The 144,179-nt window shown below is 33.3% G+C and overlaps 11 protein-coding genes, 1 long non-coding RNA gene and 1 pseudogene across 14 annotated transcripts in view; 6 read left to right on the forward strand and 7 right to left on the reverse strand.

Annotated features, from left to right (window-relative positions):
* Positions 1-3,054, forward strand: part of LOC122592990 (R-linalool synthase QH1, chloroplastic-like) — a 4,534-nt gene extending 1,480 nt beyond the window's left edge. Inside the window, exons 4-7 of the mRNA XM_043765320.1 lie at positions 820-1,038; positions 1,171-1,309; positions 1,753-2,007; positions 2,602-3,054. Of these exons, the coding sequence (XP_043621255.1) occupies positions 820-1,038; positions 1,171-1,309; positions 1,753-2,007; positions 2,602-2,895 (907 nt within the window). The 3' untranslated portion in view covers positions 2,896-3,054. The remainder of the gene's footprint in view (positions 1-819; positions 1,039-1,170; positions 1,310-1,752; positions 2,008-2,601) is intronic.
* Positions 3,055-5,669: 2,615 nt separating this feature from the next.
* LOC122593600 lies at positions 5,670-9,668 on the reverse strand. 2 transcript variants are annotated; one of them, XR_006322846.1, is made up of 3 exons: positions 9,458-9,668; positions 5,834-6,907; positions 5,670-5,711 (listed from the first exon to the last, which is right to left on the reverse strand). It is a non-coding gene; the product is annotated as an uncharacterized LOC122593600 (long non-coding RNA). The 2 variants fall into 2 exon arrangements; XR_006322845.1 differs by lacking the exon at positions 9,458-9,668 and adding an exon at positions 7,090-8,093.
* A 4,999-nt stretch (positions 9,669-14,667) lies between these two features.
* Positions 14,668-19,672, forward strand: LOC122593292. Its single transcript, XM_043765683.1, has 3 exons — positions 14,668-14,938; positions 17,266-19,098; positions 19,214-19,672. The coding sequence occupies exons 2-3, from the start codon at positions 17,386-17,388 to the stop codon at positions 19,457-19,459; spliced, it is 1,959 nt and encodes a 652-aa protein (XP_043621618.1). The 5' UTR covers positions 14,668-14,938; positions 17,266-17,385; the 3' UTR covers positions 19,460-19,672.
* Positions 19,673-32,362: 12,690 nt separating this feature from the next.
* On the forward strand, positions 32,363-35,492 carry LOC122592457 (serine/threonine-protein kinase BSK5-like). The gene is made up of 10 exons (XM_043764692.1): positions 32,363-32,637; positions 32,711-32,937; positions 33,025-33,160; positions 33,382-33,515; positions 33,604-33,709; positions 33,791-33,876; positions 34,227-34,415; positions 34,516-34,686; positions 34,779-34,892; positions 35,054-35,492. The coding sequence occupies exons 1-10, from the start codon at positions 32,550-32,552 to the stop codon at positions 35,294-35,296; spliced, it is 1,494 nt and encodes a 497-aa protein (XP_043620627.1). The 5' UTR covers positions 32,363-32,549; the 3' UTR covers positions 35,297-35,492.
* A 557-nt stretch (positions 35,493-36,049) lies between these two features.
* Positions 36,050-40,024, reverse strand: LOC122593640 (mitochondrial import inner membrane translocase subunit TIM10-like). Of its 2 annotated transcripts, none has more exons than XM_043766068.1 (5): positions 39,869-40,024; positions 37,214-37,266; positions 36,678-36,716; positions 36,501-36,570; positions 36,050-36,344 (listed from the first exon to the last, which is right to left on the reverse strand). In XM_043766068.1, exons 1-5 carry the CDS (start codon positions 39,926-39,928, stop codon positions 36,282-36,284), a joined length of 285 nt encoding a protein of 94 aa, XP_043622003.1. In that variant the 5' UTR covers positions 39,929-40,024; the 3' UTR covers positions 36,050-36,281. The 2 variants fall into 2 exon arrangements, with proteins under 2 accessions (XP_043622003.1, XP_043622004.1); XM_043766069.1 differs by having other exon boundaries at positions 36,050-36,412; positions 39,869-40,018.
* Positions 40,025-46,506: 6,482 nt separating this feature from the next.
* On the forward strand, positions 46,507-48,013 carry LOC122591269 (delta(12) fatty acid desaturase DES8.11). Its single transcript, XM_043763507.1, has 2 exons — positions 46,507-46,585; positions 46,704-48,013. The coding sequence occupies exon 2, from the start codon at positions 46,729-46,731 to the stop codon at positions 47,860-47,862; it is 1,134 nt and encodes a 377-aa protein (XP_043619442.1). The 5' UTR covers positions 46,507-46,585; positions 46,704-46,728; the 3' UTR covers positions 47,863-48,013.
* Positions 48,014-49,719: 1,706 nt separating this feature from the next.
* Positions 49,720-50,431, reverse strand: LOC122594357 (annotated as a pseudogene).
* A 10,002-nt stretch (positions 50,432-60,433) lies between these two features.
* LOC122593417 (neutral ceramidase 1-like) lies at positions 60,434-67,142 on the forward strand. Its single transcript, XM_043765827.1, has 10 exons — positions 60,434-60,546; positions 61,674-62,067; positions 62,563-62,771; positions 62,873-63,199; positions 64,009-64,273; positions 64,703-64,973; positions 65,247-65,372; positions 65,900-65,963; positions 66,209-66,354; positions 66,458-67,142. The coding sequence occupies exons 2-10, from the start codon at positions 61,733-61,735 to the stop codon at positions 67,004-67,006; spliced, it is 2,292 nt and encodes a 763-aa protein (XP_043621762.1). The 5' UTR covers positions 60,434-60,546; positions 61,674-61,732; the 3' UTR covers positions 67,007-67,142.
* Positions 67,143-68,604: 1,462 nt separating this feature from the next.
* Positions 68,605-71,820, reverse strand: LOC122594162. The gene is made up of 4 exons (XM_043766634.1): positions 71,609-71,820; positions 69,444-69,514; positions 69,211-69,297; positions 68,605-69,132 (listed from the first exon to the last, which is right to left on the reverse strand). The coding sequence occupies exons 1-4, from the start codon at positions 71,709-71,711 to the stop codon at positions 68,824-68,826; spliced, it is 570 nt and encodes a 189-aa protein (XP_043622569.1). The 5' UTR covers positions 71,712-71,820; the 3' UTR covers positions 68,605-68,823.
* A 5,644-nt stretch (positions 71,821-77,464) lies between these two features.
* LOC122593248 (protein GRAVITROPIC IN THE LIGHT 1-like) lies at positions 77,465-80,756 on the reverse strand. The gene is made up of 3 exons (XM_043765634.1): positions 80,672-80,756; positions 80,327-80,461; positions 77,465-79,098 (listed from the first exon to the last, which is right to left on the reverse strand). Exons 1-3 carry the CDS (start codon positions 80,719-80,721, stop codon positions 77,589-77,591), a joined length of 1,695 nt encoding a protein of 564 aa, XP_043621569.1. The 5' UTR covers positions 80,722-80,756; the 3' UTR covers positions 77,465-77,588.
* Positions 80,757-91,826: 11,070 nt separating this feature from the next.
* Positions 91,827-93,472, forward strand: LOC122592841. Its single transcript, XM_043765159.1, has 4 exons — positions 91,827-92,162; positions 92,695-92,787; positions 92,933-93,070; positions 93,165-93,472. The coding sequence occupies exons 1-4, from the start codon at positions 91,932-91,934 to the stop codon at positions 93,204-93,206; spliced, it is 504 nt and encodes a 167-aa protein (XP_043621094.1). The 5' UTR covers positions 91,827-91,931; the 3' UTR covers positions 93,207-93,472.
* Positions 93,473-95,538: 2,066 nt separating this feature from the next.
* On the reverse strand, positions 95,539-102,170 carry LOC122591013 (alpha-glucan phosphorylase, H isozyme). Its single transcript, XM_043763198.1, has 16 exons — positions 101,996-102,170; positions 100,765-101,011; positions 100,360-100,539; positions 100,064-100,240; positions 99,894-99,979; positions 99,575-99,764; positions 99,371-99,463; positions 99,088-99,272; positions 98,871-98,988; positions 98,623-98,751; positions 98,317-98,535; positions 97,783-97,986; positions 97,475-97,633; positions 97,095-97,358; positions 96,406-96,596; positions 95,539-95,885 (listed from the first exon to the last, which is right to left on the reverse strand). The coding sequence occupies exons 2-16, from the start codon at positions 100,975-100,977 to the stop codon at positions 95,759-95,761; spliced, it is 2,535 nt and encodes an 844-aa protein (XP_043619133.1). The 5' UTR covers positions 100,978-101,011; positions 101,996-102,170; the 3' UTR covers positions 95,539-95,758.
* An 18,146-nt stretch (positions 102,171-120,316) lies between these two features.
* On the reverse strand, positions 120,317-121,939 carry LOC122591237 (UDP-glycosyltransferase 91A1-like). The gene has a single exon (XM_043763472.1). It carries the CDS (start codon positions 121,853-121,855, stop codon positions 120,434-120,436), a length of 1,422 nt encoding a protein of 473 aa, XP_043619407.1. The 5' UTR covers positions 121,856-121,939; the 3' UTR covers positions 120,317-120,433.
* Between the last annotated feature and the right edge of the window lie 22,240 nt (positions 121,940-144,179).

Raw genomic sequence — 144,179 nt, forward strand, 5'->3', positions numbered from 1 at the left:
TCTCCGACCACCACCATGATCCTCCAGCGACGGCGACCATCTCAGGCGAGACTTACACAGTCGCCGGAAAATCATGGTAGTAGTCGGAGATGATCATGGTGGCGGTGGTGGTAGTCGGAGATGGAAGGAAGAAGAAAGAAGTAAGTTAACTTTCACGTACATGCACTTTTTGTACTTTTTTTAATGCCTGTACTAAAATTAACTTTCTCCTATATATATTTTCATTAAATACCTTTTTCGTATTTAAATAATCATGAGCTTCGGGGATTCAAACCCTGACGGGACCTCAAGTGGTTTTTCCTGAGATAAGGAACTACATGGTGGGCTTGGGCAACCCAACACTGTCTGATTTCACGACGTATGAGGTCGCCTTTCGTCATTGGGTTACACGGCCCGGAGCAGCAGGATTTTTATTCTTCGGCCAAATTTTTTTAAAAGAAATGAAACTTTTAAAGTCCGTTTGGTTGTAGAAAATGAAAGACGTTTATTTGCTAGAAAACAAATAAAAATTTTAAAAACACGTTTTAATAGAAAAACTAGAAAACAAGTTAGAGATGTGAGGGCAAAGGAGGGGATCGAAAATGGAAAATAAAAATAGAAAACAACAAAAAGATGTTTTCAAGTTTTCCATTGTAAAGTAAACAACATTTTGTTCTGTTTTCTTGGAAAATACTCTAAAAAAACTATGATTGGAACGGTTTTCTGTTTTCCATGTCTTCTTGAAAAACAAAAATGGAAAACATTGGGCATTTTCCACAACAACGCGCCCTTATATTATGTTCTTGACATATTTTATTTAAATCTCTGAGAAATTTGCAGATGGTGGAGAAGTACAAGTTGGGATAAGAAGTTGAGCTTTGCTCGAGATCGAATCATGGAGAATTTTCTATGGACAGTTGCTGTTAACCATCGTCCTCAATTTAGCGACCTAAGAAGATCACTTGTTAAGATTTTTTCCATGATTACTACCATCGATGATGTGTATGATGTGTATGGTACTTTGGAAGAACTTGAACTATTTACTGATGTTGTTGGCAGGTTAATTGAAACTAATTATTTATCTACTTTTAATTTCTTGGATTTACCCGTACATTTAACTACTATTATTAATCTTTACCAATTCATTAGATCGATCTGGTAGCGAATTAACTTTTATTCATACATGGTTAGATGGGATATCAATGTGATCGAAGAACTCCCTGACTATATGAAAACATGTTTCTTTGTACTCCATAACACCATAAATGATATCGCATTTGAGACGTTTACTGAGTCAGAATTCGTTATCCTTCCTTACGTTGTGAAAGCTGTACGTAACTATTCCAATTAATTTTCAATTCTTCACTCTTATATATATAGTGATAGGTAAAGTTTTGTCATTGTTCAGTATTCTGGATCGGATTGTATACTTTTAAGGGATTATTGTCTGTGGATGTAACTAATTATTGTCGTAAAATATCTATGTAATGTAATGAAGTTTTAAATCCTGTTGATTGGATGTACCCGGACATATGTGACAATCATATAAGTTGTCACGTGTAAGTTTTTGATTGGTCATATACATCCGATAATCGAAATTTGAAAGTTCATTACATGACATAAATAATTTACAAAATCATTATATAATATGGACATTTGATCATACTTAGTTACATCCGTTTGGTAATAATCTCAATGGGCATTTTTTTTATAATAAATGCGTAACTAACGGAATATATACATTTATGGTTTTTTTATATTTTCCTTGTGTAGTGGGAAGATTTATGCAAAGCATACCTATTAGAAGCCCAGTGGTACCATAATGGATACATGCCAACACTCGAACAGTACTTGGACAATGCTCGGGTGTCGATTTCGGTTCCTTTGATGCTGATGCATATTAATTTTTCATTATCATTAGCAGTTTGTTCAACTGAAGAGGTTTTGCAAAACATGGACAAAACTGAGAACATTGTTCGCTACTCGGGCTTAATTTTGCGATTTGCTGATGACCTGGGAACATCCTCGGTAACTATTTAGCTATCTATCTGAATAATGATGATATAACATTATGCATACATTTTCACAGATTTTCACGTATTTTTTAGAATTCGGGTTACATGATGGTTTAAAAAATGAATATGTATTTTCTTTTAAAAAGTTAAATTGGTGGGAATTTTTTGGTCCATGTATATGCCCAAAGAACACACCGCATAAAACTCGTATTCGGTAAAGTATTATCTCTACACATACAAGATATATTTGTCCACTTATCTTGTTAATTTTATTACTAAAATCATATCTAAAACTTAAACTAAAAATCAAAATTTTAATTTTAACCATTGATTAAAAAAAAATTATCCATCAATTATAAAAGTTCTCAAGGATTTTCAACATTTTAGATAAATTATATAAATATATATATATATATATATATATTACTTACAGTAAAACATTTATATTGAAATAAGAAAAATCAAACAATAATTTATTTTTTTGACTAAAAAACCGTTACAAATCATGTTTCGGTACCAATAAAATCATAAGTTGTTTTATCTCTGATATATCGGTTTTATATACTTGTGCTCTATGAATCCTGATATTGTTCCTTAATTAATTAAGGGTGAAATGAAAAGAGGGGATGTTCCGACATCGATACAGTGCTACATGCATGAGAATGGTGCAACTGAAGAAGAAGCAAGAGCATATGTGCAAATGTTAATCTTGGAGACATGGAAAAAACTCAACAAAGAACGTGCGGGTGCGGCTAAATCTCTATATCTAAAGGAATTTGCCGATTGTGCCACAAACTTTAGTAGGATGGCACAATTTATGTACCAAGAAGTTGATGGCCATGGTGAACGCCCGGACGTCACTAAAACTCATATCTTACCTATCCTTGTCAACCCAATCTAATTAAGCATCCAAATAATCTTGTGAAACTTTCATTGGAGGTGCGTGACATGGAATAATGGACTTTATTTAGCTAGTGTTGCGTGTTTGTTTTTTAACTATCTTCATGTAAATTGTTGAATTTGGGAATAAAGTTACTTAAATTTAAATTTAAAGCAAAAATAAGATGTGACGATATACATCTAGTGTACAATTGATCTTGTGTAATAAAGAGTGAGACATGTTTATCCAATCCAGTGATATACCTACACGTTACAACGGGATATCATTAACATGGTAAATGAAAAAAATAGAGATATTAAAAAAGAGTTGCGTATGTGTAAATGACTAGAAATGAAAAAGAAGTCTTCTTGTGAAAGATAGTTTAGACATTTCCCCATATAAGTTTCACTATGGGAGATATTTTTATTATTTATGTAGTATATAAGTATAAATCTAGATTAAACGTTTTCTTTTTCTTTCTTCTTTTCTAGCCGTCACGTGCATATATATTATATCGACTCCCGCAACTTTGCTAAACGGATCAATCATATATCTTTTCTATATAAATTCTCTTAATCACACACATATAGACTTCATTATTTTATTGCTACTTTATTTAGTATTAAATTAAATATAATGAAGATAATGCATAAATATCTATAGAATACTTTATCAGTTCAACGTGATGGACTTCTTTATCAACACAATCGGACATATAATAATAATGTTGTTAGTTTAGGAAGCCAAGTTACAACGGGTGGCCAATATATCTTTAATTTAGCTTCATGAATGGAGATTAAGTGTAATGGAGACTATATGGTTCCGTCATAAGGTCATAATCGAATCAATCATGTAGAGCAAATGTTTAGTTAGAACAGGGGCTAAGTCTTCAGCATCAAAGAACCAGCCGCCACAAGACAAGACCTGATACAATCTGTTCAAGCTGTTTTTAAAGGACTTTTTTTGAGTTTAGCTAGTCAGTATCCCAAAAGAAAGTTATCGTTCATTCCAACTAGAAAGTTCAACGTTTCGCGTTGCGGGGCCTCAATTATCGTGTTGATACGATTTTATTATGATAGTATAATTACGTTGAACTTATAAACATCTAATTAAAACTCCTATTGGTATGATAGGTTCACTCAAACATTTACCATATCAAATATATATTTTTTAAAAGTAATAGCACATTAAGTTCTACCATTTACTATTTATAAGAATTAAGAATTTGAAAAGTTTAACAAATACATAAATGTAACACGCAATGCTGTTTTCTACGAGTTTTGGGTTTTAATACCTCGATGGTATATGGAAGAGGTTGAAATGTACACAATTTTAACTTTACCTAGATAAAGATACTATTTACAAGTTCTACCTAAAAGTTTAACAATACAATGATTGTATACTAAGCTTTTAAACTTTTAAATTACTATTCACAATCATTTGTTTTAATAAGGTATATATATATATATATATAATATAATATAATATAATTGTTCATAAATAAGCAGTTTAATACCACCCCATGTTTTGCCAAATCAAGATTAAGGTGAACCACTGAACCTTACTAATTTAACATCTGAAATGTTTTTCATTTTTCTTTTGCTTTTTTCCTTTTAGGAGGCAAAAATATATAAATAAACCCACTAATAAGATACTAAATTGCTAATAGCAATAAAGGTACAAATACAAATTTAGATATCGAACAAAACTACATTCTAGATTCATTTTGAATCTTTAGCTGTGAAGAGTACAACATGGATTAAAGAAAACTTATGTCAATTACGAGTGTTAAAGTATATTAAAGAAGAGTAGATAATTTAACTTACAGTATCATCTACCTTTCTACTTGAATCTTGTATGCTTTCAACATATTTTCTATCTTTGGAGGTGGTGCTATTGAAAGAACGGGCAAGAACTTAAATACATCATCCATTTTAGTGGTATACTGATTAAGAGTTTTGTTTCTTCAGAAAATATACTCCCTATATTTTTGTACTTTTCAAGGCAAATACTTAGTTACACGAATTATTCGGTTAGATCATGTACATGAGTAAAACTGTAAAAGACATTCGTCATCCTGAGTAACTTGAAAAGAAAAATTGTATCTGCTTGTTCATTTTAAGTTTAATTTTATAACGCTAAAAATATTAATTTTTTAAACATGTAGTCTTTTGAGAAAGTATTTCACAAATGACACAGGAGTACTTATAATTATTAAGTGATAAACCTTATGTGTAAAATTATGAAATTATTTAAACTTATAAAATGAATATTTCACATATCAAAATTTTAAATGTTATAACAAGTTGGAATGTTCTTCAATAAAGTACGAGTATTTAAATAACAAGCAATTAAACACCGGAAATTATGAATCCAGACAAAAATAAATAAATAAATAAATAAAACTAACTACCACTCAACCAAAGCTATCTTTGAGCTCAACGAATCAAAGCATCTGGCCATTGGGCCTACCAACCACATACTTGATACACAAATGAAAAAACAAAACTATAGTCCTTTGAGAATTAGCTCAATGGATCAATAGTTGAAAGATCATTCTCCATTCATGAGGTCTTGAATTCAAGCCTGGGGAGGACATAAAGAAGTTCCTTTATGAGGATTTGGCTTGAGTTTACACATGTTAAGTCTGAAGGGGCAGGGTTTAATCCTATTAATCGTCGTGCCTCCAGGCGGATTAGTAAGGGGTTTTCCCCCATCGGGTATTTAAAATATGCATTTCTACTTCGAGAGAGCGCTTTAGCGCGGATCCGGTTAAGACAACGTATGCTAGACCTCTCGCTGCCGAATCGCGACACGAAGTTTTCAGCGAAATTCACCTTTCAAAAAAATATATATATAAACTTAAAAGCTCAGACCCAAAAGAGCAAAATTCTTATGAGCCTAGAAATCAATACATCATACTAGCATACTTAAACCAACCAAGCTGAAACCAACTTACCTCAGACCAGGGTCGAAACTGAATAGAGCCACTCCATCTGATCCATACACGATCGTTGGTCGTTGCACAACTCAGTACCACATAACGCAGAACAAAATTTCCAAGGGACTCAAGTTGCTAAAAAAGAGTTTCAATTCAAAGAATAGATCAACCCTTAATTTCCTTGCCAACATATATGAACCATGCACAAATACAATCAAAAACAGAAAAGGATAATCTATCATTGAGGGTGTATGCTCTGCCAGTTACAAAATACAGTGCATCCATGATAAAACTTTAAATGTGGCCCTTATACCACGACCCTTACCCTTTGTACACTTTTCCCTTAAACGAGTGCACCATTCCACATTCTGCTTTTACTCACCTGCATTGATCTATTAGCAACGTGCATATGTATAAAGCAAGACAAATGTACGAAAAGAACTCTTCCAGAGTTGATGTTTCCATCACACATGAGATAAGCAGCAACTATTAGAAAGACACTTTCGAAAACCAGCTTTATCTAAACAAAACACATAAGCTTTACATCTCTTAAATTTCAATCGGTGAATTATAACCGGGAACACCACCCTGTTATTGGCTTTTCGCTACTCAGGGTTGTCATTTTATTCTCGTAGCAAAGACTCACCTGCCAAATATATATAGGAAGAACCTTGGAGATACGAAATAAAAAATCTCTTGTAAAATCTCACACCATCTCCAGTTCAAATTAGCTTACAAATCCCCGCCCCCTTGCAACCACTTCATTTTTTAACTGAACTAATTTCATTAAAACGTGAAATTCAAGCTTTGTCAAATACTATGGCCGTCCATATAACATTACAACATACCAGTTCCTTCTTAAGCCCTCTACATCATTAGGTACATTCCAATAGAAGTGGCAAAGATGAATTTTTTGGTACATTTAAATACAAAAACTTACAGATAATAAACCACCCTAAATTTCATGTCAAAAGAAACTGCAGTCCTTGTACCTCAACCGTTTATACTCCTCTCCCTTCAAAATGCTGTCCCATTCTATTTCAACAGATAACAGATACGAGTCCCACCTTTCGTCACCTGCATAAGTCACACCTACACATGTATAATGACAAATTAAGACAGTTGTACTAAAAGGACCCTAGTTCCCATCAGATAAAGAGTACTGCGTGTTAAGACTTAAGATCTTCATAAACAATCAAAAAAAAAAAAAAATAGATACTGAAATGGTTTCCCAAAACCAGCCAAAAACAAGGTACATTGACAAAAATACTTACCACATAAACATCTCAGCTAGAAGTTCAAGGGCATTACTATACCTGCAACTTATACAGCAAGTAAACAAAGTCTGCTCTATACTACTATCATAAAACATCCCATACATATACCTTAGAGCTGGAGGTTGGGGCTAGATGCGGAGTTTAATTTTAAAACTCTCTGACAAGCTTTCATTTTAAAGACTTTTAAAAGCTTTTAGAAGCTTTTTGGGGCAGAGTTTTCTTCAAGATGTCATTTGAAACAAATCTATATGTTTAAAAAAGACTTGTTTTTAAAAGCTTGGGGCTTTAAGGTCATAAAAGACCCTCAAAGCGTCTTAGCAAATATGCCCATATTGTTCCATGTATTTAACATGTCAAATGTAGGAAAAGAAATGGGTTGAAATCCACCCGGGGAAAATTTATATGTTTACAACCTCTGCAAGAAAACAATTGCTTGTCAAATTAATATTCAGGGGCACAAGACAGTGTAGACGTAATTCACATCCCATGTAAGCTAATTGTACTCTAACGTCACACTATGATACAATATATAACATCCTTTAACAATAAAAGCTTCGCCATGTAACTCTGGAAAGCCCAATGTCAGAATAGAACCCACACCATGGTACTTAATATATATGTAGCCTAGTGTTACGCTTTATTATACGATACAAAGTCAACGATGGTATTGTTCCAAACTGTTATTTACAATCAAGCTTGATTTTTGAAGACCAACTTTCTAAACAATTAAATCAATAAAACCTATGACTTGTCAACTACTATATAAGCAATAAAACACCAGCAATGAGCTATCCCGGCATAAGCAAATAATACACACACACACTACTAGGTAACCAAAGCTATGTTACTTTTGAGCTCAGCGAATTAAAGAAACTGTCCATCAAGAAAGCCAACCTCATACTTAAATACTTGACACACAAATGAAAAACATGAGACAAACAAATTCACATGGACCTAGCAATCAATACAAGAGCAGAGTCGCATACCCAAACCCACCAAGGTGAAACTTACTTGGTCAAGACCTTGGTCAAAACTGAACGGAGCCACTCCGTCTGACCCGTACACAAACTTGTCTCTGCGCCACTCAGCCCAAGAGTACCAATAACACAGAGCAAAAATTCAATGGGACTCAAGCTGTTAAAAATGGGTTTCTATTTGAAGAATAGAATTTTCATATTTATTGAAAAATCTACTTTGATTCTCTATCAACCACCCGTATTTTCCTTGCCAACAAATATGAACCACACACAAAATTAATCAAAATACCAAACCATTTCTATTTGCCCCAGCGGCAGACTCAAGGTGATAAACAAGTAATTACATCACATATTAAGCGTCTGTAATCTGCAATTAATACTTGAATGTCTAACTAAGTTTATATTGAGCCTGTTTCATAATAAATGTGATGAGACTCAGATCAGAAATAGAATCTAAATAAAGAGGATAAACCGGTTAACCGGCATAGCTTCATTCATCATAAAAATCAATTAAGGTTGTAAAATCCAAATGATTTCTACACAAGACCGCATAAAGTACCACATCAAGATACGACTAATCTTATCTTTATATGATTAACTAATACAAGAAGAAGATCATCATCAATGCCTCAGTTGTGGCTTTTTCAAACCATTTACTAAACTACACTGACTTGGGTTATAATTCATTTCTTAACAGCCCAAGCATGAACCACCGCCGCCAAGGTGACCTAATATACATCTTGGAGATGGTCAAAACAAACCTCCTAAATTTTACATCTTGGAGATGGTCCGGAAAAAGGAATCGGAAATGGTTACGGGTTTTCCTCGGTTGGGCCGTGCACCTCTGAGTCAAAGACCTAACTTAGACAAAAACCTCATTCATTTACCCACTCGAAACGGGTCAAACATACAATGATCCAGTCTAAACGGGTCAGAGTCTATTGTTAATACATACAACCTCCATAACCACAAAACACTACCTAAACAGTTGACATGCTTTATTCAAAAATAAAATAAAAATTGTGAAAAGATATGCATAATCAAAAGTTATGCTAGTAAATGCTGGCATGCAGCAATGGTGACATTCAAAAAACTATTTCAATCAAATAATACAAAACAGATAATCAAAGTTTAAAAATCATTTTACTTGTAACAATAATAAGAAGAAATAAGGGCTCAGATCTGTAAAAGAAGAATTAGTGTAAAGTGGAAAAAACCGCCATGGCTGCAATCAATAACAAATTGATTACCCCGCCAAGATACGGTTAAATCGCAAACTTCACCCAATTTTAACTCAGACGATCAACAGATATTATATGTATATCATCATTGCCCTGTTAATTACACATTTTAACTCAAACTCGAACGATCAAGGTCAAAGACCTTACCAATAAGTCACCAATCTCATTGCAACTTAAGAAGATCTTCAGTCATCTATAAATAACCTAGTATATTAGATGTTGGGGAAAGATTGCATACTGTTTACTGTATTTAATTAGATACAGCAAAGGTGAAAATCAGGGGCTGAGTATTTAATCAGGTTCCAAAAATTGAAGAAGATGAATGTGAGATACTGCTAACAACATTTAGTATTTTCCCTTAGATGTTTAATGTATTGTATGAATTATTTGTTTTCTCTCCATCAAATTTATCATTCATTTTACCATATCTATATTCACCAAATTTCTAAAGATGCTAATTATATTTCTCAATGATAAAAATATAAAGAGTTTTTTTATAAATTAATAGTGTGTAAGTTATTTCCTTAAAAAAAATTGATATATGTTTTAAAAAATTAATTTAATAATCCTCATAACAACTTAATCATAATAGTTGTTAATGTCACTTGATAAAATTATATATAAAAAACGTTTAATGGATTATACATGTCATATATAATCAGGTTGTTAAGAAAAATTATTAGATTATTTTTTATAAAGATATATATCTTTTTAGAAAAATTATTTTAGTAAAAGTTACTTTTATTTTACACTTTTTTATAATACCTAATAAAGCAAAACCCCTTTTTTTTTTCTTATTAGACTTTAAGCTTTTGGTATGACTAAAACACCCTTACTTGAAATCGTATATCTTCACACATATCTCATATTTCACAACTGCCCATTTTCATTAACTACAATATCATTTTACGTCAACTACCTTTACATTAATAACCACACCGTTGATACAATCGTCACCTGTAACACCCCACTATTTTTAAGGTAATAGAAAATTTACCCTTTTTATAGTTTTAACATTAAATTAATTTCCTGTTATTTTGTTTTGAGATAAGGGGTTAATTTAGTTGGAACTTTAATAGCTAGCGGGTATAATACCCTTTTATTTTAAAAGAAAATGTGGCCAACAGGAGGGATAACCCAACCACTTTAGTTGACAAACCCTTATCCTCATTATTCTCTAAAAACTTCTCCATCTTTCTTTTAATTCTTCTAACCTCTTTTGATTAATCAAGGAGTAAGACATAAAATAATTCTTCTAAATTCAATTAGTTAATTCAAATAATAAATAAGCAATTGAGGGTTCATATTATGGTTGTGGTGGCCGAAAATTTCAAGGAGAAGGAAGAAGAAATTTGAAGGTTTTATAGATTGCTTGATTGTTCTTTGAGGTAAGGAATTCCCTTTAACTATTGAATTATAAGTTAGGGTTTTATTGTTGAAATTAGGGTTCTTGAATAATGAAATTGGGGATTTCATCATACTTGGGGATTTTGATGAACCCTAAAGGAAATATAGAGAAGGGGAGAATTTGGGGTTAATGAAAATAAAGCCTTTATGCTAAAACCCCATAGTGATAAACTACACATTTTAGGTGTTTGGCTAGAAAAATGTTATGAAATTATTATGAAAGTTATGATGAATGAAATGGTATAGTCAAACACCATAGTAATTGAGGTTATGGTGAATTTAGTTAGAAAATGTGAAAGAAAGGAGTTCATGAAACTCATAGTTATATATAATATGTGCTGAATTGTGTATAGGTGGTGAAGATCATTGTGTTGAGTCTAGTAGCCATCTAGTATCAACTAGCCATAATCAAGGTGAGTGCATATTTATAATTTCATAGTTGTAATATGGAGGTCATAGATGAATAATTCCTATGACTCCATTTGTATATTAAATTTGTGTAAGACTAGTAAATGATGATATACCTACAAGCATATACATTGGTTTTGTGCAAGACTAGTAGATGATGATATACCTACTAGCATACATTGAGTATAAGACTAGTAGATGATGAGATACCTACTAGCATATGTCCTTGGCCAAGTAGAAGTAATATGATCATGATTTGATATTGTTGTTTTGGTTGTTAATTGAATGGCTCAAGTGCTGTAAGAACCCAAACCTTTTTAATCAAAATCCAATTTTTTTTTTTGTACAGGACCCCACTGCGGCGCAGTGAGGCAAAACACCTCCACTGCGGCGCAGTGGAAACCCACGGCTTACATTGACCAAAAGCCCACTACGGCGCAGTATGGCTACCTGCAGAAAAGCTTTGATCAAAACCTCATTTTTTCCTGCACTTTGACTCAAAACTAGGTTCAACCAAAATACCATTTCACATCAAAACCTTTCAAAGACTAAACCAAAAATATTCAAGACATATAAAAACATCATTACATTAAGATTTTGCCATTTATACAAGATTTACAATCCACATTGATCAACAAGTGGGTCAATTACCCAACTTGGATAATTTGTCAAGTCATTCACAAATTTTATCAAAAGCTTACATATCCATCGCAAGCACCAAATTTCCAGAGTGTTACCAAAATTAAATTAACCAAAAGGAATTGTATCAAAAGCCAACATGTACCAAAGGGATCATCTACCCAAGTTACCCAAATTGCCAACCTTAGAGATGGCTAAAAACCTCCAACTTGACCTTCACTCGATTACTTCCTTGCCCTTGCTACTACCAACTCCTATAAAAGAGTTAAACAACTAAAACGTAAGCAACGCTTAGTGAATGCATACACATATAATCATAATCATGCTATCGTAACAGTGTGCATCAAGCACCACATAAAGCCTAGCAAGCTAGCCATTTCATTTATAACAAGCAACACACATTCATTTTTAACATGGTCATGGACAATTTGACTAGTAGGAATTTACCTACCTACTAGCTCTTACATACAATATGACTAGTAGAAATTTACCCACTTACTAGTTCTCACAAACAATCAAACAAATGGGTCATAGGAATTTACCCACCTATAACCTCTAATAACAAGAACATGATTATATGCATATACACTCACCTCAAACTTGGTTATTAGACACTATGGCTAAAGACTCAACTAGATGATCTTCACCACCTATACATAATACAATATATATATCTATGAGTTCCATAAACTCAACTCCTTCACAAACATCTACTTGAATTCATCATGCATTCTATTATCATGGTGTTTGGCAATTACAAAACAATTTAACAATTTTCTATAATCAACTTCATATTACAATTTAACCAAACATCTAAGACATAATGTTTATTACTTTGAGTTTCATTACAAAAACTCAATTGCATTTATCCAAAGCTTCTCCTTTTTAAAATTTCATTAGGGTTCATCATTAAAATCCCCAAAATACCAATTTTCCAATTCCAACTAAGAACCCTAATTTCAATATCCAAAACCCTAAATTTAGAAATTGAGAAATGGAGGAATTCTTACCTCAAGAACAATCACAATTAAATTTCCAGATTTTTTTCCCCTTTTCTCGTTGCTAAATTCGGCCACCCCCAATTCAATACAAACCCTCACTTTGTTAATTGTTAGAAAGATTTAGATAATTCGGTTTAGGAGAGATTGAATTGCATGAAAATCTTGATAGAGTAGAAAAAAAAAGTGGAAGGATTGAAAATTGAAAGAATAAGTGTTAGTGAAATTGTGAATCATCAAGTTTGAAATGGCTGTGCATTCTCCTCTAATGCCACGTTCCATTTTATACTTTTGTGGCTATAATACCCGCTAGCCATTAAAGTTCCAACTAAATTAACCCCTTATCTCAAAACAAAATACTAAGAAATTAATTTAATGTCAAAACTATGAAAAGGGTTAATTTTCTATTACCTTAAAATATTGGGGTGTTACAAGTGCTTACATGCATTTTATTGTGATATAGTTATATAGATATTTTGACCATACATATATGCATTCATTAAGCTTTATTGCTTAAATTTTAGTTGTTTAACTTTTATAGGAAGTGGTAGTAGCAAGGAGAAGGAGTTGATCAAGTAAAGCTAAGATAGAAGGTTGTTGATTATTGCTTTTGAAGGTTGACATCTTGGGTAATGGTGTAGACAATCCCTTGGTACATTTTGGCTCTTGATACTTGTTGTTTTTGGTAAAACAAGTATATTATTATGTTTTGGAAGTCATGATTTTTGTTGAATTATGTATGCAACTAAAAAGGGTTAAATCGCCCATTTGCCACTTTTATTAACTACGGGCGAATGACCCGTTTGGTCGTTTTAATGTATATTTCAATGGCTAAGGTTTTGGATCTATCAATTATGTTGTAATATATGATTTTACTCATTTTAGTGTTTTGGTTTAAAGAATTTGAAGCATTGAAAGTGAAATATGGATTTTTAGCTAAAATGGAAATGTACAGGTCGGACCATAAATTTACGGTCCCTGACCATAAATTTACGGCCCATTGATTTACATGTGACCATAAATTTACGGCCCATTGATTTACATGTGACCGTAAATTTACGGCCCAGGGCCAGGGCCATAAATTTACGGCCCTTGCAATTTTGAGTTGTTTTCAAATAGGGACGAAAAAAATCCAAGATCAAATTACGGTGCAAATTTTACGGCTAGTTGTAATTTAAGCCGTAAATTTACGGCCATGGACCATAAATTTACAGCCAGAACAAAAAAAAATCATATTTTATTAAATTGAGTCGAGTCATTTCATCACCCGTCATTGTCATCCTGCAACTGCATTGTACGGGTATCCCTCTTGTAACCGACAAAAGTGGATAAGTATCCAATTATTTTTTCTGAAAGGTGAATTTCGCTGAAAACTTCGTGTCGTGATTTGACAGCGGTAGGTCTAGCATATGTTGTCTTAACCGAGTCCGTGTTAGAACTTCTTCAAAGTAGAAATGTCTATTTCAAATACCCGATGAAAGAAAAACTCTCTACTAATCCATCCGAAGTTATGACAATTAATAGGGATAAACTCTGTCACTTCAGACTTAAACCTGAATATATCTAAACAAAACTAATTTAACTCAAAGTTTGAACATAAGATCTTATACAAAAGGATGATCTTTCAAGCATCTAATTTTTAACAAATCTAAATCCATATAAATAAACAAGTGGGTTCCACATGATTCACATCTTAATCTCCTGATAATCCACCACCCGCAAATATCTCCTCCTTTTTCAACCATCCGATCAAAATCGACCCCACCTTTCCTCTCTTTTCTTTCTGACTGACACCCCAAGTGGACTTCCAAACATGTAAAACACTTTCACCCTCCATAATAACTCCATATACATATAATATACATTTCACACACAAACAGACTATTTTCACACACCCAACAACACACCACTTTTTTCTGTAAAACTTTCTTTGAGATTTGGGGAAAATAGAAGAACAAGAAGTAACAAAAAGTCTAGTCCTTTTCTAGTTTTTTGGGTTTTTGTTTCTTGGGAAAAGGAGTTTTAAGTTTTTAGTAGTTGGTGTGAATAAGTGTGAAGTTGTTTTTTTTTGTCCTTGTGTTTTGTCCACCGCCCACCGACACATTGTTCTTGAAGAAGAAAGAAACACCATTTATTTATGTTTTTTTACTTATACTCTGCACTGCATTTATTCTTGGTAAGTCTTCTATCCATCCTTCAATATGTAATTATTTCATCAACTGTTTCTTTCCTGTTAATGTGTTATTATAAATTAAGGCTGTTTGGTTCTATAAGTTTATTGAAGTTTTGTTATAAGCTCATTTTCACCTGCTTATTAGCTTTTCAACTAAACTACTTAAAGTGGAGGAGCTATGTGGTGGCCTTGCCATGGCAACCCCACAATTTCTATATATTAAAACTCTATATTTCTAGTACTATTTCTAAGTATTTAATCCGTTTTAGGTAATTGGCATTCCCATACTAGAGTAATTGAATTTTGTAGCTAATTTTTCACTTATTAGTATTTATATGAAAGCTCAAGTTGACGAGCTTAGTAGTTTATAAGCTTTTAGTTTAGTGTAGCAATTCAAGTATATTTGCCCCTTTCATCTTTTAGTATTTTGTATTTAAGTGTTTTCCATACCACTAGGCTAACTCCTTGTTGGTTTGCATTACTTAAAATATGCATGTTAGCCTTTTAGTTTTTAATTTTCATGTCCCAAAAAAAAAAAACAAAACAAAAGCCTTGTTTATGGGTATTTCTTGCTTTTGAAGTTGAATATTGGTCAACTTTATAGTGTATGCTTGTAGATTCAGGGTCACTTTATTGTGTATATGCTACTAAATAGCTTTTTTATTATATCATGACTTAAGGAAAACATAAAAGGTGAACTGAACTTGTGCATGTGCTCAAAGCCTATCAATCGATTCTCACTCAATTACTTTTTGATCCTTGTATCCCCTGTCTCAATCAGAGGTTCAATATCAAAAAAACTTCTTTATCAATACTACTAGAGAATCTTATTTATGTTTTTATTTATTTATTTTTGTTTTGTGATAACATTAATTTTATTATCTTTTTCTCAACACTCATATAAATGATCAATTAGGTTATAGGACCACCAGATTCTCAGTTCCAGTCCCTTTCTTGTACTTGTCTTTGTGCAGGTTGTCATTAAGCTGTAGCTTTTGGCATTTAGAATATCTTGAATATCATATGTATACAGTTTGTTGAAGCTCTTTTGTATGTTTAATGTTAAGTTGATGCTTCACATTTAAACACTGGCCACCACCAAGGTAGTGTAGGGTTAAAAAAAAGGTGACCCGGTGATATCCCGATTAAGTCACATACATCTGATTTCAATAACTCGCTCTCCCTAGGTAACCTAAACAAGGTAAACCACCTCCGACTACCCGTTTGGTACACATTTCTGATGTCTAGGATTAAAATGTCGACCTTAACGGCCCAACCCACTTAACTTGAACTGTTTCGCTGTTGGTTTAATACATTCTAGGTAGTGGCTAATGACTTTTGCTTCTTTTAAAAGAAATTACTGGCCTGATTATGATGAGTTTTTAGCTTTAGGATAAAATTTTGTTATACAGAAATTGTATTTTTATAAGAAGTTTACAAAAGGAAGGGAGAAAGAGGGGGGGTGGGTTAGCATATCAAAGCAATATTGATTTGTACTCCAAGGGGATAATGGGGACCATCTAGTATAATCTAGATCGCTAGTTTCCTTTGAAATTTTGTTTTAGGAATTTGCCAAAAGTTATTTTTATAGCTGTTGTGCACACATAAAGTGTGAAGATTTTTGCTATATATAGGAAATAAACCATATGTTCTTAGCTGTTATGCAATAAAAATAGTTTTGTTTTTCTTGTTTGACTATAGTGCTATATGGTTGAGGAGGATGATGCTTTTCCTGTTTTTGTGCATTTTCTGTCTAGTATGCTTTGTTGTCTTTGTTAAATTCCCAAGGTAAGAACTCTATCGTGTATGAGTACGAGAGATTGTTAGTCCTAAGAAACACTGGTTGACTTAGGTTGATCCCGTATCATCAGAATTGAAGTTAAAGCTGGCAAATGGGCAGGTTGGGTATCGGTCAAAACAGTTTTGAGTCAAATGGTTAAGTTTTGGAATGGGTCTGGTCAACCGAAACACTTGCTTTTTCCAGTTTCTTTTATGATTTGAACAATGATCTAATTTTGTAAATAAAAATGATTTATGAGGTTTTATGCATTAAATACACTTTAGGAGACTTCTTATTGTCCTGCCCATTTGACCCCTTTTTTTCTGTTTAGCTATTTCTTTTATCTTAACCGTTTGACCTGTTAGAATCGTCATGTCGATAATCAATTCAATCCATCCATAAGTAAATAGGTCAAAATTTCCACCTGTAAATTTAATGTCCATTCAAACCTTTATCAACTGGTTTTTCTTGGCATGTAAACTCTGTCAAAAGTTAGAATTGGTTCTAGTCAATAAAGTTTCTGATTTCAAATTTATTGTGTTATTTTCAGAAGAGATACCTCTTTAGTCAACTAAATCTTTTAACAAAGGATAATCTCGTCAAGAATGTAGCTCAGTTCTACTCAGTCTGCATTTGAAAGTTGAGACAAAAAACAACTGAAAGACGTAAAATGGCCGATCCAACACTAAACCGGGCCACATTAAGGAACAAGTTTGAATTGGAGAAATTTCGTTCCAAAGTTGTAAAAGGTGTACCCGAGATGGAATCATCACCGTCAAACTGTAGCCAAAAGCAAAAGGCTGCAGAGATTGAAGAGCTTGTTAGACACATGAAGCATTTACCAAGTTATCTTGAAAGTGGAAAACCGATTCCAGATAGAGCTTTGAGTTTTGGAGTCATGGACTGGGCCCGTTTAGAGAAATGGCAAAATAAATATCATAAAAATGGCCTTGTTAGAAGTAACAAATGGTCACCGTCTAGCAGCAATTCTTCTTCATTGTTTTCAACTGATGGATCGTCTCCTCGATCTAGTAGAGATCGAAGCTGCTCCCCTGCTCGTCAAAAAGGTCATCGCATAACTCTACAATCTCATTTTGAGGCGTCACCTAAAGAAGATTTCACAGGAAATGCCGACAATATTCAACTTCAATATTTTCAAGATCTTCGAAACCAGTCCAAGTCCATACTTGTTACGGAAAGTTTGGACACACCACCATCATCATGTTTGAAGGGTATGATAAAGAATCGAGGCAAGACTGAAAATGAACTAGAAAAGGTTCAAGATTCATTGTGTAGAACCCGCTATGATCATTACCCCGAAAAGCAGGAAAACGGTAACAACAATCTAAATCCAGGCAGAATTCAGACCGAAGCTGCCAATAGGAAAAATGCACGAAGGATACTTGACTTTTCTAGAAATCAAGGCAGCCCATCTAGAAATAAAACCCCAGAAAGAAAAAGATCTGGTTCTTCCGATAATCCAGATCTTAAAACGACCAATAATTCAGTTAGTAAACCAAGAAGTATATCCCCACTTCGTCGTTTTAGCTTCAGCCTAAGTACTAGCTCGAAGCCAGAGTCTTCGACTCCTCAAAGTTCGACCATGGATACTGAACGGGCTCATTCAAGTCCACTAAGGAGGTTATTAGACCCAATCTTCCCGTCAAAGACACATCAATTTGTTGGCACGGGCCATGAAGATTCTAGAACAAAAGCAAAAGTGAAACTAGATTTTAAAAAGGAAACGCAGGTTGATGATGTGCCTTCACAATCATCAAGGAAACAAGCTCTTTTCCAGACAACTGTTAAGAACGACCGACTTTTGTTTACATTTGCAGTTGAAGATAACAAGGAAATACTTGCAGCTACAGTAACAAGTTTGAGTCCTTTAGGGAAAGATGATAACAAGAACTTGCTTTATACATTCTTCACTGTTCACGAAGTGAAGAAAAAGAATGTCAGTTGGTTATCTCAGGGGAGCAAAAGCAAAGATAATGGTTATGTCCCTAATGTAACAGCTCAAATGAAGGTTACAAATTCTCATTGTGACACTCGGGAATTTGTTTTATATGCTATGAATTCAAATGTCCAGCCACAGGATGAAATGGAAGCCATCGTCGTGAAGTTTCCAAGAAAGGTAAATGGTGACAATAATCAAGAAAGTTTTAGTACAACGGTTATTTTACCTGGTGGTACTCATGGTGTACCAAGTAACGGAAAACCGACACCCCTGATTGATCGATGGCGATCTGGTGGGGGGTGTGATTGTGAAGGATGGGATATTGGGTGCACGTTAAATACTCTTTCAAAGCCGTTGCAGTCTACTGAATCAAGATCAAATAAAGTTCACACGAGTTTCTGCTCGTTTGAGCTTTTCTTTCAGGTATGACCGTCTTCTTCAAAAGCATTTAATTTTATCTACCCATAACAATGTATTTAATTATGTATATATTTCATTATCGATTAATATACTCATATCATACATAAAATATTGGCAGGGAGAAGTTATGAACAAGAAACCAAGCTTCAGACTCTCGACACTGAAGGAAGGTATATTTTCTATCGACTTCAATTCATCACTGTCTCCTCTACAGGCCTTCTCAATATGTATATCAGTTGTAGAATCACAGAAGTTGTCTCAGAATAGACAACGCAAAATACACATTCACGGGGAGGCTCCTAAAAAATACACCCCAATTCCGGGTATTAAGAAAAATACAGTTGGTAAGATCAGTGCTTCATAATAATTATGTAATTATGTACGGTTATCATAATTGGGATACCCACATTCTTGATTATGTAAATTATGTATGATATCTAGTGTGAGGTTGAAACTAAAGCTTTGTTTGGTGTCTTTAGTTCCATCTTTCATGATTTCGTTCGATAACGAGTAACGACCCTTGTTTGAATAGATCATGTAACTATCGAGGATGACTATCATAAACTAAGCTTATATAGATTTTTGTTTACCAATCTAGATGTCGTGGGCTCGAATTTTGTTAGTGATGTGCGTATGAGTATTCGTCTTTAAAAAAAATAAACAAAATTTTATGAAATATACTGAATACTCGTAATACATTACAATATACATATACCCAATTGAAATAAAACACAAATAATAAAAAATTAAAAGTAATAATGAAAAAGAAAGTGACCACATATCTCCTTTCACTCCGGTGAGAATACTCACTGACTTTGGTAGAAAATCGTTTCCGATAGAGCAGATAGGGGTAATCCTTCACCTATCTTACCATCTCTTTTCACCTATAATCATCACCGACCTTTACCTAGACAGCGTGTCTAGGCAGAGCTAATAGAGCTTCCTTCAACTAAAACGACGAATCTCATATAGGACTAGAGGGTGCTCATATGTCTAACTAAAACAATTGTTAAAGTTTTCTTTACAACTAAATGATTTCTTATCAGACTTTTGAATAGTGCTGATCATGGTATAAACATTACTACAAGTATAACGTAGTTGTATTTAAATGAATAAATCCACACCAATTATTGCCTTATTGTATATATTTGAGAAGTGTTAATTTGGACCCACTAGGTTGACGAGTCACTTGTACATACCGCAAAAAGTACGAGTAATTGCTATCACATAGTTGTAGCTTAATCTATGAAAATTTTCAATAATAATAATAATCGGGAAACTTGGTTTAGAATATAAAATGAGATATTTAAAAACGTTTTGTTCAATTAAATCCATGGTTAACAGAAAAAAAAAATAAAAAATAAAAAAACCCGAAGGAGCGATGCATGTTGATAACACTCTGGTGAATAACTCAATATCCATAAAGATAGAGACAGAGTTGGGTCCCGTACGTTGACTGAGACGAATGAGGAATAACGTATAAGAAATTTGCAATCATTGATATTCAGCTATTCACATGGGTTGTATTGAGAATTGTAGTTTTCTTTCTATTAGACGAAGGAACACACCACCAGGTCAACAGTCAACTCCATCAGATTATTAGCAGCGACGTCGCCGCAAATAGTTGGTTTCCCGACACCTGCAACATGGACTGACAAAAGCACGTTTACGAGTCGCCGCGTCAGAGGTATTAGCGGCGACGTCGCCGCTAATAGTGGGCCCCCTCTGACAATTCACGTTTAGGAAGTCTCGGGAATCGTTATTCGCCATGGATAGGATAAGAGTATAGCAACCCTTTCTGAAATAATTCGTTATTGGCCAGAGTATGTCAGCCCACCATTCAGGATAAGAAAAACCCATCTTGATCCTGCAGTATAAATTGTATATTTCGTAGCGGTCGTTTTCATTTGCATAACTTTTAGTTTTCGTACGCATAACTTTCGTTTTCAATCTTTTAGTTTTCATACGCATAACTTTCGTTTTCAATCTTTTAGTTTTCATACGCATAACTTTCATTTTCAGTCGTTTTCATTCACAAATTTCGTTTTCAAAGCCATATTCCAATTATATTTAGCACATGTATATTGACGTATACGTATTTAGCACAGTCGTTTTCAAAGCCATTTCGTTTTCAAAACTGGGTCGCCGGAAAATTCGTTCGCCGGAAAACTGGTTCGCCGGAAAACAGTCGCCGCTAATACCGCGTCTGAAAATGGAGGCCGGGACGCCAAAAAACGTGGGACAAACAAATAGGATTGTTGATAAGGAGGATGAGGGGATAGATGGCCGGATTATGCAAATAAAAAGGATATATTGCCTCAAAAATAGCCGGAGAAGGAGCCCGGAAGCCGAGGGTGGCCGGATTGTTGATATAGAGGGGATAGATGGCCCGGAGGTTTTTTTTGGATAGCCGAATTTTTTTTTTTTTTTTGCAGGTCGAGTGGTGTGAAGAAGAAGAGATAGATGAAAGGAAAGAAAGATCTGCGCGTTTAAATCTATGTAGTCTGTCAGCGGGGTCCACTATTAGCGGCGACATCGCCGCAAATAGTGGGGTCCATGACACGTGAAACGGTCGCGTTGAATCTCTGCAGTCTATCAGTTGGGACCCATTATTTGCGGCGACGTCGCCGCTAATAGTGGGTGGTGGGGTACCCTGTTTGACCTGGTCGTGTTACGCGCTTCGTAGATGAATTGTTAAAATGCATATTTGTAATCTTATTCTTGCTTATATATGTTCTTATTGTATGATTAGTTCTTGTCAAGATTATTTTGTTGATTCAAAAGGAAGTTATCAAGAATTTATAAGCTGCTTTATTAAAGATGGACTTAGAAGGTCAAGACTTAAGCTTCAGGGACTAAAGTTGAAGAATCTAGAAGATTAGAAGTACAGGGACTATTTTTGTTATTAGCTTAAAGTTCCCTTGTATATATATATGGTTATAACCCGTTTTAGGGTTCATAACATCCTTTGACTTTCTCTTGTTTTTTAGATCGTTTCTCTCAAATATTACTTTTGATTATTATTGTAATAGAACACACAATATTTAGTTGTGTGAATCCTTTCTGAGTAGCAGTGAGGATTTTTGGTGTAAGGAGATTATTTTTGATTCAATTGAGATTGGGTTAATAGATTTAATCTATGGATCTTTAAAGTTTGTTCATGGTATCAGAGCCAGGTTGCGTTAGAAGATTACATCGATTAATCGAATTAATTTTGTAATAATAATAATCTTAGGGTTTTGAGATCTCCGATTTAGGGTTTCGGTTTTTTTGGGGATTTTGAGTTTAGATCTAGTTATTGTTAACGGCGTATGATCATTTGATCACCGTTAAAGTATTCAGATCCAGTTGTGATTGAAAAACCTAATTTGAAGAAATTAGGGTTAGGGTTTCCTCTGTTCATCGACTAAGAGAATCGATTGAATAGTTTGGCTTCTTCTTTGTGATTCTGTTATTCATCAACTAAGTGAATCGATTGAACAATAGAGTTGTTCATTCTTTATTTCATCTGATAGCACTGTTTGTTTTCTATTCCCTTATCTCTTTATTATTTTTTCTATTCTAAAATTTCTTTTATCTTATTCTCATTCAAAACATCGGTGTTAAACTTGACCTACCTTTTGAAAGGCAAGGAATCCTTTCCCTGACACCTTTGGGAGAATAAGTTTTATTTTCATATATATATATATATATATATATATATATATTTAGTTATTTTTTATTTGTTCTTGAAATATTGTGTTTGTTAATTGAGATTAACTGTTTATCTACTTGTTATTTGTTTGTGATTGCTAATTGACTGGTTCTTGTTTGAGATTAACTGTAATATTGTGTTAAAATGGATGATGATAACTTGTATGGGTATGAAGAGTATGGTTATGTGTCAAATAATGAATCTGAAAATAATGTTACTCAGATTAGCAAGCTTGATCTTAGCAGTCCCTTACATTTACATCCTAATGATTCTTCTACTCTGTCTATTGTTTCTATAAAGCTAAAAGGTACTGAAAATTATCAAATCTGGAGTTGTGCTATGATTGATGGAACTTGTAAAAGGTCAAATACTGATGAAGTGTTAGGAAAACAGTGGGATAGATGTAATGCTGTTGTGCTTTCTTGGATTCTTAATTCTATTAATGAAGAATTTTATTTAGGGCAAATCTTTAGTAGAAAAGATAGTCTTGTATGGAAAGAATTAAAAGAAACTTATGACAAAGTAGATGGTTCTGTGATCTTTAATCTTCATCATGAGGTTAATTCTCTATGTCAAAATGGTATGCCTCTGTCATAAATTGACATTTCTGCTTTAAAAATCAAAGTTTGTCATCCTAATGGTACTTTTGCTTATATTACTAAAATAGGAAATTTGCAAGTGGCAGACTATTTGACCTTATATGATGTGCTAGTACTACCAGAATATTGTGTCAAACTGTTATCTGTTCACAAAGGTTGCAATGCATAGTAAACTCCTTATTGCTTTTGATGAATCAGTATGTTACATTATGACTCAGGGTTTGAATGCAATGAAAGTTCTGGGAACTGGTAAACAACAGGGTGGATTATACTATATTGATGAATGTGTAAAAGGTATGGATAGATTTGTTACTTGCAATGTGTCAAAATCTGTGTGGCATGCTAGATTAGGTCATCCTTCTAATGTTGTTTTAGATATAATGCAGTCCTATGATGCACCGAAACTCCAAGCAGGTAAGCATACCCGTTTCGGAAACTCCATGGGAATGGAAACTCGCACGAAACTGGTACGAAACGTTTCCTTGAAGTTTCCATATATACCGAAACGTTTCTATGAAGCTTCCATACCGTTTCTAATTAATATTAGCATTTCAATAAGCTTTTTCTATTCCAAAAACGACTGTCATTTTGCGACTATGCATACCCCTAACACAAACCAACTACATTATACAATTGAGATAACCATCAAGCTTTTTCTATTCCAAAATTGATTATTACAAATTTAATCCGTGATCACCGGTTACTATTAAGCATATGTTATAGAACTATACATAAATAATTATACATAATCTCTGAAGTCTCAAGTCTTTCTCTATATAAAATAAATATATTTTTATTTTTTAATTTTTTTATTATCGTATCTTTGCCGTACCCGTATCCTAAATTTTTTAGTTTTGCCGTTTCCCATTCCCGTATCGTTCCCGTGTCCATTTGCAGTATCCGTTTCGGTGCTACATAGATGCAGTCTCTTCTCAATTTTAAAAGTGAAAAGGAAACTGTTTGTGAAATATGTCATCAAGCTAAACAAACTAGAAACAGTTTTCCAATTAGTGAACATAAAACTACTTTTCTTAGTGAATTAGTACATTTAGATGTTTGGAGACCTTATAAAGTTACATGAAGAGGTGAGTTCAAATATTTTCTCACTATAGTTGATGATTTTTCTAGAGTTGTTTGGGTTTATTTAATGAAATCTAAAGATGAAGTTCTTGATCATGTAACTGAGTTTTTTAATTTAATTAAAAATCAGTTTAAAACTACCATTAAAACTTTGAGAAGTGATAATGGAACTGAGTTTTTAAATTCTAAATTTGATACATTTGTTAAAACAAATGGTATTATTCATCAAACTTCCAATGTTTACACACCTCAACAAAATGGAGTGGTTGAAAGAAAGCATAGACATATACTAAATGTTGCTAGGTCTCTTTTATTTCAGGGGGGACTCCCTTTTAACTTGTGGACTGAATGTGTTCTAACTGCTACATACTTGATTAACAGATTGCCATCCTCTGTGCTTAATGGAAAGACTCCTTATGAAATGATCTTTAATCAGTCTCCCAATCTCTCTCACTTAAAAACTTTTGGTTGTTTGTGTTTTTCTAAAAAACTAAATAATTTTGATAAATTTTCTAGTAGAACTACCAAAAGTATTTTGTTAGGTTACTCATTTTCAAAAAAGGGTTATAGACTTCTTTCTCTTATTGATAACTCAAATTTTGTGTCAAGAGATGTTCAATTTTTTGAAAATGTTTTTCCTTTAAAACAACAAACTGATTTTATTAAACAAAATGACAATAATGTTTTTGATTTTTTTGATGATAATGAGTATCCTAAACCACCCAATGATGAGGAGAGAGATGAAAGGGTTCCTAATAGTGATGGCAACAGTCCCTCTCATTCTGGTAGTATCAATGGTGACTCTGCCAATGAGAGTGAGACAACTGCAACACTTGAGGATAATATACAAAATTCTGAGGGTGAAGATAATTTAGATAATCATATCATTCAAGATAATGATCAATTATTTGAGAATAATGGTGATAATGATCAAGTTGAAAATCAATTTTTGAACAATGATAACTTTGATAGTCAGAATTTGAGAAGATCTGATAGAGTTTCTATTTTTCCTAGAAAATATAAAGACTTTATTGTTAATTCTAGTATTAAATATGGTCTTGAAAAGTTTGTGTGTTATTCTGCCCTTACTAGTGATTGTTTCTCTTTTGTATCCATGCTTAATAAAAGCACTGAACCTCAGAGGTACAGTGATGCTTGTAAACATACTGAATGGGTAGATGCTATGGCTTTACATAGAAATAATACTTGGGAATTAACTGAGCTTCCTAAAGATAGAAAACCTATAGGTTGTAAATGGATATACAAGATCAAATATAAGTCTAATGGTGAAATAGAAAGATACAAAGCTAGACTTGTGGCTAAAGGTTATAGCCAAGGAAAAGGAGTAGATTTTGATGAGACTTTCTCTCCTGTGGTCAAAATTGTTACTGTTAGATGTTTAATTAGTATTGCTATTCAAAATGACTGGAATTTGTATCAACTTGATATAAATAATGCTTTCTTGTATGGTGATCTTGATGAAACTGTGTATATGAAACCTCCTGAAGGTTTTTGTGATATAAATGATAAAAGGGTTTGTAAACTTAATAAATCTTTGTATGGTTTAAAGCAAGCTCCTAGACAATGGAATGCTAAGTTAACTGAGGCTTTGGTTAAGCATGGTTTTATACAAAGTAAAAGTGACTATTCTTTGTTTACTAAGCATTCTGGTAACTTGTTCATTGCTCTACTTGTGTATGTTGATGATATAATAGTGACAAACAATAATGAAAAAGAAATTGAGAGTTTTAAAGCCTATCTAAAAACTCAATTTCTAATTAAAGATTTGGGTTTACTGAAATATTTTCTTGGAATAGAGGTGATTAAAACTACCAATGGGGTTTGTTTAAATCAAAGGAAATATTGTTTAGATCTTCTTGAAGAGTTTGGTTTACTTGCTGGAAAACCTATACATGTACCTTTAGACCCTAATGTGCAACTATCTAGTGAAGAAAGCAATTCTGATCCTGTTTTAGTTAATATAACTAACTATCAGAAACTTATTGGTAAATTAATTTACTTAACTCATACTAGGCCAGATATTGCTTATACTGTCCATTGCTTAAGTCAATTTATGCATACACCCTTGGTTTCTCATCTTAAAGTTGCTCTTAGAGTTCTTAGATATTTGAAAGGTGCTCCTGGAAAAGGTATCTCTATTCTTAAATCTTCTTCTTTAAACCTTGAGGCTTATGTTGATTCAGATTAGGGTAAGTGCATTGCTAGTAGAAGATCTGTTACTGGATATTGTGTTTTTCTTTGTGGATCTTTAGTGTCTTGGAAAAGTAAAAAACAAAATACTGTTTCAAAATCTTCTACTGAAGGGGAATATAAAGCACTTGCTGTTGTAACCTGTGAAGTCATTTGGATTGTAAAATTTTTGCAGGATTTACAATTTAGAAATGTAATTCCTGTCACAGTATTTTTGATAATAAATCTGCTATTAAAGTTTCTTCCAACCCTGTTTTCCATGAAAGGACCAAACACTTGGAAATTGATCTTCATTTTGTGAGGGAAAAAATTTTGGCAGGAGTTATTAAGGTTGAGAAAATAAATTCTGCTGATAATATAGCAGACATTCTAACAAAAGAATTGGATACTAAATCTCATGATATTTTCTGCAACAAAATGAAGTTACTTAATTTGTTTGAGAATAAGATTAAGGGGGATGTTAAAATGCATATTTGTAATCTTATTCTTGCTTATATATGTTCTTATTGTATGATTAGTTCTTGTCAGGATTATTTTGTTGATTCAAAAGGAAGTTATCAAGAATTTATAAGCTGCTTTATTAAAGATGGACTTAGAAGGTCAAGACTTAAGCTTCAAGGACTAAAGTTGAAGAATCTAGAAGATTAGAAGTACATGGACTATTTTTGTTATTAGCTTAAAGTTCCCTTGTATATATATATGGTTATAACCCGTTTAGGGTTCATAACATCCTTTGAGTTTCTCTTGTTTTTTAGATCGTTTCTCTCAAATATTACTTTTGATTATTATTGTAATAGAACACACAATATTTAGTTGTGTGAATCCTTTCTGAGTAGCAGTAAGGATTTTTGGTTTAAGGAGATTATTGTTGATTCAATTGAGATTGGATTAATACATATATTAAATTGAGATTTAATCTATAGATCTTTAAAGTTTGTTCATGAATCAAAATAAAATTTTTAACTCGTACCTTTTCATTGATAGTATTTGATAGCAAATTATATATTCTAAAAATGAAATATTTTTTGGAAGCTAATTAATCGAAATTTTACATTTGGTATTCGCGATACCTATAACACCTGAATTGTCTACCACACTAGTAAATAGGCTATATAATCGACATTCATGAATAGATTAAAACACACAAAATAGACTAACACTCTATTTTTGAGTTTAATTTAAAAGAAAAGAAAGGAGAAGATTTGATAGTAGAAGGACAGAAAAAAAATTACATAAAAGGGTTACATTCTTGAGTTCAATAGAAACTCAAAGAAAAGAAAAGGAAAAAATACATAACTTTACAATTATATCCTTTCTATATAATTACCCAATAAAATCTTACATATTCAAACAAAAACACAATACAATTGAATTATATAAACATAATGTTTGTAATCAGGTAGTCAGAGCTTGTGCGATGTATAACAAGATATATAATCCTACACAAATAGACAACAACAAATAAAATGGGTCTATATTAAAAATTCATTTGAACCTGGTAATGTATCTCTGTAATTTGTGGCGGCTCAATGAATAAAACAACACCACCATCTTGCAACACTGACAAAAAGCCCATACATAATGTAATACACACAACTCATATACTGACCAAATTTTAATGATAGCAACAGCAGCAGCAACAAAGAAAAGCAATAGCAAGACATCCAGATCTAAAAGGTTGTTGATGATTAAAGGGTAAACAGGTAATTGTATACATGAGTGCAAAGTTTCCATCCAAATCTGGCCAAATATGGCCGGAAACTTTTTAGATAAAAAAGCTTTGAGTTTTCTTTTCATTCCCATTATTTTCTTTTGAAAAAAAAACTCAAGAATGAAAAAAATAAGGTTTTCTTATCCTTTCTTTTTCTATCCCTTAAAATCAAAACTCAAAAATACAGTGTAAATAATTGACACTAATCAACTATTCACCCGTAACCATCCAAAACCCATCTAACTTGCCCGCAACACACCTAAATATCTAATCACCCTAACCATTTAATGCGACTCACATGCGACCATTCGCGGTTGTTAACATATATACTTTTTTTTTTTTTTTTATCAGTTTAATGCTCGAAAGAATGTATACTCATTTAGCACACATGTATACACCCTTTATGTTATCCTTCACACCATTAGATACAATAGAAATTTTGTATAGATTATATGACACTGTTTGTATACAATTCATCTATGGCGAATTTTTATTAACCTTTTGTTTCACATACATTTCTATTCAACCATAATTAAAGTAGGACCAAACCAACTCTTCATAGCACATGTGACATCTGGGGGGGTCACTTGGGGAGCTTCTACCAACTATGGGCTTGGATTCGATCCTTCAAAAGGGGAAAGGTCCAAATCCAAGTGGGCTTCAGACTATGTGTCTAACCGGGGCTAAGGTTGTGAGACTTTGTTCCTGACAAAATACATTTTTTTTTTTTTTTTTACCAATATCAATAGATTTTATAAAGTTGTATTGATTATAAGTTACAAGAAATAAAAGTATTGTCGAAAAAAGTGGATGTGTATATTATCTGGTTATTTACTTTTGAGCACTGGGCTAGCTAATTTGAACTACTAATGATAGTTAGTATCCAAAAGATTCTTATACAAGTAACCATAAGGCCATAACAAAAACGTTGAATCTTTTGAACCACAATTGAAACACATAATATTAACTTTCCAATTATTAACATAAACGTCGATACTTTTGTAATGATTTTCTTTTACTAAAAGCCACATTAAAGTGACAATCAAAGTTATATATCTAGTATATAGGTCATAATAATATTTTGAGTGGTGTAATCAAAATGAAAACAATAATTTGAATATTGAAATTGATCAAACAAACTCTATAAAGGGGCGGCACCGAAAGGAGTTCAAGCACGAAATCTCCCTATAATCTTCTACTCTAGCATAGTTAAGTTGCATTATTGAAATATTATACATTGCAGTTAAAAATTATTTTTAACTACTCATCATCTTCAGATTCAATTCAATAATTCACTATATCTCACAATACACCCAAATAATCAACTAAAATAATCTATTTAGAAAAAAAATGAATATTATATATGGACCCAAGAAAACCTTCACTACCCTAGTACCCTTCATCGACCAAAGGATGTGAGAATGCCTAGGATGCAAGCTCGCATATTGGAATGTTGTTTATTTATCTCAAGTCAAACAAGCTAGTCAACCTTAACATTTCAGTTTTAATACAATACTAGCGAATTTACCCGGGTTCAACCCGATCGTTTTAATTAAAATTATAAAACTAAAGTATATGCATGTAATTTTTGTTATTAATATATTATAAATCGATATGGATATAGTGAATTAAATAACACAATAATTTATAAATTAAAACACCTATTTCATTAACAAAACATAAAAGGATATTATACTATATAAATTTTTTTTTCTTTCTTTGTAATAGAAGATTGGAAACTTTAAATAAACATTTAGTGAGCTATTTTGGTCTATATTTAATTAAAAGTATTGTAAATTATTTATGACATCATAATTAAAATAAAGACCTTTTAAGAAAATATGTAGACTTGCCACATCATATTTTTTTTAAAAATACTTTTGAAAGACAATTGTCTTTTATTTATAATAAAGATGAAGCTAACATATTTGATAAAAACTTATTTCTAGTAGACCAAAATATAAATTTTGGCATAAGCATTCGGGTAGTTTTAGAAATAAAATAAATTTGACACGGCTCGACTCAACTTTTTTTTTCTTCTTTTTTTTTACACACCTAAATAGTTATCTATTTGTAATTTTTCAATCATTTACACAATTACACGCACCCGTTTACATATGTAGTTACATACTTACATTCATAACGGGTCTGAACTTATGCTTTCTAAGTTTCTATACGTACGTGCCGTGGTACTGGTCAAATTATAATCAAGGCTTTATTATTATATTATACGTACTATATCAAATGACAAGTTATGAAGGGGGCCATTGGTGAATCATACTTCTACGGACACAGTGGGTTTGGTTGTCTGAAAAAGAAGAGAAAATGCATGCTATGCCAGTAAAAAATAAAAAATCTAATTATTTGCCACACTGTCAAAGGGGCCTTTTAACATATATAGGTCTATATATAATATAATGCCAAAAGAATCCTCTTTATAATATACTTGCAATGTGCTTTCTCCATTATTTGAGGCTCATCTTGAAAGATGATTACCTTTTACATCAATGGATTTGTATAATAAGTTACTATATCACATATCAATGGATCTATTTATTTTTGTAACGCCTAAAATTCATGTCATATACTCATTCCCTACATATAGCTATAGGCCTATAGTGGTTATTACTGCGTTTCTAAATATTTGAGTGATTATTATATACACCAACTTTTAAAATCAACTCTTATGTTTTATAAATATCTATAAAGTTATAAATGCCTTTTAAAAATATACTCTTGTATAGTTGTCGACTCGTAACTTTTGACTCGACTCGAAAACAAGATTTTTGACTCGTGATTCATAAAGTGACTCGACTCTTAAGTCTTAATAGATTTATCAAAATATTGCATTTAATAGTTTTGAGTCATAAACTTATTATGTAATTTATCTTCAAATTTGCAATAAAAAGATCAAAACGACATAAATTACACACAAAATAATGTACCAATCAATATAATATATATTATATATAACCATAGTATCAAACTACAATATTTATAAGGTTGCGACTCGCGACTTGGTCCAAGTTCACACAACATCTCGTAAGAGTCTGGATAAAAATGAGTCAACTAACGATTCAACTCGTTTTTGGTGTAAATCAACTCGTGACTCGTAAGCATTTAACAACTATATACTCTTTCAGTACTTAATTGTGTTCAGTAGACATGTACGTTGTACATATATATGATATCCCCGTATACTTATAATTCGTTTCCTTTAAAAATGACTTTCATCGTTGAACATAACTCCAGTGAAAGCCGTGTAAGATGAGATTCACACCAAGATGCGTATGCGAGCCACCCTAGCTAGTTACATGATGCAAAGAGTTAGAGTATGAGAGAATGAAATCACACATATCATGCTTGGGTATTTTATTCACTACATGTGAAATTGAGGTGTAAGGGTAGCCTATATGCTCGTAATAGCATATAAGATTTCTCTTTTAAAGTAATAAAATATATGTCTACTATAAAGGAAAATTGACATGCCTAAAAATTCATTGGATCCACTCATTTTATTTTTCTCAGTTTCAATATTTAATCATTTATATATCATAATCAGATTTTTTTGGCATGTTTCTATGTACCAAGGTAGTCATATATTATCAAAGATTAGACGTCCTTTTCTATCCCAAATAGAAAAACAATACTTATTTAAGCTCGTTTAGACTCACATAATCGAGTTTAATGTCTGAAGCTCAATCTTGTTTATCAAGCGTACTCTAAATTCAAACTCAATTTGAACACATTTGAGCTAAACTCGCATCAAACTTTCAAGTAGTCGAGCTCAAGTAATTCACTCGTTTACAACAGTAGACGTGACTATACAACTTTGCATAATACACACTCCCTATTGAATGCTCAAAGGAGAGAGAAAAGAGAGGGAATTGCTAGTTTACAAAATAAAAAGAAAGAAAATAATCACTGTTGTTTTATCCCTCATCATCACTCTTTTCCTCATTGTCTCTCACATTAATCATTCATTTTTTATGCAAATGCCAAAAAGCCTATTCATGCTTAAAACTCCTTGATGCTTTTCAAGAAAACAACAATCCTTTTTCATCATCATCATCATTACTTCTTAAAATCATAAAAAAAAAACCATTAAAGCACTCAAAGAAAAACCACTTTTGCAAAATTAATCCTTTGATTTTTCAAAATGGGAGCTTGTTATTCTTGTTCATGGTTTCCTTCATGTGGGTGTCGTTGTTGTTTTAAATCCAAGATTCCTGGTTCTTCTGATCTGGGTATGTCAAAAGTTTGAATCTTTACTGTATTTTATCATCTTTTATTCAACGTATGTATGTTTAAATGTTTCAGAGAATCAAGGTGGAGAGAGTGATAAGCTAAAGTGGCCTTGTTTTAGAGAGTACAAGTTAGATGAGCTTAAGAATGCAACTGATGGTTTTTCTGTTGAAAATGTTGTGTCTGAACATGGTGAAAAGGCCCCCAATGTTGTGTATAAAGGAAAGCTAGCTGATGGTGATCGTTTGATCGCGGTTAAGCGGTTTAACAAGTCGGCTTGGCCCGATACCCGTCAATTCCTTGTATGTTTGATCTTTGCATATGGTAAGTATATATCATGTATGTATGCATACTAAATAACTAATGTATATAAAAATTTGTGTTTATAGGATGAAGCAAAAACAGTTGGGCAACTTAGGAGCCAAAGGTTAGCAAATCTGTTGGGATGCTGCTGTGAAGGAGAAGAGAGATTACTGGTGGCAGAATTCATGCCTAATGAAACTTTATCCAAGCACCTATTTCATTGTAAGTCTATAAGAGCATCTAATTATAATACCTAGATTATTGAAATTCGGGTGACTAATTCTCATAGTAGATGTTGTATAATGTATATAAGCAGAATGTTATAGTTTTCCCTGATATGTATAGAAAATTTGATGCAATTAGTCCCCTTTTCGTCCAAACTTCCACTATAGCAATGTTTATAGACAAACAAACTATTGATATTTATATGTTAATCAATTTAGGGGAAAGCCAACCTCTGAAATGGCCTATGCGATTACGAGTGGCATTGTATTTGGCACAAGCATTAGAGTACTGCAGCAGCAAAGGGCGATCCTTGTACCACGATCTTAATGCCTATAGAATACTATTTGATCAGGTAAGGATGTCTCTGTTTATATACATGAGTTTGCTGCTATTTCATTATAGGAAATTGATCAGAGATATAAAAAAATTATATGATGCAGGATTGTAATCCTAGGCTCTCATGCTTTGGACTAATGAAGAATAGCCGAGACGGAAAAAGTTACAGTACAAACTTAGCTTTCACCCCTCCTGAATATATGAAAACAGGTAGAACAAATGGCCATTAAGAAAGTATGCATTCCTTGGTAAAATTGTTTGATTCATAAAAAATTTCTTTCCATATGGCAGGTAGAGTAATAGCAGAGAGCATAATCTACAGCTTTGGCACCATACTGCTTGATTTGCTAAGCGGAAAGCACATTCCCCCTAGCCATGTAAGTTTAAGGTTTAAAAAATTCTCATCTTACAGTTACACAAGAGGATACCAGTAAGGGAAAACTGCAATTAAAATGAAATATCCTATTGACTTTTGACCAGTATGTAACCTATCTAATGCAGCACACTTAGTGTTCTAACCAAAAATGCAATTTGTATCGATTTAGGCAACATAGTTGCCATCTTTTATACTACCATTTAATCCAAATTAGGCAACAAATTGCATTCTTCGGTAAGAAATTGCGAGTATATTGCATAACTGGCAGGAAATTGGTGAAAGTACATTGCATTTTCTTGCTGTTTTCCCTGGATAGAATTATCTAAATTTGTGTTCTAATTATGCTTGCAGGCTCTAGACTTGATACGTGAAAAGAATTTTCAAATGCTAACAGATTCATGTTTAGAGGGTCATTTCTCTAATGATGATGGAGCTGAGTTAGTGAAGATAGCTTCACGCTGTTTGCAATATGAGCCTCGTGAAAGGCCCACTGCAAAAGCTGTTGTAGCATCCCTCGCTGCTCTTCAGAAGCAAACAGAGGTATGTCAATATGAGCATTTCGTGCTAATTACTTCAAGGCTTGTATTGTACTTAGAAAGTTAGAAATTTCCAGTTTCATGATTTAGTGGCTTTAAAATAGGTGCCATCCCTTGCCTTGATGGCAATTGATCATCTACCCCCAACTGAAGATGCAAAAGAAACGGATTCTTTATCACCATTCGCGGAAGCTTGCTCGAGAATGGATCTAACTGCCATACATGAGATGCTAGAAAAGGCTGGATACAAGGACGACGAGGGGGCTACAAATGAGGTCTCAATTCCTCTTAAATGAGTTGTTTTCCCACCATTTATTAGTTATTGTTTTACTAGTCAGAATGTTTTGAGCAATTTACTTTTTTGCAGCTTTCCTTCCAAATGTGGACAAGTCAATTACAGGATGCTTTGAACGGTAGGAAGCGTGGGGACACTGCTTTCCGAGCGAAGGACTTCAATGGTGCTATTGAATCATACACTAGTGTAAGTACTTTTTAGCCAAATGCCTACACTACTATATGATAATCACAAATATTTTACAGGGTCAGGGTTTCTCTACCAATTTTTAACATTTTGCTAGAATAACCACAAATATTTTACAATCAAATTAGTCTTCCATAAATAAAGGATATTGTTTGGTTCAGTACATTGAAAATGGAACTATGGGTTCGGCAACTGTGTATGCAAGACGCTGTTTGTGCTACTTGATGAACAACAAAGCACAAGAAGCTCTGGGAGATGCAATGCAAGCTCAGGTGACCTCCCCAGATTGGTCTACCGCACTTTATCTGCAAGCTGCTGCACTGTTTACCCTAGGAATGGAGAATGATGCTCGAGAAATGCTTAAAGATGGCTCGTTGATGGAGGCCAAGTCGAAAAGAAACTAAAAATATGATTTGTATATTTATACTTTTGATTTTATCTTTTTGTATGATTGGTTTGTCCGGTAAAAGGATTTTTAAAATATGTGTTCCTCACAGGCTGATAAGTTTCTATGTAATGAGAACGTATGTTTCTCAAATTCGTAAGTGCCTTTTTAAATTGGATTACATTTTTGGTAAAATTTAAAATATCTTTTTATTATTTGTTTGTATTTTCTCTTTTAATAACTTTTATAAATACGAATCGTTTTAATTTAAAGCATAGCATCAAGTGTGGGAAGAGGGGGCTATTATAAATTTTCAATTTTGCCAGCATACCTTTTATAAGTTTTCAAACATGTGCAATTATAAATCCTTGTAGCTGATTCATGATTCATTTGACAGTTGACATCAATTCAATTTGGTAATTGTTATAATTAGCACTCTAGTATGTTGGCATTATGTAAATGTCTAAGCCCAGACGTACAAGATTAACTGTCAAATAAGCATCAACAAATTGTGGTGACGTTTATTATAGATCTTATTGAGTGAACTAAACTGAGACGAGCCCTCAAGGAGTATTTGTAGCTCTTGGGGAACCTCTAAAGGAGATTCTTAAGCTACCATGTCATTCAGCAATTGTTACGGGCCTCTTATGTATAGTTACAACTTAAGACGATCGTTATCCTCCCAACCATTTAGAGACTTGAACTGTAACTGGTTAATATAGTTTATCCTATTAACTGTATAAGACCAAGTTAAGTTTTATAAGAAACTGTATAAACCAAGTCAGAACTCACTTTAACACATTTATAAAGTTTTATAAGCCAACATTGTTACTTAGCATAGGTCAATATTATAACAAAAATGATGAAATTCATAGTTCACATCAAAATGAAATCCTTTCAATGTATCATATGAGGTACCAAAGGTATGTTTTCGGCAATCACCATATAGTAACTCATGTACTTTATAACTAGAGACTAGAAAATGTGCAGAACTCATATAAATGTTACCGTGAGCATCCCAGAGCCAGGAACAAGTATTCATTGCAACTCAGAATCCTCGCAAAAAACTGATGACAATCAAAGATTACATTGGTGGTTTGCCAGAACCAAGCATCTGACCCACGAGATTTGTTATCTAAAATATATGGAGAATATATTATATATCTATCCATCATGCGAGCTAAACTTCACAAACCAAATTGACCAAGCTTTGGAGATCATACCTGCCAATACTTGGAAACGCAGCGATCAATGCAGCTAGTTTCACCCAAGTTTAACTCGGGCTCTTTGTACCTAAAAGCAATTGGATTAGTTCAACATCATATCTGGAGACACCATATCATATGAGCACAAATACATTCACTAATCAATGACTTCAATTTGGAATGAAGAGAACATACCTTCTCTCAACACACTTGGCAAAACATGTCTGAGTTAGCCTGCAGCATAGTACCGAAAATATAATAATTGACATTGATTTTTACATTCTATTTGGTGAATAAAATGCAACTTTCTTTAAAGAACACCATCAACAGTTATTAATTAACCAGTAAAATTAACAAACTTGCATAAAAGTTGCATTATATAGGGTTAAGTATCCCGGAGTGTAAGTAACTTTGCAACTTTTCCTATTGTGTGTATGCATAAAAAATTTTGAACATTTTATGTAAGTATTTCGCTAAATTGAACGTTTAATGTAAAAATGTATACGTGGAAACCATATGAGCTGCCCACATAGAAGTTTTTGATTGGTCAACGTAAAAATTTTACATTAGGTGTTCAATTTTAGTGAGATACTTACATAAAATGTACAAAATTTTGATACTTACATACAATAGAAAAAGCTGCAAAGTTGCTTACAATCCGGGATACTAAACCCGCATTATATATTGTATGAAGATATAAACAAGGTGCATAACAGGCAGCAGGACCTTACTTGTTAAACAATTCAACCCTATACTCCATCTCCTTTTCTGCCATTCCAAAAATCTGAAAGCATAACAAACAACATTCAGCCAACGAGCATCATCTGCTCTCCTTCATGGAACTAACTGATCCTTTTATTTGTCAACAACAATAAGCGAACACCTTTTTTCATTCTAGAAATGCTGAATTGGTATGTTCTCGATTCAAAAAATAAACATAAAAGAAAAAGAGGAGAAAATAGCATGAACGATTCTAATCCATTATCCACGCTCATAGCCCACCCATCCAGTGGATCGCATAACCCGCAGTTTGAAATAAAATATCAGTATGTATCTAGGGAACAGTCGATTCAAAGTGAACTCTTCTTGACCGAATCTGTTAGCAAATTCATTTTCCCACCCTTGTTACGCCACCAAGGCTACTTCCCAAGCAGAGACAACCACTAGCTGATTCTTAACATACTATCTAAAGAAAAACACCCATCCCATTTAACACGTAAACATCACCGTTAAGTGCCACATCCCCCCAGCCGCAGAAAACCCACCCTTGTTACGCCACCAGGCCTAGTTCCCTAAGTTTTTTAGTTTCCCAGGAGAGACATGTCGTTACTAAACTTTGCGAACCAAAAATTAATTCAGGGTTTTGGAACCTACTCAAGCCCTCAAGCTGATATTACTATATTAATAGAATGTCACAAGTTGAGAAGATAAACTATGATTTACAGGTTCACAGAATACATAAAATGATGTCTTTGTGCCTTCCTTTGAGTAAAATCATCAATTATCTGGCAACATTTGTATCAATACACAAAATTGATAACCCGTTCACCCGCTCTTGACTCATTGTACTCCACAAACAAGGCTTCAAGAACTTAACTTTTAAAAATCTTCTTTCTGTGGCACCGTAACTGTTATAAACTTATATGGTTTGCCATTGTTCTTATTAAACTTCTTTATCTTGTGGTTAACCTCAACTACAACTAAGACCAAGTCTGCTCAGAAGTATTATCATGCAAAAGTTTGAAGTTTCACAAAAAGTTTATTCGTTCACTTACTAATTGACTTTTCAATCAAGGAGTTGGAAATAAGTTGCAACAAAAACAAAACACTTTATCGAGCTCTTTTAAGTAAATCAACCACTTTATATCAACAGAATTGCATTTCATAGCTTACACACATACAATTCAAAAGAAAACTGCCTACCTAATCTAATTTTTCAATAGGATTTACACTAATGCAACGTCATATTCAAAACTTCCACAGTTCATGAGATTTTCGTTGATTACATAATTTACGTCATTTATAAAATTTTCATTATTTTTTCAACATTATATATGACTCATTTGTAACAAAAATCTTACTTAAATACCTTTGTAGAGGTTATTTAATTTCTTATTGTTTTTTCTTTCATTTTCCATTTTGATCACCGGAGTTCGTAAACAAGGATGCAACATGATATTTCTCGTGTAATTAAACATTTCTTAGCAAAAGACAGTAAACATAGAAAAATAGCACCTAAGACGGGGCGGCAACCGAGGGCATCAAACAATTAATGACATAAAATTTTGGGTACCTTCGATCCTTTACGGGTTCTTATAAGCCAAAATCCTAAGCAATAGAAAGACACAATTTGCAGTTATTATGCCACATACCAAACTTCTAAATTTCATGGGCAAGTCACAAGTGGGCAGTCCAATAGTTTAACAAGACAAACAGAAGCATCTATATATATCTCACCGGGTGCTATCTTACCATCCTTGCTTTTTTTTCAATAGGTATTACACTAAAAATTATCATGTTGTCTCCTCATTAACAACCGTCAAATACCCAAAATATAAAAACAAAGAACAACAAAAAACCTTTCAATGATTCAAACTCTACAAAGGTATTTATAAAGATTTTTTTAAAAAAACAAGAAAATAATAGAGATATTGTTGAAGAAAATTTTGAAACTTCTAAGAATCCTAAAAATCTAACAAACACCAAAAAAAAAGACAACGTTTACATTTATAAATAGAACTCCTACGGAGAAAACTACATCAGGCACTCTTCTCTTAAAACATTATGTACGTAAGCTACGATATTGTGATTCTTTTGATTAAAAAATGGTTTACTTACTCAAAAGAGTTCCATAAAGTATTTTCTTTCGTTGTAAGCTATATATAAAATTGCTCGATCAAGAAGTTAGTTAACACAAAATTGTAAAACTCGGCCTACTACTCGGATATGACTCCCTACTCAGTGAGTAACCAACGGAACTAGAGCCTACTCGGCCTCAAAATCAGTTTGATCCAAGATTCACCAAAAAAATCAGTTTGGTATTGTGCACAACTGTATCACTGTTTCTAAACATATTTCTAAAAGGTAAGGGATACTAATTTGTTAGTACACAACTCTAATACATATACTCCTATATAATTTCAAAATTTTACATACAAAGATTTCAATCTGGGTACAACCTTGAATTATGTGTTTACAATATTAATTATGATACAATTATCCTAGATATATACATATAATTGTAACAATTTTGCTAAAGTTTATATAAACTATTTCCATAAATTAATAGTACCTGTTTAATAATAGCTTCAGAAAACTAATACAACAGATAGAAAGAAAATAAAACATTAAGAACAAGAATGCAGATTAATGAAAAGATTGTATACCTGTTCCCTGTTTACCTCGACCGACATATTATTATTATTATTGTTGGTGTTGGCAGCCATTTATTATTAGGGATTTTGATTGATTGCAGAGTTTGAATGTAATGGAGAGATACAATTATGTGTGAGTGTTGGTTAGGGTTTAAGGAAAAGTTGAATAAAACCCAAGTTTTCGTTATTTGCATACTTTGGCCACTCAAGTTTTGCCCAATCAAGTTTGGATGTTTCAAATATTTGGCATCTAACTTTTTAATAGAGTTTTTTTTTCTTTTATTTTTATTATCATAACTAGTTTTTTTTTTACCCGGGCGTTCCTTCGGGAGAGCGTTGCTCAAGATCGACGTTGCGTCATGCAAACATATATACATACAACGTTACCTAAAAGTTTGGAAACTAAAAGTTTACTATAAGGGGTAGAAGAAAAAAAAATAGGTGGCACAAACCAAGAGTTTGATGGTAAAAATTAAAAGTCTTAAAATAAGAGATGGAAAGTAAAAAAAATAAAAAATTTATGATTAAAGTTAAAAACCTAAAATTAATTGGTAAAAATTTAAAACTAGTTTGTATACAAAAAGTTAAAAAAAAACCCAAAATTTAAGTGGTAAAAATAAGTTTGAATTTATAAGTAAATTATACTTGTATAAATAAAGTTAGACTAAAGTTAAAAAACCCAAAAGTTAAGTGGTAAAAATAAAAAACTCTAAAAGTATACAATCTTATACTTGTATATAAAAAGTTAGACTAAAGTTAAAAAACACAAAAGTTATGTGGTAAAAATAAGAACTCTAAAAGTATACAATTTTTTTAAAAAAAAAAAAAAACAAAGTAAAAATAGAAGAAGACAAAATAGCTGACGTCAGCGTGATTAAAAGAATCAAAAAATTACCTTTAGTTTTAATATGTATAGTAATTACGGGGGCAGACTAAAGGAGATAAATTCATCAATCCTTCTAAAATCAACCAATAAAATCTTTACAAATCAATTTAACTTTTTAACCTTTCCAACCAACTATTTTTACTGGCGCTTCATAAATTTTCAACTCTCCCAAATTTTATTTTCTTTTTCTTTTTTAGATTGAACTAAACAATTTAATATAAAACCTTAATATTTTATTAAAAATATAACATTGTAGTAAAATATATATTTTTTTTAATAAAAATTAGTGTTTATATCTAAAACTTTCAGAACAGAATAATAATTTTGTAAACAAATAAAAGTTCATGGGCTAAAATGAAATATAAAAATTAAAAAAGAGTTAATTGCAAAATTGGTCCCTATGGTTTACACACTTTAGCAATGGGCTTCCTTTTTAAGTATCGTTGCAATGGGGGTCCTTGTTTTGAGAATTTTTTGCAAGATCGGTCCATTTCTAACAAAACCGTTAGCAAATGTCGTCAAATCTTGACAGAAGGGACCATCATTGCTAGTAAACTCAGAAAGGACCCCCGTTACTTAAATAGAAAAACCATAGGGACCAATCTTGCAATTAATAACTTGATATCTTTTTTGATTTAACTCAAGAGAACATACAATTGTCAGTGTGTCAGATCCCTAATTAGTAAACTTATGTACACTCTAAAAATTTTAATAATGGAGATGTACCTTGTATAATCTTTTTTACTTTGAAAACTAATTGATATATGAACTTAAAGTACTTTTTTCGTCTATGTGGTTTTTCGAATAAGCATTTTCCATCCTCGCCGTTAACTTTTGGCTAAAATCGTCCATGTGGTTTGCATTTCGTCCTTGCCGTTAACTTTTGGCTAAAATCGTCCATGTGGTTTGCATTTCGTCCTTGCCGTTATAACTTTGTCGTGAACCCCCTCACACGCAAGTCACGTGAGGGGCATTTTTGTCTTTTCATAGAGTTAAGTGCAAAAAACATCTCTCTGGTTTATCGTTTTTGCATTTTTCGTCCTCGCCGTTAACAATTCCAGAAAAAAATTAAAAAAAACAAAAACAACCGTACCAATTTAATCCAAACAAAACAAAAACCTATTAACCTACATTTGAGGATATGCTCAATTAATTTCAAATGCAAACACGTACATACAATATTTTAAATACCGGTAGTATACCCGTAATACCGGTATCGGAAGGTACCCCACTACAATTATTTCTGATATTTTCGGTATTACTGTTCCGGTACTTCCGTTATAAACATTTTTTATTTTTTGAATTTTTTAAAAAATTATTTTTACAATACTTTAATGTTATTTTTTGTAATTTGTGAACTTTCTTGTAATTTGTTATAAAGAACCTATTTGTTTTTTTTAGTGAATTCTAATTATATTTTGACTATTTTCATTATATTATAGTAAGTTTTATAACATTTTTTAAAAAAATAAATTAAATTAAATTAGTTGTAATGGCCGGTATTAAATTAGATCCTCATATGTAGGTGTATATATAGGTTTTTTATTTGAGTTTGTTTTGATTTTTGATTAAATTTTTGTTTGGAAGTTTGTTAAATTCAAGGATGAAAAATGCAAAAATGACAAACCATAAGAACGAATTTTGCACTTAACCATGGGAACAAATGGGTAAAAAGACATATATGCCCCTCACGTGCAAGGCATGTGAGGGGGTTAACGGATCCAAGGACGAAATGCAAACCACAGGGACGATTTTAGCCAAAAATTAACGGCGAGGATGTAAAGTGTTTATTCGAAAAACCACAAGGACGAAAAAAGTACTTTGGCCTTTATTATTATTTATAGTTATGAAATTAGAGGTTGTATGTTTGAAATTTGATATTACCAGAAAGTAAACCTGTTTAAAAAATATTATTACTATACATGGTTTTTTAGTTCCCTAACATGTTAAACATTTATGCAGTTGTTGTATTAATAAATATTACTCCATCCGTCTCATATTAAATGTCCAATTTTGACTTGTCAAGTCTTCTGCTTTAAACTTTGACCGTAAAAATATTTGTCTATATTTTATAAAACTTCATATAAAATATATGGACGGAATGAGTTTTCAATGTACTTTTCATTGATATAACTTTTATCAATTATTATATAACACAAACAAAGATATTTATGGTCAAAGTTGCAAGCAGAGGACTTAACAAGTCAAAATTGGACGTTTAATATGGGACAGAGGGAGTAGTTAATAAATATATAGTTTATTTTAATATAGATCATAACAAACTTTTTAATATGTTTTTTATATATTGAGTAATACAGCTTGTTATTTTAAGACGTGAATATAAATAAATTATTATGTGGATTTGATTATCATCAATAATTGAAGCATTTACAAATTTTAGAATATTTTTATAGAAATATGTTTTTAATAGTTTAATTATAATGAAAAACTAAAGTATGTTAATAGTTATATTTAAATAAAGTATTTATTAATTTTCATTCTTTTATAGAAAAGTTAAAAAGTATACTTAGGGATCTACGCACAGACAATTGTATGTTACAATATCTTGAATTAAATCAAAAAAGATATCGAGTTGTTAATTGTAAGATTGGTCCCTATTGGTTTTCCATTTTAGTAATAGGGGTCCTTCTTGAGTTAACTAGCAATGATGGTCCCTTCTGTTAAGACTTGACGACACCCACTGACGGTCTTGTTAAAAAGGGACCAATCTTACAAAAAATTCTCAAAATAGGGATCTCCATTGCAATGATACTTAAAAAAGGACCCCCAGTGCTAAAGTGTGTAAACCACAGGGACCAATTCTGCAACTAAATCATTAAAGTATTGATTTTAAAAGCAAAAGCCACATCCAATCCACCACCAAACCTTCTTTAACATATACACAACCAACATCTCTACTACTTTATAAAACTTATCACACTATTTCTTTTAACACTTTTCAATACCCTCTCTTATAAAAATATCTCATACGAAATGATTATTCTACCTTTAATGAATTAATTAATTCTTTCTTTTTTATTCATTTTAAACATCTCAACTTAAAATACCTATAATATCCTTATGAAATAATTTACAATATATACCCATCAACTTCTAAAATAACTATATTACTCCTATTACATAATTATTTTAAAAATAACCACACCGTCACCACTACTACCAACTACCACCATTGTCACCGCATTGCACGGGTAAATTACTAATACACACACACACACACACACATATATATTTATCCTATATTAATAAACAAACTACTATCTCTTCTTTTCAACTTTCTACTTTTAAAATACCCAAAATACCCTTAATGTTTAACATATTCCTAACTCACACACTAAATCTACCCAATATAGGCCTAAAATATTTTATATCCATATTTATCAAAACTATCTATCTGCTTTATTCGTTAATTTAAATATTTCCACTTAATATCTCTATAATATTCTTATAAAAATACATTCCTTAACAATAAAATAACTACACTACCATTTATATCAAATACTTTTAGATTAATGACCACATCGTTACCACCGCCGCCACTAGCACCACCCATTGCCGCCGCCACCGCTGCATTCTGCGGGTACCCATCTCGTATATATATATGTGTGTGTGTGTGTGTGTGTGTGGTAACACTCCAATAAGAACACTTTTAAAATAAAAACGGTGAGAACACTTAAGAACATCATTTTGATGAATTAAAAGTTTATAAAAGTAACATATAGTGCATAACTAATTATCATTATTTAAGTGTTTAACAACACATTTTGATGAATATGCATCCAAGATGAATGCACAAAACAAAAAACATGATTTTCTCGATTTTAATAGACCAATGTGTTGTTAAACACTTAAATAATGATAATTAGTTATACCCTACATTAGTTTTATGGACTTTTAATGCATCAAAATGTAGTTTTTTTTAATGTTTTCATAGTGTTCTTATTTTATTGTACCCATATATATATAATACCTGTAGATTTTTTTTTAATCTCCAAATGGTTCAAAATTCAAGTAGGCCCCATTCACACAGTCGCTTTTTCCTTGTCTCTCCAGTTATGCTCCACGGGTATATTACCCTCCCACCATACCGTTGAGCCAGACAGGTGGCACCGGCAATGGTATTACCGGCGGTATGGGGGTTACCCGCCATCAACCCGATGTCCACTCCGCTCCCCTTTGAGATAAAAACTTTTTCTCAAATTCAGATTTTGTCCCGGTTGTTAGGTATAAAATTTTTTTTCTCTAATTCAGATTTGTCTCAGTTTTTATAACAAAGCCGTATCAGATTTTAAATGGAACCTAGACAATATATATATATTATATATATATAAGTAAGTAACTGCTCAGTGCCGCCTTTCGCGGGTTTTGAGCTCCAATACCTCGACGGTGTATGGGGGAGGTTAAGATGTAGGCAGACCTTACCTCTACCTAAGTAGAGAGGCTGCTTCCAGTTTCTACCTAAATGGTAGAAAAAGCCCTCCAACCTTTGCATGGGATAAGGATCGAATCCATGACCTCTGTCTCCAGAGGCAAAAGTGTATACCACTGATCCAACCATGGTGCTTTATTAAAAATAAAAAATAAAAAAATACCAGAATAATACAATAGAAACCCGGAAATATACATACTCGTATTTGGGACTAGGATTGATATCAAAGTTTTTGGATTATCAGGACTGGAACTGTCGAGACAAGGACTTATACGGGATGGTATCAATCTCATATTTCTGATCATAATCTATATAGAAACGAACAATTGAATTGACAATTTGTTATTCAAAACTTCAAATATTTCAATAATAATTTTCATGTACTTGTGTTCGATATATTTTTCAAATTCGACGGTTAGTAAAGTCGGTTGGACCATCGTCACCTTTTGAAGTACTAATTGAAGTTACGGCTTTTATTTTTTAATCTGACTTAGACTGTAAATTTAGAAGTTTTGAATGTAATATCACGCAATGCACGAACACGTACACTTCTATTATATATCTTTTATATGTTTTATATCGGTGTCCATTAAACATACAAGGTTCAAAGTAGTTTCGAATGAAACTATATATCGTTATAATCGCTTGATTTTGGCTACTTAAATTGTTTCATATTGGGCAAATTAATATCCCCTAAAAGTATCATGTTTTAAGTAGTTGCAATCATCAAAGAGGATGTTGATAATTGTAGCCCGTTTAATTTGTTACTAACATGTGATTACATTCATAAAGAATGTGGTAAAATCAAAAACTACCTAAATATGCTAGTAATAAAATACAATTATTACCATGTTCAAAAAATAAAATAAAATAAATTATTATGCAGTTATTTATTTACTCACATCGTTAAAGGTGTGACCACTAGCTAGCGCGCAAAACCTTATTTTATAATAACCTTTACTAAACGGTTTTAGAATAATACAATGGTATTATGAATAATAATTATTTTTGTAATATTTGTAATTAGACAAAGAGATAGACTATAAATTGAAGAATGGGAGTAATATGATACAGTCAATCATGCAACTATTTCATTTTTAAATAAATCCCCATCATGTATGTATAGCTAGTGCTTGTAAGTTGTAACTAACGGAATTTTGTCTTTGTAGTTAGAGATATAATTAAATCAATATATATATATATATATATATATTTTGTTGGAGCAACGTGGTGATTACAATCTTTAGTCCTTTGTATACTATACAGTCAAAGTTGGCGAGAGAATTGTACAAAAACTTCTATAAAACTTCTTGCCTATAAATACAAAGAATGAGGAAGCTCAAATTAAGACAATCACAAGCTGAAGTGAACTCAAACATCACTTCTCTCTGAGGTCACACATTCTTCTTTTAAGTTTTTTATTAACTAGTTACTGTCTTTTATTCTCCTTCCTGTTTTATACTAGTTTACTACATATGTCTAGCTAATACGATTAGTTTTGGTGACTGCAGGTTAATATAAGATCATATCGACAACATGGGTGCAGGTGGTCGGATGTCGGATCAATCTGAGGGTAAGAATATCCTCGAGCGTGTCCCAATTGATCCTCCGTTCACATTAAGTGATCTAAAGAAAGCAATCCCTGCTCATTGCTTCGAAAGATCTGTCCTCCGTTCATCCTACTATGTTGTTCATGATCTCATCATTACCTACGTCTTCTACTTCCTTGCCAACACATATATTCCTCTTTTGCCTGCCCCTCTAGCTTACTTGGCTTGGCCGGTTTACTGGTTTTGCCAAGCTAGCATCCTAACCGGTTTATGGGTCATTGGTCATGAATGTGGTCACCATGCCTTTAGTGAGTACCAATGGATCGATGACACCGTTGGATTCATCCTCCATTCTGCTCTCTTTACCCCGTATTTCTCATGGAAATACAGCCATCGAAATCACCATGCCAACACCAATTCACTTGATAATGACGAAGTTTACATTCCTAAACGAAAATCCAAAGTCAGGATTTACTCAAAGGTTCTCAACAACCCCCCTGGTAGAGTGTTCACTTTGGTTTTTAGGTTGACCCTTGGGTTCCCTCTATATCTCTTAACTAACATCTCTGGCAAGAAATACGGAAGGTTTGCCAACCACTTTGACCCCTTAAGCCCAATTTTCACTGATCGTGAACGAATTCAGGTTGTCATATCAGATATTGGTATTCTTGCTGTTATATATGCAGTTAAGCTTCTTGTAGCCGCAAAAGGGGCTGCTTGGGTAACTTGCATGTATGCTATTCCCGTGATAGGTGTACATGTATTTTTCGTTTTGATCACATATTTGCACCACACCCATCTCTCATTGCCACATTATGATTCAACCGAATGGAACTGGATCAGAGGCGCCTTATCAACAATCGACAGGGACTTTGGATTCTTGAACAGGGTTTTCCACGACGTGACACACACTCACGTCTTGCATCATTTGATCTCATACATCCCACATTATCATGCAAAAGAGGCCCGGGATGCAATCAAGCCAGTGTTGGGTGAGTTTTATAAGATTGACAGGACTCCAATTTTCAAAGCTATGTACAGAGAGGCCAAGGAATGCATCTACATCGAACCAGATGAGGATAGCGAGCACAAAGGAACATACTGGTACCACAAAATGTAACCGGCCATATATGATGAACCAACGCAATTGTACGCTGAAAATGTTAACGCAATTGTATGCTGAAAATGTTGTTCCACTTTGTATTCAGTGTAATGAACTTTGTAATACAGTATGATTCAATAATATAATTAATCAAGGAGCTTCTCAAAAAGAACCATTTCCAATTTGAAGTATTATAAACTACTCTGTACTCCACTACTCAAGTTGCTTGACCATGAATAGTGTTTAACAAGAAATGAAAAAATTACCCAGAATGTCTTGGTACAAAGGGTTATAACAGGATTGGATTTAATTTGCTTTATTATCATAAAAGTGGTAGTTTTTAGGTTGCGCCAGAGGCCACTTACTAGTTAGAACAGGGGTTGTTATAATCACCACGGCAGTACGGCACCACCAAATAACCCAACCCATTAGTCTTTTCTTTTTGAACATTCGCTTTGAATCTGGCCCCTGTTCGCCCCAGCTAAACTAGCAGTCTGCAGGATCCATTTAGTTTTTTAAGCAGGTCAAAAGGAACCAATACAGCTATTTATAAAGAGTCATACCTGTTCATATTAGTGTCTATATATATAGTTATAGACTTATCACTTATAGTTGGAGACAAAACAGCTGGTTTGTTCTCTTTGTATTGAGAATACAAGATTGTTATTGTGTTTATAATTATTGTTTACATTCTGTTCAATTCATACACATTCTGTTGTTTTGTAATAATGAAGAACACACCAGAAAACTTACTGCTATCACAGCAATCTAACACAGATGGATAATGGATTCATGCATTCAAATGATGATTTCAAAGGGGCCAAGTTAGATACTGCAAATGAAATTTCAAACAGTGGGAGGGAAATTTCTAACGGTGTTATAGAACACAGGAGATTGATCTACATCTTTCGAGTCACTCATATCAAACTGGGGTGACAAAGAAATACGACACAACAAATCAAGAATCATGGGATTCGATCCGTGTGGGTGGGATTTGGGATAGCAGGCGACCTTTCATCATTGGATTTGAAGGGACGTTAGATCATAAAAGAAAATCACAGGAGGGTTGCGGTTAACAGAAATACAGTATCATTCACAAGGCAAAGAATTTTAGTCTACATATTGAAAGCTTTTCGAACCTTAACAAATCGAGCTTTAGTTCCTTATGTTCGAGCTTTTCAAACTTTTAACAAATCGAGCTTTAGTCTACATATTAAAAGCTTATTTATGCTCGAGTTTTTTTTTTATAAGCCGAGCTCGAAACTTAATAAGTCGTGCTGAAGCCTAGATACGACAAGCCTATGGAGCTATTGAACCAAAGCTCAAACCTACTCTCATTTTTTAAGCCCTAATCGCCATTTTGGTATATCAGATACTGATAAGTTACAGCATATTTATCATTTAAAAGAGATATCGTCTCAAACTCCCATGTTTTGAGTTTAGAGATATATCATCTCATGTTCTTAGGTAAATACTTGTTCTATCACAATTACTCTAAGCTTTTGTGCAAGATTACTGACAAAGTGAAAGTGGGAACAGAAATTGCATTTTGAAACGTGAAAAAATTCAAGTTACCTAAAGCTATAATTTTAAAGAAAAAAAAATAAACATCTACCAGTTGAAAAGAACACCCTTTTAAGCAACACCATCATATTCAACAAACAAAATTCATTCACCATAAACCACAAAAACAAGTAGTAATGGTTATAACCCGGAACAGAATTACACCCATAACCCTTTTAGCAAAAACTATTGCTTTCTTATAAAACTTTCACAAACTAACCTGCCTTCATCCCCCTAGTATATATTCCGATTGAATGGTAGTTGAGATTACAAACACTGACAAAACACATATACAACTAAAATAAAACCATAAAAATAGTAATAATAATAATGCTCCACTCCCATACCGAGATCCGACTTCAGTTGCTGCAGTTACGAGGCATACTTAACCCTCATACTCTCCATCTTCCTCGTACTCTCCCTCTTTGTCAGCTGTGGCACCTTGATACTGCTGATATTCTGTAACCAAATCATTCATGTTACTTTCAGCCTCAGTGAACTCCATCTCGTCCATTCCTTCACCAGTGTACCAATGCAAGAAAGCCTTCCTCCTGAACATAGTAGTGAACTGCTCACTCAAACGCCTGAACATCTCTTGGATGGAAGTCGAGTTACCAGTGAAAGTAGATTCTTCAGACCAGTTGGTGGAATATCACACACAGTCGATTTCACGTTGTTTGGGATCCACTCAACAAAGTAGGATGAGTTCTAGTTTTGGACATTCAGCATTTGTTCATCAACTTCCTTGGTGCTCATCTTTCCATGGTAGATGGCTGATGCAGTCAAGTATCGCCCATGTCTGGGATCAGCAGCACACATCATATTCTTGGCATCCCACATTTGTTGGGTGAGCTCTGGAACAGTGAGAGCATGCACGGTATTGCTGGGAACCACGTGAGGTCAATGGAGTAAAACAACCATGAAAAGGTGAAGACGCGGGAATGGAATCAGATTGACAGCAAGCTTTCTTAGATCAAAGTTCAGCTGTCCTGGAAACCTTAGGCAGCAAGTGACACCAGACATAGTTGCAATACCAAGGGGGTCTTTATAACTCCAACAGATTTCAGAATATTGGTATCTATATTAATATTCCCCTTTTAAACATCATTCTATTAATAATTGGAAAAAAATATATTACAGTTTGATGTATAACAGTTTAACTTTGCATCAGCAACGAATATACTACAAAATTTGCAAAAGCAAAATAACAATTTGACTTTTAACAATTAAATTACATCAACAATGAACTAAATTAGGGCAAAAACTAAAATAATTACTAGTAATAAATTAAAATCAAGAAACTGTATGATAGCGGGGGTGGGTTTGACTGGCCGGAAGATGGTAGCTAGCGGGAGGTCAGATGTGTGGAGAAGTGGCGGTGGGGTAATGATATAGCAGAGGTGGTGATGATGATGGGGGAGACAATTGTGGCGAATGTAAAAGTAGTTTCTTTAAAGATGATACTGTGGTTCTTTTAAGTGCAGAATGAATTATTTCATTAACTGTATATTAGATAGAGTATAGATTAAGGATAATAGCACTACTAAGTGGAAATATGAAGGATGCCAAAACCCCAACATAAATCCGCACTTAGATATCACACATACAATATGAGCTAAAACTCAAGTTTACGAGTTTTACATCCGAATTTTTATCATAAATAACAAATTAACATAATTTTTATAGTTTCATAATTTTTATAGCTGAGTTGGATAAGTGGTTGGAGCCCTTGCCTCTGGAGACAGAGGTCAAGGGTTCGATCCTCATGCCCAGCAATGCTGGAGGGCCTTTTCTACCTATGATAGAACATGGAAGCAGCCTCTCTACCTTTGGTAGGGGTAAGGTTGTCTACATCTCAACCTCCCCTATACACCGTATAAGACGGTATTGAAACTCAAAACCCGTGAAAGACGGTATTGAGAGTTACTTACTCGTTACATGAACTAATTAAAATATACAGGTTTCATTTTGATGTTTTCAGATTTGATCCACATCAGACATAAATTTATTTATTTTGATAAATCGATATATAACCATACATTACACAAGTACATAATTTTTATATGCCAAATAGATCATGCGTCACCATACATGCATACATTACATAAAAGGTTTAGTCACTGAATAACTAATGTACTTTTTTACATTTACATGGTTGCTCATTGAACTGGATTATTGATATGTATCACCTATATACTTTATAAATTTTTACATGATTACCCTTATTTAACTTGATGATATGATATAACTGGTTAAATATTATTTTAATATAAAATAATAATTTATTCATCTTATTCTTCTCTTCCCCAACTTAAAAGATCAAAAAAAAAAACAAAACAGTGGCCTACATTCAACCCGATCACTAACATTTTCTTAATCCTAACCCTAATTAATAATAATTATTAATTATTAATTATCAAATACAACTATGGCCTACGGTTATAGTTTTATGTCATTACTAAGTATTTTACCCGCACGATGTGCGGTTTTTTAAATAACTTAGGTAAAAGAAAACATAACGATAAAACATGAATCAATGTATAATAATGCATTAAAGTAAAAAAGTTGTAGTAGGACATGCATAAATCTCATGGGAAATATCATGATGTGAAAATAACGGATATGCAACAATGAAAAATATTATGGCACCATCGTACTTAACTCAACTACCACATTAATGTTTAAAAAATGATGTTCTTCCATTTAGGATATATTTTTCAGCCCAGTCAAAGATCGCAAAGATAGGGACAAAGTTAACACATATCTAAACATATAATATAATAGCAACCAAAAACATAACATAATATAATTAACTTAACAAATGCATGAATTATTATAAAAATATATAATTATGGTCGGAACAAAAAAATATCTTAAATCACGTCTAAACTCCAAACTTGCCCCCATGTTGGTTTGTTTGAAAAAAAGTAAAAAACTAAACGAAAACTTGTTGTTTGTTTGCCGTTGATGAACAAATTCTCAAAAGCAAAAAAATATTATCATTTAATTGGAAGAAAACATAAATTAACCCTTTGTGTTTATATTTCTTTTTGACATCACAAAATACAAAACTACAAACCGAATGATGAGATATAACATTTATATTAGGTTTACGTAAATCAATATATGATATAAATGATGTGAATTGTTTAGGATTGGAAACATATTTACCAAATTTATTTATTGAATCCGATGAATTATATTTTTTTTTAAATGTAGTCTATATAACTGTAATTTAATTTATATTATATTTAATCAAATAAATAAATTTAGTTTGGGAAGAAATAGAGGTTATAAGATAAATATTGTTATAAAAAGTGTGAAGATGACACATAAGATTAAAGCCTATGTGACAATGTTTTAAGATAGTTTTAGGTTTAAGAGGCCTTAAAATCATTCAGATTCATATCGTTTTAATAATTATATAGATATGTGTTCTCTTCGTATGGGTTTCCAAAAGATCGCATACACGGTCCTAAAACAAAAATCACCACCATCAATTGCAGCACCAGCCACCATACCCAGTTCTTCTAAAACAACCACCATTATCTCACCAATAATAACAACAATACCCACTTTCAAAGATTCGATCGGTGGTATGGTTCGTGGGTGACAAAAGGTGAATTCTTAATGATGATGATGAATAACAATGCCCACTTTCAAAAAATTTTATTTTTATTTTTATTTTGTAACAATCTGATTCTTTTATATGCTCTTAAAAAGTAATGTTATTTTTTTGTTTACAACTTTTAGATGTTTGGCTTGCTTTTTATACTTACTGGTTACGAACTTGTGTGTTGGATTTTATATTTCTACTTCAATGTTTTACCGGAATCTGAAGAGTCACCGGAAACTGGAAAAAATCACCGGAATCCGCTGGTGGTTTTGTAGTCGTCGGAATCTGCTTATGTACTAAATCTGGTGTAATCATTCTGTATATACATGAATACAAATAATGTGTAAATGATATATAAATAAATTGAATTCTGGATTCGATTTTGTGTTTTAGTTCTTAATCTTTCTAAAAATCTAATGTATTCAATGTTTGAATCTGGTGAATTAATGTATAAGCAGAAACTAATTAATTTTTTAAGATAAAAAGTGAGAAAATAATATTTAACCTGTTATAACAAGGGTCAAGTATATGGATAATACATAGCAATAATTCAGTTCAATGGACAATCATGTAAATGAGAATGAGAGAAAGTACATTAGTTATCCAGTGACTAAACCCTTACATAAATAACAAACTAACATAATCTCCACATACTAACTGATACGGAAATGACCAGATTCACTGAACTGGAGAAACCAAGTGAAATGGAGAAAGCCACTGAACTGATCATGCCATCTAAGCAAGCCATGTTGATTTTGCCGGCGGTGGCCCATTTCAGACAAGTATTTACTGACCCAGTCCAGTCGCCAGTCGTAACACTTCTCTAGTGGCATGTTTCCCCAGACGAAGCCAGTAGTGATTCACCAGTGAAGTTTACCACTGAAGCGCTCTAGTGACTAGCTCCAGTCTAGTCTCCAGATGGGTGCTCCAGATTTAAGTCTCAAGTGGAAGCTCTAGATTTTAGTTCCATCTTACAATAAAGTTTGTTTCAGTCACGTGTTTATGGGGTCCAATAAAGAAGGAATGATAGCTGTTGACAGGAAGAAGGAAGGAACGTATGACAACGTTAATCCTAACGGTTTGTGGGCCCATGTGCAGAAGGAATCTCTCTAGAAGCTTTGTCTGTCCATTTTCTATTGACTAATAAATTAGTGGCTCTCCTTTGCCCATTACAGCTTTTTGTTTATTTTATTATTATTTCGATAATTTCTAGGAAATAGTTTATGTGGCTATAAATAGAGGCTTTATTCCTCATTGTAAAGGCAGTTAATGTTGAATTAAATGAAAATTAATTGAGCAGCCTCTATTTCAAAAAAAAAAACTTCATTTACCTTTATAGATCTTTGATCTTGGTGGTTTGGAATGATCACTTTATCTATATTTGTGGTGGTTAGTCCTTTATCAAATATACTGGCGAGATCCAAAATTTTCGATTCCTTTATCTGTGTTTGTGGTGGCTTAGCCTTTATCAAACATAGTGGTACCGCTGGCTTGTCCTTTACGAATCTGGGTGTTGGATTCTTTATCCATCCTTTTATTTTGTTGTCTCGTTTGTTGTTTTGTTTCATAAAATCCAGAACATACCAAAAATAGTAATTTCCGTTCTTTGTTTAAGTTGTTTAGTTCTGCTGTGCTTAAAATTTGCGTGTTTTACGCATCACTAACGTCACCTTTTTTTCACAAAAATTAAATAAAATCTACATGTTTTATTATGATATATTTAGGTCTAACCTACAACTAATAATTAAAAACTTTTTTCTTATATGTTCGCGGGTCGTAACTTTTTTCTTATATAGATCAATACATATGTTGGATTTTACTAACCAAATAACATTAAATGGGGCGGGTGACCGATCCGGTTTGAGTGACAAATCAAAGTTTTTAGAAAAGCTTTTAATAAAACAAGTTTATTAAATCAGAGTGAGCGACAAAAGCGTGTTAATAAACTACTCGTATTAAACTATTTAATATCCCTTACTCAGAATCACGAAGCAATGCAATATAAGTAACTTAAATAAATACAAACTAACCTCATTGTGGTAGACAAGATCCCCCATGATGTGGAAGCTTCCGGAAACAAGATTCCAAGAGTAGAAACCCTCCGTAAGTGCGTATGCGAACACTGTCTTAACTAAGGATATGCTAGGCACCTTTAAGCTTACGACCGCAACCAACCGAAACCCTTACAATTCCACCTAGTGGAATTCGAACACTTCTACCTAGTAGAAGTCGAATTCTATAACCCTTAGGGTTATTGAATTCGACACACTCACAACAAAACGAAGAAACCTTTTTTCTAAAACTAATTAACTAAAACCCTAAATAATTAAACCTAATTTTTTTGGGCGGTTTTGTTGTTTTTGCTCTGTGAATGTCGAACCACACAAGGGAGAGAATCCCTTTGTGCATGTTTTTAAGGTTTCAAGAATGTCTCTGAATTAATGAGAGTTCTAAGGGTTTATAAAGGCATAGTTTCCTAGTTAGATTAGGAAATTAAAACCCTTATAATTCCCTACGGGAATTTCGATCCCCTGCCTCCCTTTCCTTATGGAATTTCGGCCATGAGGCCTTGGGGAAATGGACTGGACTTTTCATATATTAATTAATCCACAAATAATTAATTTGGACCATTAACTAACTAATTATGCAACCTGTTAACTCATTTAATTAATTAAATTACTTTTAATTAAAGTTATTTATCAATAAATTAAAACTAACTTTAATCGAATATTATAAATAACGGTTGTCGGTGTATCCGTTTATCTTCAATTAATTCACGTTAGTTTATAAACGTATAATTTAAATAAAACTATTAATTAAATGCATAAATGATCAAATATTATTCCGTAGCTTTATGGTTAAATATTATAGATATTCTATTGTGTATGACCCTACAAGCTCAAAGATCTGAAGACATATGGTTAGTCGGGTCTACTAAAGTCACACAATTTCAACAACATTATCATACATTATACAAGTATGATTCTATTGATGAAACCTTTTTGATATATTAGCAATTGTTTTATTATTAGCATTCATGCGGTAGATAATTTAGGCTAGGAATACCTGATAGTTAAGGAATTAGATAAAAGGCAAGTGCTTGAAGAACTTAGAGGGTGTTTGGTACATGTGAATGGAAAGGTGGGAAATGAAATGGAAATGTCTTCCCTTGTTTGTTTGACAATAAGAATGAAAATGCAATGTCAAAATTTGATTCTCTTTCCTCGTATTTGTTTCCACATAAAAAGTGGAGAAAGTAGTGGAATGGAAAGCTCCTTTAAACTCCTTTCCCCGTCTCACTCCTATGTATGAATCAAATAGCAACATAAATAAAAGGCTATGAATATTTATTGACATGTGAGATGCACATGACATCACAAAATTAAAATTATATCTGCAACCCTAACCTAACTTTCCTCTGCACCTTGTCCTTTTCAATTATTCATCAAGTTTTCAAATATGGGAAAACTATTTTGAAACACTAGCCACCTCCATATGATATCAAGTTTTTTAGACGATTTTAGGAATTAAAATCCCATCGATCTCTACGCCTTTGCTTTTCAATAATTTGTTATTGAGTTTAACTTTTTATGTTTTGTTCTCTTCGTCTTCCTCTGCTAATTTGTTATTGAGTATATACATATTCAAAAAACATATATACTTTGCTCAAAAATGGATCTGCCGACTACTATTTGTTTAATTACTTGTTTGATTATGTTGTTAATGATTGTGTGTGTTGATATAATGATTTTCTTGGCTAGATCTGAGCTTTGGTATATACATCTTGGCTTTGGTAAAGTGATTATGTTTTTTGCAGTTGTTTTCCTTTCTTTGTTTCTAACATAACCAAACACGAGAATTGATTTATTCCTAATTTTTGATATTTATTCTCTAGTTAAACCAAACAAAGGAAACATTCCACTTTTGCCCATTCCATTCTCTTTCCATTCTCTCATTCAATTCCATTCTTGACCATTCACATGAACCAAACACCCCCTTAGGTCCGTTTGATCATGGGTCGGTGATTGTATTGTAAAATGTTAAGGATTTATATTATCCCCCTATATATAAATAGAGGGGTGGTGCTTTCTATCTGATATCCCAAAAAACCCAAAAGACCTGTATAGTTGTATTCTTGAATAATAAAGTGAGATATAATTAGGCTATATATCTTGTTTCTTGTTCGACTTTCGTGTTTTCGTAAGTTTTGTTCGTGAGCGTAAGATTACATAGTTGTAAGGTTTTGAGGGTTTGTGTATAGTTTCTTGTTAGATTTATTTGTTTTTAAGGGTTCGTGAATAACCATAAGGTATACAAATACATCAAAGGTTATTTGCGTTTGCACACGAGTTTTATTCCCACAAGATTTCTAACAACTAGCCAGGTTCTAGGCTTGAGATAATAAACAAAGATTTTATGGCTGTCGGAAGCACGAAGTTTCAGATAGAGAAGTTTGATGGGAAAAATGCCTTTGGCCTGTGGAACGTGAAGATATATGCATCGCTTGTTCAACAAGGTATCGCAGGTGGCCTTGAGGGTACGTGAAGCAAAGTTACCGGCGGGTTTAATGGATGGAGAGAAGTTAGATATGCTTAAAAAATCTAATAGCAATATTATTCAATGTCTTGGTGATCAGGTTCTCAGAGAAATCACAAAGGATACATCAGCAGCAGGTGTGTGGGAGAAGTTAAAGAGCTTTTGCATGACAAAGTCTCCTGCAAACAAGTTGTAGCGGAAGAAAAGGTTGTATACATGTTATATGAGCTCGGGTAAAAAGTTGAGTGATCAAAGAGACGAGAGTTGATGCTATACTTAGAGAATGTTGAGATTGATGAAGGGGATCAGACTCTTAGACTCTTATTCTGCTACCATCTTTGCCTCAATCCTATGACCACTTTGTTGACACGTTGTTATATGGGCGTAAGGAGTTATCCATGGAGGATGTTTTTGCAACTTTGAATTCAAGGGAACTAACAAGAGAACAGACTTCAAGGAGGACAATGAAGAAGAATTGGTTGCTTAGGGCAAGGTGGAGCATCAAAATATGTATCAATCTGGAAGCAACTCTGGGTCTAAAGTAAGAGATTTTGTTAGAAAATGTTACATTTGTTGTCACTCAAAAGGTCACCTAAAGTGTCTGCAAAGGAAGAAGAAAAAGTCAGATGGTGCTAAAAAAAAGACCAAGATTATGATGAGGATGAGGGAGTGGAGATCTTAATGGTTGTGGAAGGTGACACGAAAGTTGAATGGATTATGGATTTAGGGGGTCGTATCACATGACACGATGGAGAAACTTTATTTGACTTTGAAGAGTCTTAGACAGTTGGGTTGGGTGATAACAAACCAACCGCAGTCATGGGGATGAGATGAGTGGTGATGCATAGGGGTGACTCTGGGAAGGATTGGACATACTGTAAGGATGTTAGACCACACGTTTTTTGGCGTTGAAGGGTCGCAGGTGGTGCTGACCGGAACATTAGAGAAAAACAATGTGTATACATTGGATGGGAAAGCATTAGCATTTGGTGTACAAGTGATTGAATAAAACTTCAAGATGTTTGTGGTAACAAATGTGTTCAGCTTGAGGTGGAGCTACCGAGGTTGGTCATGAGTCGAAGAATGATCAGGAAGGAAGGTAGGGTTATGCATAAAGCATATCAAGGTCACCGCGGTCAACTTGTTTTGAATAAACGTGGGAATCAAGTGGTGATGTTTACAAAGTTAAAAACAAGTGTTGATGTAGCTGCTTGTGTTGTTCAAAGCACAGATCCGAAAGATGTGCATCGGGTAAGAGCTTATAAGGTTAAGCACAAAGAAAAGGCTACTAGTAATAGAGCTTGTGAACACTTGATTGGGAGTAAATGGGTATACAAGGGCCAACACTTGGAGATAAACATTAATGGGAAACAATCAAGGAGAGCTAAACTTGTGAATGGAAATGTACACTTTGATAAAAGGTGAATGAATTTGATAGAGTGAATGAAAAAAAAGTTGATCCAGATGAAAAAGGGGTAGATATTATGGTAAAGGGGTGCCTGATCTAGAGAGTGTTGAAGATAGTGTTGTTGGGTGCTTGATAGAGAAGATGCCAAGGTCTAAGTTCTCACATTTTACAAAAACGCGTGGTATTGGAGTCAACTAAATTATGGAGATCTCTTATATAAATAAAACAAGATTTATTTGACATCATTATTTTCAAAAATATGCTTATTTGTTACTATTAGATTTTTTTTATACTAATTATTTTTTATTTAATGTCTTGATTTATGACATCATCTTTATTAAAATTTATACCATTTTCTAATTGATTTATGCTTTTATAGCTTAAGTCTCATGTAAATTAAAATATACGAGTAATTATAATTTATGATGTCAATTTTAGTTTTGTTAACTAATTATATTTATTTGTAACATAAGATATACTATTTTGAAGTTATGAGTAATATGTTTATGGTTGTTGTTTACACACACTAAGTATACCTAAAAATGTTTTACTTAACTATAAAATAGATATTTAGGAGTAGGCTCAATCAACTTCATCGCAAATTCAATTGCAAAAATATGTTTTTACAAAAACTTTTATTATGCCCGGGTTAATTAGCTAGTTTGCTAATAAGGTGGAGATTGTTTAATATATTAGCAATTACTACTATTAGTATTTCTCTTGTATGTAATTTAGTCAAGCAATACTTGGTAGTCAAGGAATTAGATAAAAGGAAAGTGCTTGAAGTATAATGGCTCGGTGATTGTACCCCTTCTATATAAATAGAGGGGTGGTGCTTTCATATATCCCAAAAAACCCAAACAACTTATATTTTTGAATAATAAAGTGATATATATTTCAGCCTTTAGTTTCGTGTTCGACTTTTGTATTTTCATAAGTTTTGTTCGGGAGTTTCTTATAACTAGTACGGAGTACATAGTTTTAAGGTTTGTGAGGGTTTGTGACTTTGTGTGTAGTTTCTTGTTTGATTTATATCTGCTTTTTAAGGGTTAGTTAATAGACAAATACAAGAAGGATTATCCGGGTTTGCACACGGGTTTAATTTTTACAAGATGTCCAACAAAACCGAAGCTCAAAACTCAAAAGTTTAATTAAAAGCTATGAAAGAAATCATACACGTATCATATGCATCATCATCATCATCTAAAATCTAAAATAAAATACTTTCCTTAATAAAAGATAAAATTAACGTTAATTAACATATCCACACATCTCACGTTTGAACACAAAAGTAAACCATTAGAAAACACACGTCATATGAATCAAAATGTGGATTCATAATTTAATGCTATCACAAGGCCGACACCCACTACACTCCAATTTAGTTGTAGCAGTATAAACAATATTGCTTTCCCCACTCTTCGCTTCTCCGTCACTCCATATATATATATATATATAAATATACATACATATATTTACACCCATCCCCATTCCATATTTACACACACATTTTTCACACACATAGTGTTTTAATGGAGTTGATAGACATTACCCAGAACTGAATTTGCCAAGATTTCAGGTTTGGATCATAACCCATATTTCTGATTTTCCATTTACTCCTTGTTTTCAGGCCCCTTATATATATATATATGATATTGAAAGATAGTTGTAACTTAGATATATTATAGAATTGGGTTTTAGTCCTATTATGGAGAAATGTATATATGTATGATATATAAAACTGATGATCATATATGAATGTAAAGTAAAATTATAAAATAAATAAATAATTTTGGTTGAGTGTTTATGTTGCTATGTGTTGTGCAAAGTTTGCTAGTACAGTTAATAAAATTATTGGGCACATCATTTAGTTAAAATGAATTGATTGCTTGATGGAAACATGTATTAATTGAGTGTTGGACATAACACTTATGTGATTGTCATTTTCTTGACTAATAATTAATTAATACATATAGATTTAGGGAATCAGACAATTACATTTACTCCTACTTTAACCATATGAATATATGATTATTCTTTGATGTGTCTCTGTGTGTTTGTCTGTTGGGTCGGATGGGAGTGGGCCCGTGGGCAGAAATGCTTTATCTTATTGTTTTGTACTCATAATTTAAACATGCCTTTAGTATAAGCAACATCAAGTTGACAAGTTAGTGTTGTTATGTAAAGCTAACCGGGATACTGCCCATGATGCGGTGGTGACTGATAAGTTTAGGTAAAAAAAAAATTCTTCTCCGGCTAGTTGCAGAGGTGGCAATCAGTGGTGGTAGGGCAAGAGAGGGGCTATTTGTCACTTCTTTTTTATTAGGTTGGGAAATTGGGGTTTGTGGCATTTTTTTTCATTGGCTTTACTTAATATTAAAACTTGGTGAGGGTTTTGGTATATATACTACTCCGTAGTAGGGAAGTGATAACCCTACAACACCTTTTTGCCATACACAACAATACATGTTTTATACAGTAAAATATGTATATTCTTACACTATTGCTATTAAGTATTGTGGAGATAATATGTATATTCTTACACTATTGCTATTAAGTATTGTGGAGATATCACTTTCTATAATAGTATAGCATAGATATAGAAGATATGGATCATAGATGTATGTCAGATTGAGATTAATTTATGCATTATCTGTATTTTTTAATTAATTTTTACGAACGTTGCTCCTGTGTTGTCATCTTCAGTCATAAAGGAAATACATTGAGAGTCTTAAATTCTACCGGCCGTAGTTGGTGGGATTGTCATGGAGTTCTTGCTTGCTCTTATCAAGAGACGACATTCTGTTGCATGGTTTTGGGTGTTGTTGCTAGTTTTTGCCTATAACGGGAAAGAGACCATATCAGCTTCCAATTACTTAGTTGGGCTTGGAAGCTATGACATCACAGGGCCGGCATCTGATGTCAACATGATGGGATATGCCAACTCAGGTCAGACTGCATCTGGCATTCACTTCCGGTTGAGGTCTCGTGCATTTATAGTAGCAGAGCCACAAGGAAATCGTGTGGTGTTTGTAAATCTGGATGCTTGCATGGGTTCACAACTTGTAACAATTAAAGTCCTCGAGAGGTTGAAGGCAAGGTACTTTCTTCATTAGCTATCAGTACTACAAGTAGATTATATTAGACGAGCCACACGACATTTATTCATTATGTTTTTTGGAGTAATAAAATATATACACCATACATAATTTGTGTACTTGTCAGTAATCTTTGATATCCTTCAATTCTATAAACAGATATATAATATGTTTGAGTATGTTCTAATGACATGTCTCAATAAACATTCTCCCGCTTCTGATTATTTCATAATATAGAGTTCCTCGAATAAGCTTAGATATACAGCTGATTACCTGATCTCTTTTTTGTTAAATAACATATAATCACTTTTATAACACACATCTACCAAATGCCTCATGTACTTCAGGCGAATGGCATGTATGAACATTGGGTAACTGAATGTTAATGACGATATATACACACTAAAAAAATTTAGTTTGCCGCAATGGGGGTTTGGCATGTTGGCGAACCAGGTATAGCCTTTTAAAGTACGGCTAAAGTGTCTTTTACTTTCTAGGTATGGAGATTTATATACAGAAAAAAACGTTGCCATAAGTGGTATACATACCCACGCTGGCCCTGGGGGTTACCTACAGTATGTGGTATATATTGTTACATCTCTGGGATTCGTACGGCAATCATTTGATGCATTAGTCGATGGCATTGAGCAAAGCATTGTGCTTGCTCATGACAACCTTCGCCCTGGGTCAGTATATGTGAGTAAAGGTAAAATTGTGTTATATATATATATATATATATTTTTTTTTTTTCTACTTTTTAAATAAGTTTTTGGACCTTTTCTAATAACTTGGTTTTACAACTTGTAGGAGAGATCTTAGACGCTGGTGTTAATCGCAGTCCTAGCGCTTATCTTAATAATCCCGCAACAGAACGATCAAAATACAAGTATGACGTGGATAAAGAAATGACGCTCTTGAAGTTTGTAGATGATCAATGGGGTCCAGTGGGTAGCTTTAACTGGTTTGCTACTCATGGAACATCAATGAGTCGTACAAATGAGTTGATCAGTGGGGACAATAAAGGAACTGCAGCACGCCTCATGGAGGATTGGTTTAATCAGAAAAGTGCTGCAAGAATTGTTAATGAAAATCCACGCAGAGTCTCCAACATTGTTCAGGGTACTCAAGGAAACCGTAAGTTTACTAAACCCTCCAAAGAGTAGTTCCAATGAATTGATGAAATTCTAGCACTCTAGGTATAGAGCTGACCAATGTGGCAATAGCCCAGTGGAACCCATCACCCATGATGCTTAGGGGCCACAGGGGAAGTCTTAAATGACGAGGGTTCGATCCTTGGGGATGCCCATATCCTGTGGGAATTAAGTGGAGGTGTTTCACCGGCACCCAAAGCCTTACGGGATGGTATAGGTGGGTATCAAAGTTAAGGGATACCGGGGGCAGGGTCCCTTCCTTCAACCCCTTTAGGTATAGAGCTAGCAAAATGGGCGAGTCAGCACATGCTGGGTCATGGGTCAATGGGTTATTTTTGTATGGGATGAATTGAGTCAGGTTAACCTAAATTGTTTTTTGTCCAACTTTTGAAAGAATTTAAATTTGTGAAATATGGCTAAAAATGTTATATTATATTAATAATAATTTGATATTGAAGTTAAAATGATGCAAGTGGTTATACCATTTTATGCAGTAGTATGCACTTTGGCTGACTTTTGACCGTTTCCTCTTGAAGCTATTTTTTTTACTGGTTTGGCCCGTTAGAGATAAAATTCAACTACGTAACCAGATTTGATCCATTCATTAGTAAATTGATCGAGATCGGCATCTTTGGTTGAGTTGTATTCCTTTTGAATTTGGTATTGACCTTCCCTTGACATTCACTGCATGCAAATGCAATGATTAACCAGAAACCATGTTTTAAAGTATAGATGAATGATTTTGTTGCATTATTCGTGCCATGCTTAGTACTAGTGGCATTTTTTATGCAGACCATGAGCTGCTGGAACTTGCTGCTTCTTTCCAGTCTACTTCTGGCAAACATGTAACCAGATATTCGAGCATAGCAAGACGGGTTAGGAGTGCTCTTAGGTCTGCAGATAGGCCCAGATTTGTATCTGCATTTTGTCAATCCAATTGTGGAGACGTGAGCCCAAATGTTTTGGGGGCATTCTGCACAGATACCGGGCTACCCTGCGACTTTAATCATAGTACTTGTGGCGGGAAGAATGAGTTATGTTATGGCCGTGGACCAGGGTTCGTATTCTTCAAGTTTATACATTATAAATGTAAGGGTGGCAAGGCAGGAGGGTTGGGTGGCCCAGTTACATGTCAAAATGGGTTTGGTACGGGTGGATGCACTGTACTTATTGCCCAATAGTTTTATACATAGTTGTAAATACAGTTACAAAGGCCATTACGATAATGAATAAACTTGTTGAATAAAATGAATTAAAGTCAGCTATCCGTTTTCAACACATTTTGGGTGACTTCGACCCATTCCTTTTTTAGCTAAACCTTTTGATTTGTACATACAACCTGTCAAAAATAAAATGTGATCCCACATATATATAAGTAAATTGGTCAAAAAATCTATCAGCCCTAGTTATAAACTTTTAATAGTTCTGTTTGATATGCTATTGCTGAGGTTTGGCTTAATACTAATTCAAATATATTCTTGAACAGCTACCCGGACGAATTTGAAAGCACTCGAATTATTGGAGAAAGACAATTCAAAAAAGCTTCTGAACTTTTTAACAGTGCTGCTGAGAAAGTGAACGGCAAGATTGATTTTCGTCACACGTATTTGGACTTCTCACAGCTTGAGGTGACCCTTCTAAAACAAGGAGGAGGAAGTGAGACTGTTAAAACGTGTCCCGCTGCAATGGGATTTGCATTTGCTGCTGGTACAACTGATGGACCCGGGGCATTTGACTTTACGCAAGGAGACAACACTGTAAGTTATAAATCATGATATACTCCTGTGTAGTGGTGAAAGTTTCAACCCATTTACTTAACACAGATATTCTTTACTGTACATATTTAAAATGGACAAGAAGATGTTTAAGTCAACCCAGGTTGTTTTGACCTGTAATAGAAGTCACATGTTTCGACTCGTTATTTGCCTGGTCTTGCCCTCCCATTGTGCCACCGTTGTGGGTCTAGTGTTCTATATTAGCTGTTATATTTTTATATTCTTACGTTCCTTCTTATGTTGCCTCACCATCAGGGGAATCCATTTTGGAAGCTAGTACGGAACGTGCTCAAAACCCCGGGTAAAGAGCAAAAGGAGTGTCAACAGCCAAAGCCTATCCTGCTTGATACCGGGGAAATGAAGCAACCATATGACTGGGCGGTGAGTGGATTTTCTCGACTTTCTTTTAGCTGATAGGACTTCATTGGAACAAATGTGATTGTCCTATCAAACAGAAAAGAAGTAAATATGTTGCATCAATGTCTTCGTTGCACTCCCCGACTCCATTAAAAATTATAACAGTTTTATAGTTTTGGAATGTCCATTATAAAAGAGCAGAAAACAACTAACTCAGCCAAAAGGCATGCATATTCTTTTAACGTGATCATGTTACATCACGTTAAATAAAATTGAATGTTTCTCTGTAGTTTGTTTTGGCTTCTTGGTTTTCATGTCTGTTTAGTTCAATTAGTTGGTATGAATTCCGCGTCAGTTTAACTAGGCCATGGTTAATTCGAGTCAATCTAAATCGAAAATAAACTAAAGTTGAGCAATTCCTTAAGTAGTATGACTACATTTTTCCAAGTTTTTTGTGATCCATTAGTGTGTTGCACTTGTTAATTCTTATGCTGTGATACATCTCATAAATATTGATCAAATAACCATCTTTTCTTCATTCTGCTTCACAGCCATCAATATTGCCAGTTCAGATACTAAAGATAGGTCAGATAGTGATTCTCAGTGTACCTGGAGGTATGTTTTGACCTTCACATATTTGGGTCTTATTTGTGTGATGCCACAAGGTTCTATTTGACCTGTTGTGGCAAGATATGTTAAGATGACTACCTCACATATAATGAAGTAATTATGCAACCTAAACTCTTGTATATTCTTTTTTACTCTTTTTCTTTTTCCACTTCCTTCATGCCAATGAATCATCTAACTCTATATGTTGTAGCTTTTGCATGTATATTGATACGATGATTCATAATTGACAGAATTCACAACTATGGCTGGGAGGCGTCTACGTGATGCTGTTAGCGCCGTTTTCAAAGAAAAAGTCCATGTTGTGATAGCCGGTCTAACTAATACGTACTCTCAGTATATTACTACCATTGAGGAGTATGAGATGCAAAGATATGAGGTAAGCTGGTTGATTTTTTTCTTTTTCCAACAAATGGATGAAGATTACTGCTACTCTTGAGCCTTGCTAAATGCCCATACTGCTTAAATTGATGTTTATTCAGGGAGCTTCAACTCTTTACGGACCACATACTCTCAGTGCCTACATACAAGAATTCACCAAGCTTGCAACAGCCATTGTCACCGGAAAGCCCGTTGAAGCGGGCCCACAACCACCAGATCTACTAAACAAGCAGATAAGCTTGCTACCAGGTGTGGTGGTGGACTCCACCCCACTTGGAGTCAAGTTTGGAGATGTCAAAACTGACATCCCCAAAAGTTCCACCTTTAAAAAAGGCGACACAGTGACCGTTGTCTTCTGGTCAGCATGCCCCAGGAACGATCTCATGACTGAAGGTACTTTTGCTCTTGTGGAGTTGCTTCAAGGGCAAGACACATGGGTCCCAGCATACGATGATGATGATATTTGTCTTCGGTTTAAGTGGTCAAGGCCCTCTAAACTCAGTGCTCAGAGTCATGCTACTATTGAATGGCGAATTCCACAATCAACTGTGCCTGGGGTTTATAGAGTGAGTCATTTTGGTGCATCCAAGAATCTACTTGGATCAATTAGTCATTTTAGTGGCTCATCGAATGCTTTTGTTGTCAAATGATTTCTGCACGGACTAGTTGATGATTAAAAGTTATTGAATAAATTCATTGTACACGAGATTAGTATCATGTAATTTATTGGTTATACAATCGCTACACTAAAATATATAGAAAAGATTTTCCCTTTTTATATCCAAATTAACTGTATATGCAAAAAGAGGTTGATGATATTCATGGTCTTTGTTACATATCTATTCTCATTATGTATAATCCTGGATGTTGGCCTTTTTAATTCTCATTATAAAGTGAAAATGAGCCGTCTGGTTCAAAGATTGTAATATTGATGGTAAGAAATTTGAAATTTCTATAAAAATCTAACATGAGAAAGAAAATTCATCTCCATTCATTTCTATTAAAATCTTTGAACTAAACGATCCCTAATAACGATAATACTGGTAGTAATGTGGATGTGTGGTGAGCCAACCATGCTGGCCTACCAGCTACACAAATACAATGTACCTTTCAGCTAGAGCTAATTGTCTGGCAAACAACCAACAAAGTCATTTAGTTATCTGCTTTACAAATTAATTCATAATTTGTTCGCATAGTCATCTTCTTCTTCAAACTGAGATGTGAGATTTAATCTGATGTATCCCATTTTTGGTTTAGTGTATTACACAACTAATGGACGCTCAGAAGACAAGCTGATTTTCACGGTTGTTGACAATGGGGTCGCCTTTGTAAACGAGTTCATGTATCTTAATGAAAGTGCCAAAGATATCGGTTGTGTCATCTCAATGATTGTACTCTCCAGTCTCCTCTGGCTGCATTATTATCCAAGATCAAGCATAAATGTTAAAAATCACAGCAGATTCAGTTTCTCTATCTTCATGGTATGGGTCTATGGGACAATTCTTTCTGAAAAAAAATCAAGCTAAAGCTATTTATATATCCATAGATCATTACTTGTAAAGCTCCTTTAATTTATACATGAATTAAGTATAGAGAGCTACAAGCTTACAGAACGATCTTGTTCAAGGTCTTTAAGCAGAAAAGCTCTTGTGAGTCGTTGAGTCCTTCCAAAATCAACGTTTTATACATAACCGTTTATCATCATATGTAAAGCTAACATTTTCGTGTATAAAATTAACATCTTTGAATTTGAATTTTGAAACCATCATTTTTCTACATACATTTCTCAAGGGGAACATAAAACTGTTTCTTATAACGTTTTCATTGGACTAAAATAGTTGGATCGTTTATAAGATACAAATGAAACGTTCACGGGTATTCTAAGCAATAGACCCTCTACAACGGGAGTGTGAAATATGTAAAATTTGTTTGAATTAGAGTGTGTTGTGGTGAAATGAGAAATAAGGTTGTAGTTAAAGAGGAAAAAATATAATCAAAACAAAAAAAAATGCTTGAAAAAAATGTCTTTTTTTTTGTTTAATCCTACAAAACCTGCTCCCACAGGCCCACCATCTCCGCATCTTCTGCTTCTTCCAGACAACACCAGAACATGCTAATGACGCATGACACGTATGGCGTCGGCATCCTCTATTACCCAAGACGCAAGCCGACACCATAATAGACAGAGGCCTAAGAAACCATATCTACATTGAGAGTTTCCTTAGTTTAGATAAATACTGTACTACCTTAAATAATTGAGAAATATCCTTTTAAAATCGTTAATTATACATACACAGTAACCATAAAACATGTTACCCATATCATCTACCATTAGATATGAGCCCGGAAAACATATTATCAGCTTCTACAAAATTGATGACGGTAATTTGTCAAAACGTACATCAGTTACTCATTTCAAAACTAGTTAACCATTCCGAAACCAACAAAAATACATATATTTTATGCTCTAATGGCGTTTCCTACTACCACCTTTACCACCTTTCTTCCTTTTTCCACCCTTCTTCTTGCCACCTTTACCAGACGCACGATCACTCGAGCCACCACCAAAGCTAGAATCACCACCAAACCCGTAGCTTCTGGAACCACTGCCACCCCTAGAAGAGGAACTAGATTTCAATAAATCTTTAACATCAAGAACACCATTCCTAAAATGTCCAGCATTTGACATCAGTACTCTATCCTCACGTCTACGTGTATCTGATGCCCGTTTACTACGATTGCCACGCTTCCCACCAACATGTCCAAGTATTATGTTCTATTAAAATATGTTGGTAATTTCAGTCACTCTAAATGTATAATTTTTGATTAACAAGAACAGAAAAAAACTAATAACCTCTTGTAACATCTTTTGTTCCCTTTCTTTCTGTCGTTTCATTGGCACACGTGCCACGCTTAAAGGTAATCTCTGTTTCTTGGGAGGCTGTAACATTATAATCAGCAAAGAAAATACTTAATGATCATGGTTTAAGTGAGTGAGTCAAACTTATCAAAATACTCTCATAAGATTAATCCTTATAACACAACTATGAACAGATGGAACACAGATAATATCATAAGAGACCTTACCTTTCCCCCAAAAGAAAGTACTTTTCTATTCTCCATGTCCTTCTTGTCTTTCCATGTCATATGGGAGGATCCTGAATGTACATTTCAAACAAGTTAAGACATGATGATTACATTCTTTTCAGTATAGACATACAAAAAGGGGTATTTCTACTTAAGTTTACTCATTGAAAAATTCTGAATAGAAGTTATAGAAATGGATGTTTTCGAATTTCATGTGTGTCTCACTGTCTTGTCCATTAAACGTCTACTGTAGTATAAAATGAGTGTTACCCAAAAAACATTCCTAATTAGGCTTCACAAAGTAGCTCAATGAAAGTTATAGCTAAACATACACATCTGGACAACAGTTTCTATGTATAGTACCCCAGTCATTACTTGTGTCTTAGAATCTAAAAGAAACAAAGTTCATTAAATTTATGTCTTGAGAAAAAGGCTCAATTTTATCATGGAATAGAAATAGTAGATTAAAAGAGAAGGCATATTAATGTCATATGCGGCCACATTTAAGTACCATGGCTTATAGTCCTATCATGATTTTCATGACCTAAAAGGAAAGGTATTTCCTTTCATGCTGGTTGTCTATGAGGAATTTAGAATGGACACGAGACCAGAAATCATAACTCATAGCACTAATCTGTAACTACGTGCACCAGCTTAGAATTGTCCCAAGATCAAACAAATAAGAATCTGTTTGTTTTTAATACTCGACTCTATTGTTTTATTGCATACTTAATATCTACGTGGTTGATGGGGGGCCGTCAGAGAGTCAGTTACCCTTTTTTACTTGCTAACTTCATGCGACAAGATGAGCGATTAGTGTCAGAAGCACCAGGTCAAAATGGGTTATGGTTCCCAAAGGCAAGTTCAAATGGGTGAGGGTCCAAACAGGCAGGTTCAAATACATTTTGGAAGGGTATCTGCTACATGTTAAAGACCAATATTCCAGCCAAGAGAAAGGAAAGTAAAAAGCATGAGATGAGTTTGGAATAAAAGAAAACGAATACAAAGAGAGCATAAGTAGAACAGTTTGATTAGACAACGTGAAGAATGCAATAAAGAGCTCTAAGCAATAGAGAATAACAAAAGGAACACGAGGTTTTCTTTTGTTTGTTATGCAAAAACAGAAAGAAAGATGTTCACGTAGATACGTTTTAGTTGCTGAAAATGTCAAGCTGGATCAAACTTCTAGTTGAGATCTTCACTAATTAGTCTAAGATGTATAGTTGAATCATTTAAGTGCACCTTATCTTGGATGAGTTACTGTATGGTTCGTCAAGTCTGTAGAAAGCTATGGTTAATCAAACATCATTTTTCTTGCTGCGTTACAATGTGTTACCAAACTCTGATAAAGTTTTAAATTGTTGAATCTTACATTAATGTGACATGCAAAAGATAATTCGGGAAGGGATCGATTATATGAGCGAATAACACAATAATATGACTGCAGAGTTGTAGAGAAGAATATGATGATTGACAAACTGATCAAACAAAGAAAGCAATAAGCTACAGAATTTGAGCAAAAAATTAATCCTGCCCATGTTTGTGTTTTTGTCAATATTTGAATGGTATGACCCCCACGGATTTTGTTACATCATACCTGACCTCTGGGATCAAGTGATAACATCCTTGCCTTTGGAGACAGAGGTCAAGGGTTTGATCCTTATTCCTTATAAGGGCAGAGGTCCTATCTTACCTTAGGTGGAACCTGGAAATAGTCGCTCGACCTTAGGTAGGGGTAAGATTGTCAACATCTCTAACCTTTCCCATACATCTTTGTAGACGGTATTGGGACCCGTAACCCATGGAAAGGCGGATTTAGATGTTACTCACTTACAATAGCACTGATCACTGCCTAGAAAAACCAGTATAGTCTTCTTATAGTAAATGAATCCAATTAATCCAAGTTTATCAATGAGGTAAAACGATGTTGGTAGTTTCACTAACCTACTAGTATCACCAAAAATAGTTCAGATTCACTCTTTTTTCAGTCTCATTCAGTCTCTCATTTTCAAAAAAGATTTTTAAACCCTATATCTAAGTTTCTTCCATCTCAACCTAAATAAAAAAATTCCAACTATAATGCCTATTGGTATTTATACACCACCGAATAAAAACCCAACCAAAAAGCATAACAAAGAAAGTGAAATATGTATATATATATATAACCATATACTGAATGTCTTTCATGATAGATTTGAGTTCCATTTTTGTAGACCTCATATCCATGTAATCTGTAGTTGGTGGTTCCTCTTTCTTTCTCTTTTCCATTTCTTCTTGTTGAATTGTTTTTTTTTTAATAACAGGGGAGGGTTTAGAAATTAGAATTGAAAAAGAAGACAACACAGAAGAACAAAGATACAAAGAGAATTTGTTGGGCTGAGACAGTTTCTTTCCCTTTTATTTGGTTTGGACTTTTGACTTTTGAATTACATGGAACATATTACAAATTTACAAGTTGTTCATATTTATAGTACTAATATTATAACAATGTAATTTAATACTAATATGTGCATGTTAGTATTTAGTAAAAGATCAAGTTAAGAGTGACGACGTCCATTTCTTCATCTAGTAATTTAATTGTGAATTTGATATTGATTTGATAATTGACTACTGGATCGGCCCAACGGACTCGATTCATTTTCTTTCTCTTTTGTTTGTTTTGACTTTGACTTTTGAATTAAATGGAACATGTTACAAATTTGCAAGTTGGTTTATATTTATATATAGTATTAGAATTAGAATTATAACAATGTAAATGGTACTAAAATTATAACAAACGTCTCAATTTTTTCATTTAGTAATATTGATTGATGTTCTTAAAATCTCAAATCCTAAGACTATAGTCAAAGAGTGATAGACCCTTTTTTTTTTTTATGGAAGTTGTGATCCGATTCAATTTATAAAGATCATTTTTGATAATAGCATTCATTCTTGAATAACTAAAAGAATGTGAATCTTATGTGAACTAATAATGTACTGTATGTATCACGTGAACAGTTGAATGTAAATCTGGATATTGATTTAACAACTGATTACTACTTTGACCAGATGAGATCCATTATAATTCTGAATTGAAAAGAGCATATTACTATTTAAAAATATATAACTTCTTTAGTAAAGGGTCCTTACCACAACACAGTATTTTCTGCTTTGCCGTAGGCTTACGACTTTGTTTCTGGTTGCTCGGACAAACTTCCAGAAGGGTCACCCATTTGACATTGCTTCCGCCCAAGCACGCTTAGCTTTGGAGTTCTCGTCTCATCCACAGCCAATACGCCTAAAACGCGTTGTGTTATGTAAGACCATTGATGTCATTTATAGCCAGGATCCCCTTGTATGTCAGCGATGTATGCTTTTGACAAGATATTATCTTACCTTAAAATAGTTCAACAACAACCAATTAACAAGTTACGGTGCTTGACAAGTATTCCCGGGTACCTATAACACATATGAGATCAACCTATAAGCTACAACAAAGCATAAGCGCTAAACAAGGAAATTTCGGCGTGTTTCCAGCTTTGCGCCATTCACTTGCCAACGACTTATAGCAATCAAGAAGACCAGATACAACAAAACTCAGTTCTGGAGGCACTCAAATACCTTTTTAAAAATGTAAGGTTTGACTCTTGAGGAGCTTTAGTGAATGAGTTATGATTTTTTCAAAACAAACCTGCATCATTCGTCCTAGATCCGACCAGTTCTAGAAATCAGCATTTTTTACTTATTTCTGAGCAATATCAGAAGAAACTTAGTTCATATCAAATTTAGAGGATACATAGACCTTTTCAAAAGTATAAGCTTTGTCTTATAACTCATTCAGATGAATTTTCTATGATTTTTTCAAGATGACAGAAATTTCAATCTTAAAGAACCCTTTGTTTTGCAAACTATTTCGACCGTCAAACAAACATAGCAAACCTTCACGACCTATTAAACTTGGATACACCCGAAATAGACTCAATTGATGACTTGATGCCATCGGTTGATCCACAAATCGCTTACACATAATATGGAACCGATTATACGTTCGAAAACTATCAATTATGATTTCAAAACGTAATCTATTCATAATCAAACCTCAAGACCTTAATCTACAACTTGAAATCAATAAAAGATCTGGAAATCATGATGAAATTGAAAGATATATTACCTTTAACTCATAATCAGAAGGATAATCAAAAGAATGATTAAAGATGACCTAAAACCAAAGTCAACTGAATTTTAGCCCACTGTGACAGCCTATAACTAGACTTCTAGACCTCCATGGATAAATTCAACGGTTTAAAATCTTCACCTACATGTCAGGAAGCTACAGTCAAAAAACCAAGATGATCCGACGGTTCAATCTCCGAGGATCGGATGTTTTTTGGGCTGTGGTATGTAAAAACGGGATTTCTTGATCTATTCGTTTCAAACTCATCTCAAACCCTCACGACTTGAAACTTTGTAGATCACTTCAAGGCATCATTAAAAACTTAATTAATACCATGAAACCATCAATTGATCCTTGGATTACTATAGGGATGATTGAAGGATCAAAACCTAAGAGAAATCACCACCGAATTGCTTCCGAATCACGTAGGAAAAAAAAAGAGGCTAGGGTTTTGTGTGTGAAACTTTGTAAGGGTTTTGATCTTAATATGAGACATATAGGACGTGATTTTGGTCCTATGTATACTGAAACTACTTTCGAAAGTTAACAACTAAGTCCTTGCACTTCCTTAGTTCCTTATAACTCGTTTTGTCACAAAATTGCTCGTTTAACACATATGGGAACACTTAACGACTCTTATTAATCATCGTTAATAATTTTTTTCATCAATTTAATCATATTACACATTAACATATTAATCCCACATTTCATATATTAAACATATAAGCATTTAATCATGTAAGTCAATTAAGGCATATAAACTTAACGAAACCTAACGTTGACTAACGTACAAGTCAAACATCAAACATAAAAAGTTTGGGATGTTACACTTATTTAGTAATTGAAGACGTGTCCTAATTTTCATATAGTAACTTTGATGTTCTAAAATTTTCAAATCTTACAGACTATAGTCAAATCTTAAGAGAGAGTGGGAGACCCTTTTTATTGTATGGAAGTCGTGACAAGATCCAATTATAAGGATCACTTTCGGTGATACCATCCAGATTGGAATAGCTGCAAGGAATGTGAATAAAATATGAACAAATAATTAAGTTCCTGATTTGAGTGATTGATTAAGTTCTTAACAATTAAATTTATTAAATCAAATGAGAACGAATCATTTGAGTGAACGATTAAGTTTCTAATGTGAATAAAATGTGAACGAATAATTTGAGTAAATGATTAAGTTTCTAATAATTAAGTTGTGACAAGATCCAATTTATAAGGATCACTTTTGATAATACCATTCATCCTCAAATAGCTACAAGGAATGTGGATATAATGTGAATGAATAATGTACTGTACGTATCAAGTGAACAATTAAATGTGAATCTGGATATTAATTAGACCATTTACTACTTTGACCAGATGAGGTCCATTACAATTTTGAATTTGAAAGAGCACATTACTATTTAAAAAATGTAACTGCGTTAGTAATGGGTTCTAAAATATTTGTAGAGACAAACATATTCATTTTTAATTTTGTAAACTTGATGTTCTTAAAATTTCAAAATTTAAGACTATAGCCAAATCTTAAAAGATAGTGAGTGACTCTTTTTTTTTTAATGTAAGTTGTGACCTGATCCAATTTATAAGGATCATTTTCGATAATAGCATCTATTCTCGAATAGCTGCAAAGTATTTGAATAAGATATGAACTAATAATGTACCTCATGTGAACAATTGATTGTGAATCTGGATATTGACTTGACCATCGACTACTTTGATCAGATGAGACCCATTACAATTTTGAATTGGAAAAAGCACATCACTATTTAAAAAATGTAACTGCTTTAGTAACGGGTTCTTAAAATACTTGTAGAGACAAACGTCTCATGTCCTCATTCAGTAATTTTGATGTTCATAAAAGACTATACTCAAATCTTAAGAGAGAGCGAAAGACCTTTTTTTGTTTGAAAGTTGTGACCTAATCCAATTTATAAGGATCACTTTTGACAATAGCATCCATTCTCGCATACTTGCAAGTTGCAAAAAAATGTGAACTAATATGTATTGTATGTATCACGTGAATAGTTGAATGTTAATCTGGATATTGATTTGACAATTGATTACTTTGACCAAATGAGACCTATTACATTTTTGAATTGGAAAGAGCATATTACTATTTTAAAAATGCAACTTCATTAGTAATGGGTTCTTAAAATACATGTAGAGAAAGACGTCTCTTAATTTTCATGTAGTAATTTGATGTTATCAAAATTTCAAATCTTAAGAATATAGTCAAATCTTAAGAGAGAGTGAGAGACCGTTTTTTGTGTAGAAGTTGTCACCTGATCCTATTTATAGGATCAAGGATCACTTTTGATAATAACATCCATTATCGAATCTTTTGATAACAACATCCATTCTTGAATACCTGCAAGGAATGTGAATAACATGTGAGATAATAATGTACTTTTATGTACCATGTGAAAAGTTAAATGTGAATCTGGATATTGATTTGATAATCGACTACTTTGACCAGATGAGAGTCATTACAATTTTGATATGGAAAGAGCATATTACCAATTGACCTTTTTTATTGACCTTTTTTTTATTGTATAGAAGTTGTAACAAGACCCAATTTATAAGGATTACTTCGATAATACCAAATGTGAATAAAATGTGCAAGAATAATGTACTGTATGTATCTAGTGAACAATTGAATGTGAACCTGATTTGACTATTCACTACTTTGACCAGATGAGGTCCATTACAATTCTGATTTGGAAAGAACATATTACTATTTAAAAGAATGTACCTACCTTAGTAATGGGTTCTTAAATCCTTGTAAAGACAAACGTCTCCTTTTTTATTTTGTAATTTTGATGTTCATAAAATTTCAAATTTTAAAACTATAGCAAAATCTTAAGAGAGTGAGATACTTTTTTTTTTGTATGGAAGTTGTGACCCGATTGAATTTATTAGGATCACTTTCAATAATAGCATCCATTCTCGAATAGCCGCAAAGAATGTGAATAAAATATGAACTAATAATGTACTTCACGTGAACAATTGAATGTGAATCTGGATATTGATGTGACCATCGACTACTTTGACCAGATAAGACCCATGAATTGAAAAAAGCAAATTCGTATTTGAAAAATGTAACTGATTTAGTGAGAGATTCTTAAAGTACTTGTAGAGATAAACGTCTCATTAATTTCTTCATTTAGTAATTTGATGTTCTTAAAATTTCAAATTTTAAGACTATAGTCAAATCTCAAAGAGAGATTGAAAAACTTTTTTCTTTTATGGAAGTTATGACCTGGTCCAATTTCATCGATACTTGGATACCTATAAGAATGGTATTCCATTGTCCATACTCATTGTAATACATGTGTACTCTCTTGGAGTATGACCTTACACTCGGATCCTAAGATATATAGTGTTCGGCGCCAATTGCATATGCATCATCATTCAACAGATGTGGAATATAAACAGGTTGACCAAACGCTTTATTCTTGACGTTTTGTTTTTCGAAGTCAAGATTTTTCTCATTGATGTTGCAATCCAAACAAACTTATTGTCAATTTGGAAGAACCAGAAAGCATCTTGCTTTTAGCCCAAGGTAAAAAAAAACACACGTACTAAACCATTCTTAGAGACATTACTTAATTTGTTATCTTAATATCTTTTGATTAAATTAAGAATAGAAGCCATACATGTAACATCAAAGATTAACAAATTGACTCATAATCTTGTAACTTGTGTTCTATTATCTCGCTAGCACGTTGTTATAATTATCGATATCAATATCCATATTTTTGTTGTTGTCCAAAAATAAAAATAATAAATAAGATTTAAGGTTCTAGGCAAAGCATTCTGAAGTAAAAATATTTTTACACTTAATATTATACATTTTTTTTACAAAAAATTATATAATACAACAAATATAAGAAATTAAAAAGAACACTTTAAAAGTCAAAAATGGAATGCCATCCATTTTAAGACGGATTATTGAATACTAAAATTAACTACAACTTCCTCCTTTACATTTCACACTTAGTTACAAGATACACCCTCGTTTTGACAACATTTCCATTTCCAAGCTTAAACCCAGGACTCACCGGAAAACCAACAACATATTCGCCACCACCGGATCCAACCCATCCCCCGGGAAGCTTAGCCACGCTCTCCATATAATCCGGATGGAACTCGTCCCCACGACCCCCTTCAAAATGACTCGGCAACGGATTCAAAGAAAACGCAATCAAATGAAGCAACCAAACCGCTTTTGCCAAAGCCAAAAACCCCCTATAAAACCGACTCCTTGGATGATTTCCTTCCATCACGTGTCGTCGTTGTTCTAGATCTCCAAACAACGATTCCTCCATTTTAGGATGCATAATCGAAAGGTACTTGTTCAAGCAAAACTTCCCAAAATGACACGTTGGCACGATTTGTAAAAGGTCCATTGGATCGACCGATTTCATATCGTTGTATTGTTTAAAACACTCGTATCGAAATTGGCCATGGTTTAAAAGAGATGATAAACTTCCATCAATGTTATACGTCTCATGATCGAAACCTTGGAATATTATTCTACTTACATACGATTCAAGTGCGTATTTCGCATGATTTGGCTTGATCATCGTAAATGAATCTTTTATGATCACGCTACTAGGATTATTATTATTATTTCTTGATGTGGCAATTATTGATTTAATTGTGGCACTTATATCCCAATGTGCTGATTTCATTAACGCAAGAAGAACCAACCCGAAGTTTCTAGAACTTTCTTTGACGGAACTTAGGCACGTTTCAAATACCTCCGGTGTTGCCAATGTTGTTGCCTTTGATGACGACACCCTCGCCTCACACGGTGACGTCATGCTCTGAAAATGTTGGCTACTACACGCGACTCTACTTCTCGACCGAGTAGACCAAGACTTATTACTTCTCCTTGTTACGCCACGGCCTGTCATTAACTTATGTTTTAAGATATCAACCTCGGCCGCCTTGCTCTTCACCTCGGTATGAAGTTTCTCGAGTGCAGACTCGTACGATGTCACCATTTCTCGAATCGTTGGCCCTGACATCATTCGATGACCTCCATCCATTATTACGGTGTTGATGCTTTTTCGGAACCTCTTCATCAAAATCCCTAAATTTCGCAGCTCTGTGACAACTGCAACATCCGCTAACCTAATTCTATCGGCGTCCCAAGGACAATGTGCTTCTTGTAGATCCAGGTACGATTTTTTCATATACGACATCGTTTCAAACACTTGGTCTATCAACGTCATCATTTCCATTTCTTGCTTGGTTCTGTAACCGCTGTCCTCATCCTCTGTGGCCACTTCGGAATACTCTTCATCTTCGTCGGTATAGTCAGCGTCTCGGTTGGAGTCATTGAAAATGTCGTCATCGGTGAAGTCGTTGTTGCTGATAGAGTTACCAAGCGGGCGGAGCAAGCAGGAGGAAGTGATACGGTTGATCAAACCCGAGAAGTTACAAATCTTGTTGGCCATATTCTTCTTGATTCCTCCACTACTCTTTCTAGTAATAAAAATACACAATATATACACAACAAATCAAATTTCTAAGATCATATCTTGTGTTGTAGTGATCTAATATATATATATATATATATATATATATAGGGTAAAGTTATTTTGAGAACTTTTTTTTTTTTCGAGAACCTTTGAGAACTTTTCAAATCAAGTCTGACCGATGATTGTTCTTTACATGAAAATTGTTTTTTGAATAACTTATGTGTAATTCTAAAGTTTATAATTGTGTGAAACATGGATTATCATCCACTATACAATTATGTGGAGATTTAGATTTTTGATCACATGTTTTCGAATATTGCTATGATCACATATATGCAAGTCGATCACATGTAATCATAGCAATATTCTCGCAAAAAAAAAGTTTCTCAAAATAACTTTTAACTTTTTACTATATATATATATGTGTGTGTGTGTGAGAGAGAAAAGTGAATATAAAGTTGTCTGGCACCTAAGCTTAGGTGTGGAACCTCTCACATACAAATTTTTTAATATATCTTAATTGATTAATGAATAAATGCTTGAGCCCCATGAATTTTATGAATAAAAAAACAATATGTGATTGTTCCACACCTAAGCTTAGATACCCGGCAGCCTTATATTCACATCTCATATATATATATATATGGGGATGGGAATATAAGGCTGTCGGGTATCTAAGCTTAGGTGTGGAACACTCACATATTGTTTTTTTAATACATAAAAATTATGGGGGCCTATGCATTTATTCATTAAACAAGAAATAATAAAATATTAGTATGTGAGGGGTTCCACACCTAAGCTTAGATGTCAGACAACCTTATATTCTCTTTTCCCTATATATATATATACTATACACTAATACACACATGCATATACAACAATTCTACATATTATAGTTTATGTGCTATTTCTACTTGTGTAAAGTTATTGTGTATATCACAAGCTGATCTTTTATATATGTTATTGCATGTGTATACAAGTAGCTCTTTATATATACATGGGCGCATAATATATTAAACAAACAATTCTACGTTTTATACAATTATACAGTTATACGATGTGCGTTATATATGTCTATTTGTATTTGTTGTGTAAAGTTTATAATACATGCATGGTATATTAAACAATTCTAAAGCTTTATACAGTTATACGATACGCAATATTATATACGTGTTGTTAGTACATGTAATTACGTAAAGTTTATAGCACAAGTAGCTATAGCTAGCTCTTACTTGTTGGAGATCTTGTTTGTTTTCAAAGGGACATCTCCAAGGAAAATGTTATCTGGATCCATGTCGTATGGATTAGAGTACTGAAACCGGAGACTTGACATTGGTTCCAAAGGTTTCAGGTTCATCTTCAAATTCCTTAAAAACATATAGATTACAGTAGTATATGTATATATGTAAGCACATGAGTTAAAATTATAAACCACCATGAGATTTGCTAACTAGTACCCCTACTAGCGCACCAGTTAAGTAGCATTAATAAACTAACACGAGTCAATTATCGAACTATTAATAAACTAACACGTTTATCTTAAAAAAATAATAAAAAAAATAAATATGAAAATGCACCTTTGATGATGACGAGATTTGCATGATCCACATAACATGTTTGGAAACATTATTTCTTTTTTCTGTTTCTTTTGATGTGTAATGCTTTAGGATCAAATGCATTGAATTTTATTTATAGGCTTCACATATATATATATATATATATATATGGTTAAATGCACAAGGAACCTCTAAGTTTAGCCAGCTTTGCAATGAAGACCCTAGCTAAAGGCCTAATCTAATAAATTTTTATTATTGGTAATTTGTTTTTTTATGTTTGGATATTATACCTAGTATGTTATACTAGTAATGTTGTATGCATCTTGACCATTAGTTTTAATCTAATGGTTAAGATCCAAAAATTATCTTTAAATCTTGACATTTAATTTTAATCTAAGAGTTAAAATTTCCAGTAAAGTTGTTGGAAATAACATTAAAAGATCTCAATATTATATTCTTTTTTATAAGTTTTAAAGTTAAGCATTGCATATATTGTACTTTGATATTGATAATTATCATATATATATATATATATATATATATGATATATAAGTTTTGATAAAACTACACGCTTAATTGAAGCTAGCTAAAACAATCTACAAAGATTTTATTTTAAAATCAATAATAACAACAAACATGACCTAATCTTTGCATATGGGTATGTGGATGTGAAATATAGATTGTCTTGTCTTTATCTAGAGGTAAAAAGACTATCTTCATAAGAACCTCCGGTTAAATAAGGTAATAATAGGAGAGTGTGAAAAGTTCAGTAACCAAATCCGTCAGTCAATTATCATTTAATGGACTGGTATATGTTGTAGTCTGAAACTGTGAGTTTTTGGGTTTAAATCTTGGTGTGAGCAAAATGTTCCCCAGAATGGAGACAGAGGTTTTCCCAATATGAGTTTTCTCTGGAATTGAAGTTGGATATATGAAGAAGCATGCCTCTAAGCCCAAATTTAACGTTAAAAAAAAATAATCATCTAATAATATTAAAAGTGGAGAAAAAATAGCAAAACTGCCTCGTTATGAATTGTAACACCCGTAGTTTAAAAATAAGGATTTCCAAAAACTTTTGCCTAACGGTGTTAAAAGAAGCGGAATTAACTTTAAAAGTCCAAACCAGTAAAATCTGTTTGGTTTATTCATTAAATGGTGTTACTAGCCATATCATCAAAATAAGTCTAAATGGAAATCCATCGGTTGCCCAACATTAAACAACCGAGTACATTATCAATACAAGTCATTAATATTTAAACATAAAACAAATGTCTAAAGCGAGCAACCACTATGGGTAAACTATAGCTAGCTTCAAGATCATCTACCCATGCCTCACATCTTCTCACATCTACCTGCTCACTATTGTTGGACCTGAGGGCATTTAAAAGAGCAAGTATTAGCTAACAAATTAGCTAAGTAAGATAACACATAAATTATAAAACGTTTGTCCATTTAAAATCTTATATAAAAGTCATATTAAGTCGTTAAGGCACATATCCTCAAACATATCATCACACTTACATATCATATCATCAACATCATTCATATTAGAATGGGTCATCCTAAATGTGCCTAGTCATCTTTTGCATCATCACATATCACATTTGAACATCTTTATAATTGTGACAAAAGTCACGCATCTCATATAACATATGTATCTCGTTAAGTGTGACATAAGTCGCACCCGACTAGATGAACCACCATTCAGTAGTACATCAATGTCGTTAAGGAATGGCAAGCCAATCCAGGAGTAATCCGTATGTTCAATGACAATGGGGCTGGTAAGACCTTCCGTGTTACTCTTCACGTTGTACCATGTTGCAAGGAGCCACCCAAGTAACCACATCAACGCACTTAACCGGGCTAGGGCAAGTACGGGTTAAGCTTAACACTTTCACATCAAATTTACGAGCTCGATTTCACATCACATATAGTTTAGGTGTTTACACAACCTAAACAATATCACATATACATCTTTTACGTTTGGGTCCTTAAACGTGCACGTGTCATGGCAACTTAATAAGTCTAGTGAACTAGATGAACAAGCCATGTAATCATGCACATTTCACATATCATCATCATACATCACATTTTATAGCATTTCATTTCATATCATCACATCGCATACATTGTTACATCACGTACATTGTCATATATCATTGCATATTGTATATCATTACAACATTGCATAACATTTATCATCTTAGTTCGTACATCATTTTATATCATATCATATATTAAGCATAAATAACATCTCATAGCAATACGTATCATTGGGGTAGCATTTCAGGCTTTTATATGCACCTACATAGCCCATATCACCTCTCGTATAATCCCGAATACCCATAAGCAAACAAGATACCATTTGGGATGTTATTATATGAAAACTATGTTTATGTTGAACCCTCAGCGTGTCAAAGTAGTGTATCTTACCTCGTAGAAGCACACAACAAATGATAACGTAAGTTACCGAGCTTTGCAAGTATTCCCGACTACCTATAATCATTAAACGACATAATGAGCTATTAATTACCCATTATTTATGGTCATGACTCAAGCCTAGATACCTATAAATATCACCCATGACAAGACTTGATGCATCGGAGGTTCGTTTAATACTTTAGAGCTTACATAACTCGACGGAACATGGAAATCACTCACTAAATTAACCTTTCTGTAAACTTGACATCATCCTCAAATTTAAAAATCATTATCATTAGAAAGTAGACTCTCTCACGATTCCGTGGATAGTTTATTTGTCAAAAACGGAGTTACGGTTCAAAAATTATGATCGTTTAAAAATGTTAACAAAATCAGTCCCTAACGGGAGTTACTAATATTTGTAACGGGAGTTACTAATATTTGTAACGGGAGTTACGCACCTAACGGGAGTTATGAAAATTTGTAACGGGAGTTACCGTGGAGGTATTATCGCAATTACCCAGCTAACGGGAGTTACACAACCGTAACGGGAGTTACGACGACCAGACGTGAAAAACAACTTCAAAACCTAACCAAACATATCTCCAACGGATTTAACACAACTCCAGGTCTTATGAACATCAAATACACTTAAAATAAGACCAAAATCACTCATTGAAAACACCAATTAATCCTTGAATCATATACCAACTTTATACAATCGATTTAAAACCCGTAATGCCCTAAAATCGATTATAAACGTAATTGAATCCAACCCAAACCTTAAAACCAGAAATCAATGGGTTGAAAGGACTTATTATGCATAAAATCAATGTGTCTAATCATCAATTACCTGGAGATAGCAAAGGGGATGCAAAACTTGATCAAAACACCATCGAATCACCCAAACGACGATGAAATCGAATAATAGAATGCTATGGAACCAAGGGGACAGCTAGGGCTTCAAAGGAAGAGTATAATCTCTGTGTTATGAGTCTAATGATATGTTACAAGACCCTTAACCCGTTTTTGAGTTTAACCCTATGTCAAAAGTAGTCCCTAAGCTTCCAAACGACTCATATTAAGCTCAAAACACCTATAGGGAACACTTACAACATATTAAACACTTTAAGAACCTCTAAAGGCATTTAAATATACCTTTAAACACTTATACACATCAATTATTAAGGCATTAAAGCCTTGCATTTAAAGCATATTAAACATGTAGACGCATTGAATCATCTAAAGACTTGATAGACACGGAATTTTGACTTAACGAGTAAAGTCAACCGTTAACTAGAAAGTTCGGGATGTTACATGAATAATGTATATGAAATAGCATTTGATGCTTTTAATCCATTTGTTACTTTGTCATTGTTTTTCTCCGAGATTATTACCTATGGATATAACTAACTATGTTAAAATGTCTGTTTTATGTAGTTATCTTGTAAAATGTCTATGTAATGTAATGAACTTTTAAATTCTTGTTATTGGATGTATCAGGGTACATATGACAACAATATAAGCTATCACGTGTAAATTTTTGATTGGTCATGTCCATCCAATAATCGAGATTTGAAAGTTCATTACATGATATAGACACTTTACAAGATTTTTACATAACTTAGACATTTTAGCATAGTTAGTTACATCCATAGGTAATAATCCCTTTTTCACCATACGAGTTGGATTAATTAACTTCAAGAGCTGAATTTCCATCTTTAAAATAGTAACAAATCTTTTGTCCGTAATCATCGTTAAGGAAAAAGTTTAAACAATGGTTTCGTCCTAACCTATATTCCTTTTTTAGGAAAGGTGAATTTCGCTTAAAAATTCATTTCGCAATTCAACGGCAGGAGGTTTAACATACATTGTCTTAGCCGGGTACGCGCTAGAGAGCTCCCTTGAAGTAGAAACTCCTATATTTCAAATCGGCTGATAGGAGAAAATCCTCTACTAATCCAACTGAAGACACAACAATTTCTCTGATTTCCGCAATCATAATCATTTTTCCGATTATATAATCCTTTTTGTTTTGAAAAGCGAGACACTCTAAAAAAAAGTGAAGGACAAACAACCGTTTTAGAAGCGGTAGCTTCTCGCCTCCTTTATTCCTACTGCCTCCTTCGGTGAGAAGTTCCCTTCCTTTTTCTTTTTGTAACAAAAAAATAACTGATTGGTCTGCTCAACAAAGTGGACCGCTGTTTGGCTGACCCCCTTCCTTCCATTCGAGTTGACCCAAAAGTACCATAAGAAGGAATGGAACCGCTTGAGAGCGTTTGAAGTTTGGGTAAAGACGACTGACTTTGGAAACGAAAGACGAACCAATTTAATTTATTCTGGTTTCTGATTGAGCATAACGAAATCAAGGTTTATGAGAAAGTCAGCAAAGTTTCTATGATCTTCTACCTTTGCGTAGTCTCAATCAAGGACAGATTCATTATGGGGGCAGCGGGGTCAACTGCTCCCACTCCAATTTTGGTACAATGTACATTTTTAAAATTTAAACGGTATATTTGTAATTTTTTAAAAAAAATTAAGGAAAAATGAATAGACAAACATACAAATATTATCTTTGTTATCATAAGCATATTTTTTAAAAGTCATTGGTCATCGAAATATTAATTTTGAGATAGATCTTTTCCATTAGGATAATAAAAAACTTGAGTTGTTTTAATTTAATAGACTAAATGAAGAAAGTCTTTTTTTTAAAAAAAAAGCTTTCTTTGTTAGGGTATATAAATGTACGTGTAATACATTAATATTTTGTAATTGTTTGTGTAAAAAATATTTTCTTTCAAATTATTCTATATATTTATCACAAAAAACTAATTATAATCATCATAATTGTTATGTAGGAAAGATATATATAAGCTAGTTATTTCATTAAAAAAATACATTTTATGGGCCTCATGCATTATGGTTTATGTTTTCATTTAATAAGACCTTGTCCGTTATGTGTGGTCTATATATATTAAAAAAAAAGCTTGCAATTTTTAAATATGAGTGTTATACCCGGTGTGGGAAATAAAATGCTTTTGAGGATCTATTTTCTATTCTCGAGTTAGGGCCCATTTTTTTACATTATCAAATACGACTCTAAGTATAACAAACAACTTTTAAAATTGTCCCCTCATACTAAAATTTATGACTCCGTCTCTGGTCTCAATCTACATTGACAGTGGAAGGCTCCACATCTGAGCCTCGTTAGATACAATAGAACTACAGAAGTGTAAGGATTCCTAACCCCAACCCCAACCCCAACCCCGTATGTGTCGACAAACACATTAAAAATACACCAAGCTAGTTTATTAAATTTTTTCTTTTGTAAAATATCATGGTAGTGGGGGTCACATAAACAACCACCACCATTATTTTTGTAGTGTTGCTTATGCATTAATATATATGGACTACGTACTTTACATTATTCACTGTACATTGTATTCTTTTACGATTGTGGTATAAAGAAGAGTTGAATGAAATGACCTTTAGACCCATGAGAAATATTGTCATTTTGGTCTCTTGTGGTTGGATGAGACATTAGAGCTAAAGATATGGAATGTCCCATAGCAATTTAGGCGAAACATATACTAGCCTTTATTTTAGCTAGGCTTGTGATGCGATTTTTAGAGGGGATCCTCACGTGGTTAAGCAAGCGTTACCCGACAAACGATATGCTTGTGGGTTGTGGACACACAATATAGGCCCTAGCTGTTATTAACATTATCATTGTTATCAACTAATATTAATAATCATGCAATCTACAGATTGATTAAAATATTTCGATTATTTTGTTTATGTAAGTAAATAAATTTTAAGTTTAACAAAAAAAATTAAAAAAAATATGAAATAAACTTGTTAATGAATCGAGGGAATAACATATGTATTTTCGATTTTTTTTTTTTACTGTATAAGCTAATTAAAAATATAAATTTATGATATTGGTATATTTATAATATGCTTATTTTCATAAATGCTACCATGAAAAGCATATAAAACTAAATGAAAATTCATCCACGAAATAATCATCTTTATTGAGTTTAATTAATATATTACTTGTGAAATAAAACCCGATTGAGATTGTATTAAACTTAGAAATACCATATAAATATTATGGAGCCTTTGTTTCCATATTAGTAATATTAAACTAACAAAAAATAAATAAAAATTTAGTTTTATTATCTATACTACTTATTAAAGAAAGAGAAAATGTCACAAATGGTCTCTGTGGTTGTTGGTATTCATATTTTGCCCCCTCTGCTTTTTTTTGTTGCAAATGGTCCCTTTGTTTTTCATTCTCGTTGCCAACGGTCCCTGTCATTAACTTCTGTTAGTTTTAACCGTTAAATCTCTCATGTGCATACCATGTGGGGGTATTTTAGTCTTTTACATCTAATACACCCTTCCTCTTTCCTCCTCCTTCTTTTTCTTCCTCCTTTCCTCCATGTTCTAGCCTGCTTCTCTCTCTCCATAATATCAACTTTTTTTTTTTAATCTATCTAATTTCTTTACATCATCATCTCAAAAAATACATACATTATTATATAGTAAAAAAAAATTGTTTTTGTTTTTGAATCATAATAATCATCTCAGGTACCGTCGCCTTTTTATACTATGAATCTTTATCTGTAAAGTTTGACTTTGTTCCTCCCATTTTTCATACTTTATGATAACCATATCAAATTAATGAACCCCATATTATAGAAAATGAGAGACACGGGCATAACACTTGTTTAGCTAATGAACAATTGAACCCATTTTTATCTATACCAACATAACAAATTTATGCGAAATCAATTCCACCCTACTAAGCACCACAATCATGATCCAAAAAAAAAATTAACACCCATCGCAAGCTTTATCCGAAGCTTTTTCTGTTCACACATTTACGATCCAGAAAAAACCCAATATATCTTCATTTTCGGCTGCTCCTTTTCCGGCCAAACTAGGTGGTTCAAAACGACTATGTAATGGAGGTCGACGGCGGTGGCAGTTCACTGGAGTGGCAGTTCCTAGGAACCCAAACTACCCCGATCTTCAACCAAGGATATAGTTGGCCCAACCCCACCCTTCCCACGATCAGAAAAAAACCTTGGCTTTTTGCGGCGGAGCTGCGGTGGTTTATATTTTTTCGGCAGCGGGTTTTTCGAACTAGGTTTTTGGGTTCCCATAGAAATATAAACTGAGGATAATGATTTGAGATTGTGACGAGCAGATGAATTTATATGTTCAAATGTTTTGTGAGGCTTTTTGGATTGGAAGGTATGTATGTATGATGCATATACATATAATGATTATATATAGATATAGATGTTGCATATATATATTATTAATTAATTAATTGGAAAGTCTTATGTATTTATCACAAATAGTCCATGTGATTATAAAATGGACCAAAAATGCCCTCACGTGGTATGCACGTGAGGGGTTTAACGGCTAAAACTAACAGAAGTTAGTGGTAGAGACTGTTAGCAACGAGAATGTAAAACAAAGTGACCGTTTGCAACGGGAAAAAAAATACAGGGGGCAAATTGCGAATAACGGCAACCACAGGGACCATTTGTGACATTTTCTCTTAAAGAAAGTACCCCCCATGTTGAAAGTTACATGAGGGAAATGTCTAAAATGTCCTTACATGTAATATTTTCATCTACCACCCTTAAGATATGTAATATTTTTACTTAGCACTAAAATATTTTTACATACACTACCCCTTAACATTAATGATTAAGTTATACTATCAATCCTTTATTTTTTAAAATATCCCCATTAATAATCTACATCAATCGACGTCTCATCTACCATAAATAGTCGCATCTACCACCACATCGTCGAAGCCACGACTACCGTCGCATTGCGCGGGTAACGTGCTAGTAAATATTGAAGAATATTCATTGGCACATGAAATGTTATGTGGGAATGAAAGGATAAATTCTAACCATTGGATCATCCGTAAAATACAAAATCTCACTTTTTATCTTTTACTGCATTTCCTTCTTCCCCCGTCTCCTTCCATCCACACATACAGACGCACCAGTCATCTTCTTCCACGTTTTTTACCCTCCTCTTTCGGCGACCACCACCACCCACCACCATAATTTCCGACCACCACCACTATCACCACCATCATCTTCGACCACCGCCACCAACACACAAACACATAGTCGTATTCTCTCTCTCCTCTTCCGACGGTGGTGCCTGCAAGAGCGATGGCGGAGTCTGCAAGAGTGACAACCTCTTTAGATCGGATAAGGGCAACCGCCCGTATCGTATCCACCGAAAAGCGAAGTTGATTATCGTCGGAGATGTCGTCGGCGATTACGCTATCGCCCCTGGAGATGATTATGACTGCTGGAGATGTCACCAGAGATGACGAATGAAGATGATCAGGGAGGAAGATTGGAGATAACTTTCATATTTGTTGATCTAAGGGTTCACATTCATCGATCCATTTGTTTCCACCAAAATTCATGTGTGCATATGAATACTACTCTATAATTATTTATCAAAATATAAGAGTATGTAAAAAGGTATGTTATCGTTATATTAGATAATGATTATCACATATCTATAATCAAATTTTATTTTATCTTTTTGAAAATAATAAAAAAGATATGTGTCTATCAAGTATTACATTACATTGTTTTAGTATGTTAGTAGATATTGTAACAAAGATTTTGATGGCTTCTTTCTAATTATGAGAAATAGTACTTCCTACCATAATTTGCGTTTATAAATCCTCCTACTTAGGGATCGATAATGGATATCCAACACGATGTATATATCATTTCGAATTAGAATTTATCATATTTCTTGTTTTCTCTTAAGAGTATACCTTATCGTTATTTTTAGTGAACAACCCTATGATTTAATTTTAAAATGTCGTATATTTTGTTTCAAAAAGCTTGTTTTGGAAATCACTGGGGCATAAAGATTTTATAATTAGGCCTGGAAATATATGGTTTCATTAATATTTTAGCCCAGGCCCATATGAGTAAAATTATTTTTTACCCAGTTTAAGGGACAAGAGTGTAGTCAGCAAAAAGTATCGGCAAGTTGTTTTGGCAAATTGACAAGGCTATAACATATGTATTAACTAGTTTTGTCAAGTTACATCGACATGTTAGATCAGTTAATTTTGGCCGATTGTGACAAAGATTAGCAAGTAATTAAAGAGTACAAGATTCCTTTTTTTTGTTTTTATTTGGTTTTTTTTTTCTTGCAAAAATTGGCTGTTTGACAACTACACTACTAAAATTGGCTAATTATTAGCAAATTTTGGCTACATATTGGCAAATCCATGTGACACAACCCTGTTGGTTAAAAACTTGCCAAAATTTTGATAAATTGGCACTACACGCCCCTAAACACCCCAAGCTTCTTTCAAGCGGACGCAAGAAAATATTCAAATAATACTCCTTAGTCCGTACTGTAATTCAATGTTTGTGCACCCTTTGATAATCCAAATCAAACTAGTCAAATTTTATATTTTGACTGTTTGACTACTAAGTTCAAGTTAACAGACTCATACTTCTGAATCTTTACTCTTTACATCTTGATTATTGTAGTATAATTATCAAGTTTGTCACTTTCCAAAGTTCATATTTGAATTTTATTAAATTGTGTTTGTAAATTACATATTACATATTGTAGTGTCTACTAGTATTGGCAGAGCTACATACACCTAGAAAGATGACTACATTACAACAAGGGACGATCGTCTATAAAGGGTTTACTGTATGAGGACATTGCACGCCTAGAGAGGATGCAATGGAACTTGTTTGAAGAAAACTTTTCTTAAAAGTTAAATAAAAACTAGTGTAACATTTATGTCAAGTTGTATTTGAACTTGCTAAAAGAATTCATGACCCCGCTGAGTAGTGTTTATAGAAGATACCATCCATAAAAAGGGTAATCTTTATACACAATTTCTTTTATTAAAGGTAACCTATTTGTTTTCGTTTGTTTAGAGGATCCCATTTCTAAAAATTTCACAATAAAAGAAACGTCGTTAGTTTTTAACGTCAGCCCTTCGTTAAGTGTCATGTCATCAGAATTGCTTATGCGACCTTTGATTTTGACTGAAAATATATGTGTGTGTGTGTTGTGTATAAAAGGAAATTTTGAATGTGTCTTTTTTGTTTTTTTGAAATACATAATGTTTTTGTGTATAAAAGGAATTTTTATAGAAAATTCGAGATTTGAATGTGTTTTTGTGTAAAGAAACATACATATATGTATTTTCAGTCAAAGTCAAAGGTCACGTAAGCAATTTTGATGATGTGGCAGTGGTGATGTGATACTTAATGGATGACTGACGTTAAAAAGTAACAATATCTTTTTTATTGCAAAATTTTTAAATATGAAATCCTTTATATAAGCGAAATCTAAATAGGTTACTTTAATAAGAAATAGTGTAAAATCGTGGATTTTCCTTTAAAATAATCCAAACCATACTTATGAATATATACATCTAGTCTTCTTGAATATCATGAAAAATATATTAGAAAATGTTGATCTAAAATGAAATTCAATTGATCAATCAATGTAGAAATGTTACCTTATGGCCCCATATTCACATGTTTAGCGTTTACCATGACGAAGTTGGTACCAAAAGTTCAAGATAAAGGGACTACCAAAAATTAATATCCCACCAAACCTTTCACTTTCATGAATCTAGTGGATAAGAACACCCAAATGCAAAATATCTCCGACATGGAAAAAATATCCTTGTGTTGTATGACTTGTATCTTCTTGTATAAAATCTTACAAACATTTTTCGAAAAAATATCTTTGTGTGGTATTCTGTTGTATAAAATCTTGCAAACATTTAATCTTTGGTGAAACACTTGAAAAAAAGATGGAAACTAGCACCAGACCAAGCCGAAGCGATGCACATTTGTCAAAGGAGGAAGAGGCGAAAATCGAAGGGGAAACAAGGGAGTACTTTGATGAGTTAGCACCGAGACGTCACACTAAACCACAACGTAGCGAGTACGCGACTCAATACGTTGATGCCATCCCCACTGATCAGGAAGATGGTGTTATTCCTGAGTATACCGAGTTTCAACACCTTGAACAAAACTCAGAGGTTTGTAATTCTTTGTACCTAAGCTTTGGTATGTTTTGAGCTATTATGCATTTTAGACATGGACTAATGACAACATATTTATACTTCATCTATCCCATAAAAACAAAACAAAACAAAACTAAAATATTGAAATGATTACAATATACAAAAAGCTAATTATAACTAAAATACTACTCAACAAGGATAATATTGGCAGTATGTGAAAAGGGTCAAAAGGAGTATATATTTCAGATTTGCAACTAAAGAACACAAACTCATGACCTCAAACGAATGAACACGAATATATATAGAAAAATTAAGATCCAACAAGGCAAGTACTAATGCAGTAATGCCCAGCTTAGGCTTGTAGCATTCAAGTGTTTCCATATTAGCATCTTCATGTAGATTTCGCCATTTCGGTATTGAAATCTAGTTATTTTCTGTTTAAAACTTTGTTAGTATTCAGTTTTTAGCATCAATTTAGAAAACCTATAACACAATAATGAACAACTTTGGGATTATCTTATATCATAGAATCTCTCTTTTCTTGCAGAAGCTGGATTATCAAAGTAATGAAGTGAGAGAGGAGTTTGTGGAGACAGAATATTACAAAGATCTTAATGGTGTGGACAAGCAACATCACACGGTATACCCCTTTTCATAAATAAAATAGAATGATCTGCTTTCCTTAGCATTTCACATTAATATTACAATATAACACACTCACCTATGTTGGAAACGAAAGAAACAAACATTATAGGTTACTTACATTATGATGCTTGATCTTCCAGACAGGAACAGGGTTCATCAAAGTAGATGGCACAAATGGGGCTGCCTTCAACTTAGGTTCTGAATCCGAAAACACTCACCATGCTTCCAGCAAAGGGAACCCGGCTACTAATGAGTGGACTCCAGCACCAGCTGATACGGTAAACAGTTTACACCATAGTTGGTTAGTCAATGATCTTTAATCTTTTTTTGTTACATAAATCTGAAGAGATTTTGGCGAACCTTATGTTTCAGGATTCCATTGTATCCAACAAACCTCGCAGGAGCGAAAGTTGAACTGGATTATTGATGCAAAGTTTGTGAAATGGCAAATAAGTTTTGTGACTGTGTTCCTTGTGAAGATTTCCAAAGGGCTTTCGTGTGTTGCTGAAACTAAGATGTGTTATGCTATTGAATAATAATGCATTTAGTAGTAGTATTTCGATTTGCTTTAACCTTATGCAGTAGCCATGACTATCCATCGCAAGTATGTAACGAAAGAAGGCTCTGTTTCTTTTAAGCCACCAATTGGTTTAATAATCCATTATTAGAACCATCTTAAATTTGGAGTTATTGAGTTTTAGACAATTGTAATTGGCTTTCCTTTTCCAATGAACCACTATTGTTAGAATGCAAAAAACACAAACACACACATGGAAAACAGCAAAGCATTAGCAACCCGGACTAACCAAATATGATGACACAGATTCTATGGATGTAATTAACTGTATTTATCTTCATTTCTAAGTCCCATATCTTGTAATCAAGCCATCAAGGTATCTACAAAAAGGAAATGAAAATTCTGGACCAGGTAAAGAAAATTTTTTTAACTATCCATGACTACGAATAGAAACCTTACTATTCTCTGGACGCACCACATTAATGCTTAGTGATGAAGGCAAACGTCGGGTTTCAGTCTTGAAAATTAACTTTATTTGAGCCTTTTTTCCTGAACATAATGTTTTTACTGAGAAAATACCTACAAGATCTCATTACTTCTTAGGGGTCAATGTGGACAGTCATGATACATCATTAAAAGCATAATAGTTGGCAGAAAGTTATATCCAGTATATGACATATGTGAATTATGTGTCTAATTAAGTCCTAAAAGTTAATAATAAGTGCATTACGATATGTTTCACAACAAAAATGAGACAACGACAATTTCTCATTTAAATTCAAGTGACGATCTAAGATGTCAGTATCCCATTGGGAGAAAACCCCAGTAGCAATTAGACCTGCTTATATTCTACTGTGCTACAGAGATGATACCTCACGAATTAGTAAAATAACAGACATTTAAAGTTCAAAAAATATGACCATTTTCTACACAAAGGTACATGTAGCTTTTTCTAGTTTTAGAGATTGTGTGTTAAAGAAGGGAATGGTAAAATAGCTAATAAGCATGGGGATCTTAATAGTCTATCACAAAAGGTCGTTGCTTGCGAATCATAACAGTGTGATTCTTGCTGGACTATAAAGTTTAAGGTTTTAAATACCTTTGAGGCAAAACTTACACTTGGGCCTTTTTGTTTCAATATTTTCACTAAAAGCATATGTAATGGTCCTCTAACAGCACAGAATAACTCGACATTTGCTTTTTGAAGTGTCCCTGATTAATTTCAACTTTTAACTTTAGTAACCCTGATACTGAGGTACTTGCACAGGTGCACTAAGAAACATTACTACTGTATTTTTCTGGGAAGATACACTCCTGACTCATAAGCATGAACATAGACAAAGTTCTTTAGCTGAGATCTACTTTCAGAAACCAGCACGCGTGGTCAATTAATCATATTGAAGGCATTAAGATGAACCATTCTACCCTAAAATTATAACTAACTACAAAATGATAAAAACTTGTCCTTTTAGTTGATGTGAATCAACATCCTTCAACAGACAACCTCAGCTCAACTAACATAAATGAAGATCTTTGCTTCTGGTCACCGATATGCTAGAGGTCCACATAAATGGCATACACCAGCACATATGTTATGGACTTATGGTATTGATTAAACAATAAACTAAAACTGAATCAGAAGAAGTTATGACAGAAGGTTTCAAACCAAACTGGAACATGCTAATCTAAATACACTAATTCAACTTGTGAAAGTGATAGTTGTAAGTCTAAAGAACAAATAAAGCAAAGCTCGGTAGTATACAAATGCTAGAAAAAATGGATTTAGGCTACCTGGGGAGAGTCGAGCATTTTGCTCCGATAGTGTGATGTACGCAGCCTAACTGGCATTCCGTGGCCATTCCCAGTCTCTTCCTTGGCCATACCTAAGGCCATATTGAAGTGATTTGGTGATACATCCAACAAATCATTATCCGCATCTTGACTCTTCATGAATGTGTGCCAGATCAGACTGCATGGAGACAGGATTTGGAACTTTGGACTTTTCTCATCCCCAACACAAACTGCATTTTCTTATTTGAGATAGCTAGATAGATGAATTATTTCAATGGCTTCCTTTAAATGTAATTTTTTCCAAAAGTCATGTATTGCTCTAAAAAGGTTTAAGACGACAAAATAATTTATCTGATTTAATGGGTTTCCCATTTGCACAAAGAAGATATGCAGTACAGCCAAAATCAACCTCTTTGTCAAACAATCGAGAGAACTATAGAACGCCAATAAACTGGGTCTCTTTTAGGTATAGAAAGAGTTTAAATTACATATCATACAGAAAAGATACTTTTAGGACAATAACATATAATAAAATATAAATATCAAATTTATAAAGTATATCCAACCATCTGTTCTTCACAACTCTTCTTTCTACCAGATTATACCACCAGTATCAAGAATCAAGTAGCCAAGATATGAGGCCAGTCGAGCTATACAATTATGGCACAGGGCACGCCTCTATGTTCCAGATCTCTTTAGCATATTGAGAGATTGTTCGGTCACTGCTAAACTTCCCACTTCCGGCTGTGCTTAAAATCGACATTTTTGTCCATCTCTTCCTGTCCCTGTAACCATGAAGAATAGAATCAAAATAAATCCATATGGTCTTCATCATATAATCGAAACCAGAACTATGAATAAAAATGGGCAATGGTAGAAGTTAGTCTGTGGTCAAATGTACTGACTTGTGAATAAGGCCATGCCAGAGAAATGAGAATATACACGTCTATACATTCTGAATGCAACATGTTTTAGTGTACAGGTGGAAAAATGGATGGGTTGGGTAACTGGTTGTAACATGTAATTTCAGCTTTTAGAAATAGCTCCACCTGTTAGGTTAGTTTTTTTGAATATTACAAAAACTTTGTATGACGATTATAACTTATTTTTATTTTTTTAACTAAAATGACTTTGGGCAACTTAGCCCATGTCACCTGTTAAAGCCATTTGACTTCACTTTCAACTACCTATAGAATTTACACATTAGACCCATCAATCCGTTAGAGATAAGACACAACCCAAATTAATTAATGAGTAGAATTTACTATATGTGTTCTAAAAACACAATGGTTTCAAAGATCTTACTTGTATGCTTCATCCACTAGTGCCTGTGTGTCTATGTAGGTTGGGAAGTCATGACCGACAAGAAAGTAGTCTCCACGACCATAGCCAGAGTTCCCTTCTAGAGAATCAAGGAGTGGTTCATAATCGTAGCTTCCAAATGCCTTGGATCTAATAAATTGTTTAGCTTCTTCATATCGAGGGTCTGGTTTGAACTGCACATTAAAAATTATACAATAGTATGAAATACCATACACAAAGAAGGGTGGGAACAAGCCTCAAGAAATCTTAGTCTTGTACTAAGAAATGGAAGGACATTGCTCAAGACTCAAAACAATCAACAATCTAGATTGAGATATAGACATATAGTTGCATGATCTACGCATGTTATATAGAGATGGATTTAATATGGGCAGGTCAGGCTGGTTGGGTCATGAGTGAAAATGTGTTATGTTCACAAAGGGTAAAACTCCAAAAGAGATCCAAATTGGTCATCAACAATTATTTTTGTCAATTTGTATTAATAGTTAATTTATTAGCTAAGATTAAAACATATATATTATTAAAATAATTATCTTCTTTGTCACTATTCATGAAACCTGGCTAGGAGATAAAACACCCAAGTCAATCCAATTTTGGGAAAATGGGGTTTGCCACATTTTTTTTAGGACTGGTACAATTTTGGTGCTCATAATGAGTTAAAGTAGTCTCACCAGTCCATTCTCTCGGTCTTTCCTGAGCTTTGGGACTTCATCTGCTGTTGCTCCAAAGAGGAAAAAGTTCTCCTCTCCAACCTCTTCTCTGATTTCGACATTAGCTCCATCCAACGTTCCTATAATGAGGCATCCATTGAGTGCAAATTTCATGTTGCTTGTGCCACTAGCTTCCATGCCTGCGGTGCTGATATGTTGTGAGAGCTCACTTCCTGGTATAAGAACTTCAGCTACGGATACATTGTAATTAGGCACAAAAACTATCTGAAAATGATCATAAAGTACCCAAGATTAGTCCAAACTGTTACAAAAAGTTTGTGTGAAATGAAACCAAACATAAAACAGTAATAGCTAACGAGGGAATTGAGGGCTTTGTTTACCTTCAAGTATTCATTAACTTCAGGGTCAGTGTTAACAACAGCACCTACATCATTCACAAGCTTAACTATTCTTTTGGCATTAGTGTATGTTGCAAATGCTTTCCCACCAATCATAATGGTTCTTGGAGTCGTGGTCTTCCGTTCTTCAGGACTCATTTCCTGTTTCAAATACATTAACTCTTAGAAATGTCGAACATTTTGAATATTTTTTTGAGATAATTTAACTATACAAGTGCCATAGATGAAAGTTTGATGAATTTTCTGCAATCATTTCCTATCCATCTACTACTAGAAGTGGGATATCACACCTTTAGTTTCTTGTACCTATACACAGCACCCAAAATATTCAGCAATTGCCTTTTATATTCATGGATGCGCTTCACTTGGATATCGAAGAGGCTATTTGGGTCAATGCTTTCGCCTGTTACTCGCAGTATGTACTCAGCTAATCTCTGTTTGTTAGCCATCTTAGCAGACTCCCATTCAGCTTGAAGTTCTGGGTTGTCAGCAAACTAATGGAAAGAGAAAGAGAGAGGGGATCAATATTTGTACTGTTGCGAGCATAAACATAAATCTAATCCATATAGAATAAAAACTAGCAGCGGAAAAGTAGGTAGGTGGATCATCGGTCAAATTGAGTACTTTTCTGGTGACGTGTAATACTTTCTGTCCAAGTTTATTTCTATAAATAACTAGCATGCCAAATATGATTACTAAAACTATATCGATAGATAACCTAAACACTTTGCATGACTTCCCACTGGTTTTACTTAACCCATATCCTTCTTAAGTAACTGTTATTCTTTAATTCCTTTGACCCATAAGATAAAACACAACCATACCTCTCGCAGACCAATGAGTAGGTCTAGGTTAGTCACCCACTTGTCTGTTTTCAGCCATTTTGTTATTATTTGACTGAGTTCAGGACTACAAAATTTGAGCCACCGTCTAGGTGTTATGCCATTGGTCTTGTTTTGGAACTTAGTTGGCCATATGGAAACATAATCTACAAACAACTCAGCCTTTAAGATGTCACTGTGCAACTGCGCTACACCATTAACCTGCAAAAAGATATATAGCATATCATGAGAATACAAAATATGTCGGTGAGGCCTACATTCATACTATATAATTTGTAAACATCTTACTGTATGCCCAGAGACCACACACAAGTTTGCCATGCGCACAACGGGCTTATTTGGATTGTGATCCAAAATGCGGATATCAGAAATCTTACTCTCAAGATCGGGGCGTGTTGATTTTACCATCGCAATGAACTGAAAAATGGTACAAATTCCGTAATTAATCGCTATTGAAGTAGGTTGTCAATACAATAAAAATTTAAATTTAAAAAAAAAAAAACACAATAAAAATTTTTATGCGTAGAACTACATACTCGTTTGTCAACTTCTTCGATTATTTCCATGTGGCGGGGAAGAAGCTTTGCCATTACCACTTGTGACCATTTCTCTAATGCCTCTGGAAGGACAGTGTGATTTGTGTAGGCAATTGTCCTGATCAATGGTCAACTCTTAGTTAATTAGGACCAGATAACAATAATAATATCTTCTAAAAAAGTTCACCAAACTAATAATTGTGAAAGCATTACGGACTTTGAAGTCACATCCCACGCTTCATCCCATCCTAATCCTTCTTCATCCATTAACAATCTCATTAGTTCTGGTATTGCAAGAGTTGGATGTGTGTCATTCAGTTGCACTGCCACCTTGCTTGGAAACTCTGACCACTTGCGTGGACTTGTTCCATCATGTCTTTCCTTAAATCTGGAAATAATGTCCTGAAATAATTCGAACATGAAGATTCCGACCCTATTATCTTTCAACACATCAACTGATCAACTATTGGTATAACAAATGCATTGCATAGAAAAACAACCTGTAGTGACGCACTGCATAGGAAAAACTGTTGCTTCAGTCGAAGAAGTTTTCCTTCTTCTGTAGCATCTCCAGGATAAAGAACAGCACAAATCTGTAGGTATAATCTAATTAGCGTATATCCACGGTTCAAATATAACTCAGTCAAATATGCAAAATGACTTTATAAAGGTGATTGTGTTTTATGACTTAAAGGGCATCCAACCTGTTGAGCTCTAGCATGTAGCTCAGCGGCAGACTGATACTGCCCGTCATTAAACTGAAACAGGTTGAAGTCCTGAGCACTAGCTTTAGCCTCCCAAAGGCGGAGACTATTAGTATTCTTAGTTTTGTATCCTGGAATTGGCACGTCATATGCTAGAGCTTGTAGAACCTCTCCCCCGACCCATTTTCGGCTGCAAGATAATGGCGTATGTATTAAACCATAAAATAACTGAAGTATGAAATATAACTCCGAAGTAACAACAAATCAAACAAATCAAATATATATAGCCCAGCTAAACAAGAAATTTAGATGTGCTTACGATCCTGAGGGGAGGACCTCAACATGACCAAAAAATCTGACGGGGAACACTACGTCATGCCTGACAACTTCCCAAGGACTAAATTTCTGCAATATTACAGTATATTTAGATACAAAAGACCATATTTATATCATTATATGGCCAAAAGAAGTATCAAGTGGAGTTTCAACCTCAAGCCAATCTTCTGCCATCTCTTCTTGCCCTGCTTTAGAGATACTCTGTTTGAAGAGCCCATACCTGTACCTTAGACCATACCCCCATGCTGGCAAATTCAATGTTGCCATTGAGTCCAAAAAGCAAGATGCAAGCCTCCCTAAACCACCATTTCCAAGTGCCATATCTTTTTCCTACAATCGTTAAATATGAACATCATATGAAACCATGATTTTGCAGATTAGGCATGAATAGAATGTAAAATACATGTAATGACGGATTATTCAAGTTTAGCGTTTTTATAGGGATTTACCTGCTCGGTGATTTCTTCAAGTTCATGACCGAGCTTATTCAAAGCACTGGCATATGCATCTTGAATGTCAAGGTTCCCAATGGCATTAGTCAATGCTCGGCCTTGAAGAAACTCCATAGATAGGTAGTATGTTTGCTTTGGGTCAACTTTGTGATAGTGCAGATAGGTCTCATTCCATTGCTGCAGAAGTATGAAACAGAAACATCAACATTTTGGTAACAAATTCTAAATTATGTGCTGGAGTTTTATTCATTCTCTCAACATGAAAACTTATAACTTTCCGATCAAGTCATTATCTATACATATGTGAACTATCTAGATACATTAGACCTTATAGCTTTAAAAAAAAAAAAAGTGATAATACAATACTGAACAAACTGCAAAAGGCTAGATAAGTAGTTTTACTTGTATAAGACGGTCGCGGACGCTCTCTGCTGCTGCAAAGTACGCTTGTTCGGGTTCAAACTTGATAGGAGAAAAATGTGGATTGTATTGAGCATGATACTTGATATTGGATGCAATATCAGCCGGATCTTCTGCTAGTGGTTTAGCAGCAACAGGAATCTCATCGGGGATCTTAGATTTAGTAGCACCATTGGCTTTCGTGGTAGTCTCCATCCCCGGAATTCCAGAGGCTAGTCTACCTTATACACTGCAATTGGCAACAAAATAACACAATGATGCATGTTTACAATCCGTAACGCTTCAAAAAGAGCATCAAGCTATATATACGTATGTGTTTGGCTACTACCTATACTATATTATAAAGCAAATAAGGTTTCAACTTTCAATTTCAACAATGTACACATGATAATGCATGATGTACCATACATCAATGCCTCACAACTTTCAACTTTCAACTTTATGACCTATCACACTCTATGATCACCCCCACCATCTCACCGCCGCTAACTCCATGGCCACCACAACGCGCGGGTACCGTTCTCGTTAAAATATAATAGGGACATTTTGAAAGTTGAATATCTATACTCCCTAAAAAACATTTTCCCCCACCTCATTTTCAACTAACAACTTTGATCTCCCTAAAGTGCCCCTAAACTATTAACATTCCTAACAACTAAAACACATGGTCTACCAAAAATACCCTTTATTGAATTAATTTACAACAAATAACCCATAAGTCCAACAATAATCACACTATCCATTTTACATCAATTACCTTTACATAATTACATCAATAACCTACACTACTCGTCGCCGCCACCACCACATGTTGCCACCGCCGCCATCACCATCACATCACGCAGACATCCATCTAGTACACTAAAGTACGCATAAGCACATGATTTTTAACTTTTACCTATATATCAATCAAGCCGCACCACACACGATACATAATGTTGTAACTTATCGATTCGATATGTTAAGTTAGATATATAGTCATACACATATTGTTATCCTAAATCAGATTATATGATTAAAAATTTAAAATCATAGGAGTATATAGCCTAATAATAATAATAATGTGTATGCTTCATACAGGCATTGACGGTTAATAACTAACTCGGGGAAACCTAACTACTAACAACTAACATTTTCCGTTAGAATAATTATAATAATAATAATGTGTATATAAGTTTGGAATTAAAATAGTAGAGTAAAATGAGAAACTTACAGTTTGAAATGAAAGCAGAATTGTGTGAAGACAATGTAGGAGGTTCAGAATTATAAAAAAAAAATCTGAAAAAGGAGTCTATTTAAAAAAGAAAAGTAAGGAGATATTTTTTATTTTGGGGAAATAGAAAGTTCCAAAAGTATTACAAGTACCAATTGGAATATGCGTATTTGTGTTTGAGTGTGTGAGTGATAGATATAGAGAGAGAGATATATAGTGAAGAGATAAGTAAATGAAATAGTGTGATTTGTGTGGTGGTCGACACAGAGAGAGTGAGTGAAGACGATGTGCTGATATTTCGGTGTGATATTTTTTTTTTTTTTCTCTCATTCTTTTCTTTTTGGAGGGTGTGACACAACACGTGGGAGAGAGTTCGTTGTAAAGAGCGCGGATATCAAAGATTCATTCATTCATGGGTATGGGTATGGATATATGGAGATCCGAGTCGCCTATATTTGGTGGACTTTAAAGGGAAAAAAAGTGATGTGAAATTTTAGCCCCGATATCATAATTGGATATCTAAATTCATCTCGTATATTCCTTATGATATTATCTCAATTTTAATCTGCACGTGATCTAGACATCCTGAAAGGATCGAACCAACGTTTTTAAAACTTCACATGTGGGTTTAGACTCCATTGGTAATAGATAACTTTAAAAAAATTATTTTTTCCGTCTAGCGGTGATCGAACTTGGGACCTTAAAGTCACCAAATGCTTCTCTTTCCACTAGGGCATTTATAGTAAAAGTTTTAAATTTGCATGAATTATTCGCAAATGTTGAAAGGTTTAACATATATTTTTTTTATCAATCGAGTCCATGTTAGAGAGTCTTTCGCAGAATAGGTCCCCAATTTACACCTCTCGGTAAGAATCTTATATCATCCAAAGATCTGAAAGAAAAAAAACTCACTTAGACCCAATATAAGTGGAAAATATATACGTGTGACCCCCAAATACTGATAGATGGACAAATTAAACGTTTTCGTCAATGTTTCATTTTTAATTACAATTATATATATTTAAATTCACTGGTTTGTGCTTTCATAACTTTTCCTGGATTACATATATTTAATTTATTTTTAATATGTCATAATCAATTTGTGTATTCGTCACGAGTCTAAATCTAATATGTAACTATAACTAATTTTAGTTTTTATATAGTGATAACAAATAAAAATGACATAAAGTTTGAGTATCTAAAAAAATTACGATCCGAACTCGAATTTTACTCAAAGAATTCGATATAATTCAATCTTGAGCTCGGCTTGGCTTGTTTAACGCCTTGGCTACAATTCATTGATGAACTTGAAGATGATGAAACTAAAGGTTAAGTTCTCAGTTAAAGAAAACATGAAGGGCCTAGTTGCAAATAAAGCTATGTTGTCACAAGCTAACCATGAGTTGCGTTCACGGGAAAAAGCCGGCCAGGGGACACGGGTCACAAGCCATGGCTCTATTTTCTCCATCACATGTTTATAAGTTGTGCATTTTGAGAATGTAAACTACATAATTTGTAATTTCATATTTATGTAATTATCTTTTTATTAAAAGTACTTTTAAACTCCAAATGTTTGAGATGATCATGAACTCACAATTGTTATTTGCTCGCTCAAGAATATAACAGAAGAAAATAAAAGGAAAATGGTAAACTTACAAACTAAATACAAAACAAAATTTTACAAATACATGTGACATATGATATGAACCATTGAAAAAAATGAGAGAAAAAAGAATGATATAAATAAAATGATTTGATTGCTGAAAAATTGTGTTTGTAAACTTTTATTTGTATTTAATTTGTAAGTCTAATAAGACATAATTTTCTTAACTTTTAGTTCTTTATTAATTATGATTATAAGTGGACAGTGAACTTGAACAATCTAATGAAGTGAAAAGTAGAAATTTATACATGACTAATTAAATTTAGCATTAAACATTACAAATTCAACGTTTGCATGGCACATAATGATATTTGTATCTTTTATAATTTTAGGTTTTGCTAAACGTAGCCTTAAGGGTTAAATTTAATGTACTTAAAAAAGTTGTATATTTTCATATTAAAAGTTTACCCCTGAATTTTATAATAAATATACAACTAATTAATGCATATTAATAAAAGCCTTTAAGATTTCATTTAGCAAAACTCATAAATTATCCCCTTCTTCTAAGTATTTTTATTATGAACCAATAGAATGCTTTGAATATGTATAGTTGCACATTTGTTTGTTCAATGTTCCTATCTTAATGTGAGGAATATTCCTTTGATAGCTATACTGTAGCTGTAATTCCTTATCTCCAAAAATATGTCCTGCAAATTTCTCATGATTTTGATTCATTTAATAATTATTTAATGTGTAAATGTTACTGTATTATATATACTAAACGAGTTTCTGAAAAGTGTGTCTAAAAAGCTTATTGAAATATAATAAAAAAACCTTGATATATATAAGATGTGTATATATATATATATTGCTTAAGTTTTATAAAATGTGTTATGTAAGCTTTATAAATTGTATTGTGTAAGCTAGCTACTGTATAAAACAATAAATATGTCAATGGCAACATATTGCACTTGTCACAGATATATGTTTGTCAAAAGTAGCTGTTAACTGTTAGGTGGTAGCTAATAATTGTAGCTGTAAATTGTAGCTGATTTTTTTTTATACATATTTTGATGTTTGGTAGAAAAGATGTACCTTTTAATAAAATGTATAAAATGACAAGAAAGAACATTAATAAAAAAAATACTTAAAATTGAACTTAATATAATATATATATATATATATATATATATATATGGGGATATATTAGCTACATTACCATGTAGCCAATTGACTACATTAAAACAATTAAAATTGTATTTATACCCTTAATTTTTATCCTCCCAATTTTTGATTGACATTTATAAATGAATCCTCCATCAACCATATACTCACTTTGGCAGTAGATTTCGCGTTGATTGTTCCTCCCGAATATCGATCATATTTAATTATTTACATTTTAATATTGGTGTTTGGATCCTGTGAATTGTCAAGCTTCAGAATGAAATGAAAGCATAGACTTAATTAAAAGTTATAATAAAACTAAAATATCTATATATTTGGATGGCTTGAAATTATTATAAGCATTTTAGTCACTTGTAAACAAATCGACAATTCAACCAAGTATTTTATTCTGAAGAAATCGACAAAAATTTCACCTTCATTAATTAAGTCTTCTATCGTATAAAAATTAAATAATTAACAACGAGATGTTCAAGAATTATATAAGGATGATGCCGCAAATGTGTTGCGGAATAAATTTCAATGATTTCATGATTTGGTTTAATTGCTACATGCCTACGTATTAAAAAAATGTTCATGAAAATGGTAGGGAATTAATTGTCTGATTAGAGAAAAATAAGAGTTCGTAAATTTACAAATTTAAGAGTGTGCTCTAATTCAGTTATTTAGGAGGATAAAAAATTAAGGGTATAAATGCAATTTTAATTGGATTAATGTAGTCAATTAGCTACATGGTAATGTAGTTAATATATCCTATATATATATATATATATATATATATATACTAGGTCTTTTACTCGCGCAATGCACGAGATGTTATAAGTTATTGTTTAATGTAAAATTAATTTATTTGAAGTTCACATGACCTGATAAATGAAACTTCTATTTCTTAGCCAAACTAAAAAAAAAATTAATAATTGACATCAAAAAACATTTTATCATTGTAGTATTTTTCTTTACTAATGAGAATTATGGAAATAATACAATTTATGTATAGTTTTTTCGTTTTGATTACGCGTTTGCTACTAACGAAGAAAAACAAAAGAACTTATGGTGATTTATATGTTTACATTTGTATGCTGATCAAAGAATAAACCTCAAGATTGCTTTGAAAAAATTGATGGAAGATTGTTTGAGCATTACAATCAATAATTAAAGTTGGCTTAATTTATAAAAATGGGAGAGGCTTTGAAGGTTAAAAGAAAATTAACTATCATTGGAAAACAAATGGTTTGTTTGAAAAAGTTTGTTTAAACCGGTTGAATTAAATGGGTGGGTTTGTTAAGGTCGCCTATTTTTAAGATGTATTTTATTTTTATTTTATCAAAAAAATTAAGGTTTGTTTGATATATAAAAAATAAAAGATCAATATTGTGGAAAAAAAAATTATGAAGATGCCACATGGATAAAATCCTATGTGGCAAATTTTTAAGATAACTTTAGATTTGCAAAAGGCTTAAAAATGCTTGATTAACTACTCTTTTAATAATTATATAGATATATATATATACTTTCCATATTTTGAGAACCATTTTTTATATAGGAACCTCGAGAACTCTCAAATTGTATATTGGATCACATGTTTTTTTATCATTCACATGTGAAATGATATAAAAAAGTATGTTGTAAAATATATTTTTTTTAAAAAAACTTCAAAATAACCTTTTGTGAACTTGTGAATGAATATGTTCACGTTTTCACTCACATGTAAACAAACGATTATATATAAGGTTTTGGAAAAAAAAAATTTCTACAGCATATATTTTTATAACATTTCACATGTAAATGAACAAAAAAAAATATGTGATCCAATACATATTTTAAGAGTTCTCATGGTTCTTACAAAAAAATGGGTCCACAAAATAAGGGTCATATATATATATATATATATATGTATATATATATTCTTAATCAAATAAAAGTGATTATATATATATCCCTACATTATATAAATCTCACTTCAAAATTTGTTAGTTATTGCCTATGTGGCATGCTTAAAAATGCAAGAAAGCCCAAAAATCATCTAAATATTGCTCCTTGGAAGGTCTACGGATTAGTTATTTTATGAGAAGTTCAAATTTTTGAAAACAGATTAGTTATGCTTTATACAAGTTCAAATTTTCGAAAATTTGAATATGTAAACGTTCGTGTATTACTTGTGGCGGTTACTTCCTTGGAAGGTCTACGGATTAGTTACTTTTATAAGAAGTTCAAAATTTCGAAAACATATTAGTTATGCTTTCAAGAAGTTCAAATTTTGAAAAATTTGAATATGTAACCGTTCGTGTATTGCTTGTGGCGGTTACTTCCTTGCATGTCTATGTCTATATAAGGCCACTTCCATTCAGTTTTAAGGCATTTTAAAACGTAAATACATAACAGATCAATTTTAGCATGGCTTCACTAAACCATGTTTCAATTAAAAATTTGCGTCCAAATAATAAGCCATGTACGATAACGGTTAAAATTTGCGGCTATGGAAGCAACCTCTATACGGAGATGTTAATAACATAGGTAATATTGAGATGATCCTGATGGACGAACATATAAGTATTCATTGTTTGTGAATTTTTCTTTTTTGATTAGATTACTTTTTAACATAACTTTCTTTCGAATTTATAACTAGCTTTTTAACATTCTAATGTATAAACATTTTCATTTTGACAGTTTGATAAAGTGGTTGTTGTTGCAACAATCGGTTTTATTCCAACCGACCAGTTATGGTATTCAATGGAATGTGTGAACTGTTCTCAAGAAGTTAAGTTGACCGACCATTTTGACAGTTATGGTATTCAATGGAATGGTATTCAATAATGCAGTCGACATTATTGATGCTTTAAGGGACAACAAAATGTGGATTTGTTGTTCATGTAACAAGGAAGGAGTTCTTATCAATCCTAGGTATATATTTATATTTCATATTAAAACTCTATAATCATTAAGTTGTGTGGTAAAATTGTATCTCTGTTTGTTTTTTTTGGTAGGTTTAATGTGCAAGTTAGGATTGTAGATGCCACTTTTTTTTTGTAGGTTTAATGTGCAAGTTAGGATTGTAGATGTCACTGGTGCTATTGGAGTTAAAATGAATGATCAACAAATTTCAAATCTTATACAAAGAACAGCCTATCAAATTTGTGATGAAAATTATGAGGTATATATGGTTTATTTTAGTGCTAAATAAGACTTTTCTATGCATTTTAAGTCATTAATTTTTTTTTAAAATGGTCATTAGTGGTAATAGGAGTACATTTACTTCGCTACATGCATGCTTGAACTGGTGTTAAAGAAATTATTTAAGGTTATAGTGCATCCACGTGGGTCTATATATCAAAGTGAGGGAAAATTCATAATACCTATCACATCCAGGTAACCAACATAATCCTTCTTATATGCACCTACTATGGGCAATCCATTTTATAATTTCTCTCCAGCGTGCAATGTACGCGTTTTAAGCCCTTGTGTATCATTAATAAATCCCAAGTTATATCTAGCATTCTTCTTCTTTAAATTAATCAACTCATAAGAATTTTTTATTATGTTCAACTCAGTTATATTTATTCATTGATACAATCTTAAAATAAAGTTTAAGAAAAATTATTTAGGGTTGTCCATGCATCGCACGGGGTCTAAGCACTAGTATATATATATTAAAAACAAACCCCCGATATGCGTGCAAAGAATAGTGCCCAACTTTTTTTTGTCCCACCAATATCTTTTTCCTTCTTTTTGGTTTTTTTTCCCACCTATATCTTTTTCCTTATTTTTTTTTTAAAATGTTGTCCCTACCTATCTATTTTTAAAAATTTTTGGTTTGTAATTTTTTTTTTTTTTTTTTAATTTAAACTTCACATATGTGTCTAGACTGCATCAAGCGGGGATCGAACTTGAGACCTTAAGATCACCAAGTGTTTTCCTTACCACTAGGCTACAGAAATGTCGTTATTAATACTAATAATATATAGTTGATATATATATATATGGATTCGCGTGCAAAGAATAAACTTTAATTTCTTTTTATTTTCACCACAATACTTTAATTCTTTACACTTTTAACACTAAACTGTTATACCTTTTTATTTTATTTTATTTTCACAACAAACTTTCTATTCTTTTTAGTTTCACCACAATATTTTAACTCTTTACACTTTTAGCACTAAACTTCTATACTTTTCGATTTTCTTTTATTTTCACCAAAACATTTTTATTCTTTTTGTTTTCACCACAATACTTTAGCATTTTTCACTTTTTAGTACTAAGTTTATACTTTTTAATTTTCTTTCTTTTTATTTTTACCATAACACTTTAACTGTTTACACTTTTAACACTTAACTTTTATACCTTTTTATATTTTTTTTTATTTTCACCACAAACTTTTTTTTTCTTTTTATATTCACCACAATAGTTTAACTCTTTACACTTTTAGCACTAAACTTTTATAACTTTTGTTTTTTTTATATATTTTTACCACAAAGTTTTTATTCTTTTTATTTTCATCACAATACTTTAACTCTTTTCACTTTTAACACTAAATTTTATACTTTTTGGTTTTCTTTTATTTCACCACAACATTTTAGCCTCTTACACTAAACATTTATGCAATTTGATTTTCTTTTATGTTCACCATAACATTTTAGCGTCTTACACTTTTAGCACTAAATTATTATGCAAACAACTTTCACTTTCACACAAAAAGTTTATTGTTCGTTTTTTAACAGTCGCATGCAAAGAATAGTAATCTTTTTATTCTTTTTATTTTTACCACAACATTTTAAACCCTTACAATTTTAGCACTAAACTTTTATGCGAACTACTTTCACTTTCAAACAAAACTTTTAATGTTCATTTTTTAACTGATAAATGTCAACTTTTGTTTTATTCTTAATCATTTAAATAATACATGTTTTCTTCAAACAGTTTGTGGTATGCTAACCTCGATCCATGAACGCACACCTATTTGTAACGCATTATCTCATCGTTATCGAAATGTCGTAACTAATATACTTATTTCTATACATTTTGTTATTTCTATCAAAAATTTATTTTAATAAATTTGAATAATTTTTTCTATTAAGTCGTAACAAATATAATGTCTCCTGGGGCAACGCCCGGGTGACATATCTCGTTATAATTAAATAAAATTGTCATTTGACAAATTTATGAGTGTAACTTAAAAGTTATGTTGCTATAGCCTACATATATTTGTTTATAAAATATACTCTTTTTTGTTTAATAAGTGTAGTACTCCTGTCAATATTCTAAATGTAAAAACTAAAAAGTGTACTCCTATAGGCAAGGTTGTGCAACTCTGGGTTCGGGATCGGATCGGTGAAGAGGGAGTTAGGATTTTTTAAAACTCGGATCACATTCGGGGAAAAATCGGATTGGCTTTTCTATATAAAAATATATTATTTTTGAAAGTATGTGTATAAAAACAAATTATAAACATTTGATAAATAAAAAATAAAAAATTTGTTATATAAAATAACAAATTTTATAACTTTATATCGCCTATTATAATTTCAATATACATAAATAATAGTAACAACTTTTTATAAGTGGACTAGGCTTTGTATTAAAATAAGTTTGATTATTTGGGCTTTTGTTTCTTATATAGTTTTTGGGCTTTAATTTGTTTGATAATTAAAAAACAAAAGCTGCAGCCTTATATAAATTTCAGCCGCTACCTTCATCTTTTCCCTCCCTCTTCTTTATCTTCTTTTACGACAAACTCTCCTCTCCATCTTATATCCAATAATCTTACAATATTTAAAGCATGAAGCCTCAAAGATTCTTACAATATTTAAAGGGTATTTAAGTAGTTTGACATGATATAGCCAATAATCTTGCCGAGCGAGTTGAATTTACCGGGTGGATCGCGCGGGGGAAGGGATCGGATAGGCCAACAGTTGTCAGTCCGGATACCCGTGGTCCGGCCTTTCGCTGTTCTAAAACAAAATTCAAACGCTAGGCAATATAGCATTTACTTTTTGACTAATTTTAAAAGCTTGAAGTTCTTGTCACCAAATGAAGCTTTATACTGGATATGAGCTTTTTCTTAGAAGATTGAAGCTTGAAACTCCTAAAAGCTATTAAAAGTTCCCAACCAAACATACCCATAGTGGAATCTTCTCTTTTTGGAGACTGGTGGTTTTTCTCCGGTTTTGATGTTTTGCATAAATTCTTGCGTTCTTATTTTTTTTTACCAGTTTTCATCTATTTTGTGTTGTGATTGTTAGAGAACCTTTGATACTTGTATTTTCCCAACATTTTCATCGCATACAAACTACCTAATTATTTTCCATCCCGAATTTGTAGTTTTTTTTTCCGAACATACCATTCAGTCTATATACAACATCAGGGGAACGTCAACGTATAATAGTGAACCTTGCACATACCTTAGACAACGAGATATTGAGCATGAGCTGTTACAAGTATTTGGATGGAAAAACTCCAAGATTTATCATCCCTTAAAATTTAACTAAAGATCTTAGGTAAAACCAGAAATACGTTTAACCACTTGGGCTGGACTAGTATTCTAGTTAGAATTGATAATCTTGACTCTATATTAAATTTCATCGTTGATTCCATTAAATGTTAAGATCCTGTTTCCATGTGAAGAGACAACTTTTAGTACGAACAAGTAAAATTGTAATATATGCATGAAATTAGTACACCTAGAAAAGTTTTTACCATAGTACATTATGTTAAAGGACTTTTAAAACTCAAGTTGGTTTTCAGAAGATACTAGAATGTTTAACCCGCGTGTTGCCGCGGGTTTCTGTTTCAATGATACGTCATGCAACTTTAGGTAAGCGATACGTCCTGCAACTTTAGTTATCGTGGTGGCGTTTGTTATTAACTCGAATTTATTATGTTGGTTATGATTAAAGCTAACAAGAAATTAACCTAGTGGTAAGGTAAACACTTTGTGACATTATGGTCTTAAGTTCGATCCCCGTTGGGCACAAAAGATAATTCCTTTAAGGTGCCCGTTACCAATGAAGTCTGAACCCATATGTGAAGTTTAAATATGCGGGTTCGATCCTTCGGGTGCCAGATAATGTGGGGATTAGGATGGAGGTATTTTACCGGCATTATATGGCTCATACAGGGTGGGTTGATGGGTATCCAATTGTGGTCCGGGGCTAGGGTTCTCCCCATTATCTTTTTTTTTATAATAGCAAATATAGTTTTCGTAAGTAATATACATTGGATTTTTTTTTTCTTTCTTTCATATGTTTAAGGTATTCAATATCGTAAGTATACTTACTATGCGCGAACAACGCAAAATATAACGAACTTTAAGAGTATTCAACACCAATAAATACAACACTCCAACAAATATTTCGATATCTTATGACTTCGATATTACATAATCCCAGTAATTGAGCGAAAAACAAATAAAATTTACTCCTTTATAAACCATTTTGGGTTTTTATTTATGGTATGTATTAAGAAATTAAGTATGTTTTTTTTTTCTTTTCTAAAAAGCCCCTTTTAGCATATTTAAGGTTCTCAAAATGCCTTTCCACACACTACAACACTAAATTACCATATCTACCCTTATAACAAATTGTCAATTTCCGTCGCACCGTGCGAGTATTATACTCGTAATCTTAAAAAAAGAAAAAACTAACATTTTATATGTTAAAACACATTAAAAATAGATATAGGTATTAAGTAAAATATTATTTTTATAAGAACTTGAAAACATTTCCATGTTTTATTAGTTAGGCAATGGTAAATAAAAAAATAAAGGAGAAACATTTTAACTTTTAAGAAAGAAAATATTGTAACATTAGATTCTTTTAAGCTTGATCTTTTATAAATTATAAAGAAAAAAAAAAGAAAAAAAAGAAAAGAAAGAAAGAACACGTGTAGTCGTGTAGAGGCCAGATCATGGCGGTTATTCTCATTTTTTTTTCCTATGTGATATGGTGAAAGTGAAAGTGTGAAACGTCATTCATATCTATTGAAACTTTAGTTTTTCCTTCATCCTTTTCATTTTATATTTCCCCAAATATTTCCAAACAATCCGAACATCAATATAATAACTTAACTGAATTCAATCTTAAGTCTCCTGTCACTATTATTATTACTGTATTAGAGTATTATTATTCTAGTAATGTTAATATGTTTATTTATACTTATAAATTATGATATACCGATTACACAAAGTCAAAAAAAAATTAAAGTACATGGAGCCATAAAGAAGATAAACAACGTACAAACAAACAACGTACAAACATTACTCTCAATTCTACAACATACCTAAAACACTTAAACACACACACAAAACAACCAGTCAACTAACCTACCATACAAACTTTTATAAAAAGTCTTCCACCGCCTCCTAACCACCGTCATCTGTTGTCGTCTTCTCCATTGCCAAGGTGTAAGGATATCCAACATCTTTTACTACTTGAAGATCCTATAATTGCCAAAAAAAAGTTAACATTATACTAGCCTTGTACCCGCGCGATGCGGCAGGCCATAGGAAAAAAACGCCGGTCAAGTAGCGGGTACCGTGTTATTACATGAATGTATGATTCAACTCAAGTGTTTCTTATTTCGACTTAAAGGGCAAAAAGTGTTCTTGTTTTAGAGTGAGCGTTTTTTATGTTAATTGATTTATTAAATTGAGTAACGCAAAATTTTCTGAGTAATAATCTTTATTAGGTAGCAATCATCATAATGATTGTTTATCTAAAAGTAAGGCAGACACGGACAAAAGTTTAAACAATGAATTAGTATGAATAAGCCAAAAATGCACAAAAAACCTTCAAAATTGGAAAAGAAGTAAAATACGTCACCAAGTGTAGAAATGTACATCAAATCGAAGCCACCTGCAGTGTAGAAATGTACAGCAATGTACTCGGTTGACGCATTTTTAGTATGATATACAATATTAAATAAATTAGTTGGTACCTAAAATCACGCACCTTGTATAACCTATGTATCATGTAAAACTTCTCTGTACACCACGTTTGAGGTGTATACTCCCGGTTGATTGAACTCTTTAGCAGGTATGACCAACACCTTCGTCTTGTCGCGTGAAATCCCTATAGATAGTCTCACATAAAGTTGTCCATGCGAGAATACCGATCAGGTAGATAAATGCCAACGTTTGGAATAATTTGTCCTTGAGCTTTGTTTATTGTCATCGCAAAGCTAAGCTGAACTGGAAATTGTTTTCTCTTCAACTTGAAAGGGAACATATCATTTTCAGATGGACAAAGAGGGATTCTTGGTTAAAAAAAAAAAAAACTCTTTTCTCGGCATGCTGACCAATTGCTATTTTTGCATCGATGACATTCCGTTAAAAACCTTTGCATATCAACCTTGCGCCGTTACACAACCCATTTGATGGATCAATGTTTCCTAATAGTATAATCATGTAGCCAACTTTTAGTCGTAGACGATGAGGAGGCAAACCACTTATTTTAAGGGAGTTTAAGAATTCGATCCAATAGTAGTTGTTAACATCGTCTTTCGCCTCATCAAAGCTATAATAGATATGCTCCTCACTAGGGAATCTATTAATCAACTCATCATTTATCTCATCAACATTTTCAATTTTAGTTGACAGTATTGCTCTGGAAACGGATGAGACGAAATAGTAGCCGTTGGTGGAGACGTTTCATGTTATCGGCAGAAGCTTCGTTGACATTGGTGGTGATAGGGTTTGATGATGAACCCATTGTTATTTGTTATTTTGATATGGTGGAGACTTGTAATTGTGTGTTGCTTTCATGTCAATGGGTTTTGAAGTGTTTGTATACTTGTGTATGCATTAGTGTGTTATCTATTGGATGGCTAATAATAGGAAATTATTTTTTCAATTAAAAGTTGTTAGTTGTAAATGAGATGGGTAGAGAATTAGGTAGAGGATGGAGGAACAAATCTCACAAATTTACTTATTTTGATATACTGGAAGCTATCAAAGTAGTCAACTTAGTCAAATCTAGTCAAAGTTACCATAATTTAGTTAACTTAGACATGTTTGTGTATATATAGAAGATATCATATATCATACGAAAAGTTGTGTATCCTTGATGCAAATTTACTATGAATAGACTTTATGACAAATTGACTATATTAGCTGGAAATGAAAATTGACTATATTAGCTGTAAATGAAGGAAGAAATTAGTTTGAATGTGTAGGTTGATATATTGACTATATAGCATGATGTAATCACTTCATATGATTGCCTTTTTAATTTAATATCGGTCCAACATATTGGTTTTGTTTCAATCTACTTTCTGGATTTCTAAATATATCCATTTAGAATATGCTGTTTGGTCATTCTATATATATCCATTGTTATATGTAATTGAAGCATATAATATGCTGTTTGGTCATTTTATATAGAATCTGCTGTGCAGAATATCACCCAGGAACTGTAAAAGGTAAATACCAGGCATGTAATGTGAGGCGTTTATAATCTGGTGTTTGCTTGTTCTATATATCTATACTACCTATAATCTGTTGTGCAGATTATTAGCCAATAAGTTGATACATCAATGTAGTCCGAAGACATAAGCATGTCAAGTGAGACGAAGACGATAATTGCAAAAGAAACATGAGTTTAATTATTAAGAATAATCCGAAAAACATATAGTTTATTTCAAACCCGAAAGGGTATAATCACCAAACATAAACACTCAAAAGAACTATATGAATAATATATCAATGATATAATATCAACTCATATGATACGCCTTATGAGTTCAGATAGACATGATCAAGGTGCTCTTTCTGACGAAAAATGCGTTGAAAAATCGAGTTCAGCTCATTCAAATGTTCTTCCATCAAATAGATATCATCATTGATTTGAAAGTAGAGCTCGTCAAAAACCCTTGCTCGACTTGCCTGACGGTTGTACTCCTCTTAACAATAAGTAATTTAGTATAATTTAGTACTATCGTAACAAAAGGTATTATGGTGATTAAAGAAGAATTTAGTACTATGTTAGTATGTTACTAAAATCTGTATGCCGCTTTTTCATCTAATAGCAATGATGATAAATTTTACTTCAAATAGAAGTGTAAAAAGGAATGAATAATAAAGCTTAAATAAAAACTGGTCAACCGGGTCAAAAGCCTGACAAAGTATTTTTTTTTTCCTTCAGTAAGTTGTATTTGAGTATTTGACACTAATTATTCATAAAAGGGGCAAATAGCGTTGTCACCAACTAATCACAATCCACATGTTTCACATACTTTGGTTCTAAACCAGCCCAATCAAATGTAGTAGAAGTACTTTAGGGCCCTGAATCAGTACATACATTAAACTTTGGCCTCTAAAGTATGTATTACGACTACACTATATTTGATATAACTAAAATACAGTGACAGTGAAATAAGTCAAAAATATAGTAGATATGATGTAGTAGATGAGGCAAGTATTTACCTCCCAGCCAAGCACATGCAGGTCGCGGGTTGGAGGGCGTCCACTATAAAATGGCAAGGCTGCTATTTCAGCATTCTGTAAGAGACTAAGAGATACAGGTAGATATGAAGTCAGGTGTTATACGTGATCATCCAAACATATGTATACAGATTATGTTACTAAGTGACGTATACAGTAATACACCTCTACATTATGTTACTAAGTGATGATATAATTGTGTGACCATATTCCAATATATTATAAGTTCAGACACTAATCTAGATTTAATCAAATCATATATTACATATATTTACGGCGGGCCTTTTAATAGTGAAATGGATATATATAAGGCAAAAATTTACCTCCAAAGTCTCCACATGCGGTGATGGCTGGACAGTCGGTGGAGAAGGTGCATCAACCAAGTTCAAAGCGGGATTGGGGGCTGGAACAGGTGGGACTGGAAAGGCAGATGACGGGGCTGGAGCATTGTTAGACGGACCTGTGTTAGCCATTTGAGAAAACAATTAGGGATAGAAAGGTTTTTTTTTGTGGGTATAGTATGAAAGTCATGTGATGATTAAAAAGGGTTTATATAGAATTGGTATGGGTATTCTGTGTCTTGTTTTTGAAAGTTATATTGTTATATATCTCCCATGATTATCAAAACGATAATTAATTATTAGAAAAATTAAATTAGAAACAAAATATGTGCCAAATATAGATATGAATATTTGGCACATATTTTGTTCAAAGAACTTTAAATCGATTTCAAAGAACAATGAAAGAATCGAAATCAAAGAACAATCAAAGAAGAATATAAATACCTATAATTGACAGGATGTGATTTCGGCGGCAATGGATGACGATTTCTGTGCGACGGATGGTGGTTTTTGGGGCGGCAATGGATGGTGTTTATGGGGGATTATTGTATGTGTGTGTTTTTGGTAATGAGCGTACACAGAAAGGGGGGGAGGGGAGAAAATCGGGTATATGAAATTATTAAATTTCAGGATAAAATGGTTGAGAGTAGTGTAAATTATAAGGGTATAAAAGACATTTTAAAGGTAGAGGTGTTTAAAGGTGGGTAGGGTAGTTTGCTTATTAAGGGAGTATAGATATGTATTTTTCTTTTAGAGGAAGGGAATATGAGACTGTCAGACATTTAAGTTGGGTAAAAAATCTCTCACAAACATTTTTTAAACTATAAAAATCATTGGGGCACGTATTTATTCAAAATATTTAAATATTGGTATGTGAGGAGTTTTTCACCCAAGTTGAATATTGGATGCATAATAGCCCCATACTTACTTTTTATCAGATTTGTATATTTATGTGTATCTAAAGTTGGGCTTGTAGTGTTGTATCTAAAGCCTATAGTTATGTACCACTTCGATATTTCCTAGACATAACCTGACAAAAGGAGTTCCTTTTACCGTTACAGAAGGTGTATATGAGAATTGTAACTTATGCATATATATATTCGTACGTTGTACTTTGTGCATACCAACTTGTAAAAAACATGTTGGTTTTTAGTATATAGGTTAATGGAATTACAATACAAGATAAAGAAGTAATTTATTTTTAACGGCAAATAATATCATTATATAAAATAAAGGGGTCTTTACCAAAAAGCTAAAAGCCCACACGAGATTGTACAAAAAATACAAATTTACAACCGACTAAAAAGAAAGAAGAGGATTAAGAAGTCAATCCACCCACAATAAACGCTTCATTTTATACCTGTTTGAAACCACGATAAAGAAGTTGTTTAACAAAGTTTAAGATTCTCTTTGATGTGTATTGATCTTTTTATTTATTTGGTATATATCTTTTTTCCTTACCTTGCATTCTTTGAGTTTTTTTTCTTTTAAAGATAGAAAAAGAAATAATGAAGAAACTTTTTTTTTTTATGTATTCTTGAGTTTTTTTTCTTAAACAAATAGACGGGGAATGATATGAAAAATCATGTTTTATTTACTTTAAAACTTTTCAGCCAAATATGGCTAAATTTGGAAGGAAAATATCAAACCTTTTTTGTTTTTTTATATTTTATTCATTTTTCCTTCAACTTAAGAATGATTATTTTGTATTTATTTATTTTTTTTTCCTACCTTATCCAAATTTTTTTTTTTTCTACTTTTAGTTTAAACTTGAGAATGCAATGTTACGTTATGAACTACCGTGATCATTGTTAAGAAGAGTCATGAAGTGTGCAAGTACATGCCTCATGTAAGTAAATCCGTCCCTTGCTGTTGTTATTAAACTTCATTATAAAAACCCAATTTTGTTCCAATATAAACACATCAAAATCAGTAAAACCAAATATCATAAATAAATTAATTTAGTATTGAAACTTTTGGGACAAAAATGATACCCCGAATAACTATTATTGTAACATAAAATAATCACGGCCAATCGAGCCTTGGACTGGAAACATTCTTCGCAACCAAAAACTAAAACAACCAGAAACACAAATGATCAAAAATAAAACCTTCAAATGGTCATAGACGACTAAGTGCCGAGCCGTTATGATCAATACATAAAAACCATTAAGATTCATTTTTACTTTGAAAATACATAAAGACTGCTAAACAATGTACCTTAAACATGTGCAAGCCTGTGACATTTTAGATGGGAAAAATAACCAAACTTCGATTATCTTTAATAAAAAACTTTTTTGTTCAAAAAGAAATAAAAATTGAAATAAATAAACTTTGATAGAAGCTTTGAGCAGTTAAAGCCCAAATTGTTGCTTGCCACTCAGTTTTTCTATAAAGTCTCTAAATTGACGCAATGTTACATTTGGACCATGCAATACCTGTGTTTAATATTGTTCCATAGAGCATTGTCTTTTTGACATGGTACAAAGAAGGTTCAATCAGAGCCGACTCTGATAATTTTCGTTCGATACTCTGCTTACAGACCGGACAAAGATTGACATATAAATCAGTGACGCAACTTTTAAGGGGCGGGGAGGGGCGCCCGACCCCCCAAAATTATTGTTGCGATGTAGGGGGTATATTGTTTTCGTGTATAAAAATTTCGATATACTCGGTTTCGACCTCCCATTTTAGCGTTAGGGAAAAAACAATTTAGACTCGACCCCCACCGAAAATTTTCAAATTTCACGATTGATATAAATCCACACTTATGTAATGAATCAATATCCATGAGAAGGGTTTGGAGATGAGGGAGAGACAAACATATGGGCTTGCCTTGTTTTGGGTGAAGCAAGTCTTGCCAATAATGGTAGTACCTACCTACAAGTCATAATCCTACATTCCTACCTACAAGTCATAAACAAAAATTATGATCAACGGTTTAAACATATATTGTACTAGAACTTACCTTTTTAATTTTTGGAATATCAACTTTCATTTGTATTTGGGTGGGGGGAGCGCCTCGCTGCCCCTCCCCTCCCTTTCCTGATTTTGCTTCTCCCCTCCCCTCCCTTAATGCTAGGATTGTCTCACCACCCCTCCCTTCCCCGCCCTTTTCTATTTAATTTCATTTCTATTTTTTTATTTAAAATAATAACTAAAACATTTTATTTGATATTTGATTCTATAGATTGAATTAAAAAAAAAAAAGAAAGAAAGAAAAAAAAGGGATCGGCAGAACAGAGAAAGAAAGAAAGAAAAAGAAGAAAAGAAGAAGAGAAAAAGAGACGTTAGTGGTGGCCCCGTTAATTTTTTTTATTTTTATTTATTTACGGTTTCAACGGTCGAATGAATAGGCACGAGAAGAGGCACGACGCTCCCCCTCTTCCTCCCCACCCCACCGGTACAGGAGGGTCGACACAGTGTGCCAACCGGTACCAGTCCGGTACCCGATCACTCCCCAGGCTCTCCGCCTAGCCTTAGAATTAACTTAACTAGTTTATTACTTTTATTCAAAAACACCCACCAAACAATAAATTATAAACTTGCTATTCTTAGAAAATAGACATCATAATAAGACATTGTTGTAAGCTTTTCTACTTACTATAAATCAGTAATTCAAAGATTGCGCGCAGTAGAGCAGTAACTCTACTTAGTACTATTTACTCCTACGTGACCTTTTTTTTTTTTTGAGAGGGCTACAGGAAAAATCGACATCTTCTTATATATAATCGGTAGATACTTCTTAGGTCGTTTTACTCCTGTTTCAATGAAACTTGACTTTCAAAATAATACACTATATTACAAATTTTATTACTCGTATTTTAACGCTAGCTTATTCCATTAATTGCCCTCAAGGCACAAGACACAAGTAGTACAACCTATTTGATCGAAGTTGAAAGAAAATGTAACAATTCATCCAAACATTGGTCTTGAATATCTCTGTTACCAAACAAAGACATCATTTCTTTAGCTTTGTCTCTATACATGTTGCCCTCTTCTTTAACTATCACAAGACTCAGTGAGTCAGCCAAGGACTCAGGCTCAAATGACCCATCCACATCTCTAGGAACCATACATGCCAACTTTTTCTCCACCAAATAAGTTGCATTCAAATCTTGTTCAGCCGAGAATGGCAACAGAACAAGGGGTTTACCAAGTTGAAAACCTTGAATAACCGAACTCATTCCCGAGTGAATCAACAACCCACCCACCGAGTCATGACTCAGTATCTTGAATTGTGGTGCCCATTCCCTACACACCACACCACGTCCACACATTCTCTCCTCAAACCCAATTGGCAACTTAATAACCTCTTCATCTGATGCCCCACGTTGATCAATTAACACCCAATAAAAAGGTAAACCACAAAGCTCTATCCCCAATGCCAACTGAGTTAACTCGTATTGACTCGGTTTGGCTTCACTGCCAAAAGCTATATAAACAACTGACCCCTTTTCTTGCTTGTCTAGCCACTGTTTAGTTACAAGCCAAGATGAATCATTATTATTAATATTAATATCGTCATCTTTTGTGTCTGATGTTGAGGGTAAAAACCCAACTGGAATGACGGGTTTTTTATAAAGCCGTTTCACCAGGTTTAGCCAGTCCGGTTCGAACTCAAAACTAGACCTGACAAAAACCGCGTCACACCCATCAACTGTGGCTCCTAATCGATAAACATCGCTCATGTTTTCTCCGTCACTATTGTAGTGTCCCCAACGGGTCAACTGGTATAGACTTGGTCGAACCTGGGTTTCGAAAGAAACCCACTTAGGTCGTTTAATAATAATAGTATTATCGTTATCATTATTATCAGGATCTCCATGTATCAACACATTTGGTGGTCCAAGAAAACCAAGCATTACAGCAGGAAAAACACTAAAAAAAGCTGTACGGATGCCGAGTTCTGAGGCTAGTGAACCCAACCAATACGTTGCGAAATCGTAGATGATCCAATTTGGGGATGAGGTTTTTAGGAAATCTTGGATGGGTTTTTGGAGGCCATCATTGGCGATTTTGAGGTACTTAACCTTATTAAAAGGTAAATCCTTGGTGGATTCAGCGTTTTCTGGAAGGTCTTTGACTTTAGGAAGATCGATTTTTATGAAATTGATGAAAGGAGTTAAAGTTTTTGGGATTGGTGGGAGGCGATGGATGTTTTTAGGGGTTGAAATGAAGGAAATCTTGTGGCCTTTGGTGGCCATAAGCTTTGCGAGTTCAAGATATGGAATAAGGTGGCCGAATGCAAGCCATGGTAGCATTGCTACGTGAAGCTTACCATCTCCATTATTCTTAGCCATATAGTCACTTATACCATCTACATAATGCAGATAGCCTTAAATAAGCTACTATTCTCATGAATTTATAGACAGATTTTTTAAATAATATACCTACCCAAACTTTAAGGTCGTGTTTAGTGTATAAAATGTTTTTCAATGGAATGGAATTTGATGGATAAATATGTTTGGTTGGTAAAATGTATTAAAGAATGTTTTGACCAAATTCCTAAAATGACCTATCTACCCTTTCTTTCATTATATATTAACAATAGTATATTTTTTAAGATGTTTGGTTGGTAAAATGTATTTTCTTTCATTATATATTAACAATAGTATATTTTTTAAGATGTTTGGTTGGTAAAATGTATTAAGAAATGTTTTGACCAAATTCCTAAAATGACCTATCTACCCTTTGTTTCATTATATATTAACAATATTATATTTTTTAAAGATAAAAAAGCAGACAATCACTTTTTCCTTTTTCTTTTCCTTTCTAAATAAAAACAAAACAAAGATCACTATATCCTTTCCCTGTCAATCCAATCGAAGACATCACTTTTCCATTTTTTTTCCTTTTTTTTTTTTTAAAATTGGAGACACACTCCATTAAAATAGCGGGTAGTTGTTTGGCTGTGTGGGTGGTTATATCTGGTTGGTGGTTGTTTCCGGCGTGTAGGTGGCTGTTTTTGTTTCCGGCCGGGTGGGTCGCGGTGGTTGTTCGGCTGGGTGGATCGCGGTGGTTTATCGGGTGGGTGGGTGGCGGTGGTTTTTCGGGTGGGTGGGTCGCGGTGGTTGTTCAGCTGGGTAGGTGGCATTGGTTGTTTGGCTGGGTGGGTAGCGGTGGATGTCCGACTGGCTTAGGTGATGGTGCTGGTGAACTAGAAGTTGGAGTTGTAGATGTGAAGAAGGTTTGATGAAGATGATACTTGGAAGGATAATATGGTATTTTTAGCTTCAAGCTTTGATGGAATCAAAATCCATCACACTTGCCTAAAGAATGTGATTCATCCAAATGAAGTAATCTCAACATTCCTTATGAATTGAATTCCTTCCAATATTTGTAAACAAACATGAAATGGAATGGAATTAGATTCCAATTCCATCAAAATCCCTACGGCTGAAAGTTATATGGACGAATTATATGATATAATTCATCCATATAACTTTCGACCGTAGGGCTTTTTATTAGATTTAGTATAAAACATCACTATGTATATATACTACATTACCATATAAAAATATTAAAAATTATAGCTCCATGTTAAAGGTTTAGTAAATGAGACACGTGAATTGACCAAATCGCCACCAATAAATTACACTATCAGTTTCTTATATTATATAATATCTCTACTACTACCCCCTTTAAATTAACACATTTATATCAATTATCTACACCATTTAACACCGCTACCACCATCACAATCTTTCGCCGTTTTTATTACGCCATCGTATCACATGGATATCATGTTAGTGATTCCTAAAGCATATATTCTTTTCAAGTTTGACTGTTTAAGTCTTTTTTTCGCAACTTTGACCATTAATATTATTATTTGTATTTTATAATACTTGGTGAAAATTATATCATTATAAAATACATTGAAAACTTAATCGATTCATATATATTACATCAAGTTTTATATAACACAAATAGAATTCTAGATAGTCAAAGTTAACCATGAAAGATCAAAAATGTCAAACTATGACATTTAAATTGGGACGGATGGAGTAATCATTAAAGATATTTTATATAATTCATTCATATAACTTTCAGCCGTAGGGCTTTTTATTAGATTTAGTATAAAACATCACTATTTATATATACTATATTACCATATAAAAATATTAAAAATTACAGCCCCATGTTAAAGGTTTAGTAAAATGAGACACGTGAATTGATCAAATCGCCACCAATAAATTACACTATCAGTTTCTTATATTATATACCATCTCTACTACTACCCCCTTTAAATTAACACATTTATATCAATTACCTATACCATTTAACACCGTTGCCGCCATCACAATCTTTCGCCATTTTTATACCGCCATCGTATCACACGGATATCATGTTAGTGATTCCTAAAACATATATTCTTTCCAAGTTCCAACCATCATGTAACTCAAAATCGTTAGTGTATATATATATATATATATATTGGTGCAGTTTCCGTGCACATATTATTGTCCGCTACAATGCAATTCGGGAGATGGGCTATAGGAGTTTCACCTGTACTATATAATCTATTTGTGTATGAGACATTATGTATGAGACATTATCTATACTACATTGTGTATGAGATAATGTCTATACTACATTAATCTCTATTAGATGATATCTATAAGACATTAATCTCTATGACATGATATCTATACTACACTAATCTCTATGAGATAATAGTGTAGTATACGTCCTGGAAGTCCAAGTCCAGTCCATATATGTATGTGTAAGTTATATATACGTGATATAGGTCTAGGGTTTTAGTTAATGGTTCTAGACTAGTCAGAAGCTATTCACGGATCGGGGTAGAGATCTATGCCCCGTGTCCACCATGTAATTCATTATCAAGAGTCGTCTTTTTGATTGTAATCTGTAATCATTAAGATGTATTGTAAACGGATTCGTTATTGTGATCATTCGACTAATGATAAAGGAATTATTATTGTTTATCTCCTGTTCTTATCATATATGTGTGTGAATGTTAAAAGCCTCAAGAACGGATTCAGGTGGATTTCGCACACCTGGATTCGTACAGATCTCGATGTTCTATGGTCAACGGGACCTAACAGTGGTATCAGATTTGTTAAAAGGGAGGCTTTCCCAAATTCAGGTTCAAAGGGAGGCTTTATGTCTCAAGATTCGAAATCTGAAAATTGTGATTTCAGGGAGGCTTTCCCAGATTCAGGTTCAATCAGATTTGTTTTGAATGGAATTAGGGTTTTTAGGAGGCTGCAATTTGTTAAGGAAGATGACGGCCTGGTTTTAGATGGAAGACTATGTATACGTGATTCTCCCTTTGCTATCTCTATATGTGATTGACCTTTGATTTGTTGATCATTGCATACGTGATTGATGTCTTAGTTGCTGTTATAAAGATGAAGATCAAAAACGTGATTGCATACGTGATTGACCTTTAAGAAAATGGAAGTGTTTCAAACTTGAACTTTGTATACATTTGGTATCAAAGCAAAATCGGTTAATCCGAGCGATCCGCAATCATTTTTGTAACTGATTTTGCGATTTATTTCGTGATTTGAGCTTAATTTCGAGCTGAATTTTCTGTTTTTGATTAATCTGAAGATGTCTAGTGCATCTGATGTTGATTTGGAGGTGGATTAGTGATAAATCTAGTTAATTAGTGTTTAATTTTAAGGTTTAAGATCAAAATTAGTTAGATTTAGTGAATTTTAGTCGTGCTCGGCAAACAGAAGAAATACTTTGGTCTCATACATGTTTCAATCTCAAAAGTCAATAAGTTCATTTTCTGCTACAGTATCTTCACGTGATTGTATTAATCAATAGTCAGTTTCAATTTCATTTAATTAAAAAAAAACAATCAAAAATCAACAACTTTTTCATCAACTTCTCTCTTCAATTTCATCTTCATTTGTCATCGATTCAATCTGGAAATTGTCAGGTTTTGTTCACAATGAAATTCTGATCCTTTTCGTCTTTTCAATTTTCTGATCGATTGACTTTTGGTGTCGGTTACTATTTCCGACGAGAAGTTGAATTTTCCGGCAAAGGATTCTGAAAGTTTTTCTGGCGAGGGTTGGTGCGGGTTTAAATTCTGAGTCGATTGGTGGTGGTTTTGAGTTCTAACTCAGAGAAACGAAGGAGTTATCATCATTTTAATTTCTCCGGCGAAGTTTCCCGATAGCCGTGGTTACTGTTCATCGTCGTGGTGTTCATCACTTTTCTGCAGATTTGTTGCATGTGCCGAAGTCGAATATAACCATTTGCCGAGTTGGACTTAGGCATTTGCAGAACTTGATTTCTCGTGAGCGATTCAAGCCATTGCCGAGCTTGCTACTCTCCAAATCATACAACTCGACAAGTCAACACCAATACTTCCATTTGCAGAGCTCAGTTCTCTGCAAACAATACAAATCGACCCATTTCAACTATCCGCCGAGCTCATTGCTCGGCAAACCATACAAAAACACTTAGCCAAATTTTATCTCATTTCACACTATTTGCAGAGCTCTTTCCTCTGCAAACCTTTCAAATCATTATTTCATCCAACTTCAACCATTTGCCGAGCTCACATCTCGACAAATAGAACAAATCAACCTTTCATAGCAACTTACATCATTCGCCGACCTCATTCCTATGCATACAACTCAAATCGACTTTTTGTTGTACAAAGCGTGGTTTTGTTGTGTAAATTGAATCAAAATACACGCATGTTCATTCTTTTAATATTGTTTTAGTGTACCCTCTTTACAACTGTGTGTATTTCATTGGTTTGTCAATTAAAAGTAAATTGTACAACACGTGACATTCATACTACGCCGCAGTGGTGGTTGCACAAGCCACTGCACCGCAGTCCCCCTGAAGTCAAAGTCAACAACACCTCACTGCACCGCAGTGAGGGAAGGCTCAATCCCACTGCGCCGCAGTGGGTGCACGGGAGAACCAGACTTGCCTTGTTTTTGCATCAGATTTTGGAGGAGTATATATAGCAAACCCTAGGTCAAAAATTGGGCATCAAAAATCTTTCTAGGAGCTGTTCTACAAGGGTTCTTCTTCCTCCAATCAAGATTATTTCTTAGGCGGATTCGTTGAAGATTCACGGGCACCCATCTAGATCGTATCTACTTATTGTCTTGCAATTTACTTTTCATCAAACGATTGGTACATTATGTTTCTCTTCTATTTTATTTATTATTGTGGATTGATCATGAGTGGTTAAACGTTTAATCATCCACCTTGATGAAACGAAACGGATAATGTGATTGCAGTATTTTTAATCCCAAAAGAGTTTATTTAATTATCGTTGTTCTGTGATCTTGACTATGTTAATTCTATTCATTAATTAATTTTGATATTGGTTGCATATAATTCTTCGTAGGTGGTACCAGTTGAATGTGTATGTGATTTTAAAACGGTTAGTTGTTTATAAGTAATTATCACTAGTTCATGGTATGATAGTGAATATCATTTTAAGAAAAGATTAGTTTTGTCAACGTGATTGATATCGGTTGGTGGTACGACGCTATTGTCACATAGGTTCAATTGATAATTTGATAGTCAATAAAACCGATTGTTAGAAAAATTGTTTTAGTTTTGGTGGTACCGGCTTGGGTAATTTAACTAGCAGTTAGGTGATTCGGTATTTTGTTCACGGTTGGTGGTACCACGTGAGTATCTTAATCTTGTCACGATTATCTTTAAACTCTAGAGAATTAGTTCTTCATTAAATGCAATCACATTTGAAGTTGAGAGAAGTCAAGGTGGATGACTTTTAATTATATTCTTTGAAGTCTTTTAAATTTATGCAATTATTTGCAAACTCATTTTACTTTAATTGTCAAGAGGATTTTCAAAGCAATACCCGTTTTCCAAACCATTTCAAAAGCAACTAATATTTCCCAATCCCTGAGAACAAACTCAGACTTACCTCTTAACTATATTACAAACGATCGGGTCCACTGCCCGTGAGTGCGTAGTAGTTAGTTTTTAGGTAGTTTTAGTTTTATAAATTTAAAGCTCGATTTTGCACATCATGCTTTCAAAGTATTATAAGTTGTAAGAGAAGATCAAGATTTAGAGAGTTGTCCTCAAATCAATATGTTTGTTGAGAAGATTCAAAGTCAAAGTTGATAGAAAACGTTGAAGACAATGAGAAAGCTTCAAAGTCCAATCAACATTGAAGATTTTCAACAAATGGACTCATCATGTTTATTTAAAGAACGAAGACGATGCAACATTTACAATTCAACAACAAGGGGGAGATTGTTAGAATTATAAAATGATGTTAAATTGTAAATTCTAGTATTGGAAGGAGTATTAGTGTTAAGTTAGTGATTTGTATAAATACCCCTCCCTTAAGTCATTTATGACTAAACTTGTAAAAGCCTTTAATCATAATTCCATACATCTTTCTCTCTAAAATTATAATTTCTTTCTCTAACTTCATCTTTAACCTCTCAACTCCCACACACACTCCCACACACACATAACCCTAATTCCACTATTAAACCTTCAATTAATCTCAAATCTATTCTTTACATACTTTTACTATCTCTATGCTAAATCACGGAGTTAGAAACTAATGTCTAAGTACAATCACCGATTTACATTACCTTTACAAAAAATTTATAAAAATCACATATTCAATAGTTGTTCAAACTTATACCACATAATTATGATGATTTCAAGTATATTGCACACTATCACTTATAACTAAAACTAATCACATTGCATATTGTATAATAAAAATAAATACTATAATCACATTGCATACTGTATAATAAAAATAAATACTTTTAGTTATATTGCTACATCATATGATTTCAACTGTATACATGCATCAAATGCAAACTATTGAAAAATATATTTCAAACCAACATCAAGATATTCTTAATATAATATATGGAGGCTGACATTGTTGTGAAGAATTCATGTTATATGTTGTCAGAGTATTTGTTTTTTATTTTATATTCTTTAGCAAATAATCTTTTATTGATGTTCATCATGAATCAAGAATGATAAATGATTATTTATTTGATGAAAATAATAAGGTGGGAGGGATTTCACACAAAAACTTAAATGTAGGATTAACCTTCTCCATTATATATTATATAACTAGATTATTGTCCCGCGTAATACGCGAAAAACGTACATAGTTAATGAGAAGTGAGAAGTTAGCATTTTATAAATGTATAAATTGATAAATTTAAATAAAAGATGTTTGAAAAATTATAAGTAAATTGTACAACACGTGACATTTAATATTGTTTTAAAATTATAAAAGATGTTGAAAAATTTATACACGCATGTTCATTCTTTTAATATTGTTTTAGTGTACCCTCTTTACAACTGTGTGTATTTCATTGGTTTGTCAATTAAAAGTAAATTGTACAACACGTGACATTTTTTTAAGGTGTCTACAATTTGAAATTTGCAGTGAAAGTTCATGTGATTTGTTTTTGAGTATGACAAAACATTTTTTTTCCTAATATTCTCGTGAGTGTGGGTAGTATCTATTAGACTGTGGGGAGTGGGGGCAAAGGGGCTTCCCACATAGAGGAGTCTTTTGACATGTAGTGGAGGCTCTTTTGAAAGGAGTCTCACTCCCACAAAAAAGGGGGCTCCCTTCAAAGGAAGTCCTTCATCTTATTTTATTATTATTATTATTATTTTTTGTTTTTGTTTTATAAATTTATATGTAATAAAAAACATATACTAAAATATAAAAAACACTTTTCAATACTTTATTTCAAATAAAAAAACAAACAATACAACTAAAACTTATTCCAAAATCACACAAGACAACTAAACGACTAATTATCTCTAAGTCTCGGATTGTTTCGGATCAATTCCCACTTCTCCAAGTATTGAAAATCGTTGTGTCGAGATACCGTATTGTACTCGGTCAAAGCCCTTGCAACCATTGCATCGTGTCCATCGTTGTGACCTTCGTTCACACGGTTGAACATCATATTGAATACGTTAATGCTTGTGCGCATGTAGCGCCATTTAGCGGACACCGCATCGGAATCTCGATATGTCGATGGTTGGTTTTCATATTCGAGAAAAAGAGTGGTTACTTTCATCCAGAACGTTTTGTTCCTTTGAAAGTTATCCGACGACGGGTCATTTGACACCTCGACCCAAGCTCGTGCCAAACTTATTTCTTCGGACCGGGTCCAAACTCTTGCCATTTGAATGATTTTTATATATTGTAGAAAGAAAAGTGAAAGAAGAAGAGAAGTATGTATAAAATAAGAAGTGAAGAAGGGCATTTATAATGGAAAATGTATGGAAAATGGTTAAAGTAAAAAAAAAAAAAAAATTTAAACAAAAACTAGCCGTTTTAACGGCACAAAATTTTGAAAACATAACCAAAGGGGGCGGCAAAAATTGATCGGCAGGCAAGTTTTTGGGCAATTGCCGCCCGCCGGGGCGGTGTAGCCAGCGGCAAAGGGGAGGCGTCGGGGCTGGGGTTGCCTCACTCCGCATAGCCTTATGAGTCAAATTTCTTTTAGTCATTCATTTTGATTATTTGTGCTTAATTGTGTCTAGATTTTAATTAGTTGGACTGGTCAATTTTTTTTTATTTTTTGTTGGGCTGAGTTTAATAATTAAATATTTTTGTTGGGAGTAAAGTTTTTCTTTTTCTACTGTCAATTGGGCTAGTTTAATTTTTGGGCTTAAAATTTGTCTTGGGCTAAAACTTTTTTCTTATCTTGGGTTGTTTATTTCATTGAGTTGTCATCAAATTTTTTTCTTTTAAAATGTCAACCAAACCAATCAAATTTGAACCAAGCTTTGGATTATATAATATTCATCATAGTCAAAAGTGTTCATGTTCTCAAGGAAATGCTTGTATTGTTAGAGTGTATCAAGAGTATGAGGATCTTACAAGAAATTCAAAGATCTTTGGGAAGCGTGTGCATGTTTTGTGTCTGAAAATAATGACTTGAAATCCATTATTTCTTCATATCAGACTTTGTAAAATTTTGAGTCAATAAAGTTCAATGTGCCAGATAAGTTGACGACTATGTTCATTCAAGAACCCACTGGGATGAATTATATGATCATGACTATGGTCGTTGTACATGTAATTTTACTCCCAGGTTTTTCGAAAAACATGTTCCATGTGCTGTCATTCGTTTTCAAGAAAAACAATTCATCTATGAGACGAGTCAAAAACTCATGGAACAACACAAAAGTTTTCAACTTGAAATTGACCAACTCAAATCTGAAAACAAAGAGCTCAAATCTAGAAATGATCTCATTTTGTCAAACATGGAAAATGTTCAAAAAGAAAATGATCATTTACAATCAAAGATTTCCAAATTAACGAATGAGTTGGACAATTCTTCAAAAGAGCTCAATAAAATGGTTTTGGACAGTCAAATCAAAGAACTTGTTTGGCAACAAAAGATTTCTGAGCAAAACCATTAGTTGCAAAACAAGTCCATCATTTTTGAGAAAAAAGCTAAAGAAGAACGATCTAATTTTTGTGCTCAAATCAAGTGTCTTGAAGACAAGTGTTTGCAATTTCAGTCAAACGAAACATCTTTGACCAAGAAAATTTTTGACCTTCAGATTGAATTTCAAACACAAACCAAATGTTTTCAAAGTCAAAATCATTGTTTTGTCTCTTCTAATCCATCTAAAGAAGTTGTTGAAGTTTGCACTCAACCTAATTATCCTATATGTGAAGTTGTGAATTCCCCTGTGCAAACTAATTGTGATGTTATTGAGACCATTGAGACCTCAACTCAGACTAAGTTTGATTGTATTTGTGACAAGATTGAGGTTTCTAAAAGTTTTCCAAAAACTGAGTCATCCAAACCTAAAGTCGATGTTCCAAAGAGGATTTACACGGGTAGATCTTCGAAAATTTTTGAAAGAAAAGTCTCTCAGTTTACTAGTTACTCTTTGCAAAAGGGTAAAAAGTACGCTAAGAAACCAAATTTTGATGGAACAACTACTTTAGTGCATTTTCTATCCTTCGAGGATAATTCATCACACATTTCTCAAGCAAAATCTCAGTTGACTAAATCTAAATGGAAACCGATTTCTAAAGATAAGTCAGCTGAGTCAAAATCATTCAAATATTCTTTTTCGGAACTTTTTGAACTTGCACCAAAACCTGTGAAAACAGTTGTGCAACAAGTGAATGATTTTGCTCAGAAAAATCATTTTTCAAATCAATCTCCCAAGATTGAAAGTTTTTCAAGGAAATCAAATGATTTTTCACCGTTGCTTCCACGAAAAATCTTTTCAACTAAAACACCGAGTTTTAGTTCTCTGTGGAATGCAATTTCGATTCATCAAATCGATGAGACTTACATGTCGAAGTGATTCGATGAAAAGTGGCTTATACACACATCAGTGTATAACCCGTGCTAAAATCATTTTCGTAATTTCTTTATTTTAGAAAAATCCAAAAAGATTTTCAGTTTTCTCATTTTTAGAAAAATCCAAAAATATTTTCATTTTCTTATTTTTGATAAATCCAAAAAGATTTTCTACTTTTATCATTTTATTTAATTTGTCTTTTAATTACTCACAAAGTATTAGGATGAGATGCAAGGCATAGAACGCCTTTGTGTACTGCCTTTGTAGTCTCATTTTTAATGTTTGTGAGCAACTTTCAAACCTTTTAACTCACCCTTTATATACAAAATCTTTGTTTAAATCATGCATATATTTAGGAGGAGTTTGTTTATAAAACCAAAACTTCCAAGTGTTCAAACTATTTTTGTCATTTTATAAACACTTTGGATGATTTTCAAACAATTTTCGATCATCTTTATTGAAATTCGGTGTTAGATTTTGCACACGAGAGGTTAGGCCACTAAAAAAATACTCCATGATCTTGTCATTGCCGATGAGATCTAACCCCGGAGTTAAAATCTCAATTTTAGATTGTGAGGGTTTATGAGTGTGATGATATTTGTGCAAATAGGACATGAGGGAGTAGTCGAAAAGTGAGAGGTTACGGTGAAAAAGAGGATGTGAGAAAGGGCTAAAAGAAATGAAAGCCCTCCCCAAAATTCTCAAAAAGCCGGGTTAACACGTTTCTATCGGATTTTATTTGTTGATTTCTCGATATTGAAGAAGACTTCACGGACCCTGTGAAGCAATGCACATCTTTTCCTAACCACTCAAGTATTTCTTAACAAATAGTGCTTAGTTGTATTTCCTTATCTTTGTTATTTTGTATATGTAATATAAGGTTGAGAGGGAGCTTATGTATTTACTTAGAGTATAAATACCCCTTAAGCCTTAACCTTTTTTTAACTTTGAGTCACATTTTGCTAATAATATTTCCAAGATTTACACTCACACAGGTCATCTCTCTCAATACACACACTAACACACACACATCCACCATTGTTATTCACCTTACTTCCGCACCCGAACACGAACGATTTCTGCAATATTACATGTGGTATCAGAGCAAAACAACAATCTATTGACGATCCAGAACAAATTCATTGAATTTTTGTTCAAATTCTTCTTCGTCGTGTTCAAAGAAATTTTTGCCGCCATTTCTGTTCTTCAACAACTTACATTTAATTTCTGTTCAATTTTCAAGTTTTTGTTCACAAATACATTCCAAATCATATTTCAAAACATCCTGTTAGTTTTGATTAAAAATCAAAATTTTAGAAAAATTTGATCAAAATTTGATTTTCACAATTAAGTTGATTTGAGATATGGAATTCTTTTTAGGGTTGTGCGCGATCATTTTGATGTTTGGATCACATCCTAATTCTCAAAACTAAGTGAGAATTGATCAATTTTGTATCAAAAACCGTCTGTTTTGTCTGTTCTGTTTGTATGTGCAGGTATACCAAAACGATCTCTGTTGGAGGAACTTAAACGATCTCTTTTAGATCGTTCTAGTTTTTGAGCCATTTTAAAGTTAAAACGATCTAATTTAGATCGTTCTAGCTTGTGTAATTCTGTGTGAATTGTGTGGTGTGTGGATCGTGATTCTGAAGTTGTTGTGATTGGGAATCACACACTTCCTTGGGTAACTGATCTCCTTGAGATTGGTTTTGCTCAAAAACTTCCAAATCATTGTGTTACTCTGCCCAAATTTTCAAAGTTTTCATACTTAGAATTTTTTCACCCAAAATTGTTAAAACGATCTAAATTTAGATCGTTCTAACTCTTCTCTACAATTTCTCAAAACGATTTCTTTTAGAACGATTTCATTTTTTTACTTTCTTCTTTCTTCTTCATCTCTTAGAAATTTTTTTTCCAGATTCTAAAACGATCTAATTTAGGTCGTTCTAGTTTCATTTTTTAAATACTTAGAAATTTTTTCAAAAATCTAAAACGATCTAAATTTTTAGTTTCATTTTCTAAATCAAGTTTTTTTTAAGTTGTAATTCAATCATTTCAAATGACAACAATCAACATCAATTCAGACATTTCATCAAGAGAGGTACAAGTTTTTACTCAAACTGACTACTTGTCTCTTCAAACAACTGCTAATACGTTGACAATGCAAAATTTTACTTTGAAAACAAATTTGAATATAGCTAAACAAGAGTTCGATAAACTTAACGAAGATTTTTCTCAACTCTCAATAGCTCATGATGCTCTCAAAGTTAACTATGACTCTTTGAAAGAAATACATTTGTCAAGTAACAGTTCTCAAGTTGTTTCACCCAATGCACATTTAACCAATAAATGTCAAGACCTTGAAAAGACTGTCCATTCACTCAAGCAAACCATTGAGACCTTACAGCTTGAGAAAACCAATGAATGGATAAGAGCAAATGCAAGACAAGCAGATGTTGAGTTTCTCACAAACAAAATGAAAGATATGAGACCAAATTGTGAAAAACATGAAAGACAGATTTCTGACTTAAACAGTTCTTGTTTTCTCAAAGGAGTTGAAATTGAAACTCTTCAAAAACAAGTTGAGGATTTGAAAGCAAACATTTTGTTCTATCAAGAGAAAATCTACAAAATAGAACAAAATCCTTTTTGGATTTCACTGCTTATTACAATAAATCAAAGATTGATAAATCAGAACTTCTTTTTGGTTTAGGTTGTGAGAATCCAGCACATTTAGAGAAAATTCAAAAAGAAGATCTTGGTGCTTTGTATGATGAAAAATTTCTTCGCCTTGGCATGATTCAAGAATTCATCAGACCATCTGAGGATGATTTTGAGTCAGATGATGTTGAAAGACCAAAACCAACTCAAATAAACATTGATTATGTTGCTCTTAATGATACTTACAAGAAAACTCATAACAGATCAATTTATGAGTTAGAAGAAATAGACAACATTTCAGTGAAACAAAATGAGTCTCAACAAGTGTCTTCACAATCAATTTCTCATAGAGCTTATATTCCAACTACCATATTGGAAAAAGAAATTGAAAACCTAAAACAAAAAGTTGAGTCTCAACAAAAGGTCATTGAACATCTGAAAACTCAAGATTATTCCCCAAAGGTAAGTGAGACCACCCCCACCCATATGATGATTAATCATAATTCTGATGATTGCTCCACTCCATCCAATGGGAGTGAGAATTCTACAAAAGTGCTGCAGGATGAAAGCTTCTCTTCTCAAGAAATTCAAGATATGTCCAAAACAATGTTATCTTCATTTTTCAAGATTGAAGAGAAAATTCAAGCTTTGAAGGCTAAACGTCTTGCTTCTGTCAAAAAGGTACTTTCTTTTGAAACCTCTGTGATCACACCTAATGACAAAAGTAAAGTGATTTTAGAGCATAAAATTGAGATTCCTGAAAATCTTAAGGCTAAAGCAAAAGCATTGATTGAAAAGATGACTACCAAAATTGGTTCTCAACCAAAAAGTCAATCAAAAATTGAAAAAGGAGTTAAACAACTTTCTTTCAAAAAGCCTAAAGTTGAATCAAAGAAGGAATCTAAATCTAAGATTGCTCCAACTTCATTTTACTCACCCAAAAATCAGCTTGCACCAACTGTTAAAGGCAAGAACACCATTAAGGTTCATGTTTCATCTGTTTCTAGAACCTCTGCTCTTAAAACTATCTCTAAAAATAGTACAATATCCAAGATGTCAAAAACTAATCAAGTTTTCCTCACAAAAGAAACATCTAAGGGTATAACTATTTATAGGGATCAGTATGGTTGGTTCACTGTCAAAACTCCAAAGAAACAGAATCCCAAATATTCAAAGAATACCATGACCAATTTTTCTAACCCAAAAGGACCCATTCAACAGTGGGTACCAAAAACAACTTAATTTTTTTTATAGGTAATAAAGGTATGTGTTATGTATTTCCACTTTGGAAGATATTCAACACATGATCCTGGAATGAGTTTCTGATCAAAGAAACCATCTCAAATAAGTGCTCATTTCCAATACGCTAACTTGCCTCTGCATGTTTTGTAAAAATCCTCGATCTCTCTAATTTCATTCATTATCTGTCAAACATTGATGTTATGCTTACGTGCAATATGTTTTATATCATGCAATGTTTGAGGGGGAGAGAAAGGATAATTCATAAATCGAAGGGGAGTTTGTGTATTTGCACTATTTGATTAGAAACTCATTGTTATTTCAGAAAAACAAAATATAAAAATAGAAAATTTAAAACTCATAAAAATATTTTTGTTTGTTTTGTTTTGTTTGTTTATTATTGTTTTAGAATTCTATTATATGAAAAAGCCCAAAAACAAGTCAAGCCCAATACCAATCAAATCCATAACCGACCCAGATAACCAAATCCGATCAAATCAGCCTGACCCGACCCATTTTCCTTTTTCTTTCTCTTTAAAGAGGGAAAAACTATTTTTTTTTCCTTTCTTATCTGTTCACATATACCCGTAAACTCACTAACTCTCTCACCAAAAATCTTCATAAAACTTTTTGTTGCTGATCATCAAAAGAAGTTAAGGGTCTTGTTCCAAATCGTTCTGTGATCATTTCTTTCCATAACATCATCAAATTTCAATCACATCCACAGGTACTATCTCGGATTGAATGTAGATTTCATTTTTTCAATTTTTCTTGAATTTTTCATTTCTGTTAGTACTTCTGTGTTGACTGTGTGAATTAGAAGCATGTTTAGGATATGTGTAAATGATTATTACATGTTTAAATGCTTTGTTTGATGATCTTGAAAATTCAAAAACCCTTCCCCCCTGTTCTTGAAAAAACATGATCAGAGTGTGTGTTTAAAAGGTATGATGCGTTTCAGTTTAGATAAGTTGTGTAATGATAATGTTAGTTTGGCTAGGGATGAATGTTATGCCATGCTCAAATTGCAGTTTGATCCATTGAATGTGAATTTAGATGTATGTTTGGCTAACTGAAAAGTGTTTGGCAAAAATATTTTATTTTAGAGTTGTTTGATTCTAAAACGATCTAAATTTAGATCGTTTTGATTTCTAAACGACTTGGAAGTTAAATAAGTTTACCATTCATCTTTTCTGTTCATTTCATGTTATTTCTTTGTTAATCCCTTGAGACTGAGACCAAAATGATCTAATTTGGATCGTTCTTAGGTCTGAACGCTGTGTGGTTTGATGATGAGTTTGGAAATTCGATTTATGGGTAACTGAATTCTTATGAATTCGGTTCGCTCAAATCTGATACTTTTAAGTGTAAGGAGAAATCATGAATTTGATTTCACTTTATATTTTTTAAGTGTTAGAAAATCTTTAAAAGAGAAGTGAAGTTTTTCTCAAAATTTTTCCAAAACGATCTAATTTAGATCATTTCATTTTTCTTCACTTCAAAAGTTTTTAACAAAACCTAAAACGATCTCTTTTAAATCGTTTTACCTTTTCTTTCCCATACTTAACATTTTTTTTCTCTCTCACATGAGAAACTTAAAACGATCTCACTTCCTTTTTCCATACTTAAAACTTTTTCTCAAATAAAGGTTTAACACGATCTCTTTTAGATCGTTTCATCTTTAGTTTTCCATACTTCATTATTCTTCCTTTAAATCTTTCAAAACGATCTAAATTTAGATCATTTCATTTCCTTTTAACTGAGTTTTACTCAGAACGATCTAAATTTAGATCATTCTGATTTTTATACTTAGAAATTTTTTTTTCCTTTCAAAATTTTTATTTTACTTTTATTCTTGTGTGGTGTGACAAACTGTTTTGTATGATCATATAATTGTCATATATTTTGGAATATGATGAATCGAACGCCTTTGTGTACTTCCTTATTATACTCAAATATATCATACTTATATGATTATATCTTATTTTCAAAGTTATATACATATAAAAGTATATAAGAGTACAAAGAATTGATCGCCTTTGTGAACTTCTTTGTAAACTTATATATGGAAAATATGTATTTAACTATTCTGTGTTTATTTTCTCATAACAAATGATTTATAAAGGATACACTGAGTTGATCGCCTTTGTGAACCTCCTTGTATCTTATATAAATTGTTTGTGTGAACCTTGTTATTTGCTATTCAAATATTATTTTTCTGTGTGTGTTAAAAGTTTTATGTCTTAAAACAGAAAATTATAAAAATAATGGATCATCAAGAAGAGGTTAGACATGATGAAGAGATTGCCATTAATGAATCAATAGAAGAAATTCTTACAGCCGGAAATTCCATCAATATGAGAAATAATCGATATCTGAATGATCCTTTCAATGCTCCCGACTTTCCAATAATTTCAGCAATCTTCCACAATCATCCTCTTACTCATGCTCTCACAGTAGATGTTGATCTTGCTGAATCATATTTATTTGACATGTGGAGATCTATTATCTTTGTGCAACCACATGATCCATCTTCATCAAGGACTAAAGCCAAAGTTAAATCTCCAGAACTTCGTAGACAAGGCCATTTTCAATTTGAACTTCGTTCTGGAGAGACCACATATGACTTCGAATTCAATATAGATAATTTCAGAAGATATTTAAGGTTACCAGAAGGAAACTCAAATGGGAGAAATGATTATGATGTATTTGAATCAAATGAAGTGATGTTTGCTGCCTTGATATCACTTGGCTATGACGGTCCTCTGACAAAAACAACTGATTTCAAGCTGAAGCAGTTACCAAGAATTTGGTACTATGTATTTTCTGTTCTCAGCAACTATTTACATCCATATACAAGAGGAATGGATAACCTGACCCAGACAATGCTGTACATATTTTATGGGTTTGTGTTCAATCAGCACTACGACATTGCTCAACTTCTTTGGGATCAGCTGATAGTTGCAGTAAATGGAAAAATATCTGCTCCCAAGAAGTATATTCCTTTCATAAGATTTCTCTCAGCAATTGTCCGAAGTATAATCAGGAACAAGAAGCATATTCCAAGACTTCTTGAAACAGGGAAAGTTGTTACTCATCCATTCAAGTTTGTTAGAGACTCTGGTATCCCTAACTATTCTTATCTGATTCCATCATTTTTACTTGATATGGTTCCCGATGCTGATGATGCCAAGAAGGCATATCTAGACTGGATTAGAACAACTCTGGGACCGGAAAGCCTCCCGGTTCCTACCCAAGTTGTGCATAGGTTGCCAAGTGAGGGGTCTAAGAGGAAAAGAAAAGAGAGTGAGGGTGAATCCAGTTCAGGTAGGCCAAAGAGTAAGAAACAAAGAGGTGAAATGTTTGTGATAAAGTTGAGTAAGAAAGTGCATCAACAAAAGAAGAAGAAAGGAATTTCTTTAAAGAAAAAGCAATTGAAAAGAAAAACACCAACTGAACCTTCTTCTCCAACATCTTCTGAGAATACTATCTCTGAGTCTGGGACTCCAAGACCTATCCGATCACCACCTCCTAAAACTTCAAATATCAGAAGATCACCATCACCAAGAACACCATCACCACAAAGACATTCTTCACCAATTCAAACAACTCCACTACCAGAAATTCTAACACCAGAACCCCCAGCAATGCCTCAATCACAATCAATACCAACTCAAATTCCTTCATCAACAATTTCTACAACTGTTTTCCTATCTCCTCCACCGACATACTTTCAAGGCCGCAGGAAGTCCATTCCTGTTGATATCAAAAAGAAAACATTCAAAAGATCTCGCTTTGAGTATGATCGTTTTTCCCAAGCTGAACTAGAAGATGTGGCTGATTCTGATATTGATTCATCTGATAATGAAGCCAATCAATTTGCTGATGATGTAATGGAAATCCTGGAGGAACAAGGTGGAAATGAGGGAGGAGTCGAAAATGTTAGAGAGGATGAGAGGTTCGAGCTAGGTATAAGGCATAAAGAAAACGTTGGCCTTCCATTAGTCCAAACCACATATAATTGCCGGGTTCGACCTAGGATAGAAGACAAGAGCTCCCAACTCTTGCACGGTCAAACCTCCACTAGCCATTCGGAAGTCTCTCTACAGACTGACGTCTCATTTCTGCATGGGCAAAATTCACGTAATCCATCCCAGTCTCCTTCAGAGATTGTGGATGTTGAAGATAAAGAGACATCTGCCCCTCTCTTGACTTTCGTTTCTGCACGTTTGTCTAGTACCCCTAGGACACTTACACCGATTATTGTACCATTCGCACATCTAGGTGATGCTGACGGAACAAACATAGAGAGCTCGGCTTTAGTTCCCTCTCAAGGATTGTTTGGAAGTCCTTCCATTGCTAACATTATGCCAGCTTTGAACGAAGGCACCCGTGTAGCTGAATTGGCTCAGCGACAGTTTGAACTCTCTCGATCTCGAGCAGTTGCTGTGGCTATTCGTGCTTTGGGTTTAACGGTTGATCTAAACACCGGTGTTATGTTTGTCCACTTTCCAAAGGATTCTGGTTGTGAAGCCGAATCATCAACTGTTGTTCAAACTCTTGAACCAACAGGAAATCCTGTGACAGTTATGATGTCGTCAGGTCACTCAGTAGAACCACTTGGAACTACTGATGTGCCAGTCTCTGTTACTTCTGATATTCCGATTTCTGAATCTCCAGCTGTTGTAACACTATCTCCGATTGTTCGTAATCTTGTGACTCATTTGGTTGAAGGGATTGAACAAGAACAAGAAAGTGTATTACGTTCTTCAAGATATATTGTTTACTGATGGAACACTTAGAATTGGTTCATCTGTTGTTACTCCAATCTCAACACCTACTACACCTCATATTTCAACTGTCACAACTGTTATTCCTTTGTCGTCTCAACCAATCATATCAACACCACCGATTACTCAATCATCTCCAATTTCATCGCCAACACCCCCAGAAATTCCAACTTCATCAACTCAACAATCATTTCCTGATCCTGATTCTCCTGATTATTCTTCAAGTTCTTCATCTTCGTCGGAATCTGATCTTAGTGATACTTATTTGAATGACTATACTGCTAATAGGCTTCATGAAAGTGGTATATACACTGATACTCTCATTATGGCAGTACTTCGTCGATTAAGATTTGAAAAGCCTAATCTGAACCCACCAAAGAAAGCTATCTGTCATTCAATTCTTTCATATCTACATTTCTTGGATACTGATACTACTCATAAGGCTGAAACTGAAGCTCTTCGAAAGAGATTAACTGAGCTTGAACAACAATGTCGACCGGCCACTATCTTAAGGAGTCGGGATGATCAAAATCCAGATGATCAACCCGAGGGGGAGAATATTCAAGATAGTGGAGAAGGTCATAATACAACACAAGAAGCAAGTGTTCAAGATACAACAGAAGGAAATCAAAACCAAAGTCAAAGTGTGGATATTCCTTCATCATCTCAAGCTCATCAAGTTCATAATTCTGATTCAGATGATCTGCCTCCGCTTGTTAAATACATCTCTCACTATTACTCAACTACATCAAGTTCTGATCAATCCAGTGATCCTGATCCATTTCAACCAGGGAATAGGACTGATGATGATAGTGATTCTAATTCGGATGATTCTAATGATGCTCCACCAAGACCAGCTATGTCTCAAGAACAATTTGAGAAAGATATCTTTGAAGAGATTGTCTATGATCTGAGAGATACAAATAATCTTGACACTCTAAGAGAGCTTAGCATGGGTATTAGACATCCAAGAATCAATCGAGACAAAATCTGGCAAATCAATGAAGGGTATTTTTATGAGAATTATGCACAAATGCTAGATTTGAATGTCAGACCTGAAGAGTTAGTATGCAGGGCAAGACACATTGAAGAAAGAGCCTTCCCGATTTACTGCTCATCTGAGGAAAGACTCAACATGACCTTGAATAGGTTGAGAGCATTCTTTCTTTTCAGACATCAAAATCAAAGGGATGCATACTTAGAAATGATGAATGCTGAAAGCACAGTAAGAAGTGAAGAGTGGTATAATCAGTTCCAGAGTCCAATCACAAGTGTGTTGACATTGATTGCTCCTATCAAGTATCAGAACCAAAGACTTGTCCGATTTAGAGTTCAAAGAGCTGATGGTCACATTTATGCTGTTCATGAAGAATCTTTCCAATACTTGCCAATCTCTGACATCCTCTTTCTCTACAACCAGTATGCTCATTTGATTACAAAGACTCCAGATCAACTCCTTGCTTATGAAGCTCTGAAGAGTCACATTCAGGCTTTAATCAGATATTATGAGTTTAATGATTTCCAGATTGGTCTAGAAAGGAGAACAAGAAGAATTAATCTCACGAGACCAAATCAGAGAGCAGGAGGTTATGAGTTGAATTCTTATCAGATTGGAGATCCAATAGAAGAATTGGATGGATTTGTTTTCATTAACAGCTTCAGAGGAAAAATCTTTGTCCGTGCATCTGATTTTCCCAAGTATTCAGATGGCACTTTGAAATATTGCTTATTCTTCCTCAGAGCCATACATGATAATCCTGATCCTAGTGAAAATGAAAACATCCAGATTCAAAGAGAAAGACACATAAGAAGGATTCAAGAAACAATTGATATGCGTCAAAGAGTTAGAGATCTTATTGCTGCCAGAACTATTAGACCAAGAGAAGGAATTATTCATACTGAGACAAGTTCATGGGTTCTTTGGAATCCAAGTCATGAACGAAGTCCTCATAATATTCCTCCAGTTGACTTTCAAGATAATATCAGATTGCCCGATGAACGTCCAAAAGGTGCTAACTGGCATTTCATTCCTAAGAGGTATTGGAATGACTCTTGGAATAGTTACAAGAAAAGAGCTTTTTGGAATTCTATGAAAGATAAGCCATCTACATCAAAAGCAGCTCAAGATTACAAGAAAATAAAGAACAAGAAAAGACGAGCTGAGAAAAGAAGGAGGAGGAACAGGAGGAACTGATAAAAGACAACCAAGCACAAGGGGGAGAATGTTAGAAATTCAAAAATAGTGCTTAGTTCTATTTCCTTATCTTTGTTATTTTGTATATGTAATATAAGGTTGAGGGGGAGCTTATGTATTTACTTAGAGTATAAATACCCCTCAAGCCTTAACCTTTTGTAACTTTGAGTCACATTTTGCTAATAATATTTCCAAGATTTACACTCACACAGGTCATCTCTCTCAATACACACACTAACACACACACATCCACCATTGTTATTCACCTTATTTCCGCACCCGAACACGAACGATTTCTGCAATATTACATAAACACCGAACTTCCTTTGGAGAAAATCTTTTGAAAATCATCAAATGTGAAAAAAAAATGATTTAAAAAAACATTTGAAGTTTGACAGAGGTTTGAAATCACAAACTCCCCCTTAATCTATGCAGAAATATATCAAAATGTTTTCATAGAAAGGTGGAGCAAAAATGTATTTCTCAAAAAAAACATAATGATTTGACTCAATCAATTGTTCAAGATGAGACAACTCGGGAGTACACAAAGGCGTTCAAGCCTTTGCTTCTCATATCAACAATTGAGAGTTTTTTGAAACATGAAATTCATTTGAAAAATTGGAAGTTGTTTGCAACAAAACCAAGACTCTTGAAGAGAATTGTTTGCAATTTTAATCAAATGAAAAATTGCCATTACACATACATATTCATATAAGACTACTTGGAAGTACACAAAGGCGTTCAATTCCGCGTTATCTTATATCAATTTATATGTATAACAACACATTTTATACTAACTTTGAAATATAAATAATTTCAAATAAGAACGGATTATGCACAGAGTATGCATAAGCCATTTTGAAATAAATAGCTCAATGAAGAACGGGTTGCATACAGAATATATGCAAGCCATTTTGAAAAAAAATTAAGAAAATCTTTTTGTTATTTTTAAAAATTTATATTTTTGTATTTGATTTTTGTCTTTTCAAATTTTGTATTTTGTTTTTCAAGAATGTATCAAGAACAAAATAAGTTAAGGTTCAAGATTTAACATGCCAAGCTTAGAGATAAGAAAGTTAAACCTTTTCTCATCCAGTGGTTTAGTGAACAAATCTGCAAGCTGATAGTCAGTTCCCACAAAGTAGAGCTCGATATCACCTTTCTCAATATGATCTTTGAGAAAATGATATCTCACATCAATATGCTTTGATCGAGAGTGGTTTACTGAGTTGACTGCAATAGCAATGGCACTTTGAGAGTCACAATAGATGGGAATATGATCATATTTCAGACCATAATCAGTAAGTTGAGTCTTCATCCATAACACTTGAGCACAACAACTAGCCGCAGCCACATATTCAGCTTCAGCTGTTGATAGTGACACACAATTTTGTTTCTTGGAAGACCAACTCACAATTTTATCAC

The sequence above is a fragment of the Erigeron canadensis genome, chromosome 3, assembly GCF_010389155.1.
Source record: "Erigeron canadensis isolate Cc75 chromosome 3, C_canadensis_v1, whole genome shotgun sequence".
In the NCBI taxonomy this organism is placed as follows: Eukaryota; Viridiplantae; Streptophyta; class Magnoliopsida; order Asterales; family Asteraceae; genus Erigeron; species Erigeron canadensis.

Coding starts and splice junctions, on each gene's coding strand:
- LOC122594162 (XM_043766634.1), bottom strand. CDS start 71,711: ATGGAAAAGAGAAAGAAAGAGGAACCACCAACTACAGATTACATGGAT. Junction 69,298..69,443: donor TACTTTCTTTTGGGGGAAAG/GTAAGGTCTCTT, acceptor ATAATGTTACAG/CCTCCCAAGAAACAGAGATT. Junction 69,133..69,210: donor AACAAAAGATGTTACAAGAG/GTTATTAGTTTT, acceptor ATATTTTAATAG/AACATAATACTTGGACATGT.
- LOC122591269 (XM_043763507.1), top strand. CDS start 46,729: ATGGGTGCAGGTGGTCGGATGTCGGATCAATCTGAGGGTAAGAATATC.
- LOC122593417 (XM_043765827.1), top strand. CDS start 61,733: ATGGAGTTCTTGCTTGCTCTTATCAAGAGACGACATTCTGTTGCATGG. Junction 64,274..64,702: donor TGTTATGGCCGTGGACCAGG/GTTCGTATTCTT, acceptor ATTCTTGAACAG/CTACCCGGACGAATTTGAAA. Junction 65,964..66,208: donor GATTCTCAGTGTACCTGGAG/GTATGTTTTGAC, acceptor CATAATTGACAG/AATTCACAACTATGGCTGGG.
- LOC122593248 (XM_043765634.1), bottom strand. CDS start 80,721: ATGTTTCCAAACATGTTATGTGGATCATGCAAATCTCGTCATCATCAA. Junction 80,462..80,671: donor AAATCTCGTCATCATCAAAG/GTGCATTTTCAT, acceptor TATGTTTTTAAG/GAATTTGAAGATGAACCTGA. Junction 79,099..80,326: donor ACAAACAAGATCTCCAACAA/GTAAGAGCTAGC, acceptor TTTTATTACTAG/AAAGAGTAGTGGAGGAATCA.
- LOC122591237 (XM_043763472.1), bottom strand. CDS start 121,855: ATGGCTAAGAATAATGGAGATGGTAAGCTTCACGTAGCAATGCTACCA.
- LOC122591013 (XM_043763198.1), bottom strand. CDS start 100,977: ATGGAGACTACCACGAAAGCCAATGGTGCTACTAAATCTAAGATCCCC. Junction 100,241..100,359: donor TTGAAGAAATCACCGAGCAG/GTAAATCCCTAT, acceptor TAACGATTGTAG/GAAAAAGATATGGCACTTGG. Junction 98,536..98,622: donor GTGTGGTCTCTGGGCATACA/GTAAGATGTTTA, acceptor ATCTTTTTGCAG/GTTAATGGTGTAGCGCAGTT.
- LOC122592841 (XM_043765159.1), top strand. CDS start 91,932: ATGGAAACTAGCACCAGACCAAGCCGAAGCGATGCACATTTGTCAAAG. Junction 92,163..92,694: donor ACCTTGAACAAAACTCAGAG/GTTTGTAATTCT, acceptor CTTTTCTTGCAG/AAGCTGGATTATCAAAGTAA. Junction 92,788..92,932: donor TGGACAAGCAACATCACACG/GTATACCCCTTT, acceptor TTGATCTTCCAG/ACAGGAACAGGGTTCATCAA.
- LOC122593640 (XM_043766068.1), bottom strand. CDS start 39,928: ATGGCTGCCAACACCAACAATAATAATAATAATATGTCGGTCGAGGTA. Junction 37,267..39,868: donor TCGAGGTAAACAGGGAACAG/GTATACAATCTT, acceptor TTATGCTTTCAG/ATTTTTGGAATGGCAGAAAA. Junction 36,717..37,213: donor AGGGTTGAATTGTTTAACAA/GTAAGGTCCTGC, acceptor ACTATGCTGCAG/GCTAACTCAGACATGTTTTG.
- LOC122593292 (XM_043765683.1), top strand. CDS start 17,386: ATGGCCGATCCAACACTAAACCGGGCCACATTAAGGAACAAGTTTGAA. Junction 19,099..19,213: donor CGTTTGAGCTTTTCTTTCAG/GTATGACCGTCT, acceptor AAATATTGGCAG/GGAGAAGTTATGAACAAGAA.
- LOC122592457 (XM_043764692.1), top strand. CDS start 32,550: ATGGGAGCTTGTTATTCTTGTTCATGGTTTCCTTCATGTGGGTGTCGT. Junction 34,687..34,778: donor ACGAGGGGGCTACAAATGAG/GTCTCAATTCCT, acceptor ACTTTTTTGCAG/CTTTCCTTCCAAATGTGGAC. Junction 34,893..35,053: donor CTATTGAATCATACACTAGT/GTAAGTACTTTT, acceptor TGTTTGGTTCAG/TACATTGAAAATGGAACTAT.